The sequence below is a fragment of the Nicotiana sylvestris genome, chromosome 2 (genome assembly GCF_000393655.2).
Source record: "Nicotiana sylvestris chromosome 2, ASM39365v2, whole genome shotgun sequence".
Classification (NCBI taxonomy): Eukaryota; Viridiplantae; Streptophyta; class Magnoliopsida; order Solanales; family Solanaceae; genus Nicotiana; species Nicotiana sylvestris.
In genome coordinates this window covers 42,207,620-42,351,798 of record NC_091058.1, presented here as the reverse complement: position 1 = coordinate 42,351,798, position 144,179 = coordinate 42,207,620, and the positions used below count along the sequence as shown (strand labels likewise).

The 144,179-nt window shown below is 39.0% G+C and overlaps 4 protein-coding genes across 4 annotated transcripts; 3 read left to right on the top strand and 1 right to left on the bottom strand.

The window, feature by feature from the left end:
- The first annotated feature begins 47,643 nt into the window (after positions 1-47,643).
- Positions 47,644-64,451, top strand: LOC104247807 (serine/threonine-protein kinase CTR1-like). Its single transcript, XM_070165604.1, has 15 exons — positions 47,644-47,827; positions 50,210-50,574; positions 50,846-51,049; positions 52,460-52,651; positions 52,874-53,127; positions 54,589-54,684; positions 56,894-56,980; positions 59,907-59,922; positions 60,014-60,302; positions 61,500-61,623; positions 61,748-61,767; positions 61,992-62,148; positions 63,451-63,739; positions 63,850-63,922; positions 64,143-64,451. The coding sequence occupies exons 2-15, from the start codon at positions 50,326-50,328 to the stop codon at positions 64,223-64,225; spliced, it is 2,133 nt and encodes a 710-aa protein (XP_070021705.1). The 5' UTR covers positions 47,644-47,827; positions 50,210-50,325; the 3' UTR covers positions 64,226-64,451.
- Positions 64,452-95,826: 31,375 nt separating this feature from the next.
- Positions 95,827-96,930, top strand: LOC104213349 (uncharacterized). The gene has a single exon (XM_009762845.2). It carries the CDS (start codon positions 96,098-96,100, stop codon positions 96,653-96,655), a length of 558 nt encoding a protein of 185 aa, XP_009761147.1. The 5' UTR covers positions 95,827-96,097; the 3' UTR covers positions 96,656-96,930.
- A 29,554-nt stretch (positions 96,931-126,484) lies between these two features.
- On the bottom strand, positions 126,485-127,219 carry LOC138884395 (uncharacterized). Its single transcript, XM_070165600.1, has one exon. It carries the CDS (start codon positions 127,217-127,219, stop codon positions 126,485-126,487), a length of 735 nt encoding a protein of 244 aa, XP_070021701.1.
- A 1,335-nt stretch (positions 127,220-128,554) lies between these two features.
- On the top strand, positions 128,555-134,101 carry LOC138884394 (uncharacterized). Its single transcript, XM_070165597.1, has 3 exons — positions 128,555-128,644; positions 132,062-132,296; positions 133,692-134,101. Exons 1-3 carry the CDS (start codon positions 128,555-128,557, stop codon positions 134,099-134,101), a joined length of 735 nt encoding a protein of 244 aa, XP_070021698.1.
- Positions 134,102-144,179: the final 10,078 nt, after the last annotated feature.

Below are 144,179 nucleotides of genomic sequence, written 5' to 3'. Positions count from 1 at the left end.
ATGAATGGGACTCGGATATAATTATTTAGATAATGACTGCATAACCCTTTTTTCATCAAAAATGTTGTGACCTAGACCAGGAATAATTTAGTATTTCGCATGCCTTTCGGGTTTAATATCATCATTTGGTACGAGCCAACGTTTTTCCTATCATCTAAAATAGTTAGTAAAATTCAAAAGAACAAAATAAAATCGAACTTGCGTGATACCTGACCGTGGATATTTTCCCCGCCTAGAAGTAATACTTCTTCAAATGGACCACATTCCAGTTCGATGGTAGCACCTTGCTATCTATTGTTTCCAACTCGTATGCTCATTTTCCAGAGATGCCTCGAACCTATATGGGCCTCCCCAATTTGGGCTTAATTTTCCTGCGTTGGCCGCTTTTGTTGACTGGAACACCTTTTTGAGGACGAAGTCCCCAATCTTGAAGTACCTCAGATTAGCTTTCATGTTGTAACATCGTTCAATCATCTGTTTCTGAGCCGCCATTTGAATTGATGTTGCTTCTCTCCTTTCTTCTAATAAATTCAAATCCACCCGCAACTCTTCCTTATTTGCTTTTTCAGTAGCATACATTCACCTCGTACTTGGTTCAACTATGTCCACTAGAATTAAAGCTTCTGCACCATATTCAAGTGAAAACGGAGTCTTACTCGTACTAGTTTTTGTTGTTGTTCGATAAGCCCATAGTACCCTGGTAATACTGTTGATACCCAATTTTTTCTCATATATCTTTAGTACATATATACTTTCAAAATAGCACAAATGCAGCTACAAGAATGCACAAGCATTTTTATAATTTTTTTATAATTATTGAAAGCTCCAAATTGATTTATTTCCTCTCTTTTTATTTATAACATTTCTAATAATTATATTTCAAGTTGTTTTGTGGTGATTTTGTCATCTAAATTCTTTATTTATGCCAAAATATTGTTTATATATTTTAGTGATTTTTTTATAATTGTATTCACATTTGTTAAGCTAAATTGCATATCTTTGCAATAATAGCCCTACTAGTGCATAATTACATTATTGATGCATAAAATAATCTTTTATATTTTTAAAATGTTCAACAGTTATTTTAAATCATTTTAGTATACAAAAATATTTTTTGGAAATCATTTATTATTTTTATAAATTATATAACTATTAAAGTGGCTATTTAAAATCTAGCCTATTTTATTTTTCAATTTCAGCTCCAACCTAACCCAATTACCAGTCCAATCCTTAATTAAATTACCTAGGCCAAACCCCCGAAGACCCGATCTGGCCCCAATACTCTTTAATCTCGGCCGTTGATCATAAAGATCAACGGCCACAAAATGCTCCTTCCTAAAATAAACTAACCTATGCCCCCCCCCCCAAACCCTAATCATTCCCCTCTTCTCACCGCCGTCATCTGTTGCTCTCATCTCTTAAAATCTCTCAACCTAACCCAAACCAAGCCCACTGACCCTCTTCCATGTCCATCTCCGATGACTTCTCACCACCTCACATGTCTCCAATGGCCTCCCTCACATTACTCTTGCCATCTCCAGGGCCCTCGAGGGACCTGGGCTAGTTGGCTTGCATCTATGGTTCCTCTCTCTCCTATTTCAGGCCATTCCAGTGTGATTCCAAGTAAGTTCGTTCTATTTTGACGACGATCTATGGTTTTCTAAGTATGTTTCTTCATCTCTGTGCCGTCCTCTTCAAAACCATAATTTCTATTTCTAAGATTCTTATATTTGTACAGATCTGAGGTGATTTTGGTTTGTTTTATGTGAGTTTTACAATAACTTTAAGATTCTTTACAATAATCGTATGATTTTCAAGCGATTTTCATTTTTTCCTAAAACTAGGGTTTCCGGAATTTCTCTTTAAAATTGTTTGATAATTTTTTGTGTTTAATCTTCTACTTCTCATATATTTTGACTGATTTTATGAGTCTGCTACAACCTTAACTCGCTTGTACCAAAAGCCCTAATTTTTGGGGTTCTTCATTTGGTTTCTGAGTATTAGTACATCTGACTGGTTCTTGCTTTGAGTTCTTGTGATTTCTCATGACTTTCTTGCCTTAATATGCTTCTACTGAATTTCTTAGTCTCACCTTTCACCGATTCTATGTGCTTGTATTCATCTTGACTGTTCATTGAATCAGTATTGTTTAACTTTTTGTTTTGTTAAAGTTATATGTCGATTCCTGACTATTCATGTTTCACCTTATCTTATATGTTAAACATACTGACTCTTTCATGACTTTCTTTTTTATTACTCTGAATTCCTTATTTCATGGTTTGATTTTGAACACTTTCACTTAAACTTTCGATTCTTACCTTTCTACTCGATTTGATTGAATTGCTTGCCTTAATTAACTTTCACTTGCCTTGTCTGCATTATTGCTTGATTCTTACTGTTCTTTCCTTAATTAGAACTCTATGTATCTATTCCTAATTGCTTATTCTATACCTAGGACTTTTGAATTCTTTCCTTATTTGGTACATGTTCTTTACCGTTTGAAATGACTCCCTTAATTAAGGGAAGACTTGGACTGAATTTACTTTAATTGATTTCAAGATTCTCAAATGACTGAACAATTTGATTCTTACCTTATTTACTTAGCTTTCAAACTACTATATATATGCTTTCTTATACTCTCATTAGACAGAACATTAGTTCACAAAAAAGGCACATTTACACTTTAAAAGTTCTCTTTCTCTTTTGCTTTTTGTGATACTTGTTGATCTAGCCGGCTGAAAGCCAAGGCTAGATATTGGAACTTTATTTGCTTTATATTCTGCACCCTTTTCTTCAACTGGTATGTCTCTAGTTAAGTTTTGGAATCCAACCTCTATATGTTTGATTCTTGCACTAGTTCATCAGTTGTGAGTTTCAATGTATTCTTTATATTCTGCACTCTTTCCTGCTTATTTCTTTGCCTAGCATGACTTACTAAGTCTCTGAGATCCTAAGTGTTGTATGTATTTTGTGACTATATGTTTCTTCTATCCCTATCCATGTACCCTAATGTGATTTTTACGTGCCACAATCCCTTTATCCCCATGTGAAGATCTGTTTGTTAAGTGTTCTTTTCTAAATCTAGGTGTCTCCTATGACCAATTGATTGTCTGCTACTTGGTACTCTTCTCAAGCTGTCTTTTACCACTAAGTTATTTCCTATTTTCTGAAAAACTTTGCTACTTCTGAAGTCATCTCTATACTATTTTCAAAACAAAACTATATCAAACACTCTCACTTTACTCTTAGGATATTAGGTTCTGCCCCTCTGATATATGTACTGCCTTGAGACCCTTGAGATCTCTCTGAACTCTGGCATGTCAGAGCTGGCCTTTCCACACTGCACTTAAATCAATTATTGTTGAGAAAAGGTCTAGGTGTGAGCACCGCCCGAGATCTTTGAGGTCCTCAAGGAACTCTGACACACCAAGACATGATAATGTCTATGGAACTTTGGCATTTTGAGGTTGTTGGAGGCTTGGAAGTCACTTGGTCCTGCTTTAGGCTCCCTATAGTTAACTTCTTCTTTTTCTTTATTTATTTATGTGATTCAGCTGGTCTACAATAATTATTATAAAAAATATTGGGGTGATTAGTGAAAAGAGGTGAGTAGTTACAAATCTGTTAGGTAAACCGGGTAGATGCCATGCCTATAGGATTGTGTTAATGCATTTACTATGTTTGCTTTACTTTCCACAATATCAGAAACCATGCCCATAGGATTTAAATGGCTTTAATAACTAGATACCATGCCTATAGGAATTAAGATCACCTCTAATAGAAATCATGCCTATAGATCTTAAAATCAGTTTAATTAAACAAATCAGTTTAATTCATGTTGGAATTGGTTTAATTAACTCTCTGTTTCTTTAAATGAGTTTTCAAACACTGCATTAATTAATACCGCTAGAAAATATGTCTATAGGATCTCAAGTTGTCCATTTAAAAACTATTCACTATTTTACTGCACTTCCAATCAATGTAGATATCATGCTCCTAGTACACCACTGTTATGCGTTTAGGCAAGCCTCTAGGGCGATATGAATTCTGCAACTATAAAACTGTGCTTTGTTATTTAAAACTATTTAGATTTAACAGGTCTAAATTAGTAGGCGAGTTAAATAGATTTTTGACACTTTGTCCTAATTCAATACTGCATAATCCATGCTTACCTAGATATCATGTTCTAGGATTTTCACTTAAATACCTGACTGTTGTTTGAAGACGTGCATTTACTTGTTATATTTGTAGAGGCGACTTTGAGCCTGTAATTTGTTCTCTTTAAATGCAGTCCTAGTTGTTCTTGATTGACGCCTAGATTTTTATCCTTTAAAACCTTAGGTTGGTCTAGAACTGTCCAAAAGTAGAGGTCCTAAGAAACCTCCAGGGCCACAAGGAAGGGACGGGTAGTGCACGCACAGGACATCTATCAAGGTTAGTAGAACGCTTTAGGCTATGACCAAGGGGATGTAATTGGGTAGTAAGGATATGATGACTACGCGCTAATGTCACGTGTAGCCCCTCATTGAGGAGTGTTTACCGAGCATTGTGTGTGGTGATCCTATAGGCTAATCAACCTAGGACCCCTCTTTTCCCAACTCCTATATGTTTTAGATAAATTTACTTCTCTTTACATATGTTCAAACCTTTTCCCTGGTTTTCATTACTTGAGCCATACTGTACTTAGGATGCCAAAACATGCCTTTATTTGCAAGAATGTGTTTAAATTATTTCTTTGATAAAAGGACTAATTCATAAGTATAAGTTCGGCGTGGAACCACCGTTGTGGACCGAGAGGGGTGCCTAACACCTTCCCCTCAAGGTTATTTCGAGCCTTTATCCTAAATCTCTTGTAATGCAAACTAGTTTAAAAGTTAATCCCTCTAGGTACCCTAACTCACCATAATCCGTTAGGTGGCGACTCTTCAAATACCCAAAATCCTAAAAGGGAAAGGAGTTATTACCCCCATGAATGTCGGAACCCGAACTTCTCTCTTCCCGCGAAGGGAAAAAGGGGGCGTGACAGTATGACAACTCTGCTGGGGATACCTTTAGGCTCTTACCATAACGAACTTGTCCTTTGTGAATTAGTCCAAGCATGTTCTATCCCACGTACCCTTTCCCCTTATTTGAAATTAACTGTCTATTTTCAAGCATTTATGATTTCTTTACTCCTGAAACTGACTTGTCTCCTTATTTTTTTTTTTTTTTGTAACTGTCTTTCAATTATTTAAATATTGTATTTATTATTCTTTTGTGCAAATACTTGACTACATGTTATTTATTGTTGCATCAATCATGCTCCACATCATATTCCACTCGTGCGTATTAAATCCTATAGCAACACTTGATGAGTGGTAAAGGCTTATTTGCAACATTTCAGAAAGGCTTATTTGCAGTAAAACTAGTCGATCAGCAGTGCAGTTGATGGTTCTGTGCCTTTCCCCCTCAAGTTGTCCGCTTGAGGGTACCATTCTAGACCTTCATAGTAACCTTAATCTGATTATAATTGTGCATGCATCATGGTCAAACCTAGTCGGATTAATATATTGTCCACATAATAATCCTTTAAGACAAGCCTTATCTAAAGTCCACCGGGGTTTCCATAATCCCAACGGTCACAACCACATTTTGTGCATTAATTTCAATAACTAAATGCCAATATGCTAATCATGAATGTATAAATAGTCGAGTCTGGTGGGGGAGAAGGGCATAACCCTTTTTGTTTTGCAGAATATGAGGCATGAGGTCCCCAGATTTGGTATGGTTAGCAACATTCCACCATTGCTGCTAGATTAGTGGGAGGACCTTTCCTCAAGTGACAAGAAACATGTAAGGAAGTACCTGAGTAACTTGCCTTCCCTGCTAGACATTGAGCCAAACAACAAGTTGATCGAGGCTACCACTTTGTTCTGGGACAGTGAAAGGTTTGTTTTCCGTTTTGGCAACATAGAAATGACACCACTTCTAAAAAAAATTGGAGGGCTTGTGGGATTGACATGGGATAGCCCCAGGTTATTGGTGCCAGAGAACCGTATCGATAAAGGGTTCTTAAAGATGATGGGGTTGAAGAAAAATGCTAATCTGGTATGCCTGAAGGACTCTTACATACCCTTCGAATATATGTATGAGAGGTATGGCCATAGCAAGTCCTACCGTACCTACCATGATGAGCTCTCTCTCACTTCTATAGGCCACATCCACTGCAGAGTGTTCATGTTCATTGTATGCTTCTTAGGCATGATAGTACTCCCAATGAAAAGGGAAAGAATCCACACTAGGTTGGCCATGGTCGCCAAGACTTTGATGGAAGGGATCAATGGACAGACATACACTATAGTCCCCATGATCATAGCCGACATCTACAGGGCTCTGAAGCGCTGTCAAAGAGGGGTCAAACATTTCGAGGGTTGTAACTTGTTGCTGCAGTTGTGGTTGTTAGAACATTTTCAAAAGGGGCACTATCGCCAAGAATTTCTGCGAAAGGCTTGGAACAACTATATTGCCTTCCACCACCCCAAGCGGATGACTTACATTCCAGATAGGTTTGCTCATCCGGAAAGTGCCAAAGAATGGGTAGAGTTTTTAGACAATCTAATTGAGGAACAGGTGTAATGGATGTTTGAATGGTTCCCAACAGACGAATTCATCATCAGATCCAGGGATGTTCCACACCTGGTGCTGGTTGGGTTAAGAGGGATATACCTTTATGTCCCTATTTGAGTAATGAGGAAAGCAAGCAGGAAATAGGTTGTACTGAGGGTTGCCAAGATGAGTCATTTCAGGGCAGACTTTCAAGACGACGGCGCCCCTTACACTGCAAAATATGTCAAGCTCAGCACATATGGCACTGCAAAATCATTGTAGAAAAGAACACCATTGAGCCAGACAGGTATCATGCATGGTGTGAGCCTCTCTACCCAACAAGGTTAAAGGACAATCTAAAAGGAATGGTGATGCCAGGAGCTGATAGAGGGAATAGAATCATGGACGAAGAAGCTGAAGCTCAAGTCAAATACAACAGGCTGTGCAAGAGGGTCCACGACTCTGAGAATGAGCATCGAGAAATACATGAGGGGAATGTGAGGTTGATCGAAGATTGGAAAGAAATGGCAGTCACTTCCAACAGGAAGTTGGAATATCTGGAGCGAGGAATAGTGGAGCTGGAAGGTAAAGTCATAAAAAGGATCGAGGATTGCCAGAACGATGAAGGAACTGAAGGAGAACATCTGGCCAGAGCCTACTTGTTGCTGGGTCTGTGTGAGTTGGGGGACCTGTATGATGGAGTTAGGAAGCTTGAATCTGGGGAAGGTCCTTCTGGGATCAAATAGGCTAGATTTATTTGCTTTGCTGAAATGTAATAAGGCCAAGTGCCAGTAGTGACTTATTTTTCTATTATCTTAGTGTCGTTTTGGGATTCGTCTATTTTACATTATGAAATAAAGTATTTACTGGCATCTAAAGTTCTCCAAATCTATTTGTCGCTAGGCCTACCTCGGGCACAACAAGGCTCCCCAAATTAGGACATGAATTTGCATTCCTGCAATATGTGTTTAAACACTACAAACATTTCAGAATCCTCACTGACTTGTTACCTTTTTGTTTTTCCTTATTTTGATTATTCTCATCCCCTTAGGTTAATTCGCTCATACTGGCCTCATTAGCATATCACACCAGATCTAGAGGCCCTCTACCTCCTCCTCCTCCAAGCAATACAAAAGCAGAGGGAAATCAAAAATGGACGACTTAAGTGGTATCTGAAAGGAGAATATTGAGAACATAGAAACTTCGGATGGACGTAGTACTCCGGCCCCAAACGATCTAGTATTGATAATGGAAGAAAAGATATTGGAATTGCAAGGAGAACTTGAGTAGGCCCGCAACTTGGCAAACTTGTCACTCACCCTAAATGTCCCCGACATCCACCAACAAAACACAAAGAACCTAGCACCTCCCCAAAACACACAAAACCAACACCCACAAAATCTTCCTGCACCGAATCAATATGCAACCCCGCCCCAAAATCTCAATCCCTTACCAGTACCAACTCCACCACAACATCACCATCAACCAATTCAGTACCCACCAATCACCACTTACCACACTTCCTAAAACACACCACAACCCATTCCTGATCCCCAAAACTCAACTAATGACCATCATTACACCCAAGTCCCCGGTTCCCATCAAAGCAACCCTATATAAGTAGAAATTGTACCTCACTCCATCCAACTAATCTCCTATACATAGGAATCCTCTGAGAAGGACCTGCTCATTAAAAACATGGTTGAAGAACTCAAGAAGTTGACAAGTTGAGTTCAAGGTGTCGAAGGTGGCAAAGGAATAGAAGGGTTGAACTATAAAGACCTATGTATACAGCCAGACGTAGAACTGTCAGAGGGATACAAACCTCCCAAGTTTGAGATGTTTGACGGCACAGGTGATCCCAGGGTCCATCTAAGGACCTATTGCAACAAACTTGTCGGGGGGAAAGACGAAAAGATCCGAATGAAACTCTTTATGGGGAGTCTTACTGGGGATGCTTTGTCTTGGTACATTAGCCAAGATCCCAAGAAATGGTCCAATTGGGTAGGTATGGCATCGGATTTCATGGACCGGTTCAGGTTCAATAAAGAGAACGCACCGGATGTTTTCTACATTCAGAATCTTAAGAAGAAACCTACTGAGACTTTCTGTGAGTATGCTACTCGTTGGAGGTCGGAAGCAGCCAAGGTCAGGCCATCTTTGGACGAGGAACAAATGAACAAGTTCTTCGTCAGAGCATAGGATCCATAATATTATGAAAGGTTGATGTTTATCGAAAATCATAAATTCTCTGATATCATCAAACTAGGGGAAAGAATTGAGGAAGGCATCAAAAATGGGATGGTAACAAATTTTGAGGCACTACATGCCACAAACAAGGCGTTACAATTCGGCGGCATATCAAATAAGAGAGACGTTGGGGCAATAATGGTGGCCCAGGGCCCGAAATCTCCACTTACCAATCAAATACCTCCACCCACATATCAAACACCTCCGCCCACATACCAAGCATCACCACCTATATATCAGCCTTTATCTCCCAGATATTCCCAACCAGCAACTGTCCGTCACACCTATAACTCCCAACCATCCAATTTCCTGTCACCTCCAACTCGCCAAAACTTTCCAAGACCAAGACCCAATTTTGACCGCAAGCCACCCAGACAATACACCGCCATTGCTGAACCCATCAACCAAGTGTATAAAAGGTTGAAAGGCGCTGGTTATGTCACCCTCATTTCCTGCTGTGGCATTAGAGAATCCATCCCAATGGATCAATCCAAACAAAACTTGTGCATACCATTCCAGTATAAAGGGGCATACCACTAATGAGTGCCGAACACAAAAGGACAAGATCCATACGCTAATCAACAACAAGGTCATACAGTACAAGGAAGTCGTACCTAATGTCCGCAACAACCCCCTACCTGATCATAGAGGTGGTGGAGTACAAGTGATAGAGATGAACAAAAAATGGGACCCTGAGCGGTCGATTAGACTTATTTGAGAAAGCGATGACTTTAAAGTTGTTGTCGCACTTACTCCTATTGTGGTACAGACTCAGTCATCAATCGAGGTTGAGGTGGCTGCACCGGTTCCATTTGAGGTAGAGGTGGCTCCACATATGCCCCCCCTCCCCACTCCATTTGAAGTAGAAGTGGTCACACCTTTCACAGTGACAGTATCAACCACACCTCTTTTCGACTCAAAAGTAATACCCTAGGATTACGTTGCTGAAGCCCGGCAAAAAGGGAAGGCAAGGGTAGAAGAATCTGATGTTGCACAAGGAATGACTAGGACTGGAAGAGTCTGTACACCCGAACACTTGGGAGGATCAAGTAAGGATACCACTACCAGGTAGCCCATCATTGAGACAGGGCCAGATGACCTGTGGAGGAAAGTACAAGCAAAGGAGTATTCCGTCATTGCCCATTTGAACAAATCCCCTGCTCAGATATCTATCCTGTCACTGTTGAAAAATTCAGAGGCACATAAGAACGCTTTACTGAAAGTACTGAACAAGGCTTATGTACCCAATAACATCATTGACAGAGAAATAGCCAATATGGTAGGCCGAGTACTGGAAAGTCATAAGATCATCTTCCATGAAGATGAGTTGCCGCCTGAAGGGTTGAATCACAATCGAGCATTACACATCACAGTGCAATTTGAAGATAAATTCATTGCCAGGGTCCTGGTTGATGGAGGTTCGAGCCTCAATATTTGTTCATTGGACACTCTGAAAAGGTTGGACAAAGGTTTCCATGAAATACGGGTAGGAAGCATGAACGTGAAAGCTTTTGATGGGTCCCAAAGGGCTACAATCAGGGAAATCAACCTTTGCTTGCAGATGGAGCCAACTTGGTTCGACGTGGAGTTTCAAGTGCTTGACATACCAGCCTCATATAATCTTCTGTTGGGTCTACCATGGATACATGCCGCTTGGGCCGTACCTTCCACACTACATCAAGTCATGAAATTCGAATGGAATCGTCAGGAGGTGATCATTCAGGAAGATAGGAGTAACCCCATTTACACCAGTCAAACCATCCTGGCTATTGGGCATAGAAGAAGGCTAGGAGGGGAAACCTATCATCATATTGAATGTGTCAATGTCATCGAGAAGGATAAATGATGGAGCAGTAAAATAGAAAGAATATTAGACTGGTCTGGATACGAACCCGGTAAAGGGTTGGGAAAGAACCTCCAAGGTATCACTAAACCGATACGGCTGGAGGGTCATGGTACTACCTTTGGGCTCGAATGTCAGTACACATGGCAAGAATATAATGAGTGGTCGCCTCTATGGCATGGACCATATTGCCCTCTCGAGCAACCAGTGCCATGCTTAGAACAAGTTTTCACTAAGCTGATACGATATGGGGGACTGCAGAAGATGAAGCACTAGCTGGGTTAAAAAATTTGTTCTTGGAAGATGAAGACATGGACTGCAGTGCCATAATTGAGGAGGAGGAGGAAGAAGGCCTCACTATTCAAACCTTAAAGAAGGGAGATGTTCTCAGGAACTAGACCGCCACACCATCCCGAGCCCGTCAAGTCCCTGAGAGCTTGGTAGATTTTACTTCTATAGCCATTCTAGGCCTTTAAGATTTCCGGTAATTTTGTTTTAAGGCTTACTTGTTTCAAAATAAAAACTTGATTCATCGAGCCATACCTGTCTGGATGATTTTTCGATTTTAATCAAATGCATTTTCTCTTTACTATTTTCTATACTTTTTCTTTCTACATCGTTATTATTACTTTTCCTGATGAACCGGTGACTGTGACATGTAATGAGGCAACGCAACATGAGGATAGCAATTCAGATGAAGAAGATGAGATACCCGAGGAAGTTGTCAAGGAAGTTAAAAACTTTGAGAATATGCTTAAGTCCAATCTGGACGAAACCGAAGAAGTAAATTCGGGGAATGCCGAGACCATCAAGGAAACTCGCATTAGCATTCACTTGTCACCAACAGAGAAGGAAGAGTACACCCATTTCCTAAAAGAATATGAGGACATTTTCGCATGGTCATACGATGATATGACCAGTTTTAGTACGTCCATAGTGGCTCACAAGTTGCCTACTAAGCCCATGTGTCCTCCAGTGAAGCAGAAACTCCAAAAGTTCAAACCAGACATGAGCCTGAAAATCAAGGAGGAAGTTACCAAGCAAATCAAAGCCAAAGTTCTCAGGGTGGTTGAGTACCCAACTTGGTTAGCTAACATCGTGTCTGTTCTGAAGAAGGTTGGGAAAGTCAGAGTATGTGTTGACTATTGGGATTTAAACAAAGCAAGTCCAAAGGACGACTTCCCACTGCCAAATATACACATCCTGATCGATAATTGCGCCAAGCATGAGCTTCAATCCTTTGTAGATTGCTTTGCGGGTTACCACCAGATCTGGATGGATGAAGAATATGCAGAGAAAACCATCTTCATTACACCTTGGGGGGGTATATTGCTACAAGATGATGCCATTTGGTCTGAAGAATGCTGGGCTACTTACATGAGAGCCATGACAACCATCTTCCATGATATGATACACAAGGAGATAGAAGTGTATGTGGACGACGTCATTATCAAATCCAAGAGAGCCGCAGATCACATAGCAGACTTGAGAAAGTTCTTTGACAAGCTAAGGAGGTACAACTTGAAACGGAACCCTGCAAAATGTGCATTCGGGGTTTCCGCAGGAAAGCTACTAGGATTCATTGTCATTCACCGGGAAATCGAGCTGGATCCATCCAAAGTCAAGGGTATTTAGGAGTTACCACCACCTAGAAGCAAAAAGGATGTTGTGAGCTTCCTAGGACGTCTCAATTATATCAGTCGCTTCATAGCCCAGTCCACGATCATATGTGAACCCACCTTCAAGATGCTGAGGAAAGATGCCGAAACAAGTTGGACCGAGGATTGTCAGAAAGCTTCTGACAAGATCAAAGAGTACATGTCCACACCACCAGTTCTGGTCCCGCCAGAACCGGGGCGACCTTTTCTACTCTATCTATCTGTTTTGGACGGAGCCTTCGGATGCGTTTTGGGACAATATGACGAGACAAGAAGAAAGGAGCAGGCCATATACTACCTGAGTAAGAAGTTCACACCTTACGAAGCACGGTACTCTCTGCTGGAATGCACTTACTGTGCTTTGACCTGGACAGCTCAGAAATTGAGGTACTACTTCTGTGCCTATACTACATACCTTATATCCAGGATGGACCCTCTGAAGTACATATTCCAAAAACCCATGCCGACTTAAAGTTGGCCAAATGGCAGATACTGCTAAGTGAGTTCGATATCATCTACGTAACTTAAAAGGCGGTCAAACGACAAGCATTGGCAGATCACCTTGCTGAAAATCCGGTGGGAGGAGCATGTGAACCTTTGAAAAAATATTTTCCTGATGAAGTGTCGTTCGTAAGGAAAGACACTACTGAAGCATATGACGATTGGAGGATGTTCTTTGATGGAGCTGCAAATTTCAGAGAAGTAGGTATTGGAGTAGTTTTGGTATCAGAAACGGGTCAACATTATCTGGTATCTGCTAAACTCAGATTTCCCTGCACCAAAATTGTGGATTATGAAGCCTACTAGGGCTCAACATGGCAATTGACATGAACATCCAGGAGCTGCTGGTGATCGGTGATTCAGATTTCCTTGTGCACCAGGTACAAAGAGAGTGGGCCACCAAGAATTCCAAGATATTGCCATATCTGCACCATGTGTAGGAATTGAGAAAGAGGTTCACGAAGATAGAATTTTAACATGTGCCCAGAATTCAGAATGAGTTCGTCAATGTATTGGCCACCTTGTCATCTATGATACAACATCTAGATAAGAATTATATTGATCTCATTCCGGTGAGGATCCATAACCAGCCGGCATATTGTTGAAGAAGAAACAGATGGAAAGCCTTGGTTCCATGACATCAAGGAGTATTTATCAAAGGGAGAATATCTGGAGCATGCAAACCACACTCAGAAATGCACACTCCAGAGATTTTCCAATCACTTCTTCTACAGCGGAGGAAATTTGTACAGAAGAACCTTGATTTGGGTTTATTAAGATGTGTCGATGCAAAGGAAGCTTCTAAGCTACTTGAGGATATACATGTCGGGACCTATGGCCCGCACATGAATGGTTTTGTCTTGGCTAAGAAGATACTTAGGGCAGGTTACTTTTGGATGACCATGGAGACGGATTGCATCCAGTATGTCCACAAATGCTTTCAATGCCAGGTGTATGCCGATATGATAAAAGTGTCGCCATACGAGCTCAATGCAACAAGCTCACCTTGGCCATTCGCCGCTGGGAATGGATGTTATTGGTCCAATTGAGCCCATTGCTCCAAACGGACACAGGTGTATTCGGGTAGACATTGATTACTTCACAAAATGGGTAGAGGCTGCATCTTACAAAGCTATGACCAAGAAAGTCATCGCAGATTTTGTCAAAGATCGTATTGTCTACCGATTCAGAGTTCTCGAGTCCATTGTAACTGATAATGCCGCCAATCTCAACAGTGATATGATGAAAGCCGTGTGTGGAACTTTCAAAATCAAGAGAAAGAATTCCACAGCCATAGACCTTAGATTAATAGAGTCGTAGAAGCCGCAAACAAAAACATCAAGAAGATACTAACGAAGATGGTAGAAAACCACAAACAATGGCACGAGAAGCTACCTTTTGTTTTATTGGGATACTGCACTACAGTTCACACATTAACTGGGGAAACTCCCTACATATTGGTCTATGGTACCGAGGTTGTCATCTCAGTCGAGGTAGAGATTCCTTCTTTAAGAATCATACAGGAAGCAGAATTCAGCGATGCAGAATGGATAGTGAGTCGCTATAAACAATTGGCCCTTATCGATGGAAAGAGGATGAACACAGTATGTCACGGCCAACTTTATCAGAATGGAATGTCCAGAGCTTTCAACAAAAGGGTCAAACCAAGGCAATTTGAACCAGGTCAGTTGGTGCTGAAGAAGATCTTCCCAAATCAAGATGAACCCAAAGGGAAATTCTCTCCCAATTGGTAAGGTCCATACATGGTTCACAGGGTGCTGACAGGAGGAGCACTCATACTTGAAGAAATGGATGGAGAAATTTGGCCAAAACCAATTAATTTAGACGCAATCAAGAGATACTATGCTTAGATTATTTACATTTCTTCATCTGATGTAATTGAGCTACGCTTGACCTAATTCCAATTTAAGAGGGGATACGTAGGCAGCCTTATAGGTTCGGTCATATCATAATAAAATTTCCATTTCCCCAAGGTCAGAAAGTGGGGCAGAATTTTGAGAAGGATTCTAAAAATTCCGAAGAAGGTTCAGTAAGGCCTATTATCCGCAAACGGTCAAAAGATCATCTACCAAACTGGGGAAGAATTTTGAGGAGGACCCTCAAAATTCCAATATAAAAGAACTACAATGCCTTTGAGATGTGTTATAGTCACTAGTTCATCTAAAATCACTTGATATGTCAATATGTTTCTAAAATGACTCTGTTTTTATCAACAATTGCATATTTTCGAAAACTCTATTTCCGTAACGGTCAGGTGTTACCCAGGGGAACTCGAAAAGGCTTCCAGAGCAAAGCAAGGTCAGCAGATGAAGGCACGAACCAACCTTCCCTCACAAAATTTACAATTTTTCTTTGAATGCAGGCACATCTGACGTAACGATAACATCCGCAAATATATACACGTAGCAAGATTACTTACAATCAGGCCATCAGACACCGAATATATCTCCAGCTAAAACATATACCACTCTTATTTTCTACTCACTCTTTGCATGAGGTAGGTCCTTGCCTCCATATCTGCATGAGACTAATCCTTGCCTTCCTATTCGCATGAGGCTAATACCTGCCTCTATAATTGCATGAGGCTAAACCTTGCCATCATATCTGCATTAGGCTAATCCCTGCCTCCATAATTGCATAAGGCTAATCATTTCCTCCATAATTGCATGAGGATAATCCTTGCCTCCTTATTTGCATGAAGCTAATCCCTGCCTCCATAATTTGCATGAGGCTAATCCTACCTCCATAATTGCATGAAGCTAATCCTTGCCTCCATAATTCGCATGAGGCTAATACTTGCCTCCCTATTTGCATGAGGCTAATCCTTGCCTCCCTATTCGCATGAAGCTAATCCCTACCTCCATAATTTCATGAGGCTAATCCTTGACTCCATATATGCATGAGGCTAATCCTTGCCCCCTATTTGCATGAGTCTAATCCCTGCCTGCATAATTGCATGAGGCTAATCCTTGCCTCCATAATTGCATGAGGCTAATCCTTGCCTCCATATTTGCATGAGGCCAATCCTTGCTTCCCTATTTGCATGAGGCTAATCCATGCCTCCATAATTGCATGAGGCTAATCCTTGACTCCACAATTACATGAGGCTAATCCTTGCCTCCATATCTGCATGAGTCTAATCCTTGCCTCCTTATTCGCATGAGGCTAATCCTCGCCTCAATAATTGCATGAGGCTAATCGTTGCCTCCATATTTGCATGAGGATAATCCCTGCCTCCATAATTGCATGAGGCTAATCCTTTCTTCCCTATTTACATGAGGCTAATCCCTGCCTCCATAATTGCATGAGGTTAATTTTTGCCTCCATACCTGCATGAGGCTAATCCCTGCCTCCCTACTTGCACGAGGCTAATCCTTGCCTCCCCACTCGCATGAGGCTAATCCTTGACTCCACAATTGCATGAGGCTAATCCTTGCCTCCATATTTGCATGAGGCTAATCTTTTGCCTCCATATTTGCATGAGGCTAATCCTTGCCTCCCTATTTGCATGAGGCTAATACTTGCCTCCCCATCCGCATGGGACTAAGCATTGTTCCTCTTTGTACAAATATTGCTCTATTTCTAGTACTATCTATTCGCTTTTCAATCGGGCTAAGCTATGCCCTCCATTTCACAAGACTAAGCCTTGTCTTGTTAACATCATGCTATTGCATATCATGGGATAAAATATTGCCAATCTATCCAAAGGCGTCATAGTCTAAAAGGCATCATCCTCATAGCCAGAAGACATCATGCCATGGCCTGAGGATCCCTCAAATTTGCATATCATTATTCAAAGGCGTCATGGTTCGGAGGCACTATTTTTCATGGCCCGAGAACATCATTTCATGGCATGCGAATCCCTCACTAAACAATTCATGGCCCAGGACGTCATGGTCCAAGGACATCATCTTTAACCGTCCAAAGACAACATTCACGGTCCAAAAGGGAATCTGCATCATGTTTAAATTTTCGCATAGATACATGTTCGTAGCATTTTATTTTTCTAAAGGTAACCAGTAAGCAACCGCTACCCCAACAGGAGCAACCTCACTCCAGTTCCTTCAACTGTCTCAAACCTTAACCGCTCACCATAGCCGCTTCCACATCTCATGTTTGTTCTTGCAATGACTTCATCGGTATATTCCGTTAATGAATGCAGAACTACACATGGCCTGATTCTTGTAAAACCAGGGATATGTAGGCAACTCAAGACTAGAGTGCAGCCTCTGTCTTTAAAAACATCCCGTCCGGTCAAAATTGACCATCATTTCTTTACCCAAAAACTCTTTCATCCTATCCGGGTAAAGAGGGGCAGCTGTTGATACCCAATTTTTCCTTATATATATTTAGCACATATATACTTTAAAATAGCACAAATGCAGCTATTAGCATGCACAAGCATTTTTATAATTTTTTTATAATTTTTGAAAGCTCCAAATTGATTTATTTCTTCTCTTTTTATTTATAAAATTTTCAATGATTATCTTTCAAATTATTTTTGTAGTGATTTAGTCATCTAAATTCTTTATTTATGCCAAAATATTGTTTAAATATTTTAGTGTATTTTTTATAATTGCATTCACATTTTTTAAGCTAAATTGCATATCTTTGCAATAATAGCCCTACTAGTGCATAATTACATTATTGATGTATAAAATAATCTTTTATATTTTTAAAATGTTAAAAAATTATTTTAAATGATATTAGTTTACAAAACTATTTTTTGGAAATCATTTATTATTTTTATAAATTATATAACTATTAAAGTGGCTATATAAAATCTAGCCTATTTTATTTTTCAATTTCAGCCCCAACCTAACCCAATTACTAGCCCAATCCTAATTAAATTACTCAGCCCAAACCCCTGAAGACCTGATCTGTCCCCAATACCCTTTAAACTCGACCATTGATCATAAAGATCAACGGCCACAAAATGACCCTTCCTAAAATAAACTAACCTATACCCCCCCCCCAGCCTTAATCATTCCCCTCTTCTCACTGTCGTCATCTATTGCTCTCATCTCTCAAAAGCTCTCAATCTAACCCTAACCAAACCCACTGACCCTCTTTCATGGCTATCTCTGATGACTTCTCACCACCTCCCAGGCCTCCAATGGCCTCCCTCACGTTACTCTTGCCATCTCCAGGGCCCTCGAAGAACCTGGGCTAGTAGGCTTGCATCTATGGTTCCTCTCTTCCCTGTTTCAGGCCATTCCGGTGTGATTCCGAGTAAGATCGTCCTATTTTGACGACGATCTATGGTTTTCTAAGTATGTTTCTTCATCTCTATGTCGTCCTCTTCGAAACCTTAATTTATTTTTCTAAACCTCTTAGATATGTACAGATCTGAGATGATTTGGGTTTGTTTTACGTGATTTTACAACAACCTTAAGATTCTTTGCAAGAATCGTATGATTTTCAAGCGATATTCATTTTTTCCTAAAACTAGGGTTTTCGAAATTTCTCTTTAAAAATTGTTTGATAATTTTTTGTGTTTAATCTTCTGCTTCTCATATATTTTGACTGATTTTATAAGTCTGCTACAACCTTAACTCGTTTGTACCAAAAGTCCTAATTTTTGGGGTTCTTCGTTTGGTTTCTGAGTATTAGTACATCTGACTGGTTCTTGCTTTGAGTTCTTGTGATTTATCGTGACTTTCTTGCCTTAATATGCTTTTACTGAATTTCATAGTTTTACATTTCACTGATTCTATGTGTTTGTGTTCATCTTGACTGTTCGTTGAATTAGTGTTGTTTAATTTTTTGTTTTGTTAAAGTTATATATCGATTCCTGACTATTCATGTTTCACCTTATCTTATATGTTAAACATACTGACTCTTTCATGACTTTCACTTTGATTATTCTGAATTCCTTATTTCTTGGTTTGAATTGAACATTTTCCCTTAAACTTTCGATTCTTACCTTTCTACTTGATTTGATTGAATTGCTTGCCTTGATTAACTTTCCCTTGCCTTGTCTGCATTATTGCTTGATTCTTACTGTTATTTCCTTAATTAGAACTCTATGTATATACCCCTAATTGCTTATTCTATACCTAGGACTTTTGAACTCTTTCCTTATTTGGTACATGTTCTTTACCATTTGAAATGACTCCCTTAATTAAGGGAAGACTTGGACTGATTTTGCTTTAATTGATATATATATATATATATATATATATATATATATATATATATATATATATATATATATATATATATATATATATGTTTTCTTCTACTCTCATTAGACAGAACATTAGTTCACAAAAAAGGCACACTTACACTTTAAAAGTTCTCTTTCTCTTCTGCTTTTTTTAATAATTGCTGATCTAGCCAACTGAAAGACAAGGCTAGATATTGGAACTTCATTTGCTTTATATTCTGCACCCTTTTCGTCAACTGGTATGTCTCTAGCTAAGTTTGGAATCCAAACACTTTATGTTTCATTCTTGCACTAGTTCATCAGTTATGAGTTTCAACTTGAATTTCTGCCTACTTCTTTGCTCGGCATGTCTAAAATCTGCCGGTTCAATGTATTCTTTATATTCTGCACTCTTTCTTGTTTACTTCTTTGCCTAGCATGTCTAAAATTCTGTCGTGTCCAATGTATGCACTTTTACCTGCTTATTTCTTTGCCTAGCATGATTTACTAAGTCTCTGAGATCCTAAGTATTGTATGCAGTTTGTGACTATATGTTTCCTCTATCCCTATCCATGTACCCTAATGTGATTTTTATGTGCCACAATCCCTTTTATCTCCATGTGAAGATCTGTTTGTTAAGTGTTCTTTTCTGAATCTGGGTGTCTCCTATGACCAATTGATTGTCTGCCACTTGGTACTCTTCTCAAACTGTCTTTTACCACTAAGTTATTTCCTGTTTTCTGAAAAACTTTGCTACTTCTGAAGTCATCTCTATACTATTTTCAAAACAAAACTATATCAAGCACTCTCACTTTACTCTTAGGATATTAGGTTCTGCCCTTCTGATATGTGTACTGACTTGAGACCCTTGAGGTCTCTCTGAACTCTGGCATGTCAGAGCTGGCCTTTCCACACTGCACTTAAATCAGTTATTGTTGAGAAAAGGTGTAGGCGTAAGCACTGTCCAGGATCCTAGAGGTCCTTAGGGAACTTTGACACACCTAGACATGATACTGTCTATGGAACTTTGGCATTTTGAGGCTGTTGGAGGCTTGGAAGTCACTTGGGCCTGCTTCAGGCTCCCTATAGTTAACTTCTTCTTTTTCTTTATTTGTTTATGTGATTCAGCTTGTCTGTAATAATTATTGTAAACAACATTGGGGTGATTAGTGAAAAAGGGTGGGTAGTTACATATCTATTGGGTAAACCGGGTAGATGTCATGCCTATAGGATTGTGTTAATGCATTTACTGTGTTTGCTTTACTTTCCACAATATCAGAAAACATGCCCATAGGATCTATATGGCTTTAATAACTAGATATCATGCCTATAGGAATTAAGATCACCTCTAATAGAAATCATGCCTATAGAACTTAAAATCAGTTTAGTTAAACAAATCAATTTAATTCATGTTGGAATTGGTTTAATTAACTGTCTGTTTCTTTAAATGAGTTTTCAAACACTACCTTAATTAATACCGCTAGAAAAAATATCTATAGGATCTCAAGTTGTACGTTTTAAAAACTGTTCATTATTTTACTGCACTTCTAATCAATGTAGATATCATGCTCTTAGAACACCATTGTTATGTGTTTAGGCAAACCTCTAGGGCGATTTGAATTCTGCAACTATAAAACTGTGCTTTGTTATTTAAAACTGTTCAAATTTAACAGGTCTAAATCAGTAGGCGAGTTAAATAGGTTTTTGACACTTTGTCCTAATTCAATACTGCATAATCCCTGCTCACCTAGATATCATGTTCTAGGATTTTACCTTAAATACCTGACTATTGTTTGAAGACGTATATTTACTTGTTATATTTGTGGAGGTGACTATGAACCTATAATTTGTCCTCTTTAAATGCAGTCCTAATTGTTCTTGATTGACGCCTAGACTTTTATCCTTTAAAACCTTAGGATGGTCTAGAACTGTCCAAAAGTAGAGGTCCTAAAATACCTCCAGGACCACAAGGAAGGGACGGGTAGTGCATGCATAGGACATCTTTCAAGGTTATTAGAACACTTTAGGCTATGACCAAGAGGAGGGAATTGGGTAGTAAGGATATGATGACTACGCGCTAATGTCACGTGTAGCCCCTCATTGAGGAGTGTTTGTCGGGCATTGTGTGGGGTGATCCTATAGGCTAATCAACCTAGGACCCCTTTTTCCCAACTCCTATATGTTTTAAATAAATTTACTTCTCTTTACATATGTTCAAACCTTTTCCCTGATTTTCATTACTTGAGCCATACATACAAGTCCAAGTATATCTATTATAGTCATCAACTAGAGTAACTAAATATTATTTTCCATCATAAGTTCCTACTTTGTAAGGACCCCATACATCAGCATGCACTAATTGAAGCACACAATTTGAACTACTGTTACTTATGGAAAAACTCAGTCTGCTTTGCTTAGCTAAAGGACAAAAACTTCACATTTGGACTGTAACAAACAAGTCCAAGTATATCTGCTATAGTCATCAACTAGAGTAACAAAATATTTTTTCCATCATAAGCTCCTACTTTGTAAGGACCCCATACATCAGCATGCACTAATTGAAACACACAGCTTGAACTACTGTTACTTATGGAAAAACTCAGTCTACTTTGCTTAGCTAAAGGACAAATTTGACATTCCTTTTGCATCTCCAGCCTCACTTTATTCTTCAAATCGGGCAAATGTTGCATATCATGTGTGGAGGCATGTCCTAGCCTTTGATGCCACAGTGTGGTTGTTACTCCTTCTTTGTGAAGCAACTACATCTCCTCTACTAAGCATGTAAAGTCCATTATCTTCTCTACCAATCGTCAGTACCCTGCCACTGTATAGTCCCTAAAATACACAAAAATCAGGGAAAAAACATGCAGAGCAACATAGGTCCTTCGTCAATTTGGATACTGAGAGTAAGTTGAACTTAAAGTTTGGCACATATAACACATTCTTGATTTTCTGATTCGCTAAGATTGTAGCCTCTCCAGCATGTGTGATTTCAGATCTATCTCTTTTAGGTGTTTGTACTTCAAAGCTATTTTGTCCTTCTACGGGTCTAATAAGGTCCAATACACCTTTGCAAAATATTATGTGGTGTGATGCATATGAGTCTATTATCCAATCATATACACAAACATTGGATACATTAGACATCAATGACATAATACCTGCCATGTTTGAAGAACCAGTCAACTCGGATGGCCATGCACTCCTCTCTTCAGATGAAGTTTTCTCCAACAGGCTTATCAACTGTTTGTACTGTTCTAATGTGAGATAGTTCCCCTGTGGCTGATTTTTGGCTTCAACACCTGCATCTGTGTTAGCATTGCTAGCAAAAGGTTTTACATGTACCTAGTTGGCCCTTATTCTTGCTCTTGAAATCCGAAGGATAGCCTATTATTTTGTAACAATTTTCCTTCATATGGCCTTTATAACCACAGTGCTCGCAGATCAGCCCTGGTTTCTTGCCTTTGAACATTTGACCCCTTCCTGCTAACATTGTTAGTGGTTCCTTATTTGTTTCCACAACACCTAGTGTTCTCTGACTTTCTTCCTGTACAGCTACTGCATATGCTTGATTAACTGACAAAACTGGCCTTTTCTGCAGTATATTGCTCCTTACTTGACTGTAACTTTCATTGAGTCCCATGAGAAACTGCAGTAATCTTTTCCTCACTAGATGTTCCATATAAGGCCTCGATTCTTCACAGTCACAAGAAGGTAATGGGTCAAAAATGTCTAACTCATCCTACAGATCTTTCATTTTTGAGAAGTATGAAATAACTGACTCAGTTCCTTGCTTTAGGCTTGCAATCTTAGCCCAAAGTTGATAGATTCGAGTCAAATTATCCTTGTCAAACCTCTCTTTGAACTCATCCCATACTTTCTTCGCACTTGAAGCATACATGATGCTAGGCACCAACTTACTTGCTACAGTGCTACTCAACCAGGAAACCACAATAGCTTTACACCTCTCGCACTACGTTTCCAATTCTCCTTTGTACAATTTCTTCACACATGTACCATCCACAAACTCTAGCTTGTTCTTCACTAACAGTGCAACCCCCATTGCTCTGCTCCATAGGGCATAGTTTTCCGGCCCTATGAGCTTCAACGAGATCAATGATGTGTCAGGTGCACCTGAATCTCGAAGAAACAATGGGTGATTGTGAGGTAGTTGTGCAATTTCATCTGTCACCATAGTTAAACCTCAAAAAAATTTCTGCAATTTCTCAAAAACTGCTACTTTAATCACTTCGATCTACTCAACTACAATGATCGAGACTCTAATACCATGTTAATTGGTTGAATCTACACTCAGTGCTCTCAGATTGATAGCATGCAATCGAATTTAGAGAAGAGCTATGAAGGATCTAAAAGAAGGAAATAAAGAGAAATACATTTTTGCTTCTGTTAAAGAAGAAGAGTGAGTACAACTAATTATCAGAGGGGTACTGTTTATTTAACAGAAACACATGCCCTTTTTCACTCTCTAATCCTAATGACCCTAAACTTTCTTTCTTTACATTTAGGTTCCTCTGTTAGCTTTCCAACGGGTCGCCCACTTAGTGGATGACTAAGTCATTTTAAATCCTCCAACATGTGACATTTAAGCAAGACTTTTAAGAGTCACTTTCTAAATTTAGGGGTGCTGCCTCGTTAAAGCCTTTTAGGCTTATCGAATATACTAATTAATCAATTAATTAAATAGGTAATATCTCGTTATTCGGTAATTAACCAACTACCCGCATAATTAAGAATTATCTCAAATTACTTAAAATTTTACTTATTTTTTAATACCCTTTATATAACTTACTATCATGGTCATGTGGTACCATATAAAATAAATACATATTCTATTATTTTATTAAAACATTTTAAAAAAATGCACATATTTTCTCAACTTCTAATTTTTCTAATGTCACAGAAAAAGTAAAAAATTTTGTACACTTAATTCTTAAAATGGTAAAAAGATAACCTTATTTTCTTGTGTAAAAAAAATATTCATATCTTTACAATAAAGAAAATCTCATAAACTTTCTCATATTATGTGTATAATTTAAAACATATTCGAAAGTAGTAATATTAATAATTATATAAAATCATATTTTTCAAACTTTTTTTTTTTACAAAAATGTTCCACTCAAAATACCATAGCAAAATATATCTAACGGTATCAATATTGTTAAACTCACGGGATGTAACACTTATTGGGATTAAATATTTCCTAGTTGAATTGTAAATGACGACGCTCAATATTTTGGACATATAATGTCCCTAATTAAGTAGTTTATATATTATTTTTTTTAATTTACATGACACTTTTCCCTTTTCGGTATTAAAACTATATAAATTTTAATTAATATTTTAGAATTATTTTATCATATTGACGTGGGAAGCATTGCAACTTATAATATCTTTATAAAAAAATTTAAATATTTGAATTTAAAATTTAAAATACTAATCTATGTAACCCAATTTATTGCTAGAACGATATAATCTTTTTAACATAAAGATGTGAGTAAATTTACACATTCTCAGCGAGTCATTTTCGAAAATAATTTCATTAGGTAAAAATGAATGTTTATCATAGCCTTTTATACAAACATAAAGTATTAAACCCTCTGTCGAAGAGCACGGGCGGAGTTTAGCCAACAAGGTTTCAAATTATTTAAAGATTAACCGGCCACTTAAAAAGGTCGGTAGCCCGCTCACCTTCTCCTTCTCATTTTTCCACCCGCTTCTTTTCTTTTATGTCTTCTTCTTTCACATCTCTTAATTCTTTTCCACTACACATAATATTTTCTGTCAAAGAATTCATTCCCTTTCATTAGTAATTCACAAATTAATACATTTTCATTGATATCTACCTTCATCGATGAAAGTTGTACCACATTCATCATAACGAACAACAAAGCTTTCACTTTCAAATTGTTGCTTTTATCTATTCTGCAGAACAGAGATATACAAGCCTGCAATTTGATATACAAATATAAACGGAAAAACAAAATTTAGGACGCAGTATCTTGAAGTTTTGAACTAAAATATGAAATTCATGATACAATATTTTGAAGTTTAAAATTGAAAAATTAAACTGCTGAATACAGTATTCCTAAAGGTTAAATTGAACAGACTAAATTTCAAGACACTAAAGTTAAAATTTTGAATTGAAAAGTGAAATTATTGACACAATTTCGGAAGGTTTGAACTAAAAATTTGAACTTAGGGAAAGATTGTCTTAAAGTTTTGAATTGAACAATAATTGAAGTTACAAACACAATATCTTGAAGTTTTAAACTGAAAACTGAACTTTATCAAATATTGTGTTTGTCTTGACCTAAAGTCCACTATTCATGATATCACCCAACCCGCTAGGTAAGCCAACTAATAACTATCCAATTTTGATAATATTAAAAAGACGATTAAACAAAGAAATTATTTGAATCTTATACATTTCCCAAGGACTGGTAGTACAAATCATGAGTTTCTAAGAATTCAATTTACAAAGCTGATATGAAGTAAATACATCTTCTGTTTAAAAAGTACATAAACAGAGTTTTATAAATCTACGACTACCATGAACAAGAGGCAGCTACAACCAGAATGCAGATACATCTTCAAATCCAGCTACCATCGAATACAGCAACAACAACATCCAACATCTGCACGCAATAAATAAAAGTGTAGTATCAGTACAACCGGCCCCACGTATAAGTAATAAACCTAACTTTAGGTTGAAAGTAGTGACGAGCTGGAATATAGGTCGGATCCAACACCAATAACCAATAGCAGTTCATAACAACGTAGAACATATAAATAAGGAAGTGACTCAAAGAAAAAATGCTCAACTTTTTCACAGTTTTTCCGAAAATAGTTTCACTTTTTAAAGAATATTAGTGAAAATCCAAATCTTTTGCCGAAATCGTCAAAAATATGAGATACTTTGATAACTGTAATTTTTCCAAAAAAAAATTACTTTTCACAATAAGTAAGATGTTTCATTTTCTTTCCAGATAGCATGTGTGAAATACCTCTTTATGCCCATATATCAATTTGTGTAAAGAGTCATGAATGACGTGATACTGTACAGCATGAGAAAAATGCATCTCTATGCATGTATGTCATGTGTACATGTCAATGCCATGTATCTCAGATACGAATCATGTACTCACACTCTCAGAGTACTCAATCTCACTGTCTCACACTTTCCACTCATCATTCTCAACCACTTAGTACTGTATATGGCCCATACGACCTAGGGAATATTCATCCCGGAATATATACATCACTAACCATCAGTTACCAGTACCGAGGAAGGCCAATCCGGCCCCATAGAGAAGATCCATCTCCAGGTATATAAATGCTTCGAATAAGATCCATGTCCAGGGAAGATCCATCCCTCAATATAATCAAACACGCTCACTAGGGGTGTGTACAGACTCCGGGGGGACTCCTACAGCCCAGGCGCTATAATCTGCATGGACAACTCATATGCCGTAGTATCAATATCAGAATCCGCACGGACAACTCACGTGCTAAAGTATCAATATCCTCACAATCAGGCCTTCGACCTCACGTACTGATGCTTCAATCAAAACAGAAATTGGAGATTATTTGCTTAATGTGGTACCATTTATACTTGAAGAAACGACGTCGAAGCATAAAAAACGAGCACAACACAACTCAAACCTATCCGAAACTCACCCAAGCCCCTCGGGACCCCGTTCGAACATACCAACAAGTCTCATATCTAACACGGACCTACTTGAGGCCTCAAAACAAACATAACAACATCAAAATGATGAATCACACCTCAATTCGAAATCAATGGACTTGGAACTTTAAACTTTCACAACCGATGCTGAAACCTATCAAATCATGTCCGATTGACCTCAAATTTTGTGCACAAGTCACCTTTGACATTACGGACCTGCTCCAACTTTCGGAATCAAAATTCGACCCCGATATCAAAAAGTCCACTCCCGGTCAAACTTTCCAAAATTCCAACTTTCTCCATTTCAAGTCCAATTCTACTACGGACCTCCAAATCACAATCCGGGTGCGGTCCTAAGTCCAAAATCATCCAACGGAGCTAACGGGGCCATTAGAAATTCATTTCGAGGTCAACTAAAAAGTCAAACTTGGTCAAACCTTTCAAATTTAAAGCTTCTAGCTGAGAATCATTCTTCCAAATCAATTTTGAATAACCTGCGGCGATTATCATACGGAGCTACTCATGCCCGAAAACTACCGAGCAAAGTGCAATTGCTTAGGATGTCTAGTCGAGTCGTTACATTCTCCCCCACTTAAATATATGTTCGTCCTCGAACGTGTCCAGAGTTGTTCTCAAAACCATCAAACCGCCGTGTAACCTTACCATGCACATACTCGGAGGTGATCCCACGTCACCCTATCCCATATAGGTCTGATAACACAACATGACTAAAATATCTTAATCCAACATAGCCCATAAGTCGTAAAACCCAATTTCCAATATCCGAAATTTTCTATAAGTTCAGAATCTCATATCTACACAATGTATAAGTCTGAACAAGTTGTATCAAGTCATATCTATAACCCAAGATGTAATCACGGGATATAACTCAAAACTCAAATACTCATAGTTATGATTTCTAATCATAGTAGCTGCTCAAAGTAATCCAATGCCGGCAATAAACCTCTTATCAAACAAAGCCTCGTTCTAACACCTTCATATACTGCCAATGATTAAATAAACATGCAGAAACTCATAAGCATTCGTCATATCAACAAGTCATGGAGCTCTCTCTCCTTCGACAAGGACTATAACAAATTTCTAGGCTGACTTTCGATATTATTCTTCCAACCAAGCTGTAATCAATTCCGATAGTATTCATTTCAGGTCCAATGACCCCATCTCATCCAACATGACCACTCTAGTGACATGATAATACAATCTAAATCCGCAACTCGTGTAATCCGTGCACCAATAAGCAACATTCCAAATGTACTCAATCATGGAAAATGACTCAGACGAGAGAACTATCTCACAAGTTCAACAAGTACCGCCACAACGCAATGAGAACCTATCACACACCGTATAACCAAAACACACGAATCTAACATAAAGGATCATGTCTCAACATAACTCCGCTACAATGCCTAACCCATCCAAATGTTGGCCCATATTATATACCTCGAGCCACCCTGCTCAAAATCAATAACCACGCAAAATTCGACATCAAGCACCTAAAGTGCATTACCATAACCATGGAGAAGCAAATGATACAACATCACACAAAACCCAAAAGAGCATAACCAATACGCCATCAACCAAGCAATACCCAATACTCTTCTCGCTTAAATTCTGTTATAAGACCCCAATAGAACCGCACTATATGTGCATATAATCAACGAATCACAACTCCTCGATAGCATAGAAGAGTAACTCATAGATTATTTCATAACACAAATAAGCTCAACAACAACCGAATGGCACATCCCTCAGCAATAGCAGTATAGAGCCAGCCAATAGAGCCTCAAATCAACTCTAGCATCCACAAATAGATAAATAACCCTCCGAAAGTCCACAATGATTCAATCATAACACATACTATCATCTGGCTAGCTTCGGCTACAACTTCACAGTCTATAACCATGAAATAATCTACTCATGAGAACTCCCAATCTCCAAATCCATAGAGCACATGAATCACCATATCCGATCCCAACTCCACCGCCCGAATATCGAACACATATCTCATACATGATCATCCCGCAAGGAATACTTCTAAAATTCTTCCGTGCCACGCAGAAAAATTTGAATATCAGCAGTCGATCAACTAGGAGAGTGCCGCAACCAATGGAGTACCCATAAATCAAAACACATTGACCCTTCTGAAATATATACTCTCATCAAGCCATACTAAATAGTAATATCATTTACCTAGTTATCTGAAACCATCCATGTTGCCTAAGAATTTATGTCCTTCCCTTCAAAACCGAATCGTGACCTTACACATGCCAATCTCGATCCCACACAACACACCGCATATACCATGCCATCATATGAAAAATACGAGAACTTCAAAATCCGCTCTAAGTCACAAGCAACTACATACTCAATTAGCCAAGAACTTTCCATTTGATTTCATTCAGAGAAAATCACTATACATCATATGCTTCTCACGGCAGTAGGAAATATACTCCTCGAACCATGGTAAAAACTATTGAGATCTCTTCGAAACCCATTTGCACATGATTAAGCTATCAGAACTAAATCTCTCTAACTCAACCAAACCACGTCGGTCACCAGAAACTCAAGAGCATTGCCGCGAAACACCTGTAGAAACCTACCACATTATAAGCACCCAAAGAACCGCGATCCAACCTACTACCAAGCTGTCCTATTTCTCCGAGTTCCTTCTGAATTACCTTAAAATTGATACTTCTCCTCGCCCTAATACTACAATCCTCAACCAAGACTCACCACACGAGACCCTAGCATAAAACCACACCGCGACCCTAGAATGCTCTCTTAAGCACCCCAAAAGTACCACAACCGAGATAGTTACCTTACTGATACTGAATGTAGAATCTATAATGATATAGAAATATTGCGAGTCTCGCCACCATCCAATGTAACTCTCAACTTCTAGCCATATACAAATCCGCAACATTCTTAGTTGCCATGTATAAATCTTGAATTCATTAGAACCATTCTCGAGAATCATCCACTCTACTCGAATCTCAATAGCACCGCCCAAACGGACCGAACGACTTGTGCCCCATTTGCACCCAACACCCTAAAAGGTAATTCATACCTCTAAGCAACCGAGTAAATTTCTACTCCATGAACACTATATCCTTCATGAATAACTACTCAATCATTCCATGATTTTCATATACCCATAGAGTGTAATACAACCCGTATCCAGAAATTCCCTTACTCGAGTCATCCTCGATCTCAACCTCTGTAAGCCATAACTGATTCACCAGTATACCTCCAACTGATACCATACAACATATAACCACGCAATTAACCCATCGATAGAAGACTCTCCACTTGGCTCAAAGCCAAGGAATAAAGCATTTGATAACTTATAATACCCATACTCTGTTGCTGCCCAAAATCCCGCACTGAAATTCAACTAAATCCTTCATAAGCTTATGTAACATAAACCATCTAATATCTCAAATCATCTGCAAATCAAGCATTCACCCTTGTAACAGTCAAGCCAACTCTCATAAACAATCCAAACTCAAATTACAACACATATAATTCACTGGTAAAAGAGAACTCGCTACAAAACAACATAGGCATCACACAAACCTCAAGACACCCTGCATAAGATAACCCACCTGCTTCACCTTAAACTAACATCACTTTATACCCTTCCATAGTCATAACTATTATGCAATCACTTAATCTTCCTGAGTCTGAACTAACATCACGACATGAAAATCTACTTCACTCCCAAACTAAAAAACATGAAAAGATCCTTCAACATACCCATAACTTGAGACTATACGTCAAATCAAGATGGAAATCAAGTACCCAATAGTTCTTTCTACACCTCAAGCAAACTCTTCTCGTCACATTCAAACCATATGAACACATCTCGCAGTCACATCATACTCATCACGTAGCCATCCAGCCACAAATTCCACTAAAAGGGATACTACCGGACATATAAATCCAAAAACACGTGCTCATACAATCAACACATATGTGCTCAAGCTACAGTCCAAACCCACCCTCAAGTCCTCCAGACTGGCACATCATCAACACACAGAAATCACATCTCGCACCTCATCCAGGGAATCACAAGCCGTCGATGCACAACTGATACCGAGCACTCAAGTAAGCATACAAATTCATGGAAGGAATTCAAAGAATTACGCTTCAAGCTGAATCAATGTCGCACGATAAGGAAAGAAAGATAGGAAGTATATCCTAAATGCCTTGTTGATACCCAATGTTTCCCTCATATTTTTAAATTGTATATATATATATATATATATATATATATATACTTTCAAAATAGTATATTTGCATAATCATTTAGTTTATAAACCTATACATGAATTTTCTATAATTTTTCATATTTTTTAGAGCTGTAAATTGATTTTTTCTGCATTTAAATTACTTGAATAATTATTAATTATTCTTCAAATTATTTTGTGATGAATTAATCATCTAAATTACTATTTTTCATCCTCATATATGTTTCATAATATTTTTACTTTATTTCGTATAATTATGTTTGCATTTTTCAGCTATTTACCTAATTTTGTAATAATAGCCTATATTCACATACAATTGCTTTTTATCAATACAATTTGTGTAAAAATAGCCTTTTATATTTTTATAATGTTAAATTATTATTTTTAATCATTTTACTGTATAAATAATATTTTATTTATTTATTAAGAATTTTTATAAATTATTTTTGTTGAATTTTGGGTATTTAAATAATAGCCCATTCTTAAAACCAAATTCGGACCCAAATTAGCCCAATTACCCTAGCCCAAGACCAAATGAACCTATCTAATACCCGGTCGTGAGCCGTTTAAACACCCGACCTAAAACCTCTTTTAAATTGTAGCCGTTGATCTGTGAGATCAACGGCCCACATTACACCCTCCCTTTTAATTTCCACCCAAACCCCCTAACCCTAGTCATTTACCACCATATGCCGCCCTTGAATCCCCTCATCTCTCAAACCTAAACCCTAGTCGTCTTCCCCCCAAATTCCTCTCCTAATCCTACCTAACATGGGATTCCATGACCGTTTCTCGCCATATATGACCTCTCCCTGATGCTGGTTACTCTTCTATTGCTTGTATAAACATGGCAAGTAAATCTCATAAAAATCAAACCAAAATTGGTTCAAATCCTTGACTTTTCTGATTATTCTGTCTATATTCGTCATGTGCTCTATTGTAAGTACGAATATTTCTATATCTTCTATTGATTTTTACTTACCCTAAATTATGGTTTTCAGATCTCCTTTAATCGAGTCAAAATAGGTTCGGTTCTCTAATTTTAAGTATTATTATGTCCATATTCACCCTATATTCTACTACGGCTTATTTTTCATTTTATTTCTGTCAATATTTGTCTTACCCTAAAATTAGGGTTTTCAGATTTCCTTAATTAGTTCGATTCTCTGATTTTAGTGTTATTTGTGTCTATATGCTACTGTTTTTATGTATATTCCGTTGATATTTGTTTTCCCTAAAACTAGGGTTTACCTATTTTTTCCTAAATCCGATTCTTATTGATTTTGCATGATATTGCTTTCTTATTTGTGTTTGATATTACAGTGTTTACTTGTTTAATTTTTACTACTATATAAACCCCTCCCTATTCCCCTTTAAGTTTAGACTTGAATCATTAAGAGATTTACTAAAACTGAAGTTATTGCTCTGTATTCTCTAAATACTCTTGTTCTATATTCTGGTTCTTGGTCGGCTGAAAGCCAAGGCCAGAAATTCTGGGTTTTTGCTCTGCGTTGATATTCATTATACTGTGGACTTTGTTCTTTATTGTTTTTTTGTATACTGGCGAGTTTTTGAACTATTGTCACTTCATTCTTACTTGCATGTCATTTGCATGTGTTTTCACTTTTGGAGATTGTAGTTTAATGTATTTTCTGGGTTGTTTTTGTATGCAATTCTGATTGTTTTACTTTAATTTTAGGTTTCTCTAATCTTTAACTTCATTATGTTGGTAATCTGAGACATGCCTGAACCTGATTTGAGTTGATTAACTTCTTTTCAAGCTCATCTAGCCTATATGTTGCAACTTACTGATGTTAAGAACCTTTGCACTTTAGCCTCTCTTTAGTGTTTAATTTTGCTATCAATCTTGTTACTTGGGCATGCTTTCATATCCCTTTTAATAGACCAGTTGATTGTATTCAAAAGCATAAATGTAGTCATTAACTATATAGCATAAGTCTGTTTCATGTCCTATTCTGAACTTGCTATGGTGATATCCCGCTTATGTAGCATGTTTGATCATGTTACTCATTAGTATGCTTCTAGTATGTCTTGACTTCCCAGTAGCTGCAACAATATGTTCTCATCCTGTCTAAATTCTGTTTCCAATCAATATGATTCCTTCTTGTAAAATTAGCACCTATACTTAACATAATTTGAACAATTTCCTTATTATGAGTTTGTGTATACCAATATTGCAAACCTGTTTGTTAATGTGTGACTACTTATGCACTAGGTGTTAAACTTGTTCTTCTGAATCTTTGCTAAGCATGTTCTTAAAACCTAAAGCATGTTTGATTATTTGCTCTATGTGCTCAACCTGACTATGTGTGTACCCTTCAATTCTGTCCCTCAGATATTGTTCATTCTCCCTCATTATCACTTATGTTATTGTGAACTCCTTATTCTTAGTCGGCTGAAAGACAAGGTTATCAAGGATCTTGCTATTGACCTCCCTAGTCTGCTCGAGGTCCAGTTAAGACCCGTGTGAACTCTAACACACTAGGACTTGGTCCCCAGTCATTTCCTGAATCTCTTCTATTAACCTCCCTAGTGTGAGCACTGCCCTGGGTTCTTTAAGCCCTTGAGAACTCAGATACACTAGGGTCCCAAGGTTCCTTGCCACTTTGTCCTAATTGCTCAATTCTATCCCATTTCACTTGCTGAATAAGCCAATGGGCTTGTGTACATGGCTGTTTTTGAATCTTTGATGGCTACTAGATTCTGGCTATGACTTCTAGGCTGTTGTGAACTATATGGATTTGAAATTGAAGGTCTGGCCTGGCCAGGTATACTTTGATCCTGTCTTAGGCCCACTATAGTTATTTGGTAACTTTGTAATTTATTTCATGCATTGGTCCTGTAATAATGATGTAATAACAATTGGGGTGTTAGTAAAATTGGGGAATGGGTTTATTCTAATGCTTGCATGAAACAGGTAGAAATCTTGCCTATAGGTATTTAATTGCTTGAACATATTCTACTTATCTGTGTGTTAGATAACCTGCCTATAGGACTTTAATGTTCAATTCGTTCAACATGTCCTCATCCATATGTTTTATTAGATATCATGCCAATAGAAATCTTTCAATTGCAGCATGTTCATTAGACATCATGATCATAGGATTCTATTAGCTTATGTTCATCTAGAAATCATGCCTATATGAGCTAAGTATATAAAAAATCAGTTTCAATTGCTAATCGTTAGAAATCCTGCATATAGGGTAACCCACTCGCTTTAAGTGTTGATACTGAACTTTCAACACTGTTTTGTTGCCACTGTTAGAAAGCATGCCTATAGGATCAAATTGAGTAATTCTAATGTACTCCATGGTCATCACTGCCAACTACTGTACCTAGATATCATGTCCATAGGTTTGAACACTTATAATCTGTAATAATCAGCATATAATATCAGGCTCCCTAAATTGTGTAGTTATTTGGAAGTCAGACCTCTAAAATAACACCTTGCATCTGAAATTGCCTGCGTGTTTGAACTCCAATGTCACATAGAAATCATGTCTATAGGGCTTAATGTCTTTAACTCGTCTCAATCTGAAACTGTCAAATGCATAACTTGTTTGCGTGCATTTGTTGTCTAAGTGTGGAAGCTAACTTGAGCCCTTAACTGCTTTTATATGAAGTCCAATTTGTTTTATATGTCGCCTAGTTTTCTCATTTTTGAGCAACCTAAGTTAGGTCTAGAACCACCCAAAGTAGAGGTCCAAATGCCTCATGGACCGTAGGCATGGGACGGGTAGTCACGCATAGGGTACGAGTTATAATTGAACTAGTACGCTTTAGGTAACAACTTAAAGATAGCACTCGGGTAGCAGGAGATGATAGTTTGTGCCAGTTGAATAATATGAGTAACACCCCATCTGGAGGGAGTTACGAAGTATTATTTATGTTGCACGGGGTGATCCTTTAGGTTAAAAACCTTAGGACCACCCCTCCCCCGTTTTCTTTCTTTTCCTACTAGAATAAAAAATAGTTGTACCTTCTGTTTAAAACCTGTTTATAATAAACTTCTTAAATTTTATGATCTCTCTTCGTTTATTTGATCACATAGACTAATTCATATAATTCGAGTTTGGCTGGGACCCACGGTTGTTGACCTTAAAGAGTGCCTAACACCTTCTCTTCGAGGTAATTTCGAGCCCTTACCCGATTTTTGGTGACGCAAACTGGTTAAACCTAAGTTATTTGCAAATAGGTGCCCTAACGCACCTCAAACCCGTTAGGTTGCAACTCTCTCTTTTAACACCTTCCTTAAAAGAGTTGTCACGTGCGAAACCCGATTTCGCGAGAAAAAGGGGTGCGACATGCCATTTAGCCTCTCGAAGATAGGTATGGACGTCATCATACCGATTCGTAAGTCTCTACTAGACACTTGCTCATGACTTGTAGAACCTATGAACCTAGAGCTCTAATACCAAACTGTCACGACCCAAAATCTACTAGTCGTGATATCACCTAATCTAACCCGCTAGGTAAGCCAACTAATAACTATCCAATTTCAATAATATTAAAAAGACGATTAAACAAAGGAATTATCTGAATCTTATACCTTACCCAAGGACTGGTAGTACAAATCATGAGCTTCTAAGAATAGAATTTACAAAGCTGATATGAAGTAAATACATCTTCTGTTTGAAAAACACATAAACTAAGTTTAATAAATCTACGACTACCATGAACAAGAGGCAGCTACAACTGGAACGCAAATACATCTTCAAATCCAGCAACCATCGAACACAGCAATAACAACAACCAACATCTGCACAATGTACAGAAGTGTAGTATCATTACAACCGACTCCATGTACTGGTAAGTAACAAATCTAACCTTAGGTTGAAAGTAGTGACAAGCTGGAACATACGTCGGGTCCAACACCAATAACTAACAACAGTTCATAACAACGTAGAGCATATAAATAAGGAAGTAACTCAGAGATAAAATGCTCAGCTTGTTCACAGTTTTTTCGAAAATAGTTCTGCTTTTTCAAGAATATCGGTAAAAATCCAAATCTTTTACCGAATTCGTCAAAAATATGAGATAGTTTGATAATTGTAATTTTTCCAAAAAAAAAATACTTTCCACAATAAGTAAGATGTTTCATTTTCTTTCCAATCTCACTCAATCTCACTGTCTCGCACTTTCCACTCATCATGCTCAACCACTCGGTACTACATATGGCCCATTCGGCCAGGGAAGATCCATTCCGAAATATATACATCACTAACCATCAGTCATTCAGTACCGAGGAAGGCCAATCCGACCCCATGAAGAAGATCCATCTCCAGGTATATAAATGCTTCGGACAAGATCTATATCTAGGGAAGATCCATCCCTCAATATAATCAAACGCACTCATTGGGGGTATGTACAGACTCCGAAGGGGCTCTAACATCCCAAGCGCTATAATCTGCATGGACAACTCACCTGCCATAGTATCAATATCAGAATCCGTACGGACAACTCACGTGTTGCACGGACAACTCACATGCTAAAGTATCAACATCCTCACAATCAGGGCTTCGACCTCACTCAGTAATCAATCTCTCCAGTCTCTCTCTCTCTCTGGCTCACAATATCATGAAACTAGCCCAAATATGATGGTGTGATATATTAATAAATAACAGCAGAGACTGAGATATGATATGCATATGAATGCGTATGACTGAGTATATAAAACAATGAAAGCAGATACCTCAACAGCAGAAATGACCTCAGTGAGTCCCAATAGGATAATCATGTAGCCTAGATATGGTGTCTCACATGGATCACAGCTCAATAGCTCAAGTACGTAGAAATTTCATAATTATAGGTAAGTTCAGGTAACTACACAATACCACAGAAGTAACGAGTCACAATTCACAGGGTGCACGCCCACATGCCCGTCACCTAGCATGTGTGTCACCTCAACACCGATCACATAGCACATAATTCGGGGTTTCATACCCTCAGCACTAAGTTTCAAAGAGTTACTTACCTCGAACAAGCCAATTCCAATATTGAGCAAGCTAAGCGTTACTCTAAAAATGCCATCTCGCGCGTTCCGACCTCGGAACGGCTTGAAAATAACAAAAAAATAACTCAAATACATCAAAACAAAGCTAAAGGAACAATCTCAATCGAAAAAGGTCAAATCTTTAATCAAAAGCTCAAAATCAGCCAAAAAGACCAACCCGAGCCTGCACATCGGAACTCAAAAAAACTCATAAAATCCAATAACCCTATCACGCCCCGAACTTAGGGGAGCGAGACCGGCACCTAGTGCCTTACCTATCCTTGCGTACCAACTTGCAGCTAAGGGACTCTGAATATATGATGTCATACTTTTTGGCCATGGGCCACATTGCAAGACGACAATGAATGCTGACTAAATATGAATATAAAGCTTGGCCAACAAGGCCGTCATATTTATTACAACTGACAAACCAACCAAATATACACACAAGGCCTGAAAGCCCAACATACTGCACTAACTGACAAGATATGTCTACAAGCCTCAACTAATGGATATACTGTGATCGGAACAGTTATCCGACCTACTCATGTCATATATATGTATATATACAAGATATACATAAGGCTCTAGACCCGAAAACTCCGAAAGGCATGGAGCTTACCGATCAAGCTGAGCTCGGGCAACGCTTATTGAAGAGGCCTACTCATCTATCTGTCTGCCCTGCACGCATGAAATGCAGCGCCCCCAGAAAAGGGACGTCAGTACGAATTAATGTACTAAGTATGTAAGGCAATATACTGAAAGCTGAAACTGAACTGATAATATAATAACTGCAAGTAGATGGAAGTCAAAGATAATCTAAAGATATGCTTACCTGCTGATACTGACTCAATTCTCTCAATATAGTAAGTAAAATAGTTGTCCGGACCTATAAGGCTCGGTATACATATATATCTGCTCTGCCGTAGTAAGCTCGCTCATAAGCGCTCGGCCATACTAGGCTCTGTATCTCGACCAACTAGGCTCGATCATAAGCGCTCAGCCATAGTAGGCTCGGTATATATATAACTGCTATGCCATAGTAGGCTCACTCATAAGCGCTCGGCCATACTAGGCTCTGTATCTCGACCAACAAGGCTCGCTCATAAGCGCTCGGCCACAGTAGGCTCGGTATATATATAACTGTTCTACCATAGTAGGATCGCTCATAAGCGCTCGACCATACTAGGCTCTGTATCTCGACCAACTGGGCTCGCTCATAAGCGTTCGGCCACAAAAGGCTCGGTATATAACTTACCATCTGATCAGAGGTTGCCCAATAGGGGCCTGCCCATCGATTATAGCTCGATGGTAATGAAAATACTTTTAATACTGTACATATGTAAACTCTCTACTCTCTTGCCCGAAAGAAAGAAATACTCAATTGAATATGAAGTCCCGATAAGGATAATATTATAACTTACAATACTAGGAAAATATACGCAATTTGCGAGACTGGCAAAATATACGTAAATTCAGGGATTTGAATTTTTCTTTATGTCTCGTTATCAAACTTGTGTAATGACAAGATCATGCCAAAAGAAAGAAGGCATAGCCTTAACATACCTGTTCCTGGAATTATTTGAACGAATCTGCTTTTACGAAATTTACACTGGATTTACTTGAAATTGAAACGAACTTTGCTTGGTCTTGAAATTTTTGGACAAATTTCGATTTCCATTATGTTCTTGAACGATTTTTGTTCTTAAAGACAAATTATCTTTTAAAAGTTACCAAGGATCCCTAACGTTGATTTTGAAATTTGAGTTGAAGGTTCTGTTTCTCATTTGGAACAGAATGTAACATTGCACCTTTGTCCTTGAAATGAAATTGTTTATTTTATTTGATTTTGATAAAGCCTACCTAAAGTCTTTGTAAGACTTGGATTTTTAAATCTAGAAACATGTAAAATATGAGTTAATGACTCTTTCTTATACAAAAGGAGGGGCTGCCACGTTTTTCATGGGTAATTAATTAAATTTTTGTCCGCTTATTAGTTAACTGGGTAATGTTCCTTTATCCGATAACTAACCAATTACCCGCATAATTTAAAATTGCTTTGAATTACTTAAAATTCTATTATTATTTTTTTAAAATACCTCATATATACTTTATATATTATACTACCGTGATCATATGGTACCTTGCATGGTACTAGTTCATATTTATCGGGTATTATCGCTTGACCCGTATTTTATTTCAAATTGGCCACTTTCAACGAAACTTGTTTTCTTTAATTCGTATACTCTTTTATCCTTCATAAGACTTATTTATCTCTTGTTATAAATAGTGTAAGTACGTTAACGTCAAGATGATCTCATCCCCGAGTCTTACATCGGTTAACTGAAAACGAAATTTTAACGTACAATACTTCAGGGTGCAACATCGTTATAACTTAATACTGTGAAACGTGACATCACCATAATGTAATACTGCGGGACGTGACATCTTCTGGGCTCTTATTAATTTATTTATGGCGTATTTTCATGTACAAAAATATGGGGTATAAAATCATTCCTCCCTTTGGAACATTCGTCCTCAAATGTTGACTGATGCGCTTATTGTTCTCATATTCCATAGCTCTTGCGAATATTTTAGTAATCCTCTTGCCATCTAGGCAACTGTTTTGTGAATAAGTCCAAAGTCTAGGGTATTCCCCCCTTTAGTCTTTTTGCTCATATAATGACTCGTGGTTGAAATCTTCCTAATCTTGCAACTGTTGTTACCACCCATGCAGCCTGTATGACCCTGGCTTTGTAAGTGCACTTATGCGATTTATCTTTCCTTTGTCCTTTTATCTTTTAGTCAATATCTAGGCCTTACTTTGTATATACAGGGCTTAATAGGATGCCTCTCTGTGCCTTTATAGGTGTATTGAAGTCCTTTGCTCAATACTTTGTAGAACTTCCGAATATGGCCATATCTCATTTCATAGATCTGGTTACCTATTTATATGACTTTACTGCATTTACATGGGATATACTATACCATAATTTTTGATTCAATGTACCTTTACTGAGGTATGCTTACCAAGCTCCCAGTTACTTTTGTTGCCTATTCTTTAGGTATAAATCTCAGTCCTTCAATGCTCATTCATTACAGTTCGTCTTAAGAATGGCAGCCTAATCTCATCTCATACTTTGTGACTTTTATCCATTCATTGTTTATTCGCCTCAATATTAATCTACAATATACCACTTATAGCTTTGAAACTTCTTACATCATACCTTGCCACCAGGGCTTACGTTCCATCGAGGAATTTTTGAAGTGATTTCCATAATCATATTTCATAGTGTCTCAATGCAATTCACCTTATGGGGTATCTTGATTTTGTGCCGCCAGCGAAATATTTTTCTCCTTCTCTTCTTCTATTTTCTCTTCTTCTTCTTTTTTTCAAATCATTATTCAAACGAAGGCCCAAACGTCATCCTTTATCTGTCACAATTATCCCTTCATTTTATTACTAGGCCAACATTTCATTCTCTCTAAATGCTATTATTCTTAGATTCCTTTGAGTTCATTCAGATTATACTGAACTTTGTATACTTTAGAGAAACCATCTTTTCTACTTGTTTTCATGGACTTAATCCTGAAGACTTATCCATTCTCGTTACCTTTTCACTTGCCTTTCCCCATCCTTACTTATGTTTCGTTAAAACTTTGTCGCTCTACTATACTTTAGCTTGGGACCTATACATATCTATTTATTCTATCCGCGACCTTTCTTCAACTTGCATGCACCATAGATTTCCTTATGTTGTTCTGGAACATCAAACAAGATATCACATCGTCTCTAATTCTTCTTTACTCTCTTAAATATACCTCTAGATACGTAGAAACCATAGGCTGGAAGATATGCCACTAACGATGTCGCTATCATTCCTGGATATTGAATCCCCGTACTTATAACCTTCTATATGAAGTATGGACTATTCACAACTTTCTGCATTTTAGTATTTCGTATGTTGTTCACTTTTACCTTACTTACTTAAAATCCCGTATCATATCTGCTATCTCTTTTGTAACCTCCCTTCCACCTAGGTGTAATTCATGTCCATAACTTGAAGCTCTATTATAATACTCGCACCTCTGTTACATACACAATCCGGTAGGAGCTTCGTACTGACTTCTTATGAGGCTGGTACTTCTTTTAACTGGCTTCCTTGTAAAGCCATTATTGATTATGGTTGTTGTTACGAGATTGTTGTTACATGACCATTTTCTCTTTAGGTCGTTGTGCTTAGGTTGAAGCCTTCTTTATTATTTCCTCAGCTAGTCTCTCTTTCTAGTACTTAGGGAGAACCCTTGACCCTCGTAAAGTTGTGAGCTTATTATAGATTTTTGATGTCGTTCCTTGCCTAAAATTATCTGTAGTTGCTTACCTCCGTGCCCTTGTGCTTGTAGGGTTGCTTCTAAACTGACATTTTGATTGCCTTCCCAGTGGCACTTTCTTTATCCCCGTAATACACATACGATACCTTTAACCACCCCGACTCCTCCTTGAATATATCTCAAGTATTATAAAGACATTACTGCGAGGCTGAATTCTTCATGTTGGGGTTTATTGCATTCATCTTGCATGATCTGTTGATCTGTCCGTAACTTCTTGTTTAGCCATAACTGGGATCTTTCTAACCAATTACTAACTACTCATTGGCCCATTCTCATATCGATATTCCTCGTAACCTTTCTTGGGTTATTTCCTTTGTATTAACTTACATCTCACACTGGCTCCTTATTTATCAAAAATATCCCGGGCAGGAACCCTTACTTTCTTTTCTTGGTGTCGTGCTTACATAATGTTCTGGAATCATAGCATATCGGTAACATTTGAATAAGTACAATTTCATGCCTTTCTCATTCTTATCGTGTTCTTCCTTTATCATTCCATAGTCACTAGAACCACTTAATTCTGACTTAATATCACATCACTCCATATTCCCCTCTTTAGGGGTGTACTAAAAGCTGAAACCACGAGGATCTACCTATAGATGTTTTACCTCTTCATTTTTGGCGTCTTTTCACATCATCGATGACCCTTACTCACCTTGCGGCAATCCTTCTGTACCATGGATAACAAAATTCCTTACTCACGAGGGTGATACTTAGTGACTGTCACATACAATCCCTTAAGCTTAACTTTGCTCACATTGCTTGCTTTAGGGAAGCGTCTTCCTGAATAACCATTCTCTGAGTTTCTCATGAATCTTCCTCTGTGGTCCATTCTATTATCGCCGTAATTCAATATGAAGTTCTCATGATGCCGACCACCATCAAATCATTCAGTCCCTAATTCATGTTTAGTTTATCTTTTTCCACCAGTCCATGCTGACTTCTATTATTTTGGGGTCTAACTTTTTCTTCTGAATCACATTAGCGTCGCGAACTTATTTCTCGAAGTGAGGATATGACTTTATGGCCTATACTCTTTTGTTACCTCAAGGCCTGTCACTTTTCGTCTTTTTCTTCACTTGACCATCAACTCTGGAATACTGTCATCTTTTTGGCCTACCGTTGTCATCCATGTATCACATCTTACTCTTAATGCTTCATTAGCTCTTCTTATTTCCTGCGAACATTTCTGTCTGTTACTTTATTCTGAAAATTTCAACAAGATATTCTTTTGCTTTTTGCTTCTCTTTGCACCATCCACTGGCTCTTTGGGTTGCTCAATATCCTCGCTCTACTAGGGATGAGAGCCACACTTAAGGTAATATTTATCCCATCCAGGCTTTCACTGCCTATCTTCTGAATGCTAGTATTCACATCTAATCATAATATTCCATGGTGTACCATCTGGGTGTCTTACAGGAAGATCTATTGGAACATTTGTAATACCCTTCGGAAATGCCAACAAATGAAAGTAATCCATTTACCAATTTGGGTTACTCTAACCCCAGCCGGATCTTGATATCCCATCCTTCTCTTAACTATACATATTAGCCTCCACAAGGCATAACTGAAATGGATGTGATCAATTGTACATACCTCTGTTACTATTGAATATAACTCAAAAAGCTTATGTTCCTCTTCCTCAATTATAAACGTTGTTAACCTTCATTAACTGGGTACCTCGTACCCTTTTTCACCTTGCTCCTTTTACTTGTTGAAACTTGTACTTATCTTCTTAATCTCTCATTGTCCTTCACCATAAAGATGGATAAGCATTCTTGCCTTAAGGCTTCTTATCAGGAAGCTTACACCTTTCAGTACACCCACGATCTGCTAAAGACCTTATATTTACTTATCGTAGGCATCATACAAAAATCCAAATCCTCTGACTCTGCTCTTCCACAACTATCTCTCTTTCCAACCTTCTTTTTGGATGTAGGCATCGTCTTATTTCGAATAAAATAGAATTTCGGAACTTTGATTCTTATAAGTGAGCTCTACCACACGATCTAGAGTAAGAAGAAAGAGTGACAATCCTAAATGCCTTGTAGTCTCCTGCTTATAAGTGTGGTGCATGACACACCCATAAACAAGACTCTACTAGACACGGTTTGTAGACTCCCTAGGACAGAACTGCTCTAATACCACTTTTGTCACGCCCCGAACTTGGGGGAGCGATATCGGCACCTAGTGCCTTACCTATCCTTGCGTACCAATTTGCAACTAAGGGACTCTGAATATATGATGTCATACTTTTGGCCATGGGCCACATTGCAAGACGATAATGAATGCTGACTAAATATGAATATAAAGCTTGGCCAACAAGGCCGTCATATTTATTACAACTGACAAACCAACCAAATATACACACAAGGCCTGAAAGCCCAACATACTGCACTAACTGACAAGATATGTCTACAAGCCTCAACTAATGGATATACTGTGATCGGAACAGTTATCCGACCTACTCATGTCATATATACGTATATATACAAGATATACATAAGGCTCTAGACCCGAAAACTCCGAAAGGCATGGAGCTTACCGATCAAGCTGAGCTCGGGCAACGCTTATTGAAGAGGCCTACTCATCTATCTGTCTGCCCTGCACGCATGAAATGCAGCGCCCCCAGAAAAGGGACGTCAGTACGAATTAATGTACTAAGTATGTAAGGCAATATACTGAAAGCTGAAACTGAACTGATAATATAATAACTGCAAGTAGCTGGAAGTCAAAGATAATCTGAAGATATGTTTACCTGTTGATACTGACTCAATTTTCTCAATATAGTAAGTAAAATAGTTGTCCGGCCCTATAAGGCTCGGTATACATATATATCTGCTCTGCCATAATAGGCTCGCTCATAAGCGCTCGACCATACTAGGCTCTGTATCTCGACCAACTGGGCTCGCTCATAAGCGCTCGGCCACAGTAGGCTCGGTATATATATAACTGTTATGCCATAGTAGACTCGTTCATAAGCGCTCGGCCATACTAGGCTCTGTATCTCGACCAACTGGGCTCGCTCATAAGCGCTCGGCCACAGTAGGCTCGGTATATATATATAATTGCTCTACCGTAGTAGGCTCGCTCATAAGCGCTCGGCCATACTAGGCTCTGTATCTCGGCCAACTGGGCTCGCTCATAAGTGCTCGGCCGCAGTAGGTTCGGTATATAACTTACCATCTGATCAGAGGTTGCCCAATAGGGGCCTGCCCATCGATTATAGCTCGATGGTAATGAAAATACTTTTAATACTGTACATATGTAAACTATCTGCTCTCTTGCCCGAAAGAAAGAAATACTCAATTGAATATGAAGTCCCAATAAGGATAATATTATAACTTACAATACTAGAAAAATATACGCAATTTGCGAGGCTAGCAAAATATACGTAAATTCAGGGATATGGATTTTTCTTTATGCCTCGTTATCAAACTTGTGTAATGACAAGATCATGACAAAAGAAAGAAGGGATAACCTTAACACACCTGTTCCTGGAATTATTTGAACGAATCTGCTTCTACGAAATTTACACTGGATTTATTTGAAATTGAAACGAACTTTGCATGGTCTTGAAATTTTTGGACAAATTTTGATTTCCATTATGTTCTTGAACGATTTTTGTTCTTAAAGACAAATTGTCTTTTAAAAGTTACCAAGGATCCCAAACGTTGATTTTGAAATTTGAGTTGAAGGTTCTGTTTCTCATTTGGAACCGAATGTAACATTGCACCTTTGTCGTTGAAATAAAATTATTTATTTTATTTGATTTTGATAAAGCCTACATAAAGTCTTTGTAAGATTTGGATTTTTAAATCTAGACACATGTGAAATATGAGTTAATGACTCATCTTATACAAAAGGAGGGGCTGCCACGTTTCCCATAGGCAATTGATTAAATTTTTCTCCGCTTATTAGTTAACTGGGTAATGTTCCGTTACCCGGTAACTAACCAATTACCCGTATAATTTAAAAATTGCTCCGAATTACTTAAAATTCTATTTTTTTTAAATACCTCATATATACTTTATATATTATACTACCGTGATCATATGGTACCTTGCATGGTACTAGTTCATATTTATCGAGTATTATCGTTTGACCCGTATTTTATTCCAAATTGGCCACTTTCAACGAAACTCGTTTTCTTTAATTCGTATACTCTTTTATCTTTCATAAGACTTATTTATCGCTTGTTATAAATAATGTAAGTACGTTAACATCAAGATGATCTCATCCCCGAGTCTTACATCGGTTAACTGAAAACGAAATTTTAACGCACGATACTTCAAGGTGCAACATCGTTGTAACTTAATATTGTGAAACGTGACATCACCATAATGTAATACTGCGGGACGTGACATCTTCTGGGATCTCATTAATTTATTTATGGCGTATTTTCATGTACGAAAATATGGGATGTAACAAACCCATTCAATTATGATTCCAAATGTACTAATTTTATCTAATTCCGACTCTGAATCGATCTCATTTACTCACTTTAGAAAAGTTTTTGATAAAAATCCCCAATTCTCCAATCAAAATATGAATTAATTCAAAAATGAACTTATGTGATCACATTAAAATACAAAACATTTAGTTAGATACTGACCCCCATAAAAAGACGAGAAGAACACCGCGAAAATCACCTCAATCGGAGCTCTAAAACCCAAGATATGCTCAAAATACCAAAAGAACGCATAAGATTTTTTTATACACAGGGATTTTCGCTTTTGCGATAAAAACTCCGCACTTGCACATTTTCAGCTGTCATTTCCGCTTTTGCAGACCATTTCTCGCACCCGCAGGGCCGTAGATGCGGATCCAACTTTGCATCTGCGAAAACACCAGCACCAGCTCTCTTCTCCAACACTAAAATGAGCATAACTCCCTCATACGATGTCCAAATTCGACGATTATTTTTGCTATGGCTCCGTAATTACGACACAGATCTAATGCTTCAATCAAAACAGAAATTGGAGCTTATTCACTTAATGTGGCACCATTTATGCTTGAAGAAACGACGTCGAAACATAAAAAACGAGCGCAACACAACTCAAATCTATCCAAAACTCACCAGAGCCCCTCGGGACCCCATTCGAACATACCAACAAGTTTTATATCATAACATAGACCTACTCGAGGCCTCAAAACACACATAACGATATCGAAACGATGAATCACACCTCAATTAAATGAACTTGGAACTTTAAACTTCTACAACCGATACCGAAACCTATCAAATCACGTCCGATTGACCTCAAATTTTGCACACAAGTCACATTGACCTACTCCAACTTCCGAAATTGGAATCCGACCCCGATATCAAAAAGTCCACTCTCGGTCAAACTTTCCAAAATTTTAACTTTCGCCATTTCAAGTCAAATTCTACTACGGACCTCCAAATTACAATCCGGACGCGTTCCTAAGTCAGAAATCACCCAACGGAGCTAACGAAATCATCAAAAATCCAATCTGAGGTCAAATACTAAAAAGTCAAACCTGGTCAAACCGTTCAAATTTAAAGCTTCTAGTTGAGAATCATTCTTCCAAATCAATTCCGAATAACTTGAAAATCAAAACTAATGATTCATATAAGTCATAATACATCATACGGAGCTACTCATGCCCGAAAACTACCGGGCAAAATGCAATTACTCAAAACGACTGGTCGGGTGGTTACAGTACTAAGTTCTAAACTAAAAAACTGTATGTTAGTACTTCCTGAACTAAAAAAATAATTTAGGATACATAAAATAAAGAAAAATTTCAGGATACATTGTCCTTGTAGTTCGAAAAGCGAAGAAGAAGCAACATTTGCCCGCTTTTTTTAAAGTTGTCGCTAAACACCAAAATAATTTACAATTACCGAATAAAACTTAAACAGTGGTCCTAAAAGTAGTGGCTACTTGGTGTCATTTTTATATGTGGAATATTCAAATTTTGAGAGTAAAAACAATTTTTTTTCCATGATTCTTTTATATGACTTTTAAATATTATAAATTATTGTAACTTATAGTACTTTTATATAATTTTATAAATTTTATTTAAAAAATATAAAAATTCGCGGTTAAAATTACTAATTCTTGGACAATGGGAGTAAAACTAAAAATGGGACCCAAATAACAATTATAACATTATAACAATTATAACAATAGAAATAATGAGATTGAATGCCTGACCGTTATAACGAGACCCAAAAAGGGGGAAGAAGTGAAGTAGAAGAAGAGCAGCGGAAGTTGCCATTGCCAAATCCTCGATCCCCACGGACCCCTTCTCTCAAATCACATATAAGTACTATTTTTATAATTTTGCAGATTCAGATTCAGAAAAATAAATAAACAAACGAATACAAAAGCAAAGTCAAAGCGTCATTTAGATTCAGATGGTATGATTTCAAGAACCATTCAACAGTTCTCTTCCTTCAATCTTAGGTAATAAAAATCCTGCAGTGTTTTAAATAAGTTTCTTAGTTTCTTTTATTTTGCATTACCGTTCTTTTTGTTTTGTTTTGTTGTAATTAGATTTTACAGGTTTTTGTATTAGTGAAATTGAGTATAATGTTATGTAGATTTTGGTTATGGGAATTAGTATACTGTCATTGTCAAATACTTATCTGATCAAGTTTAAGCTATTTGGTGAGATTCATAGTTAATGTTTCTGTATAACTGTGGGCTAATTAGTGACACCATTGTTGAGGTTATAGATTTGGATGAATTGGTGATTTAGTAAGAGAAGGGTGATACTGTACTTCTTTTTTTTGTTTATAAAAAGTGTGATACTGTAATTTGGCATGTCCTCCAAATCTTTCCAAAGCTGAGTTCTTTTCTATTGGATTAGTTGTGTCAGAGGAGAATTTGTTTTTTTGTTATTGGATATATTGCACAAGTCATTTATTTTTATAGATGTATTGCATATTTTATTTTATATTGCCAATATTTGGATGGAGCAGTTCTGAGTTTCCCTTGATGGCCATTCTGGGTGAGGGATGGGTCGAAGTCATTTTTCTATTCAGGAAATGCAGTATTAGGGTCAAAACCTTTTAGTATATTGCTTGGCTTATTCTTACAGATTATGAATTTAGGGTGGTTTTTTGCTGAAGTTCGTCTTGTGGAATGAGAGGAAGGAAAGGGTGTCTTGACTCAAAACAGTTGCACCTGTAAAGTACAGAGCCTTCCTGTAGTAGGCAATGGCTCATTAAGGCAGTGGAAAAAACACAAATTGCTCAGGCTGATCTAAAGTTGGCTTTGGGACTGAAACATTGATTTTCTGTAGGGGAAACCATGGTAGATCTTGGAATTATGGGGTTCTGATGTTATTGCTATATAAGGTGAAATTTAACTGTCAAAGCAAATTAGAGATGTGGTTAATCCGGTGAGGTAAAAGTAAAAATTGATTTTTGCATACAACTTGTTAGGATATTGAGAGACTGAATTGTGAGTAGTCAGCTTATAGAAAGATTTAAAGTAGCAGGGCATTCTTGCTTTAGGATTGATAGACACAGGTGCTACTTGAGATGGTAGCATGAGTAGAAAGACAGTGAAACTCTAAGGAAGTTAATAGTGCTCTCGGTCATATAAATCAAGGTTGAGAGATTGTGCCAGAATAAAGAAAATTTAACTTATGCACCCTTTTACATAATACTTATACACATCCAGGAGGCGAAAGCTTAAGCAATTAAGGGGCTTGTCTTGTAATGAGAAGCTTCTGCTCATGATCCTTTTGATAGAATCTTACTAGGATTTTGGCACATAGGAAGTAGGTACATCAGATTTGACGAGTGTCAGGCGTATGTAAACTTTTAACTCGTACTCTGTCAAATAATAGTATAAAAAGATATCGAACCCACAGAGATTGGTTTATCTATTCTCCAGACGTTTCTTGTTTTAATTACTAATTGAGAAAATCAGATGTCTATTATATTTGCAGTCCAGTTTGTAGATATCAGATATCTACAAACTCATAATACTTTAAAGAGCTTAACCTGCCTTGTCATGGACACGGACACGCATGCTCCAAGTCCAGTTTTCTTTCCATGTGAACATATCAGGACCCTTCCATTGGAATGATCGCATCAATTGCGTCAGTTTTAATAGAACTCTAGGTAACATGAAGTTGTGGGGACAGAAAGCGCACACTCTAAATAAATCACATTTCAGTTGCTGAAATCTGTAAGCAAATGTTGATGCCCTTTTAGTCCAATATCTGGTTTTGGATGTTGATCTCGTTCAACAGAGGCTTGCAAGTGCTATGCCCAAATAGCCAGAATCTGGAGGTTATCCAAATATGAACAACAACAACAACAACTATGCCTCAATCCCAAACAAGTTGGGATCGGCGATGTGGCTCACGCTCACTATTTTGATATCTCTACTGGTATCTCATGTAGTCTGGAAAGCCAGAGCCAACGTGAAAGAGGAAACAAAAAACCTACCCAACACATTCAGTTTATTAACTGCTTTGATTGGTGACTCTTGGGCCATGTTTTCTATTAGTTTATCCCCATTATCAGGCTATGATTTTGGATGTCTCTATCTTATTTTTTTCTTGATTAGGTTTTTCTTGCATTAGAAGATATTGTCAATGATTCACTTATTTGTCGCTAAAATAGGTATGATATTGGATTACGAAAACTAGACTCTGAAACAAATTTCCACCCCTTTGATCCAGCCTCTTCTTAGTGAATAGTAAGTTTTATTAAATGTGAGAGAAATAGACACCAAATCCAGTTCTAGTACGGATCTTTCGATAAAACAAGGTGTGCATTCCATTCACTATGAAATTAATTACATGTTGTGGGTCATCCTTTTTTCCAGGAGATCTCATAGAGCTCGTCTGAAATTTTGCTTTGAGATATTGTCTTCGTGTACAGTTATTATTTACGGGTTCACAATCTGCTGAACATGAAATAGTATTTTGAGTCTTTGAGGAGATGGAGAAGAGAGGAAATGATATGCAGTCAGTAGAGGTTCTGCCTTCCGATGCTCCTTGGTGGCCAGCAGATATTTCTGACAAACTACAGTTGATCACTCTGGATTCTTCAGAAGATAAAACAAACTCTACTGTATTGAGCAGCAAGCAGGAGCCAGAGGGTTTAGCATCAAAGAGAGTGTCTCAGATTCTGTGGGACACGGGGGAACTTGCAGAACCAATTCCTGATGGTTTCTACTTTGTTATTCCAGTGAGTATAACATAACTTTGTGTGGACTTGGGTAATCCTTCACTAGGATGATTTCTCTCCAGAAGAGAGGTCATTATACTCGTAATATTGGAATATGGCAAGGCGAGGAATTGAATGATGCGTTTTTACTGCAGCACACTAGTTTTTCCTTTTTCTTCTTGTGTCTAGTCTGTTGCTAATATGACATTCTGAATATGTACCTTTTGTTTGCTTTGCTTCTCTTCTGGATGGAATTGCGTCAACTCAATATTGTTCTCTTGAATTTTTGTAGGAACGAAGATTCAAGGAGCATTTTGATACTATTCCATCTTTGGATGACCTTTATGCTTTGGAGGCAGAGGGTCTTCGGCCTAATGTTATTCTTGTCAATCTGCATAAAGATAAGAAGCTTTTCATGTTAAAACAGCTGGCCCTCACTTTAGTGAAAGGATTGCGTTCTACTCCAGCTGTAGTGGTGAAGAAGATTGCAGGGTTGGTGCGTCATCTATTATCGTGCTGTCTATACTGGCATTTAGTTTCTGGCAGATTGTTATTTCAGTTTTTTTTACATCATCTTTTGCTTCTCGGTTTACATGTAGTGTTATGTTAATGCTGGAATCTATGCATATTTAATATATCAGACACAGTGCATAATGCTTTTTCGCCTGTATTTCTAGATATTAACTATCAACTGAATAAGAGATGTTGAATCTACCCAACCGGGTGCAGCTGCTGGACGTAGCACAATTCTGCTAAAACTTGCAAAAAAGCTCTGCATCTGTCTGTTCGAGTTAGCGATAGGCCAGTATAATGGTCTTAAAGCTGGCCAATAATGCTGCTGATTCTGTTGCCGCTTATAATGGTGCACAAGTATACTGTACATCAGAAAGTATATCAGGAAATCTTGAAGAGTACAGAACTTTGGGAAATGAACTTACCTGAGTTGCTAACATTAGGCCATCCCCTTGAAAACTCACCCAATGTTCACCTATGAGGTTGTCCCTTTGTAGGTCCAAGGGAAGCTGCTAGTTGTGCGCTGCAAGTCCCATGGCCCCGTTAATGTGCTCTCCTCATCCATCTGGGATACTCTATATACTCGTGGTTGAGGGGTACTAATGTGTAGCCTAGATTGCTCCTCTTAGAACATGATCCACATAGGTCGTTTTCTCTTGATCTTGTCACATAAGTCATTTTCTTGTTCTCCAACCTCTGAAATACGCTAGTGAGGTAACCCCCTCACCCCCGGTCAAAAGGTATACCAGTGCTGAATTCTGATACAGTAAACCAAATCCAGCATAGCCTCAACAGGTTTTCTGCTCCCCTCTACAAAAGGCTTCTGTCTTCAGCTTAACAAGGCCAGAATATCTCTCTTTGGATCACCGACAAGACATGGGAGAAGATCCCTCTTCTTCCCTCCCTTTTGCATCATTATTATGCTTCTGCTGAGAAAGGAAGGATTACTTCACCTTTTCATTGACCAAAATAATCAGAAGTCTAATGAAAACCTAATGCCTAATATTCTTAAATTTAGGAGAAGGCAATGGTAACTTCTTCTTTCATTTTCCAGTAGCTTCAGAAAACATAATGCATAAATAAGATTAAGCTGTAACCAGAATGGATGTATAATATCTAATATATTTTGCAGGGTTGAAAAAGAATCTGAAATTACGTAACCATTTTCTCTCAGATACAAATAAAAGTTTCTCAATTGGAAGAGTTTAACAAATTTAAAAGTTCTCAATAAAGTTTTTCTAAGAAAGTATATAATTTCCATGTCTTCTTGAATTCTTTTTGAAAAGTTTTCAATTATTTTCTTGACTTAACTGCAGGCTTTAGTTAGCCAAAAAATATTTGTTTTCCCAAGATTGTGTAGTTTTTGAGTTTGACAACATATCACTATTGGTAGGTTTGTGATTTTTATAAGCATCCAAAGTACAAGTCAACTCATGTGAGTGGTACACTTGAGGAGGTCTCACATGCTTTGGGTAGTCAAGGAATCCATATGCTCTGCCAAATAAAGGACGGGTCCTGTCATTCTCGAGCAATCTTGTTCAAAGTTCTTGCAGACACTGTGGGCCTGGAGTGCAAGCTGATTGTGGTGAGCTCCTTATTTCTCTTCAACAGGATTTGATGTTAGTCTGCTTCCAGTATTTGGAAAAGAGATTCATTTCCATCTTTTGTGTCTTAAGTAAATTGCATATTTGAGTTGGCTTATCAAGCTTCCAGTCAATGCGCAATCATTCTGGAGTTTTCTCTTCTTCTTCCCCACCCCCATTTTTTTCTTTCAATTCCCTAGGTTTTATCTTCATCTTACTATTAGGGTTTTCCAAGAGGAGGAGCGCTGGAGCGCACAGATTCGTCTAAGCACATCTGTGTGACAGTCATTCTGGATTCGGTGGAACTACTTGTTGACCTTATGCATTATCCTGGAAAGCTGTTTCCCTGTTCAACAAAGCAGCGAAATCGCTCTCATTTCTTTGGTGAGAGTGATTCTATAGAAACTGATTCATATAACTCACCGATGGATCCCATTAGCCCTACCTGTTTCAGTTCCGACTATAGTGGCACTGGAAGGTACGGATATAAAGCTCTGGGTAGGTAAATTGGCATGATGTTTGTTTAGAAGTCATTATTTTTTATCCTTTCCTTTCAAACTAATTGTTCTGGGTGACTTGGAATGATTGTTACATTATTTTATATTAGTTGGAAAGACCGGGGACTAAAAGTTAGATGTTTTTCTGATGTTGGTGAAAATTAAAGAAGTGTTATATGGGCACTGTCTAAATTTTTTTGTTATTCCTCAGTCCAGAAAGATAGTTATAGGGCTATCTCAGTTGTCGACTTCTGGTTAAAGTAAGTTTTTGATACTATTTTTTTCTCTATTATATCATCCACGAGCTGTTACGAATTTATAGTATGGCAATGATATTGATGTTGGAAGTGTGGAAAGGCTCCCAAATAATTATGTAATTAAGAGAGTTATAGGATTGTAATTTTACGTATGAATATAGTCTGACTTTTCAATTCGTCACTGCTGGCTCGTCTCCAAATCACAAATGGTCAAGGAGCTCCATCTCCAGTGACCTTACAGGCAGATGCTCGTCCTGGAAAAGGTGGGTGCCTGTGCTCCCTACGCACCACATTTGTCTCTCCGTTGCCGGAACATGCATTGGAGCGACAACTTTCCAGAAGAACAACCAAAATGTTGTCTGAATAGGCATGATTCCTTCAGAGCGGTCATCGGAAAGATGGGCGGAGACACCGAGTTAGTCACCAGAAATAGGTGCTGTATCGCTAGAACAATCACTTAAGAGAGCCCCAGTGCTATCGAAATTATGACCTAAGAGGAGAGATTATTAAACAATGGAAAGACATAAAATTTTGCATGGTTAGACGTCATGCCTCCTACTGGTAAGTAAAAGATAATCCCTACCAAGATCGTAGAGGCACTGAAACACGTGAAGGAGAAATGAGATTTTTTTAATTTAGTGGTTACAACATATAAGAGAGCTTTTATCTAGAAGTTTGAGCTACTGAAATAAGGAGAGAATCCTAATTCTAATGATTTCAAATTACTATGACATAATCATTAGAATATTTTATACAATTCACTTTAAGGATTCTCTTGATTTTCAATAGATAAAAAGAGAATCTACAACAATACTCAATTTGAGATCTTGTGGTATCATTTATTACCATAAGAATCACTTGACCTCCCTAAGTTGGCTTTCATTTCTAAGTTATTTAGCATAAATATATCTATCATACAAACATAGTTCTATTTCGTACTCTTTGTGATTTGTCAGAATTGCTGTTAATTTTTTGTTTGCAAGTGTCAACGTCTTCTCAAATCTTATCGTACGTCTGTTGCAAATTGGTAAAAAAACAGATATGTTTATTTCTTATCGCAGGATATCTAAACATTTTCTAATTTTGTTTTAAAGCAATCTTTGTTACTTAGCAGTTTCATAAGTTTATGTTGGTATTAGTGTATCTGGTTTCTCTTGATCCTTTAACTTGAAATCCTTTTTCCAGTCCAGAGCATCCTCTCTTCCGAGGACCTGGGAGATCCATTCTTGGTGGTCGCGCACTTTCTTTCAAGGACTGCACCTATGATGTTACTTCTTCAAGGTTCAAAACTCTACATTTCTTGTATCTTTAGATTAAAGGTTATCTGAAATTGCCATGTTTGAAGGGAACATATATTCCCTTTGCCATTCAACGGGTTCGAGCTGGAGTTTGCTAGTTGGTCTTACAGATCTGGACCTGATGAAATTATCAGTATCCAGCTCTGTTTCAATCTAAATGGTTGGAATAATTATTGAAGTAGCTCAAGAAACAATTGCATTAAAATAGCTTTCACTTTTATTTATCTTTCTGTTTTAGTTAGATCTTATCTTTTAGTTGGAGATACGGTTTTATGTTATCTTACCTTTTTAGCTAGATATAGAATTCTTTTAGTTTCAAAAGGTCTATTTCTTCTAAATTCTTAACCTATAACTAGAACCCTTATTAATTTGTTTGGAGACTCCAATTATATTTGATAAATTGATTTGGTATTACAATTTCTCGCTCTATTGCTTTTTTCCTGCTCACTTCTTTCTTCTTTCCTTCTCTCCTTTCTGTCTATCTTTCTATTTCTCCTTTCATTCAATCTTTCTCCCTTTCTTTCTGTCTCTCTTTCTCCCATTTCTCATTTCTTCCTCTTGCCTTTTTCTCTCTTCCTTGTTGGTGCTACATTGATTTTGTTTCAGAGCCTTCCCTTTTTCTCTTTTTTGGTAATACATCAATTTGATATCAGAACTAAGGTTTGATTTATCAAACGACTGTACTCTTTAGCACCCATCATTATAATTCCTGCCATTAGTTGATGGCTATGTCCTTCCTCTTCAGTTAGTGTTTTAAAAACATCCTTTGGGAGTTGCACTAACAGTCTCACCCGTCGAGATCGAGCTTACTTCAATTTGTGGAGAATTATGTAGCTTAACAAATGAAAGATTGCACTATCTGTATCTTTGATTTCTAAGGGTCTTTATGCTTTGGTTGAAAATAAATTCTTATTTATATTACAGATAATTTTATTTTTTAGTTAAATATAAGGTCTTATTTACTAGTTAAAGATAGAGTTTTAGCAATTTCAAGAGTTCTAATTTGTTCTAAACTCCTTATCCTACACCCTTATGTACATTGTTTTTTTGAATTGATTTGGTTAAATTTTCTCTCTATCCCTACTTCCTTCTCTATTATTTCCCTCTTTATCTTGCTTCTCCCTCTTTTCTTCTCTCATTCAATCTCCCCCCCCCCCTCTCTCTCTCTCTCTCTTTTTCCTTTCTCATCTCCCCCTATTTAGGTGCTACATCAATTTAGTATCAAAGCCTCCCTTTCCTTTTGGTACTACTCTATTAGTCCGTAATGTTATTAATCTTGTGTCTGTCTATCTGTTATTTATCTCTTTCGTTATCCTTTCTCCACTTTGAAGATCAAACATCTAATAAGCTATCAACTATCAAATATATCAAATATAGCATTTTGCTTTCTAAGTCGTATGATCCGGCTGTAGAGTAGTTCTTTTTAATCTCTGATTCTCTATTGAGTCAAATTGGTCATGATTATAAGGTAGCTTCCTTGGTAGCGTAATATCTTTAACGAAACAACTCATACTTGAACCGAGAAGTAATATGCATGCATCATTTGTGAATTGTTGTATCGACAGGCATAGCTGTTTTAGATTTCCCTTGAGGTCTCATATGTTCTTGAGGTGTGTTATGGTGAATTGGCTGCATTATGTATCTAAAAGGTGCCTTAAGCACTTCAGGAAAAGATATACTGGTTCTTATTTTCAGGTTTCTATTTGCCTGGTTGCATAATGTATTCCACCAGACAGATCATGTTTGAAACTAGAATTGATATGTAGCTACGACCCATTGACAGGTTCATATGTATTTGAGGTGTGTTGTTGTCGTTAATTGGCTGCATCAACGTTTATGAAAGGTTACCTTATTTTTTGCTACATTGAACGGTTACCTTATACACTTGAGGTTCTTGCTCTTGAACTGTGTGAAGAGCATAAAGATTTGCTTCTCATCCATCATCCTTGATCTCTGAAATACTTTCTCTGTTCTTTCTTGGGAAGGTACAAAGACGATCCGATATTATATTCCTTTTTAAAAAGTAATCCAATGTTCTTATTCCGCAGAGGATAAGTTGTTAACTATATGCTTTCTTTGCTGTTATGTTTCTCCTGTCTCTCCCGGGAGGAGTAGCAGAAGCTCTCTGGAAATGTTGTCTGCGTCTCACGGCTTAGCATCATGACGTGACGCATGAATTCAACTGACTGCAGGTCTGCTGGTGCATCACCTTTACACACTCGTAGAAGAAGACGAAGATCCATTAGCATGATTCCGGAGATTGGTGATGACATTGTAAGGTTGACCATGTGCCTTCTCCTCAATCATCTTCCTTCTTTCATTTTCTTTTTCTTTTTTCGTTTCAGCAAATTGTTTAGTTTTAGTTCACTTTCTTAAAAGAAAAAACAAATTTTAATACTTCTTAACTTCAGATGATTATTCAGTAGCTATTATATGTTGCTACACAACTTATGCGGATTAATAGTGAAGTGCTAATTTTTCAAAATGAGGTTGTAACTTGATCGAATTGTTTTAACATCTTGTATTTCCAACGTGATCTGTACAAGTATTCTTGAAAACTCATGAAAAGACGTGACTAAACACTCAATTTGAATAACTTGAGAGATGACAAGGTTACAAACTGATTGTTGGCTATAAAAAAGAAAAACTGACAACCACCTTAATCGCTGCTTTATTAGTTAGTTTTGGCACCACCGGTAAATGCTTATCGTAGAATCTTCTAGCAAATTTTAAAAGTGAAGAAGAACAGAGGCAGCTCTCATTTGGCTGAATGAGTCCATCCAGTTCTATTCTTATGCGAGAGAGATATATACAATACTTATTTCTTTATAGGCTACACCACCAACAACAACAACGACCCAGTATAATCCCACAAGTGGGGTCTGGGGAGGGTAATATCTACGCAGACCTTACCCCTACCCCGAAGGGTAGAGAGGCTGTTTCCAGGAGACCCTCGGCTCAAAAAAGCAATAGGAGATGATATATTAGTACCATAAAAATGCGTAATAAAAATAACAACAATATATAAGAGATATGAAATATGAAATACAGAATACGAAATACGAAATAGATGGCTGGTATAGTACAACTAGAAGGTAAAGCCCTGCATCAATAGACGACCAATGACATTCCTAGTCTAACTCCTAACTGGATAGTCTCCCTCTATTGTGCTGTAGAAATATTCACACTCTCCCCTAACCTACAACCTTAATGCTCGACCTCCATAATTCCCTATCAAGGGTCATGTCCTCAGTAATCCTAAGTCGCGCCATGTCCTGTCTGATCACCTCTCCCCAATACTTCTTAGGTCTTCCTCTACCTCTCCGCGTGCCCACTACAGCCAGTCGCTCACACCTCCTCACCGGTGCATCAGTGCTCCTCCTCTGAATGTGCCCGAACCATCTGAGTCTTACTTCCCGCATCTTGTCCTCCATGGGGGCCACACCCACCTTCTCTCGAATATCTTCATTCCTAATCTTATCCATCCTTGTATGCCCGCACATCCACCTCAACATCCTCATCTCTGCTACTTTCATCTTCTGGATGTGTGAGTTCTTTACCGGCCAACATTCAGTTCCATACAACATGGCAGGCCTAACCACTGCTCTATAAAACTTACCTTTTAGTAACGGTGGCACTTTCTTGTCACACAAGACTCCCGACGCTAACCTCCACTTCATCCACCCCACCCCTATACGGTGTGTGACATCCTCGTCAATCTCCCCGATCCCCTGAATAACCGATCCAAGGTACTTGAAACTACCTCTCTTGGGAATGACTTGAGAGTCAAGCCTCACTTCAACTCCCGCTTCCGTCGGCTCAACTCCAAATTTGCACTCGAGGTATTCCGTCTTCGTCCTACTCAACTTGAAACCTTTAGACTCAAGAGCATGTCTCCAAATCTCTAGCCTCTCGTTGACGCCGCCTCTTGTCTCGTCAATTAGAATAATGTCATCAGCAAATAGCATGCACCATGGAACCTCCCCTTGAATATGATGAGTCAGTGCATCCATCACCAGGGCAAATAGGAATGGGCTGAGCGCAGACCCTTGGTGCAACCCCGTAATAACTGGAAAGTGTTCAGAGTCGCCTCCTACTGTCCTAACCCGAGTCTTAGCTCCATCATACATGTCTTTAATCACCCTAATATAGTTACTCGGGACCCCTTTATCCTCTAAGCAGCTCCATAAGACCTTCCTAGGAACCTTATCGTACGCTTTCTCCAGATCAATAAACACCATGTGGAGATCCTTCTTCTTATCTCTGTACTGTTCCACCATCCTCCTAATAAGGTGGATAGCTTCTGTGGTAGATCGTCCCGGCATGAACCCGAACTGGTAAGATATGGTTTTGATTGAACATATTTTCCATAATTAACAAAGGAGAGTAAAATCTGATTGGACTAATTCTTTGTTTGGGTGGATCTGCGCCAGATGCTTATCTGTTGCTAATAGGATTAGTTTTTGATCTCTTATTTGTTGAAAAGATGGTATAGATATATGAGAGCTAGTACAATTACTTCCCCTTGGATGGAGTCCAATCTACATTAAGCTTAAACTGGGTCTAATCTGGTCCCGGGAATCCAGTTCACAAATCTACCCAAATGTTTTTTCATAATAAACAGAAGTTCTTACTATATCCAATTTTCTGATTGCAACTGAAGTTACTTATCAGTTTTACCTTTGAGAGGTATTAATTGGTCATCAAGGACAAAATGCATCTATGCTTCTTATATGAGCTTAAACATGGTCCCCAAAGGGTGACTAAGAGTTTGAGGCATAGTAGTAATAACTTGGATATCCCAGGTTCGAATCCCGACTAGAACATTAAGTGTGCACTCATCTGCTCTAACCTTGATGGGTAGGATTACCCAGCGCTTGTGTTTGCTTGGTGTAGTCGGTAGCTTGGTAGATTAGTTGAGTTGCGCCGAACCTGACAAGACACCATCACCATAAAAGGAAAAAAGAAAAAGCTTGAACATGCTGAGGAAATGTGCTTGTGTATTTCTTTTAAGTTTTTATTCCTAACATGTTTCAGCATATCCACTTCAACTTCCAGGAAGCAAAGCCGTGCATGTTAACTATTTGTTCTAAGCGTGTTTAATTGGGATATTGCTTACAATAATTTATGCTTCATACATTTTGCATTATGCTTCTTATGGCTACTTTCAACTGGTTTTCTAACTTGGTAGACCGTGTTTTCTAGGCTTGTTAACTTAAAAGTTAGTGACTCAGTTGGATTAAATGATAGAATCAGAGCCACAGAATTTGCTTAACTCAATGATGACATTAATCATATTCACTACTTTCCAGGTGCTGAATTTCCATCCAGATGACCTAAATACACGAAATGGTGAAAAAGGTCAAGCACAGCATTTTCATGGAAAGTGTTTGGCATCTGACAAAGCAATCTCCCTGCCTTCATCCCCGCACCGGACCTATGGTAGAGGCAATGCAGCAGGAATTTTTGGCAGTCCTGATATGATGTCAAGATTGGAAAAAGTGATAGAATCTTCAAGGATCCTCAACAAACCATTGTTACCATTTGATGAATGGAACATTGATTTCTCTGAAATCACCATTGGAGCACGTGTTGGAATTGGTATACGTTATTCTTTTACACTACAATATGACAACTAAATAACCATATGAAGTTTGATGCTCCACATGCTTATTGAGTTACACATTCAGTAGGAATTAAATTAAATGCTCTCCTATGGGTGGGCAAACAGGTAGTTTTATCAGTGGAGATTGCTGGTTTCGCATGTTATGGACCATCTGCATTTTTTTTTTCTCTTGCTGTTCGCTTTTCTTTTAACACAGATATATATGATTTACCAATAGGTGCCTAGTTCCCTCCAAAGATCTATAACATTGTCATTCTTCTTCATCAAGTGACATAGTTACATTTTTAACCGGCGTGGGTTGTGGTGGACTATTAATTATTACGCTAATAGTAGGTTCTAAAAGATAGTTTAACTTACCAGTAACATCTCTGAGGAATAGAAAACATGAAATGAAGGTGATTCTTAAAAGGGAAGTGCACCATTTAATATGTAAACATCACCTGTATGCCTTGCTGCCATCTAGTCATTCATCGTGATTGAACCATTTAATGCCAAAAAAAGAAAAGAATTATTTCATACAGTTAATAGGACGTTTCTATCTTTTCAAGAAACCATTGTTATGTCTGTGGATTTATCATAGTGCTGAGACTTAATCGTTAATTCATTCTCACGAGTCTGCGCCATACTAGTTTCATTTGGAAGCATATCTTTCTAACTACGTGCAACTTAGTTTTATTTGGATTGTCAAACCTTCACATCATGTCCTGAAAGTCAAGGATAATCTATACAGAATAACATCTTGATGTGTTCTCTTTCTTTTTCTCATTTCCTTCTGATAGCATATAACTCTAGTTCAGTAAGGTATACAACAACTATGCCTCAATCCCAACAAGTTGAGGCAAAGATTCATTATAAATTGACTGCTTTACAGCGGTTGTCAACCTACCGCAACCCTCCTCGTTTATCCAGGCTTACAACAATAACATACCCAGTATTATCCCACACCGTAGGGTCTGGGGAGGGTTGTGTGTACGCAAACCTTACCTCCTCGTTTATCCAGGCTTGAGACTTGCAATATGAGCAAGCTCACATAGAAAGAGTAAGTAAGGATATTAGCACAAAATATGGATATGGACTACCGGCCATGTTTAGCTGTACAGTGTAACGAATGTTTATTCATTTTTTGATGATCACATGTCTAAATCTAGCTGATTGATTGTTATGGCCTGAAGGGTTTTTTGGAGAAGTCTTTCGGTGTATTTGGAATGGAACAGAGGTTGCAGTTAAGGTTTTCCTAGAACAAGACTTGAGTGAAGAAAACATTGAAGATTTTGCCAATGAAATATCCATCCTGAGGTAAGTTGTATTTAGAAAATCATTTTCGTTCTTTATACCTCAGGAACCTCCTATAAAGTAGAAACCAGATCAAACATACTTATTTATCTTAGCATAACTCTGTTTCTCTTTTCTCTTTCTGCAGCCGCATTCGCCACCCAAATGGTAACTTTCCTGCTTTTCCCTAAATCTATATTTGTTGTGATACTGCTTGTATCTACTTCATTGAATAAGCTAGTAAAAGATGTAGAAGGCACTTGATCCTTGAGATTCTACGGGATCTATGAAATACATTCTCAGTTTTTATCCTATGTTACAAATATTCCAAAAATACATTTTGATGGAGAAAAATTGCCGTTGTTGTTTGCCGAACACATTTTTCCTTTCAGTAATCTTGTTCCTCGGTGCTTGCACAACTCCCCCTCGTTTATCCGTGATTACCGAATTCATGGAGATGGGATCCCTGTATCATCTGATCCATGTAAGTGGACAGAAGAATAACCTCAGCTGGCAAAGGAGATTGAAAATGCTTTGCGATATATGCAGGTATTTCCAATATCAACTCTGTTACTTAGGTTCTGTTTCATAATTCTTCTCTTGCAAGTTAATTTTTTATTTCAACTACTTGTTCTTTGAATATCCTTTTGAGGGGTTCGCAAGTTTTGGCATAAAGCCTAGAAATGTTATACATTTTGTCGGATAAAGGCTACTGTCCATACGACTGGGTACATGCCGTTGCACTTTTTGTTGAAATACAGAAGATCATTCCAATAACTTCCTTCAGTTAGATGCTCTTTGGAATTTCATGTGGCTTTTGAGAAGTTGTAAATGAGTTCAGTTAAGATCCTAAGACTTCCCATTTTTATTTTTAAATCTCAGTTTAGAGCTATATATTATTCTTAAAATTAGTAAAATCATAACCTGTATTAGCTTGGGGAACTTGTGCACCATTGTGTACCACTGCATGAATTTTCTTCATAGCTTATACTAGATCCTGTGGGTTACATGAGTAAATCATTCTGCCAATGAATGTTTAGTGAATCTACTCATGCTGTTATCATTTATCTAATCAATGAAAGAAATAGTAGTAGTATAGTTTTATTTAATAAAATACTCCCCTTGAATACAAGTTTGATAGTTCCAAATTGTACCGCTGAATGAAGGAAGGGAGTAACAGGACCCTCAATGGTACTGGAGTCATCCCAGTTGTCAAGCCTGTTGTGTATTTTTTCCTAAATCCAACTTCCATTGTCTACTGTAAACTCCGTGCCTTGGAGAAACTCTATGCTTAAAAAATTTCAAAACTAAATGAATCTTATAGCGGTTGTTAATTTTGTAGTAAAGCTAGCTATATAAGTTCATGACTATCTAATATAACAAGAAATGGTGTGGAAACTGATTATCACCCCGTGGAATTAGTCGAGGTGCGTGGAAACTGGCCCGGACGCCACAGTTAAAAAAAAAATGAAAATGAAAGCCATTCTCATGGATTTTTTAGTGGACGCAAACAGGAGCATTCAATAGGCACTAAGCATAAAGGGAAAAGATATACACACACAAGTTTCTAAACTTATGTCCAATCAGTTTACTTATCATGTCTCCTGGATCAAAAGGACAGTAAACAGTCAATCGGGAAAAACCCACATTGTTAATTGAAATGTTGTATTACATACCTGAAATTGTACTCTTATACAATATATTGCATACTTCCCAGAAAAGAGAAGCATTAGTAGGATTTAGTAGCTTGGGGACTCGAGGTGTTTTTTTTTTTGGTTTGCGCTATAGTTATGGTAAATCTATTTTCTGCTTTGTAGTTATCTTTACATCTGCTTTTCTGTGATCATTTAGGGGGCTGCTGTGTATACATAGGATGAAAATCGTGCATCGTGATCTAAAGAGTGGAAACTGCCTTGTAAATAAACACTACAAAGTCAAGATCTGTGATTTTGGACTATCGCGGTTACTGATTTCAACGCCCATGCAAGATTCTTCCTCAGCAGGTACACCAGAATGGATGGCCCCAGAGCTTATTCGTAATGAACCTTTCACCGAAAAATGCGACATTTTTAGTTTTGGGGTCATAATATGGGAACTATACACACTCAAAAAACCATGGGAAGGTGTTCCATCTATCCAGGTAATTTCTGAATGATCTTTCTTGTCTGCTCCTAGTGTAAGAAACAGGAGAAGTAAATCTCCTTTCATCTTCAAGAGCAATATTTATATAGTGGAAATTCACAAATTCAGGTCGTATACGCTGTTGCTAATGATGGAAAACGGCTAGAAATTCCTGAAGGTCCTCTAGGAAAACTAATTTCAGGTATTTTGCATTATAATATCTTACTCTACATTACGGACGCACTATTATATTTCATAGGATTTAATGCATTTTATATTTATCAGCATAATTTAACCTGTTATAGCATGTTACCCGATAGTGAAAAAATTCTTTACAGTGTATAGTAGTTGAATTAAACTCTTATTCTGATATCATGAGAGAATCTCTCCTTATTAATTTTTCCCCCCTAATCGTGTTCTAGATTGCTGGGCAGAACCAGATGAACGGCCTAGTTGTGAGGAAATCTTATCACGGCTACAAGAATGTAGGCCTTCTGCCAGTTGATTCTTTGCATTCTTGGTAGATGCTAGAGCGATGATTAATTCTTCAATAAAGACTGTGTATATAATCAATTTCTTTCTGTAAAAGTAATGTTCCTAAATTTTGACTAAACTTCTTTCTTATAGTTCTCCTTATTATTCCTTTCTCATTTTAACACAATATTTTCTGCGGAATTGCCATGTTATATTTTTCATTCATTTCCTTGAATAACCATGTTTATTTTTGCAAACAACTAGAACTGTCAATATGGGTCGGGCCGGGTTAGCCCAGCCTATGTGGGCTTTAGCAATTGATGGGTTGGGCTAGCCTATCATGTTTATTTTTGCAAACAACTAGAGCTGTCAATAGGGGTGTACAAAGGAAACCGACAAACCGCACCAAACCGATAATCCGAGTCAAACAGAGAAAAAAAACCCGACTATGGTTTGGTTTAATTTGATTTGGTGTAAAAAACCCGACCATAATTGGTTTGGTTTTAACTAAAAAAAGTCAAACTGAAACCAAACCAACCAGACATTACATGTATACATGTTTTAAAAATTATACATAAAATATTAAACTCTTTACTAGTTCTCTCTTTTAATGTACAAATTAAATGTATACAAGTTTTAAAAATTATTTTAAAATAATTATTGTAATGTAATTGATAAATATAATTTAAACTCTTTACTAGTTCTCTCTTTTAATGTATTCAAGCTTGGACTTAGAACTTTGAATGGTCATGCATGTTTTATAGCCCATAAAAGTTAGTAACTCAAATAAAGCCCAAAGCAAAATCAAATTAATACTAATGCTAACAAAAAAAAAATTCAATTCAAATACTAGAAATGACAATAGTATTGGATTTGTTTTTTTAGTTTTGTATTGATTTAGATAGTGAAAATGCATAACTCGCTTTTAATATTATTTAGTCATGTAATTAATACTTAGTACTTATTAGTTGTACTTATTTTAACATGATTTAGTACTTTTAGATTATGTTTATTTTTATTATGGCTTATTAATTAGCAATATTTATCTTATGCGATTTGTTGAGTATTTTAGTATAATCATGACCCATTTCATATTATTTTGTATTATTTTATTGGGTAACATCTTATATCGTTTTATCCTACTAGGACTTAAGAAATTGTCACGACCCGAATCGGAGGGCCGCGACAGGCACCGGGTATCTTACTCAACCGAGTACCAACGTAACGTATCTTTCTTATCATACCATCATGGGTAAATTGGCCGGAAGGGCCGTCATGATATAACCAGAATAAAACATAAGGGAATACTTGACATAGGACGACCCAACATGTAATACAAACTTATACATGTGACATACGGTCCTATAAGACTAAAATGAACACTCGTACACTTAACATAGGTCGACAAGGTCATACAATATTTCATATGCATGACATCTATCTACAAGCCTCTAAGAGTACATACACATCATAAAGGTCGGGACAGGGCCCAGCCATACTAATCAATACATGTCCAAATCATACTGACCAAATATGCAACTCCGGAGCAAGTGGAGTGCACCAACACCTTCCGCTAAGCTGATAGCCTACTAGGAGGAATGTTAACCTGTCTATCGGGACCTGCGGGCATGAAACGCAGCGTCCCCAGGCAAAAGGGACGTCAGTACGAATAAAGTACCGAGTATGTAAGGCAGGAAAGCATGAACATGAACATTAATGTAAAGAGAGATAGTGGAGATACAACCTGTAACATCTGAGTGCCTCTGGGGGCTACTGATATGAAATACATAATACATATATATACATAAACTTTTAAAAATATTTGCCTCTGTGGGCATTATCATCATCATATCGTACCCGGCCTCAAAGAGGACTCGGGAAAAATGTACCCTGCCATCATAAGGCTCGGTAGAATTGTACACGGCCACGTGGAGCTCGGTAAACCCAATTGATCAGTGGTTACACAATATGTACCGTACCCGGCCGACTATAGCGTGGCTCGGTAGAGTAAAATAGATACTATATATAATGCATGTTAGACTCATGGAATCACGTTCTAAACCTTTCGGAATGACTTAAGGTCGTTGCACCTTCGATTAACATTATGGACATCCATACCCTCAATATGAACCTTGTAGGATTCAAGGATCATACACACTTGCTTAGAATAACTTTATAAGGAAAGAACAACATGGACAACCTTAGTTGTTAGGAGTAGATCCGTTATGAAATAGCTTATTCATTTCACGTTATGTCATGCCAAAAGAAAGAAGAAAGTGCCTTAACATACCTTATCACAATCTTTCCAATCACCAAGTTGAACTCGCCTCTTCGCACCTTAATCTACAACAATAATAATAATATTATCATCAAGTTATGAAAGGTACAACTATCGCACAACGGATGACAAGCTTATTTTGTATAAAAATGGGCAACATCTCCCCTATAATCCTTACTTACTCCAAATTCAAGATAACTCCAACAACACAATAACACAACAATAACAACATATATACATTATTTTCCAGCCTTATATTACACAATCAAATACTACAAAACAACCCAACACACTCCAATCTTTTCATACGTAAAACGACCACCGTACTAGTGCCAAATGACCCGGAAATATTACGATGAACGGCCAGCCCACCATCCTACATCTATATGGTGTTTCTCCACACCCTTCCTCCTCCAAAACTCCACAAAATAATAGTAAAACACGCAGCAAAACAGTCCACAAAACAGTCCGCTACAAGTGAATAACTCGAACTCACGGCTTCCGATCACCGTCTCGTGAGTTCTTCCAAGTATAGAACGATTTACCATGAATTTACAGCAGAAAAAATGAATGAAAGAGAGCATTAAACTTACCTTATTTGTGGGATAACTCAGCCCTTATCTTAGTTCTTCAAACTCTAGGTTTTACTCCCAATTAGAACTTGAAAGGGAGAGAAAATCAATTAGGGTTTGTGGGTAATTTTTTGGAGGAAGTTTGCAGGGGTTTAGGTCTGGTTATTTGTGATATATGATGAGGTTTATATTGCAGGAGATAAGCCCTTAAATGGGCTCTTTGGCTGACCCGAAATTGCCTCTTTTTGGGCTCCCATTTAACCAAGTAGGTGACACACCTACTTGTCACCTAGCAACCTGCGCAGTCTCTCAAAACTGCATATATCTCTCTACTCTGATGTCGTATTGATAAAAAGTTTAATACGTTAGAAAATAGACACATAGAGATTCAATTTGATGGGTGGAACACCCCATAACTCTAAGTATATTGGGAGAAAAACGTAGTTACATTTGAACTAATTTTCAACACATTTATGAATGTAACTTGTGATGACCTTTTCCAACTTTTGTTCCACAACTCGCTTGACTTCAAATCATAACACACGTATATCATACGACTAAAATAACTCATAACATAATCTCCTTATAATTTTAAACACCCTATTCTCGCCCCAAAAGTACATGTTACAATATTCCCAACTTGTCGACTTTCGACGAAACTTATTTTCTTCAATTCATTTAGCTTCTAAGCCTTCAAACCCTCTTGGTACTTGGTATTCGTGATCTGAAATATTTGTAACCTCCATTGTAACATGATTAACTTACTCTATGTACTTTCAAGGTTGATCTCATTTTTAAGCTTACATCAATTGACTTACTAATACTCTCATGTACGGAAACATGGGGTGTAACAGAAATATTAGAGCACAAATTATAAATTTTGTGCTATGAAGATTTTGTGGGGAAAAAAACCCGAAAACCACGAGAAAATCGAAAAATTCGAGAAAAACCATGATTGAAAAACCCCGACTTTTGTTGGTTTGGTTTGGTTTATAAATTTAAAAATTCGAGACAATTGGTTTGGTTTGGTAATTAAAAAATTCGATCCAACCTAGCCCATGTACACCCATAACTGTCAATATGGGTCGGGCCGGGTTAGCCCAACCTATGTGGGCTTTAGCAATTGATGGGCTGGGCTAGCCTATCATTTTTATGGGCCTTATAATGATTAGCCTACCCCAGCCCTATGTGAGACGCGGCCTCACGGGCCGGCCATCACTTTTTAAGTACTAACCTAGAAAAAAAAAGTTAAAAAATATCTTATTGGAAAAGTTTCGCTAAACTTGATAACTTTTTATATTGTTCCAATATATCACAATAAACACTACAAAAGTAAAAGACAAGATTATATTTCATTCACTAAAAGTCAAAACTCAAAACAAACTGTTCAAGAGAACGTCCATGATGCTTATGGGTGTCGCACCTCCTTTTTGCGCGCCCCACCCCGAGGGGTAAGATGCGCGGGTGGAGTTTTTCCAATTTAAGTGACAATATTCGAAATGGGATTATTTATTTAATTCAGAGTCGCCACTTGGGAAAGGTTTGACTTTTGGTGTCCCAAGTCACCGGTTTATCTTGAATCCCAAATCGAGGAAATTTTCGACTTTTCCAAATGAAGTCTGCGAACCAGAAATTCTAAGTAAGGAATTCTGTTGACCCGAGGGAAGGTGTTAGGCACCCTCGAATCCCGTGGTTCTAGCACGGTCGCTTAAATTGTTATAATGGCTAAATATCTGATTTAACTACATGTTGTGACTTACGTGCTTTTATTAAGTTTAAAACCGCTTTTATTATTATCATTTATTTTTATGGAATTGCAACGTCGTGGAAATGCATCTCGAACCACGTCGCAATCAATGCACCCGTGATCGTCGACACATTCGGACTTCGTTGAGATTCGGATTTGGGTCACATCAATGTGCACCCGAATTTAAGAATATGATTTAATTAAGCCGCGCCTTCAGAGTCTAACGCGTTATTATCTTTGCAGAAGGCCATGAAATTTATTAAATGACCTGTCTTGAATTCTAAATAATTATCATGGTTATTTATTGAGAGCCCCGCAATTTTGCATCTTTATTTGGCGAGGCTCATCTCTATTTTAGAAAAGGATATCCTAAAGTGGCTACATTTTAATATATTTGTCCCTAAAAACTAAAAGAGAAGAAAAATGCTAAATTAACTATATGCTTTTGTCTAATCCGGATTCTTATCAATTTCTGATTGATTATTTACAAAGCGGAGGAATGCCATAACTTATGAAACATACTTTAATTGGACAAAGAAATTACATTCGAGATTGACCCAATATTATACTTGTGTCCAAACGTTTCTTGAATTGAATTTTACTAGACTTATTGGGGCTGAAATGAAGGAATTAACTACTGGGCGTTGTTACTAATGGGATTTGAACATGATATTATGTACTGCCTAACGAGACCCAGCAAAGACTAAAATAAAACAAGTCAACATAGTATAAGTTTGGAGTATCCATACCTTGTATTAACAAATAGCTACAAACTAAAACATGAAGGACCAAGCTCAGAAGTGTATTAGTTAACAATACATTTTCGTACTATTGAACTGGGGACTAACAACTACACAGGCCCCTTAATATGCCATGAATATTACAACAAATGATTTTGAACTTCTTCAACCTTTTTCATTTCATGCTTTCAAGCTGTTTCAATTACATCAATATGGGCCTGAAATGTGTACCTGGAAATGCTGAATGTGCACAGGAGAAAAAGAAGAAGATGTTGAGATCAGCAGCAAAATAAACAGGACTAGCAATAGCAGCAGGACAGAGCAGCAGCAGAACAAAACGAACAGCAGAAAAGGGCTCAAGTGCAGAAATGCAGCTATGGCCAATAGAAAGAAATAGCCAAACGAGAGCACAACCCAGTGGAGTAGAATCAAGAACTCCAAGCAGACCAAACCAATAGTGAACCAATGGAAAACACTTGACTAAATAGACACAGCTGGAACTTCAAACAATCAGAATTGATTTCAGCGAGTTAAACAACTGAAAACCCAAATAACAAATAGGAAGAAACAATTTCTGATTGTAGATTGTATAATTTCTGTATCTCTTTGTATGTCTTTCAAGCTTTCTCTTTCAACACTCCTCACAGTGTGTGTATTTTCTTTCTTAGTTCTGATTCTCTCTATCTCTTTTCTTTTTTATGCTCTCTCTGCGTATCTCCTATTATCAGATGGTCCTCCTCCCTCTCTATCTCTCTCTCCCTTGTCCCTCAGATGGTCTCCTATCCCCCCCTTTATAAGCCTCAAACTCAAACCTTTATCAGCCTGTTGGATTAATCAAATAACCCCTCCCATGTGCTCCCTTTTTCAGTTCCACTTAGCTATTTAAGTATTAATCCCATGACATTCCCTTGGCAGGCTTTAACTTTTCATTTTATTATCTAAAGGCAAGTATGGGCATTAAAATATATCTGACAGCATATACTGTCAGATTGTTTAAACTTAAAAGCTTCTTAATGCAGAAAAACAGGCTGTGCACAAGGCACATGAGGTGCACCAATGCACATGTTGTGCCAAGTGCACATGCCCTCCATTTCAGGACTTTAAACAAAACAATCCTTCTTACATTACTGATCAATTCAAACAAGCTATAAGTAAGCAAAAACTGGTTCTTGATTGGCTCAAAGCAAATGTTCATCAGAAGCAAATTGGTTTACTTTGTTCAAGACAGTTGAAACTAATTGACGACACATGTCGACTCGACTATATTAGCATTAACATACACAATTGAAACCAAAAATCAGACATTTAAAGTGTGGGACACATGGTTTGAATCATACTGACTAAACAGAAATACCCTCGAGGAGTCAAACAATCAGTGCACATTTGGAATACAACCCAATACATATGTCTTATCAGAATATGAGGGGTTCAAACAAACATAGTGGTTCAAACAAGGTGGACAAACGGAAGTTGGTAAAAAATTCAAAAAAAACACAAATTGACACAAAACATGAACAGACATTTAATCCCTCACATGGACCAAACAAATAAGGGAAGAAGGCAGACTCACCTCGAATCTTGAAAAATCGGAAACCTTGACTCGGACTTGGACAGACTTTCTTAAGGCTGAACGGACTTTAATTGAAGTGTTTCTCAGATGAGAAACACTTCGATTAAGGTCCCTTGGACCTTAATTTCTTTGGCTCGAACGGGTATGAACTAGTGGCGAGGAACTACAAAGTTCCAAAACTCAGATCCGGGATTCGTGTTTCCCTGGTTAGATTCGGACCAAACCAAGTATGGTTTGGTCACGAGGGGGGTCTGGGGAGTGTCTGGTGTGAAGCTGGGGTTGGTTGGTGTAAGCCGAGTTTTAACTCGAATCTTCAAATGAAGATTCGAGGACCTAGGGGATGATTCGAACTACATGGTTAGCAGATCCATGTTCAGGCTGGCAAGGGGGCTCTAGGGTGTTAAGGGGAAGGTCACCGGCGTTCAGGCCGCCGGGTTTCTGGTGAAAGTGTGCAGGGGCGGCTAGGGTTTGAAGGGGATGGGTTTGGGTGAAGACGACGAGGCCGGGGTATTGGATAGGGGGGTAGGGTAAGGATTTGGGCTTATATAGTTAGAGGGTGGGTCGATCTCAACCGTTAGATCAATCTAGATCTACGGTTTGGATCTGATGGTCTTAAGTGAAACGGTGTCGTTTCAAATGTTGAGGGTTTGGGTTTGGTCCGGGTGTAAACGGGTCGGGTTTGTTGATGGGTTATGGGGATTGATCTTGGCCGTCGATCACTCTGAGATCAACGGCCCAGATCAGGCACGACTCAAACGACGTCGTTTGGACGTCCTGGGCATCAGGTGACCTGGGCTGGGCAGGCCTGGGTCTTGGGCTGTTTGTTTGGGCCAATTTTGTTAAAATTGGCCCAAGTCCGGAAGGGGTCTTTTCTTTATTTTTTTTTTATTTTTTTTTTTCTTTTCTTATTTATTTTAAAACAAAGCTAAGCCAAAAAATCAAATTAAAATTAAATACACACTCAAATACAATTATTTGCACACATACTAAAATATTTCAAAACCGGTAAAGTCAAACCAAATAAAATCACGGACGAAAATGCCTATTCACGATTTTCTATTTAACGACCGAATTACGGTTTGAATTACGCAGGACACATATATTTTTTGAATTTTATTTTAATAAGGTAAATAAATAAAAATGGGCCAAAGTCATAAATAAATCAACAAAGTGCCGCACAGAAGTCCGAAATTGTACAGCAGGGCCAATTATATTTGTTTTTATTTCTTTTTGGAGCGATTGTCGTGTGAAGCAAAAATCACGTGCTCACAGCTGCCCCTCTTTGTTCGGAAACACGAAGGGTTTTCGTGCAAAGATCAAGTGAGCGTGTATGAGCGATTTTTGCCTATAGACCACTCCGTATGAAGCATTTTTTGAAAGATCTGACCGAATCTTGCTTCAAAGATTTCCTACATATCCTGGGCTAAACAGGAATCAGGTCAATGTAGTTCGAGAAGTTTTGGTAGCTGGGGCTACCATGGGACTGCAATGCTTGCCGCTACTGCTGCTGCTGTTGTCACTGCTACGTCACTGACCGCCTTATTACAACCAAGCGAAAATTGGAAACTGAACTAACTACTTTTATGCATGTCAACTGCTAGTTACAAGATTCCTATCTATGATTCTTTTACGACTTGATCTTGGGTCTTAGCTGATTCTGCTTGTAGACTCTGATCTGAATCTTGATGCTTGCGAGTTGCGGCGACTTGTTTTTTAATCTCCGGGATACCGAATAAAATGTGACCGGCAGAGGTCAGGACCTTAGTCAAATGTTGGAGTCGATTTGCTTTCCCTTTACTCTGATATCTCGGGATATCTCTTTTTGTCTTTTTCTTCTTTGATTCCGAACTGGGATTCATCTCGTGGGTCATTTCGATTCATGTGGCTCGAGGTCAGACCTGCGGGAGAAAACAAACGAACGAAATTTTCTGCCCCAGTTTCACTAGGAAAATTTCGTTAATTATTCACTAGGTAGTTCATAAAATTGATGAAAGAGGATATGCGTGCTCAGTTCAGGGTTGGAGCCCTAATATCGACTAGCTGGGGAAAGGTTCAGTGTAGGGTTTAAAACCCTAACGCCGAACAAAGGAAGAATTCAGTTTAGGGTTTAAAACCCTAATGCTGATTGGCTGGAAAAGCTCCGTTTAGAGTTTAGAACTCTAATGCTGGCTGAAAGGGAAAAGTTCAGTTTAGGGTTTAAAACCCTAATGCTGACTAAAAGGAAAATTCAGTTTAGGGTTTAAAACCCTAATGCTGATTGCATGGAAAAGCTCAGTTTAGAGTTTAAAACTCTAATGCTGGCTGAAAGGAAAAAGTTCAGTTTAGGGTTTAAAACCCTAATGCTGACTAAAAGGAAAATTCAGTTTAGGGTTTAAAACCCTAATGCTGATTGCATGGAAAAGCTCAGTTTAGAGTTTAAAACTCTAATGCTGGCTAAAAGGAAAAAGTTCAGTTTAGGGTTTAAAACCCTAATGCTGATTGCATGGAAAAGCTCAGTTTAGAGTTTAAAACTCTAATGCTGGCTAAAAGGAAAAAGTTCAGTTTAGGGTTTAAAACCCTAATGCTGATTGCATGGAAAATCTCAGTTTAGAGTTTAAAACTCTAATGCTGGCTAAAAGGAAAAAGTTCAGTTTAGGGTTTAAAACCCTAATGCTGACTAAAGGAAAATTCAGTTTAGGGTTTAAAACCCTAATGCTGATTGCATGGAAAAGCTCAGTTTAGAGTTTAAAACTCTAATGCTGGCTGAAAGGAAAAAGTTCAGTTTAGGGTTTAAAACCCTAATGCTGACTAAAAGGAAAATTCAGTTTAGGGTTTAAAACCCTAATGCTGATTGCATGGAAAAGCTCAGTTTAGAGTTTAAAACTCTAATGCTGGCTAAAAGGAGAAAGTTCAGTTTAGGGTTTAAAACCCTAATGCTGACTAAAAGGAAAATTCAGTTTAGGGTTTAAAACCCTAATGCTGATTGCATGGAAAAGCTCAGTTTAGAGTTTAAAACTCTAATGCTGGCTGAAAGGAAAAAGTTCAGTTTAGGGTTTTAGAACCCTAATGCTGACTAAAAGGAAAATTCAGTTTAGGGTTTAAAACCCTAATGCTGATTGCATGGAAAAGCTCAGTTTAGAGTTTAAAACTCTAATGCTGGCTAAAAGGAAAAAGTTCAGTTTAGGGTTTAAAACCCTAATGCTGATTGCATGGAAAAGCTCAGTTTAGAGTTTAAAACTCTAATGCTGGCTAAAAGGAAAAAGTTCAGTTTAGGGTTTAAAACCCTAATGCTGATTGCATGGAAAAGCTCAGTTTAGAGTTTAAAACTCTAATGCTGGCTAAAAGGAAAAAGTTCAGTTTAGGGTTTAAAACCCTAATGCTGATTGCATGGAAAATCTCAGTTTAGAGTTTAAAACTCTAATGCTGGCTAAAAGGAAAAAGTTCAGTTTAAGGTTTAAAACCCTAATGCTGACTAAAGGAAAATTCAGTTTAGGGTTTAAAACCCTAATGCTGATTGCATGGAAAAGCCCAGTTTAGAGTTTAAAACTCTAATGCTGGCTGAAAGGAAAAAGTTCAGTTTAGGGTTTTAGAACCCTAATGCTGACTAAAAGGAAAATTCAGTTTAGGGTTTAAAACCCTAATGCTGATTGCATGGAAAAGCTCAGTTTAGAGTTTAAAACTCTAATGCTGGCTGAAAGGAAAAAAGTTCAGTTTAGGGTTTTAGAACCCTAATGCTGACTAAAAGGAAAATTCAGTTTAGGGTTTAAAACCCTAATGCTGATTGGCTAGGGGCAAAGTTCGATAATACTAAACGACCTCTTTTTTTTTTTTTTTTGAACTTTCTTGTTTTAGTAGAAGATAACAAGGGAGTTTCGTGGAAACTTACCTTTCGAGTGAATTCCTTATTGCCAAAATATTTCTTGTACCCATGTACCTTCTTCTTTGGGCGACACCTGCTCCTTGCACGGTTGTCTTGGATTAAACCTGTTTCAACTTTTCAAACAAAGGAAAATTGTTAGTTCGGAAATGACGGTCGGTTTGGTGACCTCGATCGTTCCCGGTTGCTTTGTTGCGTCTTCATTTCTGTTGTGAAGTCCCGCCATTGATTTGATTCATATGCCGAAACCCTTTAGACCGCTCAGGCTTGTATTTCCAGATTCTGGGATGATTTGCCTCGTAAGGCTCTCTTTTTTTTTCTTTTTTTTTTTGTGTGTTCCGTTTTGCTTGGAGGTTCTCAACGGGGATTTTACTGGAGGTATTTTGTGGGGATTTGTACAAAGGGAAGCTCTGTGGGGAATATTTACAAAGTGGATTCTTTGTGTGGATTTTTGTACAATGGGCATGCTGGGGATTTATTTCAAAGTGGGATTTCCAGGATTCGTTGGGGCAAGCTTGGTTGGGGATGTCTACAAAAGAACTCGCTGGGATGTGCTGGGGAGATTCCATTTTTCTTTTTCTCTTATAATTTTATAATTTGGGGAGATTCTGTGGGAGATTGTACAAGACTCTGTTGGGATTTGTACAGGGGGAGACTCTGTGGGGATTTGTCCGAAGGTGGACTTGCTGGGGAAGATTTCAAGATTTCTCTCTTTTCCTTTACTCCGGAACACCATCAAACGTCATGATTCATCATGCTTGGGTAATCATATCAACGAGATGAGGTGCTTTCCTTCATGAGACGGGATTCCGTGCAAACAAACCATGCCACCTACTCTTTCCGGTGTGTTCTGAACTCGGGGTAAAAATGCAAGGGGGATTCGAAAAGAAACAAAGCAGGGGAAAACAAATTAGAAAAGGAATACCCTTTTCGGGGTGAGAAAGACTTATCTGAGGAAGATAACGCTGGCTTTAAATGACATGACATGCTCTTTGGACTGGACGTCCGACCTTCCATGAACTTGCGTTTTCCTGAACCAGAACAGATCTGTGATTCCAAAACCGGTGGAACTTCGCCGAGACCTTCTTGGAGTGGCGTCATTCCTTTTCGGCCGACAGCGCCCTTTGCGGGTTTTCACTGGCTGACCTCTCTCATTTCTCTTCCTGTCATCGCTTGATAGCACTCTTTGCGAGTTCTTACTAAACAAGCTCTCTCATTTTGGTTTCTCTTCTCCCGTCGCCTCGTGGTGCCCGAAGGTTTTCACCGCCGAGACTCTCTCATTTTATTTCTCTCAACTCAGGGTGTGCCGGTTTCCATTTGTGATGCTTATTGGTTTCCCACTATCTTTGGTAATTGATTTGAAGGCTTGTACTTGGTAAAGAGAGGTAGCTGATACTAAACTTCTCAAGTGTCCGACATGCCCCGGTTTTCAATTTCAGGGTGGATGGGATTTTGTTGTTGGTGTGACTGAACCTCAGGGAGAGGCTGCCTACGTATCCTTTCGGAATCAAGTCAAACGTAGTTCAGGCCTCAATCAAATTTTTTTTTTTTTTTTTTTTTTTTATATATAACGGCTCAAAAGGTGGTAGCGAGAATTGGGTAGTGTTTGGGGAGTAGTGGGGAATAAACACCTTCGCCCTTTTCAACGTGTCAGGACCACTTGGAGTATGATCTAGACGTAGTACCTCTTGACTGCATCTGCATTCACCGCTGTGTCAGGGTCATTTCCTTCGATATCACCTAAATACAATGCTCCTCTTGGCAATATTTTCCTTACGATGTATGGGCCTTTCCAATTTGGGGCAAACTTTCCTTTTGCTTCTTCATGATGCGGCAGAATACGCCTCAGTACCAATTGTCCTACTTCGAAATTCCGAGGTCGGACTTTCTTGTTGTAAGCACGGGCCATCCTTCGTTGGTATAACTGTCCGTGACAAACTGCAGCCATCCGCTTTTCATCAATCAATGTCAATTGCTCTAGTCGAGTCTTAACCCACTCGCTGTCCTCGATTTCTGCTTCGACAATGATTCGAAGTGAAGGAATCTCTACCTCTGCCGGTATTACGGCCTCGGTTCCATAAACCAAAAGATAAGGAGTCGCTCCCACCGATGTGCGCACCGTAGTGCGATACCCCAATAACGCAAAAGGTAACTGCTCATGCCACTGTCGGGAACTTTGTATTGTTTTCCTCAAAATCTTCTTGATGTTTTTATTTGCAGCTTCTACAGCACCATTGGCTTTTGGCCGATAAGGAGTGGAATTCCTGTGTGTTATCTTGAATTGCTCGCACACATCTCCCATCAAGTGACTGTTCAAGTTTGCTGCATTATCTGTAATGATAGTTGCAGGAATACCGAAGCGACAGATAAGATTTGAGTGTACAAAATCCACTACAGCTTTCTTGGTGACCGACTTGAGAGTGACAGCCTCTACCCACTTTGTGAAGTAATCGATGGCAACCAGTATAAACCTATGTCCATTCGAAGCCTTTGGTTCAATTGGTCCAATGACGTCCATGCCCCAAGCGACAAATGGCCAAGGTGCGGACATGGGATGCAGTTCCGTGGGAGGTGCATGAATCAAATTACCGTGCACCTGACACTGATGACACTTCCGGACAAAGCTAAAGCAATCCTTTTCCATGGTCATCCAGTAATAACCTGCTCTAAGGATCTTCTTCGCTAAGACATACCCGTTCATGTGAGGTCCACACACACCTGCGTGTACTTCGTGCATGATCTTTCTCGCTTCCTCGATATCGACACATCTTAAGAGATTGAGGTCCGGAGTCCTCTTATATAACAATTCACTGCTCAAAAAGAAACCGCTTGCATGTCGCCTAATGGTCCTCTTTTGATCTCCAGTTGCATGCTCGGGGTATTCTTGTGTCTTCAAGAATTTCTTGATGTCATGGTACCAAGGCTGCGTATTTGATCCCGCCTCGATTACACTGCAGTAACCGTGTCTTTCCTTGATTTGGATTTCCAAAGGATCGACGTGGGCGTCGCCCGGGTAGGGTAGCATAGAAGCCAGAGTAGCAAGTGCATCTGCCAGTTCATTGTGACACCTCGGGATATACCTGAATTCTATTGAGGTAAAGCGCTTGCTGAGGTCCTCCACATGTTGTCGGTATGGGATAAGTTTGACATCCCGAGTTTCCCATTCGCCTTGAACTTGCCGGATGATCAGGTCAGAATCTCCCATAATCAATAAGTTTTTGACATCCTGATCGATTGCCATATGTATGCCCATAATGCAGGCTTCATATTCAGCTGTATTATTTGTGCAGAAGAAACGAAGTCTAGCTGTGGCGGGATAATGCTGACCGGTAGGTGAGATCAAAATTGCCCCAATCCCTATACCCTTGGCATTCACGGCTCCGTCAAAGAACATCTTCCAAACATGAGCTTCCTCTGAGATCACTTCTACGGTGTTTACCTCTTCATCTGGAAAATAGGTATCCAATGGCTGGTATTCCTCATCGACCGGGTTTTCGGCCAAATGATCTGCTAACGCCTGGGCTTTCATTGCCGTGCGAGTGATATAAACTATGTCGAACTCCGTAAGCAAGATTTGCCATTTAGCCAGTCTCCCAGTAGGCATTGGTTTCTGAAATATATATTTCAAGGGATCCAACCTGCTTATGAGGAATGTAGTGTGGGCTTGGAGATAATGCCTCAGCTTTTGAGCAACCCATGTGAGAGCGCAACATGTCTTCTCCAACAGAGTGTATTTGGCCTCGTAGCTGGTGAATTTCTTGCTCAGGTAGTAGATCGCCTGTTCCCTTTTCCCGGTCACATCGTGTTGTCCCAGGACGCAGCCGAAGGAGTTCTCCAAGACTGTCAGATACAAGAAAAGTGGCCTCCCTGGTTCGGGAGGGACCAAGACTGGGGGATTCGAAAGGTACTCTTTGACTTTATCAAAGGCTTCTTGACACTCCGTTGTCCACTTAATCGCCGCATCTTTTCTTAACAACTTGAATATGGGCTCACACGTGCTTGTCAGCTGGGCAATAAACCGACTGATGTAGTTCAGCCTGCCCAAAAGACTCATCACGTCTTTCTTCGTTCTTGGGGGAGGTAGATCTTTGATAGATTTTATCTTAGTCGGATCTAGCTCGATACCTCTCCTGCTTACGATGAAACCCAAAAGTTTACCTGACGGAACTCCGAAAGCGCATTTGGCTGGATTTAGCTTCAAGTCATACTTCCTTAGCCTCTCGAAGAATTTCCTCAAGTCTTGGATGTGGTTATCCTGCGTCCTGGACTTGACTATAACATCGTCCACGTACACCTCTATTTCCTGATGCATCATGTCATGGAAAATGGCGGTCATGGCCCTCATGTAAGTAGCCCCAGCATTCTTTAAACCAAACGGCATGACCCGATAACAGTAGGTGCCCCAAGGCGTGGTGAAGGCAGTTTTCTCGGCATCCTCTTCATCCATCAATACCTGATGATACCCAGCGTAACAATCTACGAAAGACTGTATCTCGTGCTTGGCGCAATTGTCAACGAGGATGTGGATGTTGGGCAGCGGGAAATTATCTTTAGGACTTGCTCTGTTCAGATCTCGGTAATCTACACATACTCGAGTTTTCCCGTCCTTTTTTCGGTACTGGAACCACATTCGCCAACCATGTTGTATATTGGACTACCCGGATCACTCCTGTTTTCAGTTGCTTGGTGATCTCCTCTTTAATTTTGTCACTGACCTCGGTTTTGAACTTTCGTTGCTTTTGTTGAACCGGAGGACAATCAGGATGAATCGGCAATTTGTGAACCACTAGATCGACACCTAGTCCCGGCATGTCATCATATGACCAAGCAAACACGTCTTTAAATTCAAGAAGAAGTTGAATTATCGCCTCTCGCGTTTTCTTGTCCGTGTGAATGCTTATCTTGGTCTCCCGGATTTCTTCCGGGGTTCCTAAATTTACCGGTTCAGTGTCATTCAGATTCGGCTTAGGTTTATTCTCGAAATATTCCAACTCTCGGTTTATCTCCCTAAAAGCCTCTTCCGCATCATATTCTGGTTCTGGATTCATTAATTCGCAGTTAAATAGCTCATTGTGACCTGGGCGTGAAGTCCGCAAGCATGTCATATTTAAAGCCGCATTATTAGGACTGAAAAGGAAGATAAGAGGAAAAGTAATAAAATCAGAACGAAAGAAAGAATAGGAAAGCAATGATGATTTTTTTTTATTATTTTCTTTTGAAAATTGGAAGACAACAACGTTTACAACTAGGAATTCGGAATAACAAATGAAAAGAAGAAAACGTTCAAGTTATGTCCCGGAGATAACTTGTGATACAGGAAAGGTGGCAGGACAGGTCTACCCGGACTTCCGTCTAGTTGGGAATGGCGTGATCTCCCAGTTTTGGAGCTTGGCGTTTGGCCCCATGTATATCATCTCAGCAGTGCTCGTGCCTTCGCCTGGTTGAACCATGTGGACCTCGTAGAGCATTTCCCTCATTGCCCCACATATTTCCTCGATTTCCTCAACTGTGAAGACCTCATCTTCTTCTTCTTCAGTGTACCCTGGCCTGACAAAAGTCGCATGTAAATCCGGCAGTGGTTGAGGCAACTTCCAGCCCTCATTTCTCCTTTTCTTTGCCCATTTTTCGTCTGCTGGAGTAGGTTTGAAACCTAGTCCAAAAGGTTTCTTGATGACTGGTAAAGTAATGGGTTCCGTCGTTCCCTGAAGATTTCGTCCAAGCCCCTTCCCCGGCCTAAATCCGTGTCGGATCATCTCTTTGGCCACCATAACCGAAGCGTTAGACAAGAAAGGCTGGGGGCAAGGTACTCCCTCTTCGTGCTGCTCTGCCAATACCACCTCGAAAGCTTGATAGACCGTATGCTCACTCCCTTCTCTTGGTTCAAGATACGGGATAGATGGGTCCCGATAAATGGCATGTTCATCTTCTCCATGGACCACGATCTCTTGGTCTTCATACTCGAACTTCACCATCTGGTGAAGAGTAGAAGGCACGGCTCCTGCCGCATGGATCCAAGGCCTGCCAAGGAGGAAATTGTATGATGTGTCCATGTCTATCACTTGGAAAGTGACTCGAGATTCGACTGGTCCTATGACCAGCAACAGGTCTATTTCTCCCATGGTGTCTCTCTTGATACCATCGAAAGCTCTCACGCAGACGTTGTTGGGTCGGATTCTTCCGGTCTCAATTTCCATTCTTTGCAGCGTGGAGAGCGGGCAGATGTCAACACCTGATCCCCCATCCAGCATCACCCGCTTGACATAGTAGTCCTCACATTTGACTGTTAAATGCAATGCCTTGTTGTGTGCTGCTCCTTCCGGGGGTAGATCGTTCTTGCTGAAGGAGATTTGGTTGACGGCGAAGAATCTTTCTGTCATCCGCTCCAGTTGTTCTACCGAGGTTTCGACCGGTACGTATGCTTCATTCAGGGTTTTCAACAGGATCTTTTGATGCTCGGTTGACCTCATTAATAGTGACAGCATGGACACTTGCTCAGGGTGCTTGCGCAGCTGGTCTATCACTTCGTAATCCGGCATCTTCATCTGCTTGAAGAACACTTCCGCTTCTTCAACACTCACAGGCTCCTTTGGAGGGAAGCGCCTTTGTGTGGCGTTGTTCAGTTCTTGGGTATTTGAGTACCCTCCAACGAAAGTATTTTCTGGAAGTTCTTCCCTGACCTCCTTACCTTTATACGTTACCAAAGTCTTTTGATAATTCCACGGCACTGTGGACGGGTTGGTCATTGGCTTTTGTGGCACGCGTCCGATAACCACTGGCTCATTCAGCCGAGGTGGTTGAATCGTCCCCCGGACCACATAGGCCCCTTTTGGCACGTACATAGGTTTTGCCTTTTTGATCCCGAAGTTCTGCGTCTTCTTGGCTTGACCTCGTGGTATGTAAAGAACTCCACCCTTTGCCGGTACCACTTTCTTCTCCACCTTCTTTTCAGGCTTGCTTTCTGCAGCCTTGGCCTCCTCCCCCCTTTCTGATTTCTGGTCTGTTTCAGGCCTCCTCGCTGTGTCGACAATGGCAATTATGGCTTTCAAGGCAGGGTCGAACTCTTTGTCTTCACAAATCATGCCGATCAGCGGCCCATTATTGTGAGCGGGCAATGGATTGTTAGTTACATTTGGGATCTCTTCGTCCCTTAGCACTATCTTCCCCTGCTCTATCAAGTTTTCGACCACTCTTTTCAATGACCAGCATCGTTTGTATCATGTCCTTCGGCCCCTGAATGATAGGCGCATCTGACTCCGGCTTTGTAAGAAGGAGATGTCGGGTTTTGCCTCGTTTGGGGAATTGGTTGCAAGAAACCCAACTGGACTAGCTTAGGGAACAATGTGGAGTATTGTTCACCGATGGGCGTAAAAGTCCGCCGTCGAGGTGGCTCCTGGGGGCGGTAGTTATTCTGCGGGGGTTGTGGGTTATAGTGGTTGCGGTAAGGAAGCTGATTTCTGGGAGGTGGAACTGGGCCTCGGTTGGCTTGTTGTGGTGAATGGTTGTAAGGCTGGGCATTCATGACCATATAAGGTTGATGAGCATATGCCACATTTGAGTGGGGGTAGTAGTGTTGTGGGGCCCTTTCCGAAAAATGGGGCCTGGGATGACGATACTCCCTTGCTTCAGAGGCTGCCATAGCCGTTTCTTCCTTCTTCTTCCCCCTTGTCGTCCCTCCAGACCCGCTTTGGACGGCCTGGGAGGTTGCCCTTATGGCTGCTTGACTCAATATCCGACCCGTTTTCAGCCCATTCTCTACCATCTCTCCTATCTTGATTGCTTCCGCGAATGGCTTACCCATGGCTGACATCATGTTTTGGAAATAGTCAGACTCTTGAGCCTGGAGAAAGGTAGTGACCATTTCCACTTCATCCATGGGAGGCTTCACTCTCGACGCCTGTTCACGCCACTTAATAGCATACTCTCTAAAGCTTTCCGAAGGCTTCTTCTTCAGATTCGACAGAGAGTTTCGGTCTGGCGCAATGTCGATGTTATACTGGAATTGCTTTACAAAATCTCTGGCGAGATCATCCCATATATGCCATCGGGACATTTCCTGATCCATATACCATTCCGAAGCTATCCCTACTAAGCTTTCCCCAAAATACGCCATTAGCAGTTCTTCCTTTCCGCCGGCTCCCCGCAATTGGTTGCAGTATTTCTTAAGATGTGCAATGGGGTCACCGTGCCCATCGTATTTCTCGAACTTGGGGGTCTTGAAACCCGTCGGCAGGTGCACGTGAGGGAACATGCACAGGTCGGCGTAAGAGACGCTCTTTTGCCCGCTCAAACCTTGCATATTCTTCAAACTTTGTTCAAGGCTTCTCATTCTCTTAGCAATCTCATTTTGTTCTGCAATCCTGGGGTTCTGATCCTGTCCCGGTGCGAGTTCGCACTGAGGCGGTAGAGGATTATTGTTGGTAGCGAACCTGGTTGGTTCCATTGAGAACGATGGTGCTTGGAATGTAAAAGAGGATGAGTCAAAGCTTGGCTTGTATGTGGCAGGCTGTGCCGTAGCTGGGCAAGGCGATGCAGTAAAGATATTCATGCTTGCATCGGTGGCCGACATTCGGGGATGAGGCTCAGAAGGTGATCCGGCGGAGAAAACGGAGTTGGCTGGGTACCCGAATGGGGTAGCAGGGTAATTTATGGGGACATTAGAAGTCCCACCTGACCTGGAGAATAATTCAGGGAATCCGGGGACGACACTTGGCGGCTCTTTCCCATTGTTCCAATCATCCAGCATTTCCAACATGCGGAGCCGCAGGATTCTATTTTCTTCTGCAGTTGCGGATTCAGGCGTGAGGACGGCTGAGATTGAGCTCTCCTCAGAGACGGGGACTGTTTGCAATGGAATTTCCGAAGACATTTCCACACTTCCTTTTGACCTGGTGAAGTAGGTGTGAGTACTGTTTCTGGTCCTAACAATAGGTAGTTGAACACCTCTCCTTGACCTCGTGAAGTATGAGTGCGAGGCCAGACTTTCACCAAACCAACCGTCTTTTCAAAAACCCTGGAAACATGCTCAATGACAAGCGCACGGTTAATTTGCAGCAAATAACAGATAGTTAATCTCACGTTGGGCATGATGCACCTATACAGTTAAGTGGATTACTATATGTCTGCTACGAGAGCATGTGTCATTCCGGTATTTTCCTCTTATTTCCCCCTTTTTTTCTTTTATTTTATTTTCATTTATTTTTCTTTTATATTTTTTTTTTTTTTGTAGCAAAATAAAATGCGATCGGATCCGATGAGGATTGCCTACGTATCACGATACTCACGTGAATCAGATCATTACGTAGTTCGAAAACACGAATGAGCGTGAAAGAAGCAAACTCTTTATTATTGAAGCAGTCTATTACAAACTACATTTTGCAAAAGAAAAAGCAAACTTTGGAAATAAACCTAGACTCAAAAATAGACTAAAAATCACCCTGATGAAAAAAAAACAGGCAGAAGATGCTAAGATACAGATTTGACCTATGAATGCATTATGGTTTTAAAAATTGGTTTCCGCGGGGCGTCGTTCGGCCTCGCCGCGGTCCTAGGCGTGAGATCCCTCTCAAGTTGCTCTAGCTCGTGCATAGTCTGCTTGACATAACCCATTACTGCCGAGAGGACGGTAGCGCTGGACATGTTCTCACATCGTAGGCATCGTCTGGTGATGGCATGGGCAATGGCCTTGATCCTATCTCTGGTTTGCTTCTTCTCTACGAGCAGGCGTTTTGTCTGATCGCTGCATATCTTGAAAACTTGAGCATCTTGTACATGCTGATGCTTCAGTCGTCGTACTTCCAACTTCATCTGGGCTATTGAGTCATACCAGTATCTGCTCTCAATTTGGAAATCCTTGGCCTGATTAGCTGTTTTGATCTCAAGTGCAGCCATCTCTCTCTTTATCTTAGCAACAGTCTTCTCATGGTCGCTTTCCAATCGATTCAGGTACCTGCGATGCTTATCCGTTCTTGTATCCCACTGTGCTTTGAGCTCTGCTATGATGTTTTCAGATTTCTCCAAACCATCTCGCCATTCCCTGATTTCACCTTTTAGCCCTTTTATCAGCTGCTCGTCCGATCGACGCCTTGGTTGTCTATCTGCATCCAACCTTATCTGTTTGATCTGGGCTCTGAGCATTTCATTTTCTTGAATCAACCTGTTCCGTTCTCCCAGATCGGTAGCAACTTGCACGTTGTGTTCATATTTCAATTTTTCCACTTGTTGCTTTAACCCGCTGATTTCGGTGCAATAGCCTCTTTCTTTTGCTAACCAATCCCACTGCTTTTGTGATGATTCGGTAAAATTCCGGATGTGGGGTCTCTTAGCTGGCCTTTCATGCTCGAGTTCCCTTCTGTACCATGCAAGGTAACCTGGCGCCGTTTCTCCTTTGGCTTGATCCCGCACGCAAGTATCTGATTTCAAATATTGACCCTCATTCCAGATTTGGCGAATCTTTGCTTCTGGGAACTGTCCGTTAGGACTTATCTCGATTGCTTGAGTGCTTAGATCTTCCTCATGAGGTACTGTCTGGCATTTTCCGAACTGTCTTAAAACTCGGCCGGGTGCGTAAGGTTGAATGCTCTTAAGCCCCATCAGCAAGAAATGAGTTTTAGTCGCTGACATATATAAGACCTCATCAACGGGCAACCATCCCAACTTCCATTGTATTTGGCTGGCAGTAAGAGCTTGAAAGAACGAGGTCCAAGCCAGGACTCCTTCGGGCAAACTGATCTCTTTGGCTCTTGCGTAAGATTCTTCTATGCGGGTCTTATCCGGGGAACCACGGCTCAAAATCTCGGAATGATGGCAAAGGTGCTCGGTCATCCATATCTGCAGGAGCAAGTTACAACCTTCGAAGAAATTTCCCCCAGCTTTACAAGCTGTGAGAGCTCGAAAGATGTCGGATACCACCATAGGCGCGAGAGTACTGTCACTTTGCGTGAGTAAAGTGCTGACGACTCCCGATATCTTCAAATCAATGTTTCCATCTTTCCTGGGAAATACCAGAAGTCCCAGAAACGTTATCATGAACGCTACCCGTCTGTGCTCGTCCCACTTCTGACGAACTCCTTTGCTGCACAGTTTGTTGATTGGGTTATTGAATCCCCCCTCGTGGCCGTATCTATCATATATGAAGCATGGAGTACAGAATCCGGCTGCTAGATCCGGGTTATGGACTGTTCTAGGTATTTTCAATGAATCCAGGAACCGATGTACTGTGACGACTCTTGGGGCGACCAAGTATTTTTCCCTCAGCGGAAGTTCAGTATTCCCGATGTATCCGGCCATTTCTTCCAAAGTTGGGGTGAGCTCAAAATCAGAGAAATGGAAAACATTGTGCGCCGGGTCCCAATAGGTAGCCAAAGCTCTTATGATATCTCCCCGAGGCTGGACTTCCAACAGACCCACAAGACCTTTCAAATATTTCTTAACCTCATTTTGTCCTTCAACACCTAGATCTTTCCACCATAGCCGTAACTTGATAGGGATTTTGGTCATTATTGAAAAATGTTCATTTTGCATCGTGCTCATCCTGCACATTTATTAAGGTGATTTTAACAAAAATGACTGACTCAAAATATTTTACAGAGGGGACCAAGCTTTGAACACGGCCTTTAAGCACTTCGGGGACGAAGATTTTAAGGCTGTGTGGGTCTAAAAATGCTAAGCAAAACCCAAAAGTGGCTATTTATGCAAAGTCAGCCTTCCGGCGTCCCTTTCGGGAACATTCGGCTATTCATGTCAAAACAGCATCACCTGACTTATTTATGACTCTTTAAAAATTTGAAACATATTTTTTTTTGATTTTGGCTATTTTAGCAAAATGGGGGTTGAACCCGACGAGGGTTGCCTACGTATCTCACATCCGGTAAGAATCAAACCGGCGTAGTTCGGGCATACCGTGAATAGAGAAAATTAAATAAACCTAAAAATAAGTATTTTTTATTATTTTTGAAGAAAGATAAAGACTCAAGAAAAAAAAAAAATAATTTTTGCAATATTTGGACTATCAGTCTGAATTTATAAAAAGGGTATTACAAAAGAAAGAAATTTTTTTTTTGAATTATGAGTTTTCCATTTTTTTAAAATAAATACCAATTCTTTTTTTTTGTTTTTGAAAGTGAAAGAATTTTTTTTTATATATACCCCTTTTTTTTAATAATTCAAACTAAGAAGACAAATTTTGTTTTTATTCTTTTTTCTTTTTTTCTTTAGAACAATTCCGGTGAGGTTTTGACAATACTTGAACATTGGTTTTATTTTTCCAAAATAAGTAATTATCTCCCCACGTTGCTATTTTCCTCTTTTTTTTAGAAACCGGTCAGCATGCGGAACCGAAGCAAATAAATGCACAAAACAAATAGGATGCAGCAGGGTGGTCTTTTCAATTCAGGTTGCCTGTCCTAGACGGACCCAACCCCTGTGTTGAGCCCCCTAAGTCAAATGCAACATGATGCAAATAAACGTTCCTACTAGGGATCCGGCATGAAGTTTCGTTATACTAGGTTTAAACCTTGGTATTTGTTCTAGACTGTGTACCCGAGCGGACCAACTCGAGTCGAGGAGGGGCTACGTACCGGGGACCCGCGAGATCGTCCGGCTTTGTAACTTGTCCGTCCTCTTTCTTATTTTAGGTATTGACATTAACAGAATAGGGAGTCTCGACCAGCGAGCTTCTCCCCGGAGGTAAGAAGAGAAGGGTTTCGGCACAGTTTATATACAGTTCAGATAATATCAAAGCGGTAAAAGACAGCATTTAGCACATTATGCAAAAACATGTAATAAAGATCAGATAATAAAGCCAAATATAACAATTATTCTAAGCTCGAATTCTTGAACCCTGAAACAGTGGTTCTGGGTTATTCCCCAGCGGAGTCGCCAGAGCTGTCGCACCTCCTTTTTGCGCGCCCCACCCCGAGGGGTAAGATGCGCGGGTGGAGTTTTTCCAATTTAAGTGACAATATTCGAAATGGGATTATTTATTTAATTCAGAGTCGCCACTTGGGAAAGGTTTGACTTTTGGTGTCCCAAGTCACCGGTTTATCTTGAATCCCAAATCGAGGAAATTTTCGACTTTTCCAAATGAAGTCTGCGAACCAGAAATTCTAAGTAAGGAATTCTGTTGACCCGAGGGAAGGTGTTAGGCACCCTCGAATCCCGTGGTTCTAGCACGGTCGCTTAAATTGTTATAATGGCTAAATATCTGATTTAACTACATGTTGTGACTTACGTGCTTTTATTAAGTTTAAAACCGCTTTTATTATTATCATTTATTTTTATGGAATTGCAACGTCGTGGAAATGCATCTCGAACCACGTCGCAATCAATGCACCCGTGATCGTCGACACATTCGGACTTCGTTGAGATTCGGATTTGGGTCACATCAATGTGCACCCGAATTTAAGAATATGATTTAATTAAGCCGCGCCTTCAGAGTCTAACGCGTTATTATCTTTGCAGAAGGCCATGAAATTTATTAAATGACCTGTCTTGAATTCTAAATAATTATCATGGTTATTTATTGAGAGCCCCGCAATTTTGCATCTTTATTTGGCGAGGCTCATCTCTATTTTAGAAAAGGATATCCTAAAGTGGCTACATTTTAATACATTTGTCCCTAAAAACTAAAAGAGAAGGAAAATGCTAAATTAACTATATGCTTTTGTCTAATCCGAATTCTTATCAATTTCTGATTGATTATTTACAAAGCGGAGGAATGCCATAACTTATGAAACATACTTTAATTGGACAAAGAAATTACATTCGAGATTGACCCAATATTATACTTGTGTCCAAACGTTTCTTGAATTGAATTTTACTAGACTTATTGGGGCTGAAATGAAGGAATTAACTACTGGGCGTTGTTACTAATGGGATTTGAACATGATATTATGTACTGCCTAACGAGACCCAGCAAAGACTAAAATAAAACAAGTCAACATAGTATAAGTTTGGAGTATCCATACCTTGTATTAACAAATAGCTACAAACTAAAACATGAAGGACCAAGCTCAGAAGTGTATTAGTTAACAATACATTTTCGTACTATTGAACTGGGGACTAACAACTACACAGGCCCCTTAATATGCCATGAATATTACAACAAATGATTTTGAACTTCTTCAACCTTTTTCATTTCATGCTTTCAAGCTGTTTCAATTACATCAATATGGGCCTGAAATGTGTACCTGGAAATGCTGAATGTGCACAGGAGAAAAAGAAGAAGATGTTGAGATCAGCAGCAAAATAAACAGGACTAGCAATAGCAGCAGGACAGAGCAGCAGCAGAACAAAACGAACAGCAGAAAAGGGCTCAAGTGCAGAAATGCAGCTATGGCCAATAGAAAGAAATAGCCAAACGAGAGCACAACCCAGTGGAGTAGAATCAAGAACTCCAAGCAGACCAAACCAATAGTGAACCAATGGAAAACACTTGACTAAATAGACACAGCTGGAACTTCAAACAATCAGAATTGATTTCAGCGAGTTAAACAACTGAAAACCCAAATAACAAATAGGAAGAAACAATTTCTGATTGTAGATTGTATAATTTCTGTATCTCTTTGTATGTCTTTCAAGCTTTCTCTTTCAACACTCCTCACAGTGTGTGTATTTTCTTTCTTAGTTCTGATTCTCTCTATCTCTTTTCTTTTTTATGCTCTCTCTGCGTATCTCCTATTATCAGATGGTCCTCCTCCCTCTCTATCTCTCTCTCCCTTGTCCCTCAGATGGTCTCCTATCCCCCCCTTTATAAGCCTCAAACTCAAACCTTTATCAGCCTGTTGGATTAATCAAATAACCCCTCCCATGTGCTCCCTTTTTCAGTTCCACTTAGCTATTTAAGTATTAATCCCATGACATTCCCTTGGCAGGCTTTAACTTTTCATTTTATTATCTAAAGGCAAGTATGGGCATTAAAATATATCTGACAGCATATACTGTCAGATTGTTTAAACTTAAAAGCTTCTTAATGCAGAAAAACAGGCTGTGCACAAGGCACATGAGGTGCACCAATGCACATGTTGTGCCAAGTGCACATGCCCTCCATTTCAGGACTTTAAACAAAACAATCCTTCTTACATTACTGATCAATTCAAACAAGCTATAAGTAAGCAAAAACTGGTTCTTGATTGGCTCAAAGCAAATGTTCATCAGAAGCAAATTGGTTTACTTTGTTCAAGACAGTTGAAACTAATTGACGACACATGTCGACTCGACTATATTAGCATTAACATACACAATTGAAACCAAAAATCAGACATTTAAAGTGTGGGACACATGGTTTGAATCATACTGACTAAACAGAAATACCCTCGAGGAGTCAAACAATCAGTGCACATTTGGAATACAACCCAATACATATGTCTTATCAGAATATGAGGGGTTCAAACAAACATAGTGGTTCAAACAAGGTGGACAAACGGAAGTTGGTAAAAAATTCAAAAAAAACACAAATTGACACAAAACATGAACAGACATTTAATCCCTCACATGGACCAAACAAATAAGGGAAGAAGGCAGACTCACCTCGAATCTTGAAAAATCGGAAACCTTGACTCGGACTTGGACAGACTTTCTTAAGGCTGAACGGACTTTAATCGAAGTGTTTCTCAGATGAGAAACACTTCGATTAAGGTCCCTTGGACCTTAATTTCTTTGGCTCGAACGGGTATGAACTAGTGACGAGGAACTACAAAGTTCCAAAACTCAGATCCGGGATTCATGTTTCCCTGGTTAGATTCGGACCAAACCAAGTATGGTTTGGTCACGAGGGGGGTCTGGGGAGTGTCTGGTGTGAAGCTGGGGTTGGTTGGTGTAAGCCGAGTTTTAACTCGAATCTTCAAATGAAGATTCGAGGACCTAGGGGATGATTCGAACTACATGGTTAGCAGATCCATGTTCAGGATGGCAAGGGGGTTCTAGGGTGTTAAGGGGAAGGTCACCGGCGTTCAGGCCGCCGGGTTTCTGGTGAAAGTGTGCAGGGGCGGCTAGGGTTTGAAGGGGATGGGTTTGGGTGAAGACGACGAGGCCGGGGTATTGGATAGGGGGGGTAGGGTAAGGATTTGGGCTTATATAGTTAGTGGGTGGGTCGATCTCAACCGTTAGATCAATCTAGATCTACGGTTTGGATCTGATGGTCTTAAGTGAAACGGTGTCGTTTCAAATGTTGAGGGTTTGGGTTTGGTCCGGGTGTAAACGGGTCGGGTTTGTTGATGGGTTATGGGGATTGATCTTGGCCGTCGATCACTCTGAGATCAACGGCCCAGATCAGGCACGACTCAAACGACGTCGTTTGGACGTCCTGGGCATCAGGTGACCTGGGCTGGGCAGGCCTGGGTCTTGGGCTGTTTGTTTGGGCCAATTTTGTTAAAATTGGCCCAAGTCCGGAAGGGGTCTTTTCTTTATTTTTTTTTTATTTTTTTTTTTTCTTTTCTTATTTATTTTAAAACAAAGCTAAGCCAAAAAATCAAATTAAAATTAAATACACACTCAAATACAATTATTTGCACACATACTAAAATATTTCAAAACCGGTAAAGTCAAACCAAATAAAATCACGGACGAAAATGCCTATTCACGATTTTCTATTTAACGACCGAATTACGGTTTGAATTACGCAGGACACATATATTTTTTGAATTTTATTTTAATAAGGTAAATAAATAAAAATGGGCCAAAGTCATAAATAAATCAACAAAGTGCCGCACAGAAGTCCGAAATTGTACAGCAGGGCCAATTATATTTGTTTTTATTTCTTTTTGGAGCGATTGTCGTGTGAAGCAAAAATCACGTGCTCACAATGGGATATCTAACACATCATCTTTCATCAAACACATTTGAATCTATTTGTGATAAGGCTGTCTTAACATCTCCACTTTCATCAACATCTATAATTTATATGCAATAATAATTAGTTTAATATTAAGAATAATTAAATTTTAAAATGTAAATATATTCAATTTCACATAAAAGAAAATTACCAGTTTGAGTTTGAGAAAAATCATGCAGCCAATTTTGAGTAGTAATACATGTTTGGACATTTTCTTGATAGATGCAACTTTTGTACTTGGTAAGAACACACTCACCAATGCTAAATGCTGATTCTGATGCTACAGTGCCATATACTTTTTATATTTTATATATTTTAAATAAATATTTTTATTAGACCCACAGACCGCCTAACCCAGCCTCAATCAAGCCTTACGGGCCATGGGCTTACTCGGGTTGGCTTAAAGCCTCTCTAAAAATTCTAGCTCAACCCTATTAAATTATGGGCCGGGTGAGCTGGCCCAACGAGCCAAGCCCATGGTGGCTCTACAAACAACTAACACCCTGCACTGAAGGTACCAAAACTGCAATTTCCACTATCACTGAGTTATAAAGAATAAACGGGTGAATAAAATCAAGGGGTTCGGCAATATTAGGTACATGTTTTTTTTTTCTCCCCAAAATAATGAACAAAAAATGCTAGGACCAATTAGGAGGTCTTTAAATGTATAATTCACTTACCTATGTAGAGGATACCTGTAAACAACTTTTTGCAACACTTTTTATTTCAATCATGTGTACACCTACTTTACAGGATAATTAGAAGGAAATCAATTGAATCCCAATTAATCAATTTATATATGAGAAACTACTAGTGAATATTATATTCTTTTATTTACTAATAGAATATTCAGTTTGTGTTTTAAAGTTATTATGAATGGCCTCAATGTGATAAACACATGGACGTGCATTTGATTGTGTTATGGCTTGCAAATGCACATACTTTGATGTCCAGTGGAAGTCAGGGACACGAGGAAGATTGTGTTGATATAAACACAAAATTTGCTCTTTCTCCAATTAAAAGTCTCCCTCAGTTTTCCATGAAGAATATAATCAGATCAAGAAAAATAGGGTTCTTATTTTTACTAAAACTATATTAATAAAAAAATTGGTACCCATGTCATAGATAGTGTTTCAGTATGTTATATCTGATTGCATAGTAGTAAAATATAAAAGGACTTAACTTATATACGTTGGTAACGTAAAAAAATAAAATAAAATAAAATAAATAATAATAATTGTATGATTACTGTAATTTAACGCAGTATGTTGCATGCCTTTTGATTATGAAACTTCATTATCAAATGTATATCATAATGAGCGTTGGTCGGCCTTAAAAAGGTATTTTAATTAAGTCTAAAATTCTCAAAAAAAAATCTCCTTCGTTCTTCACCCATTAATTAAAGAGATATATTTGATAAGTACTATACACAAGTTCAGGATCAGTCCTCTTCACGACATCAACAGTATCAAGAGTTGTTGAAGTACAAATCAACTAAGACTAATTATCAAATACTATATATGTTTTCACATGGTATATGTACTTTTTTCTTCTTCGGAGTATAAACAGTATTTCTTCTTGATTCACTCTATTTTCAAGATTGTTTACATGTGGCATTTTTGTTAACTTCATCAAATATAAAGATAAAGTGACACGTCTTCTACGCATAAAGTTGTACAACGTTAAGAGCTGTTCAAGTACCACATGTCACTACTCTATTTTTCAAATTTACCATGTTTGATGACAGTTGACACAAAGAGTTTCATACGTTAGTTACTTGTAAGTCAAACTTAATCCGATAATATTTTAAAAAATTATATTATCAGCGCGTATAGAACATAAAGTCTTTCTTTTATCTAGCAGCTCAAAGCTCAAGGAAGAAGAAGTCTCAAAATGCTAGCTAGTCATGAGCTGGAACAATATGAAATTGCATCATGGTCAATATAGAAAACAATTCTAAGATGGAGCCAAACCTTTGATCTTCTTGTTTGTGTATAAAATGTTTATATATTATATAATATAATCAAATACGTATCAAGTAAGGAAAAGGATGGGAAAAAAAAATATACGAACGTCCAACAGAAACAAAGGGAATTTTCTGAGAGAGATGGAAGAGAACTTGCACACAAGTATGGAAAGCGAAAGCGAAGTTGATAAAAATATGTCAGAAGGGTAATAAAATTCCCTTTTTGTAACTTATTTCAAAGAAGATGATTGGCAAAAGAATTATGGTAGAGAAGAGTTCCTATCACTACTGTCCTATTGTCAATAATTTAAAGCTAGCAGACAGCCCATGATCCATATGATATTTTCCCTTTTCTTCTTTTTATCACTCTAAAATGACATCTCATAATAGATTACGAGTTTAATTAGTATACACTAACGCTATAAATTTATTTACACTATCAAATCATGTAAAAAGGGAACTTTTATGACAATCATGAATTGATAACCTATAAAACAAACATAAAAATTGAAATGTTATAATAGGTAAATTATATTTGTAGATATAAAATTTCTTTATATGATCGATGTATAAACTATATATAAAGGTTAATCTCATAAACATTAGTCCATCACTTAATCAACCAAAAATCCAACTAATCAATCCTAGATTTTATCATTAGGTTTGATATCTGTCTTAAAATAAGACACTCCCCCCCCCCCCTATCTACACTACCCTTGCATTCTCAAACCCATATGGACCCTTCTCTCCATGCCCTCACATGTTGCCCACTAACATCCATATCTGAACCATTTAATGACTGGGCCACAGCTTGGATGGGACAACAAAAATTAACCAAGCAAAACTCAATGGCTTTATAAGGTTTAACTTCACGTACTGTTTTACAGTTCCTTTGTATTTTTCTTCCATTGTTGCTCTAAGCAAAGCTTCATTTGTAAGCCCGGCCACTAAGTAAATGTGTGGTCCATTATTTATATGACAATGTAATGCACATCAAATCAATCATGTTACAACTTTTTTACTTTGTGACATGTAGATCAGAATGAACCATTTTCTTTTGTGTTATGATGTTGTATTTGAATACTACTACTTATTTAAGGAAAAGAAGAGTACTTGGAATTGGAATCCCACCTCTTCAAATTCAAAAAGGAAATCTTGAAAGTCCAACTAGATTATTAGAGATTGATGGTGTGTATTTTTTATCTCTTGACTATTGATATTGGGTAATGATAGAATTAGGAAAAACACATAGTTTTGAGGCTAGAAATTCATGTTTTCTAGGGTAAATAGGACAAGCAACTTCACATTAGTCAAAGCACTATCCAAAACCAAAATCCACTCTATACTTGAGATGAGTAAAAGGAGTCTATCAACACCTCACTTTCCCATGAAAACCACAAACCCACATGATTTGTTTTGGGATATTGAAAGATCACAAAAAAACTCCTCTCAAAAGAAGATCTCTTTATGCCCCCCTTATCTCCTCCTTCTCCCTTCACCCACTCCAACAAATAGCAAAAATTAAACCTCATTTCCTTTTCAGTACTCTTAATTAAACCTAATGTGCTAGGGATCAAATGAAACCTTCTCCATCCTCAAATACCCCGTCTATTCTAAAACACTATTCTCTTCTCACATTCTCCTTGGCTATATCTTGAACAAGGACCCTACATTAATTAGCCTCTTCACCTACTCTCTAAACCAGGAGAATTCAACCAAACGTTGACAGGTGTCAAATTCTGATCCTGACACGTGTCTGAGCTTCAAGCAAATGCTGGCCCCCACTTGTGCTGACTTGGCAATTCCAATCATGGACAAACATGGGGGTCATCCAAGACCCTAAGCTTTCATGCATACACAGCCAAACTCCCATTATTGAACTCAGCAAATTAAGGGCTATGGGGGAATGGAATTGAATGGCAAAGGGCCCTGAATGATGGATCCAAAAACCAAAGTACAAATATGAGGTGCAATTATTCATGCCATAGAATTCAACTCCCCCAAACAAGTATTTTAAATTTTTAAAAAATAAGCAAAAGAGGAAAAAGAAAAAGTATCCACAAAAAGTGAAGGAAAAAAAGAAAAGACAGTAAGCCCCAAAAGCATATAATAAACTCTTATCATTTCTAGTAACAAAAACTATGCCAAGTTGATTGATATTGATACCAATATCTTATATCCCTCCCCCTCTTCATTTCTTCTTTTGCTAGTTCCATTCATATAAACAAAAGAAAAGAGAGTACTTCTCTTTTCTTTTTATTCATCTCCCCCTCTATATCTCCCCCTTCTTTCTCTTCTTTGTTCTTCTTCTTCTTTTGGAAAACCCCAAGTGAGAGAGCAAGAGCAATGAAAAACGCAATAAGATGCTGCATATCTTGCATACTACCGTGTGGGGCACTTGATGTGATTAGAATAGTTCATGCTAATGGCAAAGTTGAAGAGATAAGTGAAACTCATGTAAAAGCAGCTGAGATTATGAAGCTTTACCCTAAACATGTACTAAAGAAGCCATCAACATCTTATTCCTCAGAAGGAGTAATTTGTCCCAAGATCGTTGTACTTCCTCCTGATGCTGAACTTCAACGTGGCAAGATTTATTTCCTTATGCCAATCCCAGCTTCTTCAACTGAGAAAACTCGTTCAAGACCATCAACTACAACAAAGAAAAAGAAGACAAGATCTTCTTCATTACCCCAAGCTCATGATCATGGGAATATTGGCGGAACTAATGGTAATAGTAATAGTAATAGTAATAGCAATAATTTGATGGTTTCTAATGATCAATATTTGAGTGAAATTTTGTCGGAGAAAATCTCAACACAAAGAGATAGAAGAAGAGGAAGAGTTGGTGTATGGAGACCTCACTTAGAGAGCATTTCTGAGACTTCAAGTGATCAACCATAAATTAATTGCGAGGTTATTACTATTCATTTTCACTTCACTAAGGTTTCTCAAGGAAAGTTTGAACCCTTTCTTTTAGTTCCTTTTTTTTTTTGTAAATAAGCATAGAAGAAAGAAAACAATAATATCTCCCCCAAAAATTTGTATTATTGTTTGAATTTTGTATTAAATCATTTACTACCTGTTTTATCAGAAAATCTACGGTGATCAGAGCAAACTAGATTTGTCCTAAGATGTAATTTGTGCCGCAATGTTAATGCTTATTACTTTATTTGGAATTTTGTTTCTTTTAAGAACACATTAATATCAGCTATATCGTTCTGCTTTCCTGGTTTTGGTTCCCCTCATGTGTCGGCATTGACGCAAAGCTCATGTTAAATGTCCGAGTCAATTCCTTCTAAAAAAATTATGAGACGGTTGGCATTAATTACTAATTCTTTTTCTTTTTTTATTTTGCGGAGTAATTTATACTGACAATTTTTATCAGAAAGAAAAAGAAACTAATACTAATTTATGCAATTAAGAAAGAAGATTTCTAATATGCATTTTTAAATTAAGAATATCACCCACCTTAATTATACAAAAGGCACAAGCCGCTTCGTGACTAAATTATTCACCAGCCAATTAGATATTTGATTAAATTAATTTTGAGGCCATTTATGAAATTTAATTTTGAGGATCAGCGCATCATTAGATCTAATTAAAGTAGTTAAAAGAAACAAAATCATGACTCATGTGGGACTAAATATTGATTTGCAATTTGAAACTAAAAGAGAAAGGAATTCTTCTTTGGATCATTGCTTGATACGAAGATTTGCATATGGTCCAAAAGCCTATTAACAACTAGATTATGAGCTAGACTATCATGAACTTTTCCCCCTAAAAAATATACTTTCTATTCTTTATACAAATGTTTGACAATAAACTATATATATTAAGATAATCAGAGAGTACTTTAAGTTAAGTTTGACGGAACAATTGTTCCCACACTGCTTTTCCCTAAGCATAGAATGATAGAATAATGCACTTTTAGAATTGCATTAGGCCTAAGTGGAAAACTAAGTGATGAGACTATAATTAAATCTTTTATGCCAATAGCTGGCATCCTTAAAAAGCTTCCTTACCAATGCTTAGGACCCTTTCATTTCCAGCAGGGTCAGATTCATCCGTTCTTATTATATATATTGACGTAATGATTATTATTTGCAGTATCAGTGAATTTAGCTTGTATAGCATATTAGTTATCATTTTAATAGGCCTACAATTAGTGTTTGATAATAAAATGGACGTTATGTCTAACTCAACTTCAAAAGTTGACTAATGAGGTAAGGATCATCAAAGATCATGTAAGTTTACACCCATCAGTTTAGTTTTCACCTGATGTGAGACACAACAGTGTTATCATAAAATTTGCATGAATTTAACTTAAAAGTGATTATTTGTATAAATGCTTTCTATATCACAACTGCATAAAGTTAATTGAACTCTTTATTCACTTAATTATTGTTCTCTGGTTTTTTTTTTTGGGGGGGGGGGGAGGGGGTTTGTTGGGGTTATGACTTATGACAATGGCTCGTAATCCCCATATATTCGGATTCATTTCAGTTTCTGAAACTCTCTTCCACTAAATTGGGGGCCAGCAAAAAGCTGGCATGATAATTATTTGGAATATAATCCATTGGATTCATTGATTAGATATCTTCTGAGGGAAGAAAGAATATCAGAATACCGAATTTTGTCGACTTTCACCAGCAAAAAATTCAAGTGTTAGGGGTAGACACTGAAATTTTAACAGGTCAAGATAAATTTTAAATTCAAGACGACTTTTGAAATATTAGGAGTCTATTAAGATTACTTGGTGGCTACTTCATACAAACCTTAATTCATGTCTATAAATAAGGTTACATATGCCCTTCAAAGATTATCTCAGCAATTACATAAACTCTCGGAATATGCACAAATAGATCAAATATATGATCTCGAAAAAACTCTTGAAATATTCATTAAGAGATCAAAGACATGTCAAATATGTCTTGCTCAAATTTCTAGCAACATTCAAGATCCAAGCGGAGTGCTGCTACATGCTTCTTGATCATCAAATACATCAAGGAGATGCATTATCATTCTACGTTTATGATATTCTACGTTCGAGAAATACGTCACTAAGGCCCTTGAATTATGGATAATAAATCGGAGAAGAATCAAGGGATAAACACAGTTGTAACCTGCAATATTTATCATAAAATCCTTTTTTCTTTAAAGTTGTTTGTGATTGCAGTTTTATTTTCTGCACAACTTTATTGCAAATAAATTGGCACGCCCAGTGGGACCAGTTCTGCCCTTAATATCTTCCTCTTGCAAATTGAAAATTACAAGTTTCAAGATTATCTGTTGTGATGGTCGGGTACTTCAAGTCTCGTCTTCAAGTTTAAGCAAGCCTACACCTCGACAAACCTTGAAGTAGGAGCATTTGTAGACACTGAAATTTTAATAGGTCAAGATAAATCCTAAATGACTTTTGAAATATTAGGAGTCTATTAGGGTTACTTGGTGGCTACTCCATACAAACCCTAATTCATGCCTATAAATAAGGCTACATATGTCCTTCAAAGACGATCTCAACAGTTCCATAAACTCTCGGAATACGCAAAATAGATCAAATATACTATCTCGAAAAAACTCTTGAAATATTCATTAAGAGATCAAAGACATGTCAAATATGTCTTACTCAAATTTATAGCAACATTCAAGATCCAAGCGGAATGCTGCTACATGCTTCTTGATCATTAAATACATTAAGGAGATGCATATCATTCTACGTTTATGGTATTCTACGTTCGAGAAATACGTCGCTAAGGCCCTCGAATTATGGATAATAAATCGGAGAGAAGAATCAAGGAATAACCAGAGTTGTAACCTGCAATATTTGTCAATAAATCATTTTTTCTTTAAAGTTGTTTGTGATTCACTACTAGAAATTCGGCAAAAATCGACCAAGGTCGGCCGACCAACTCTGGTCGGTTTTTCAAAATATTTTATTTGTTAATTTTTTTTTACAAAACCGACAAACTTGTTCGGTTTTCTTTGGCGCAAAAACGCGGGAAACTATTTTTGAGTCCCGCAAAAATTATTTTCAAGAAACCGACCAACTTTGGTCTTTTTTATAAAATAAATTAATATTAATATTAAAAAAGACCAAAATTGGTCGGTTAATTCGGCCGGTTATTTTAAAAAACCGACCAACTTTGGTCGGTTATTTTCGTGCGAAAATACAATTAAAGAGTATAAATCAAATAAAATGCAGTCTTAAAACAAAATGCATCAATAGTCTAGTGATAGAATAGTATCGTATCACAATACAAACCCCGGTTCAATTCCCAGATGGTGTATGTTTTAATTATATAATTAAAATACTGACCAACTTTGGTTGGTATGCCCTTTCGACCTTCAAAATACCGTCCACACGTAAATTAGAGGCGGATCCAGAATTTGAAGTTTATGGGTTATTGTCGCAATCTCAAATTAGTATACCATAATAACTGAGTTCACTGTTAGATATTTATAGATATTAGTAAATTTTTTAATAAAAATACAAGGTCTACACAAAAGTTACTAGGTTCCCGAGAACCCATACACTATACTCTAGATACGCTCCTAACGTAAATAATCGCATTTTGGACGGTTATTGGCCATTACCGACTAACTTTGATAGTTTTTTGGGGAGAGTTTTGCCCGGATTTCTAGTAGTGATTGTAGTATTATTTTCTGCACAACTTTTGTTGCAAACAGTTGGTTTCAAATCTGGATAAAATAAAAAAGCCACATAAGTTAATGATCCGTGAAAATAGTAGATAAGGGTAGATGATTCTTATTTTTGACCCCGACTAACTTAATAATGAATGGTGATTAATTAGTTGATATACAATGAGCAAGGGGGGAATGCGATTGAATTAGCCAATAACTATGTGTATCGTGATTCAAAGTTTCAAACTATAAGTTCACTGAGTGATATTTCTCGAACAATGAAAATTGTTATCATTTCTTTATTTTTCTTATAAATAAATATTTTATGAAGTGTCTGGAGTTCAACAAAAAATACATTCATTTTATTTAGCTATGTGAAGAGACCTTTTTGTCACGTCCTTAGTTGTTAACTAAGTACATGTGCGGCACTTGACAACTCGCTCACGATCTTGCACAACTTGCTCACGTTCTTGCTATGTCAAGTCAGCCTTACTACACTCAAGATCACTAAGAGAATGGAAGAAAGAACACAAGAGAAAAGGAAGCTTTTGTATTAGAGAGAACTTGAATTGTTTGCTTGATGAATTACAAATGAATGGCCCCCTTTATATACTAGTCTCCTAGGGGCTATTGTGTAAATATTAATTATTATACAAGTCCTTGATATTTACAAGATAAGGGCTTTTTCTAGAATTCTCTACAAGCCTAGAAGATTCCAAGGACTTTCCTAGCAAATTCATAAGGATCTAGGTTCTTCCTAAGGAAATGTCCATACCTCTTTAGAATCTTCTCACAAATGCTAGCCTTCTTCTTATGTAAGCTTCCACATGGCATTAACATATGCCAAAATGGTGCCTATGTGGCATGATGACATGACAGGTCATCACACTCTCCCCCACCCAATATTGCGACGACTGCGGCGCAATGCTGTTGCATAAACTCTCGGATCTTATCTTTGAATTGCCACAAGTCTTCATATCGTTCCCACGTGACCTCCTCCGGTGATTGCCCTTTCCAATGGATGAGGAACATAGCGATGGCTTTTTGCCCTTATTTTCGCCTGGCCTGGTAATTTATGATAGCCTCAATCTCCCGATCATACGAGGCGGTGATAGTCATTGGCGCCCGACTCGATTGGCCCCTACTCGGATCATCCTTATCTTCATGATATGGCTTAAGCATGCTGGCATGGAAGACAGGGTAGATCTTAAGATACGATGGCGTGCCAAGCTTGTATGAGATCTTGCCTACCTTGGCGACGATCTTAAATGGCCTCTCATACTTGAGAATCAGATTCTGATGCATGCCCCGTAGTGCCTTGAACTGTCTTGGGTTAAACTTCACCATGACTATGTACCCAACTCTATAGTATGTGGGACACCGCTTACGATCTGCAAACTTCTTCATCTTCTTAGCTGCCTTATCCAAGTAGGACTTAGCAGTGTCGAGCTGCTCCTCCCATCCTTTGGCCATATGATAAGCCCCCAAACTCTTTCCCTCGAACGCGGCTGGTAAGGAATGTGGAGTTTGTGGTTGTTGGCCTGTGGCTAGCTCAAATGGTGTCCGTCCCGTGGACTCATTCCGCTGCAAGTTATAAGAGATTTGGGCGATGTCTATGAGCCTTGCCCAATCTTTCTGATGCGCGCTTACATAATGCCTCAAGTAGCATTCTAGTAAGGCATTGACTCGTTCCGTTTGTCCATCCGTCTGTGGGTGGAAACTAGTAGAAAAGTGCAACTCTGTACTAAGTATGTCAAACAACTCTCTCCAAAAGTTTCCAGTAAAGCGGGGGTCTCGATCACTGATTATATGCCTTGGTAAGCCCCAATACTTCACCACGTTCTTAAAGAATAGCTTGGCGGCTTCCTTGGTTGTGCAACCTGGTGAAGCAGGCATGAAGGTGGCATATTTGGAAAATCTATCCACGACCACCATAATAGTACCATAACCGTCGGACCTTGGTAGGCAAGTGATAAAGTCCATAGTCACGCTCTCCCATGGACGCTCTGCAACTAGTAGTGGCTCCAAAAGTCCTCCGAGCTGTTGTTGCTCAACCTTGTCCTGCTGACATACAAGACAAGTCTGCACATAACATTTTATATCATCTCGCATGCGTGGCCAATAGTAGACTGACTCAACCAAGGCCCTGATGCGACGTTGGCCTGGATGACCAGCCCATATTGTATCATGACTCTCCCTTATGATCCGCCATCTAATGTCTCCAAACTTAGGCATGTAGACCCGCCAACCAGTGGTAAGCAATATTCCGTCTTCTACCCAAAAACGTCTCGTCTTGCCCTGGTTGGCAGAGTCGCCAGAGCTGTCACACCTCCTTTTTCCGCCCCCGCGAGGGGTGAAGGAGTTTTTCCAATTAAAGGACAATCGAAACGGGATTTGTTTATTTATTTCAGAGTCGCCACTTGGGAGATTTAGGGTGTCCCAAGTAACCAATTTAATCCCGAATCGAGGAAAAGAATGACTCCATATTACAGTCCGCGAACCAGAAATCCGGATAAGGAATTTTGTTAACCCGGGAGAAGGTGTTAGGCATTCCCGAGTTCCGTGGTTCGAGCACGGTCGCTCTACTGTCATATTCGGCTTGTTTATATGATTTTATACAATTATGCGCTCATGTGCAAGTTTTAACTCCTTACCGCTTTTATTATTATATTTTTAAAAAGAATGTGAACATCGTCTAAAAAACATATCTTTGGATTGCGTCACATGAAATGCACCCGCAATCCGGAACACAATTTTATTAAATGTTTTGGGATTTGGATTTGGGTCGCATGAAATGCGCACCCGAGTTTAAGAAGATAACATTATTAAATACGCGCCTAAAGCGACTAACGTACCATTATTTTGGGTAGGTCCGTGAAATTTTGCTAAACGGTCCATCCCGGAGTCTAAGTAATTTTAAAGCAAATATTTATTGAGGGCTCCGCAATTTTGAAATTTTTTTTCGGCGAGGCTCATCTCATTCTTATTATTAAAAAGGCAATCCTAAAAGTGGCTAAGGTTTTCTATTAAATTTGTCTCTAAACATGAAAGAAGACACAGTCCTAATTAGTTCACATGCTTGAAAAGTTCCGGGCCCTTTAATAACTTTTGCAAATTTGCTTAGTTCCGCAATGTCGTTACAGAGTAAAACGTACAAGAATCCTGGCGTGATTCGAGCCACCAGAAATTGCTAACTCACCAACTCACGCGTGCCTATCCTTGCTTGTTACCTTAACTAACAATCTTAGACTTACAACTATGCTTCTTTTCCTTAAAGCGTTGCAGTACCTTTTTTGAGTAACAATTGAGGGTAAGATTAATGCTAAGATCTAGTTGACCAAGAACTCAAACAATCATGCTATAATCCGAGACTAGTTAACAACCTACTAGCTATTTTAGGAATCAAACCACAAGTGCTATTTTTGCAAATTATCGGAAGTTATATCCAACATCCATTGCATTGTCAAGTTCTGATTGAATACGAGCTAAACTACGTTATTCCAATACACGATCTAACGCATAGCAGTTTTCTACAGTCCCTTACAAATAACTAGAATGACGACACTATATTTTTACAAATTACAGATTCAGTAATGCCTTACGGAACTAAACAAAACAGTAACAACAAAACAAAATAGATTGCTTTTCTGATTTTCATTTCAACTTCAATTTTTGATATGCATTCATGCTTCGCATTTTCGGCTCACAACAGCCGTGATAGAGTCATGTACCTGGAAGAGGAACAAAAACAGAGTAGAGAAAGAAGTCAGCAGCAGTTGCAATAGCACAACAGCAGATTCAGCAACACAGCAGTAGCCAAAATAGCCTAGTAGTAGATTAAGACCCAACAGTAGCTTCAGAAAATGCCACGCAGCAACACCAAATGCACCAAAAAATACCAGAATACAACCCAAATGCCCAACAAAAATATAAACCACCACAATATGACCAAAACTTGAGTTTGCAACAAAATATGGACCAACAGACTTTCAGAAAAATTCCACAACTCTCAATGCAACAGTAACATAGGTAAATACTGATTTCAACAGTAAAAGTAAAGCAAATTTTTCTTCTTTAAATCTCTCTCTAGTCTCTTAGGATCAGAAAAACCAGCCTATGCTCTCAAAACTAAACTGACCTCTCAAAGTTGGAAGACCAGCCCTTTATTTGTTCTAAATGAGCCTATTTATAGGTAGAAATGGCAGGCCCCCAGGCTGCCTTGATTCCTTCAACCTTTTCCTGCCCATACCCCTTTAATTCCCATGCCTAAGTGTCTTTTATTGATCCCTACTATGTTGTCCCCCATGCCTGTCCTATTTGTTTTACTCAAGAGTCATGGGAGGGGTTATAATATTCAAATAAACCCATGCCCTTATGTCTTGTTCCCCATTGTCATTAGATTAATAGTATTTTAACTACCACTTGACATGTTCTTAAGTTAATCCCTGATTAAATTCTGTCAAATGCCAAAATTACCCTTAACCCTTGCATATTACTGTATTACACTAACTCTTAACAGTCAATATATAAAACCCCTCTGAATTTAGGTAATCACTGACTGTATCACCCTAAACCTAATCACTGATTTCAGGTTGCTTTTGTTAGATTTCTACAGTTATGCTCAATTCTCAACCTAAGTTTAATTTAAAAATCAGATCACAAACAGGGGTGCTAATCAAATGGCAAGAGTTGGTCATATTGGGAGCCAATCCTGACCAACTCAACAGCCAAACAATGCAAAAGACAACAACCCACAGGCTAAGCTCGAGGCAGTGATGAATATTGAACAGGCTTCTATGAAAATCCTGAGGTTACTGCCTGAACGAGTAGCCTGATTTACAGACAAAACTGAACATATTCCAAAGGTTCCTTATATGCTAGTATACAGATTCAGATGAGCTATTGTCCTAGCAAACATACATGGTTAACAAGCTACTGTCATGTTTTCCTCTTATTGCAAACAAATTAATTGACGACACTTATTTAAACGACTATACAAACTATAATATACAGCATGCAATCAAATAACACAACAAAACAAACTAAACACTACCTCAAGACTCACAGAGTTTGACAGAAAATAAGAAACAAACCCAAACTAAACATGAAAAACAAATAGAATTCACAAGAGAACAAGAGAAAAGGGAAGAAATTACCTCAGGGATTTGAAATCAAAACTGACCCAGGCTCGAACTTGGAATCGACCATTTTTGGGGTCGAATGGAATTTAATCGAAGTGTTCTCAACTGAGAACACCTCGGTAAAAGTTTATTAGACCCCGAGACTTTTGTTGATTTGGACAGACCCCCATAGATCTGAGTTCTAGGGTTCTTGGGGCTCGAATCAGGGGTTCGAGCCCTTCTGGTTAGATTCGAACGGAACCAGCAACGTTTAGGGCATGGGGGAGGTCAGAAGGTGTTGTGGTCTGAGTTTGGGGTCGATGGGTGTAGATCCGGTTTTTTTGCTCGAATCTTCGATTGAAGATTCGAGAAGCTGTAGGGTTATTCTAGGTAAATGGTTAATGGATTCGTGTTCAGGGAGGTTGGGTGCATCAGGGGTGTCAGTTTGGTAGTCATCGGAGTCATGGTTGCTGGGTTTATGGTGGGGGAATCCTAAGGAGGCTAGGGTTTGAGAGGGGGGGGTCTGGGGACGAGGATGAACAGTAGGCGAGGGAGGGGGGTTTGGTTTGGGGCGTAGGGTGATGGATTGGGTCTTATATACGGGGTGGGTGGTTTAATCCTGGCCGTTGGATCAATTAAGATCAGTGGCCAGGATTAAGGGAACTAAATAATACGACGTCGTTTGGTTTTAGCCAGGGGTCGGTCCGAATCCAGGCAACGGGTCGGGTTCAGGGAATGGGTAAAGGAGATGAGATCCTGTCTGTTGGATTGATTTAATCCAACGGCTCTAATTAAAAGGAGCAAAACGACGCCGTTTGAGGCGTCAGGAAGCTTGACCAAATTGGACCGGGCATGGGGTTGCTTTGGGCCTGAATTTGGGTCCACCTAGGATGGCCCAATCCCGAGTTTCCTTTATTTTCAACCATTTTCCTTCTTTTCTTATAATTATCAAAATTTAAACAAAAATCCTAAATTATTTATACAATCAAAATTACACATATATTATTTAATACCTATAATTAAAACTAAAATCACACAATGACAAGAAACACACATGCATATTTTTGTGAATTTCTTTTAACCAAATTATGGTTAATTAATTCCTAAATGTACCATTAATTCCTAAATGCATGCCACACGTATTTTTATATTTTCAACTATAGCAAGGTGAGCATTTACGGACAGAACAATTATCAAAATGTCACGCAAATTCTCAAAAATTATACCCGAAGGTAACTTGCTTTATTTTTCGATTTCTTTTGGAGTAGTTTTCCGTGAAGCAAAAATCACGTGCTCACAGCTGCCCCTCTTTGTCCGAAAGCACAAAGAGCTTTTGCGCAAAGATAAAGTGAGCGGATACGAGTGATTTTTGCCTTGTTGGAGTACTCCGTGTGAAGCATTTTTTTGAAAAAAGATTTAACCGAACCTTTGCTTCAAAGGTCTCCTACATATCCCTGGCTAAAAGGGAATCAGGTTAATGTAGTTCGGGATGTTTTGGTAGCTGGGACTACCACGGGACTGCTTTTTGCTGTTGCTACTGCCTCCCGATCTTCTTATTACATCGTGCCAAAAGAAAATAAGGGGCTAGACTAAGCTAGGAATTACAAAATCTTGTCTGTCTTCCCCTTGCTCTGGTTGCCTCGCTCTTGTCGGCTTGTGTTTCCTCCGGTCCCTTTTTTTCGAAAACTGCTGGGGATGACACTGGCCTTTTGCCTTTTGAGCATAAGTTTTATTATTCCATTCTATCTGCTGGGGACGCTGCTTTCTGCATTAAAGCTTGTTATGCTGGGGATTTTTGTTGTAACCCTCCTCATTACTGCCTTCTGTTCGATCTGGAAATGTGTTCCTCCGTTCTGCAGGCGGGCTCCTGCCTTCTTCAACTTCCTTAAAATTTTAACACCTTCATTCTCCAGGCGGGCTCCTGACTTCTTCAATTTCCTCAAAATTTTATCACCTCCATTCTCCAGGCGGGCTCCGGACTTCTTCAACTTCTTAAAAAAAAAAAAATTATCACCTCCATTCTCCAGGAGGGCTCCTAACTTCTTCAATTTCCTCAAAATTTTATCACCTCCATTCTCCAGGAGGGCTCTTGACTTCTTCAAAAATTTATCACCTCTATTCTCCAGGCGGGCTCCTGACTTCTTCAACTTCTTAAAAAAATTTATCACCTCCATTCTCCAGGCGGGCTCCTAACTTCTTCAATTTCCTCAAAATTTTATCACCTCCATTCTCCAGGCGGGCTCCTGACTTCAGCAACTTCTTAAAAATAATTCAGCCTCCATTCTCCAGGCGGGCTCCTGACTTCGACAGCTTCTTAAAAATAAATCAGCCTCCATTCTCCAGGCGGGCTCCTGACTTCAACAACTTTTCTTGAAATAAATCAGCCTCCGTTCTCCAGGCGGGCTCCTGACTTCTTCAACTTCTTAAATTTTATCACCTCCATTCTCCAGGCGGGCTCCTGACTTCAACAACTTCTTATATTCTAACACCTCCATTCTCCAGGCGGGCTCCTGACTTCTTCGACTTTCTTAAAATAATTCGGCCTCCGTTCTCCAGGCGGGCTCCTGACTTCTTCAACTTCTTAAAATTTTTTTTTATCACCTCCATTCTCCAGGCGGGCTCCTGACTTCTTCAACTTCTAAAAAAAATTTATCACCTCCATTCTCCAGGCGGGCTCCTGACTTCAACAACTTCTTATATTCTAACACCTCCATTCTTCAGGAGGGCTCCTGACTTCAACAGCTTTCTTAAAATAATTCAGCCTCCATTCTCCAGGCGGGCTCCTGACTTCAACAATTTTAAAAATAATTCAGCTTCCGTTCTCCAGGCGGGCTCCTGACTTCTTCAACTTCTTAAAAATAATTCAGCCTCCATTCTCCAGGCGGGCTCCTGACTTCTTCAACTTCTTAAATTTTATCACCTCCAATCTCCAGGCGGGCTCCTAACTTCTTCAACTTCTTAAATTTTATCACCTCCATTCTCCAGGCGGGCTCCTGACTTCTTCGACTTTCTTAAAATAATTCGGCCTCCATTCTCCAGGCGGGCTCCTGACTTCAACAACTTCTTAATGAGAGAAAATTTTCGTAATGAGAGAAAATTTTCTGCCCCAGTTTGATAATCTACTTTGTGACTCTATCTTCCTGCGGTCAATAATATTTCTTTTCCCTGTTTCAAGTCAAAGAAAAATTTGTTAGTTTAACATGGGGCGAGTGGTCGTGCCAATTCTGCTGAGGATGGTTTTTTCCCTTTTCTTTTCCTTGCATTGCTATAAAACTTGCTGGGGATGATATTCCCGCTGGGGATGGTTGTCGTTTCTCTCCCTTCCCCGCTCCGTGTCGTCCGACCATTGTGGAGCTTGGTCGAGAATCTGTCGGAGTTGTCCCTGTATCTCGCAAATCTGCTGAGGATAATCTTGGAATTTGATCCATAACTTCCCTTGGAAATTTGGGCCTCTTAGGATCTAGACCCATTCATCATTTGGTCTTGCGACAAACTTTTTTTCATTTTGTCGCCTTATCTTTGGCTTGTCCTTTTCGCATTTCGCCTTGCACCATTTTGGCAATTGGTAGTAAACTCTAAAAATCCTTTTCAAAAATGAACTGTTGGGGGGGGGGGAATAAAATCCTTTAAACCAAGGAATGAAAGAGTGATAAAAAAGATAGAAAAAGAAGTCTTTCTGAACAAACGCTGGGGGAAAAAGAAAAGAAAAGAACTTATCTGAATGATATAACCAATCCCAATGATCATGTCGTGCATTCCGGATCGATCAACCCAGTCTATTTGTATCAATCAATCTTTCGGATGACCTCATCTCGCTGCGGATAAATGAATATTTGACTTTTGCCAAAGGCGGACCCTTTCCGCCAATCTCGCCTTGTCACCTCATAGTGCCCTTCGAGGGGTTTTCACTAATAAGACTCTCTCATTTCTCTCAACTCCCGTCGCCTCATGGTGCCTGTGAAGGTTTTCACCAATAAGTCTCTCTCATTTTATTTTATTTTTCAGCTGGGGATTGGAGCGTGTCGATACGACGATCTTTGTTGGGGATTCTTTCGGCTATCAATTCGTTTCCAGTTTATGATCCTCTTCTCTGCTGGGGATCAGAGTGTTGTTCCCGACTTCCATGTGCATGAACTTGGCACTTCTCGGATACTGATCGGGAGGTCTTTTTGGACAACAAATATGGTTTTTTTGTGTATGGCTAAAAAAGGAAAAGGGGTATCAAAAGGCTCAAAATAATTTTGACGGGTAAAACATTACAACTCTTGGAATCAAACTTTCTTTCCCAAAATTATAAACACAACTTCTGACCCAGTTTTTCTTGCTTGGGGATTCTTATTTTTTGTTACACTATGACCGAGCCGTGAGGCGCCTACGTATCCTTCTTTGAGGAATTAGGTCAAACGTAGTTCCCATGTTCTTTGTTTTTTCTTGTGATTTTTCTTTTGTTTTTATTATTGTTTTTCTCTCTTTTTATCTTTTATTTTAATTACTGATTCCAAAAGAGGGATATGAAAGAATAAATAAGGCTCAAAAGGGTAAGCAAAGGTTAAAGTGTTTTGATACAAGAAAGAATTGCCTCCGTCATTTCATTCTCCGATAAATGTCAATCCATAAACAAATGTCAATTACAATCAAAAGAGATCACACATAATATCTCTTAACTGCGTCGGAATTGATAGCCATGTCGACGCACTTTCCTTCAATATCTGTTAAACATAGAGCGCCATTGGACAATACTCTGGTTACAATGAATGGTCCTTGCCAATTCGGGGCGAACTTGCCCTTTGCTTCCGCTTGGTGTGGCAGGATTCGTTTCAACACTTGTTGCCCCATTTCAAATTTTCTGGGGCGCACCCTTTTATTGTAGGCTCTCGCCATTCTCCTTTGATATAACTGGCCATGACACACAGCTGCCAATATCTTTTTATCAATCAAGCTCAACTGTTCCAAACGTGTTTTGACCCACTCATCATCATCAATCTCAGCCTCGGCGACAATCCGAAGGGATGGAATTTCCACTTCCGCCGGTATCACTACTTCAGTTCCATACACCAACAAATAAGGGGTTGCACCTACTGAAGTCCGGACGGTAGTGCGATAACCCAACAATGCAAATGGTAATTTTTCATGCCATTGTCTGGATCCTTCTACCATCTTCCTCAGTATCTTCTTGATGTTCTTGTTGGCTGCTTCAACAGCTCCATTTGCCTTGGGACGATATGGTGTGAAATTATGATGTGTAATCTTAAACTGTTCACATGCTTCTCTTATCAAATTGCTGTTAAGATTAACACCATTGTCCGTGATTATCACTTTCGGGATCCCAAATCTACAGATGATATGGGAATGGACAAAATCCACCACTGCCTTCTTGGTTACTGACTTGAAAGTTTTGGCTTCAACCCACTTAGTAAAATAATCGATGGCCACCAGAATGAACCTGTGACCGTTCGAAGCTGCCGGCTCAATAGGCCCAATGACGTCCATCCCCCATGCCACAAATGGCCACAGTGCTGACATTGTGTGCAATTCCGTTGGTGGAGAATGAATCAGATCGCCGTGTATCTGACACTGATGGCATTTCCGCACGAAATTGATATAATCATGCTCCATGGTGAGCCAATTATACCCAGCTCGAAGAGTCTTCTTCGCCAATACATATCTGCTTATATGGGCCCCACAAACTCCAGCATGTACCTCTGTCATAACCGTCGCGGCTTGACTGGCGTCTATACATCTCAGCAATCCCAAATCTGGGGTTCTCTTGTATAATACTCCTCCACTGAGGAAGAAACCACTTGACAATCGCCGAATGACTCTTTTTTGATCTCTGGTGGCCTGCTCCGGGTATATCCCCATCCTGAGATACTCTTTGACGTCATAAAACCATGGCTCGCCATCCACTTCTTCCTTTATCATGTTGCAATAGGCATGCTGATCGTGAACCTGGATGTGCAATGGGTCAACATGAATTTTGTCTGGGTGGTGCAACATTGATGCTAAAGTGGCCAATGCATCGGCAACCTCATTGTGAACTCTCGGGATGTGTCTGAACTCTACTGATCGAAATCGCTTGCTTAGATCGTGCAAACATTGTCGATATGGTATGAGCTTCAAATCCCGTGTTTCCCATTCACCCTGAATTTGATGCACCAGGAGGTCCGAGTCTCCCAAGACCAAGATGTCCTGGACATCCATGTCTGCCGCCAATCGCAAACCCAAAATGCATGCCTCATTCTCAGCCATGTTTTTGGTACAATAGAAACGCAGTTGAGCTGTAACAGGGTAATGATGTCCTGTTTCAGAAATAAGCACTGCTCCTATTCCAACTCCCTTCGCATTTGCGGCTCCATCAAAGAAAAGCTTCGTTCCTCAGGTAACTCCAACTCATCTATCTGCATTACTTCCTCGTCGGGAAAATACGTCCTCAACGGCTCGTATTCCTCGTCAACAGGATTCTCAGCCAAGTGATCTGCCAACGCTTGGGCCTTCATGGCTGTCCTCGTCATATAGACGATATCGAACTCCGTGAGTAATATTTTCCATTTTGCTAACCTTCCTGTGGGCATAGGTTTTTGGAAAATATACTTTAACGGATCCAAACGGGAAATGGGATAAGTAGTATATGAGGATAAATAATGTTTCAACTTCTGGGCCACCCAGGTTAGGGCGCAACATGTCTTCTCGAGTTGAGTGTACTTAACCTCATATACTGTAAACTTCTTGCTGAGATAATAGATGGCTTGCTCTTTTCTTCCCGTAATGTCGTGTTTCCCCAACACGCAACCAAAAGAATTCTCCAAGACCGTCAGATAAAGAATTAATGGTCTTCCCGGCTCAGGGGGAACCAATACAGGTGGATTTGATAAATATTCTTTGATCTGGTCGAATGCCTCCTGGCATTCCACCGTCCATCTTATTGCAGCATCCTTCTTCAACAGCCGAAAAATGGGTTCACAGGTTGCTGTGAGTTGAGCGATAAATCTGCTGATGTAATTCAACCTTCCCAGCAGACTCATTACTTCTGTCTTGTTCTCCGGTGGTGGCAAATCTTGGATAGATTTGATCTTTGACGGATCCAGTTCAATACCTCGCCGACTGACGATGAATCCCAAAAGCTTCCCAGATGGAACACCAAATGCACATTTAGCCGGGTTGAGCTTAATATCATACCTTCAAAGTCTTTGAAAGAACTTCCTTAGGTCTGCTACGTAGTCTTCCTGATGCTTGGACTTTATAATTACGTCGTCTACGTACACTTCAATTTCTTTGTGGATCATGTCATGAAACACAGTGGTCATTGCTCTCATGTACATTGCCCCAGCATTCTTCAAACCAAATGGCATTGCCCGGTAGCAATAAGTTCCCCACGGCGTAATGAAGGCTGTCTTTTCCGCATCTTCCTCATCCATCAGGATCTGATGATACCCAACATAGCAATTCACAAAAGATCCAATCTCACGTCCGACATAATTGTCGATTAAGATATGGATGTTGGGTAAAGGAAAGTTGTCTTTAGGGCTTGCCCTATTCAGATTGCGGTACTCGACACACACCCTGATCTTTCTATCTTTCTTTGGTACCGGCACCACATTAGCCAACCAATCAGGATATCGAGTGACACGAATAACCTTTGCTTGCAGCTGCTTGGTTATTTCTTCCTTAATCTTCACACTCATATCCGTTTTGAACTTCCTTAATTTTTGCTTGACGGGGAGGGGGGGGGGCATGCCGGGTTAGTGGGCAATTTATGAACCACTAAATCTGTGCTTAACCCCGGCATGTCATCATACGACCATGCAAAAACATCTTTGAACTCAATAAGTGTTTTGATAAATTCCTCCCTGATATTTGGTGCCATGTGGATGCTTATTTTAGCTTCTCTGATATCGCCGGCATCCCCTAAATTGATGGCTTCTGTGTCATTTAAGTTGGGTTTGTATTTTTCTTCAAACTGGCTCAACTCCCTGTTTATCTCCTCGAATGCTTCATCCTCATTGTATTCCGATTCATTATCATAATCGACCTCTTGTATGTTTAGCTCGGAATCAGATTGATCTTTTAGACTAGGCTGAAGATCCGTTGTGCATGCCATGTATTAGAACCGGTATGAAAATAACTGTTCAGAAAAAAAAGAAACGAAGGAAATAAAATTAAAATAGTAAAATGAGAAAGAAAGAAGAAACTTTTCGTTTTATTGTATTATGCTAACAAGGTTTCACACTGTATTGAACATAATAAAAAGAAATCTGGATTACAACCCTGGAATAATGCAGAAAACAGAAAAGGAAAATCAGAGCCAACTACCAGGACTCCCTCCCAGTAGGAAGAGGAGTAGCCATCCAATTGTTGACCTTGACCTTGGGACCCACAAACTGTATGTCTGCCTTACTGGAACCCTCTCCAGCTTCTATCATGTTGACGTCGGCAAACACTCTTCCAAAGCTTTCATTCAAATCTCCGTTTGGCCCCATCAGAGGTCCAAGAACTTCCGGGACTGGCAACTTTCTGCACCCTGCTTTGACAAATGATCTGGACAGGCGTGAGACTGGTTTAGGAAGGACCCAAACTCTTTTCTTCAATTTGCGGGCTCGCTTCACATCCGCTGCGGTGGGCTTGAATCCCAACCCAAAAGTTTCCAGGTTCTTGGGCAAAGAAACTGGCTGGATCATTCCCTGCAGATCAACCCCCAGACCTTTCCCTGGTACAAACCCGTTATTCAACATTTCGGATGCTAGCATGACGGTTTCGGCTGTGATTCTGGGAAGTGGAAGGCCCTCGCCCTCAGGAATTTTGTCCACTGAGACTGCATCAAAAACCTGATAAACCTATGGGCCCTTATCATCGTCGGTTTCTATGAAAGGCACAATAGTATCACTGGCGGCGTGTGTGCCGTCATCCCCATGTACCACAATCTCTTGTCTATCCCATTCAAATTTTACCACTTGATGTAGTGTAGAAGGCACTGCCTTAGCTGCATGGATCCATGGTCACCCCAACAAAAGATTGTACGACACTGCCACATCTATTACTTGAAATTCCATGGTGAACTCGACTGGGCCAATGGTTAGTTCCAGTACGATATCACCTACTGTGTTAATGCCGCCCCTATCAAAACCTCAGACGCAGACACTGTTCTGGTAGATCCTGTCATCAGCAACCTTTAGCTTGTTGAGAGTGGCCAAAGGGCAGATATTGGCACTTGACCCGTTATCAATTAATGCTCGAGTGATCACCGATTCTTCGCACTTTACCGTCAGATAGAGTGCTCTGTTGTGTTCAGTACCCTCTACTGGTAACTCATCGTCAGAGAATGTCACTCGATTTGCTTCAAAGATCTTGTGCGCTACTTTCTCCAAATGGTTCACTGAGAGCTTGTCCGGGACATAGGCCTCGTTCAGAATCTTCATTAAGGCCTGACAGTGATCGTTTAAATGGATTAACAAGGATAACAACGAAATCTGGGCTGGGGTCTTTCTCAATTGCTCTATGATTGAGTAATCCTGTGCCTTCATCTTCTTCAAAAATTCCTCTGCTTCTTCCTCTGTTACAGGATTCTTTATTGTTTCAGGATTGACCCTTCTCAACTCTGCGGGAGCAAAACACCTTCCCGATCGAGTTAACCCTTGTGCTTCGCATACGTCTTCCACAACCTCCTTCCCCTTATGCGTCACCGTCACTTGACTGTAGTTCCATGGCACAGCCTTCTCACTTGTTATCGGCAACTGTATGACTGGCTTGATAACAACTGGTCCCACATGGACCCCTTTTACTACCAACCTTGGTTTGTTTGCTACTCCCTGCAACACTGCTCTGACTGACTCTGGCCTCTTCGTAGTAATTGATGACCCTTTCCCTGCTATCACAAAGGGCTTGTCATATACCTCTCCCGACTGTACCACTGCCTTTCCATTGGTCGACTCTTCATTAGTACTGGCGCGAATCATCATTACCGTTTGTGCGGGTGTTTTTGGTTTCCCTCTCTCGTGCACTAATTCGATCATGTGAGCTTCATGGTGCACCGGTAACAGATTTTCATTGATGTTGGGTGCCCCTGGTGCCTGAACCTCGATCCTATTTGTGTCAATAAGATCTTGTATGGCAGTCTTCAACTTCTAACATTTCTCAGTATCATGCCCGAGAGCACCCGAACAATATTCGCAGTTTACTGAATGGTCTAGATTTTTGGGAAGGGGATTTGGCAATTTGGTTTCAACAGGACTTAGTAGGCCTATCTGCTTCAACTTGTGGAACAGAGTAGTATAGGCTTCTCCCAACGGAGTGAATGTTCTTGGCTTCTGCATCCTTTCGTTCCTGAAAGCCTGATTTCCGCGGAAGCTTGGTCCTGAAGGATTCCTGTAGGCCCTCGGTGGCGGATATGTGTTTTTTGAAGGTGAATATGTGTTTTGTGGAGGTGGATATGTATGTTGGGGAGCCTGTACATGCCATTGCGGACGAGCCGGAGGCTGGGTGTAAGTTTGGGCGTGATGGACGGAAAAATATTGTTCTTATGGTGGGTAGTAGGGTTGTGAAGGGTTGTATGGATTGTGTGGGTAGTTTAGATGATGGGGTATGGGTTGGTAATGAGGGGAAAGACCTTTAGATCTGGACCAATTGCCTACCTCTATTGTCGTGACCTTCTCTCTCCTTTTCTTTCCGAGTGCACCTCCCGTGCCTCTCTGAATGGCCTGAGTTGTTGCCTTAATTGTCGAGTAACTCAAGATCTTATTGGACTTAAGTCCCTCTTCTATCATACCTCCCATTTTCACCACTTCATTGAAGGACTTGCCAACTGACGTCACCAAGTGACCGAAGTAAGTCGGCTCTAGAGTTTGTAGAAAGTAATCTACCATTTCTCCCTCTCTCATTGGAGGATCGACTCGGGCTGCCTGTTCTCTCCATCGGAACCCAAATTCCCTGAAGCTCTCTCCGGGTTTCTTCTCAAGCTTTAGCAATGTGAGACGGTCTAGGACTATCTCAAGGTTGTATTGGAAGTGTCCTACGAAAGCCTGTGCCAAGTCATCCCAGGTGTACCACCTGCTCGGATCTTGTCTCGTATACCACTCCAGTGCCGACTCGCTCAAACTCTAGCCAAAGTAAGCTATCAGTAGCTCATCTTTTCCCCCTGCTCCCCTCATTTTGCTACAAAAGCCCCGTAGATGTGCCATAGGATCACCATGCCCTTCGTACAAATCAAACTTGGGCATCTTGAACCCTACTGGTAATTGAACGTCAGGGAAAGGGCATAGATCCTTATAGGCTACGCTGACCTGGTTGCCTAACCCGTGTATGTTTCTGAAGGACTACTCCAGGCTTTTAAATTTCCGCATCACCTCATCCTGCTCTGGGCTCTTAGCCGGCTTTTCAACCTCTATTGGGACCTCAAAATGGGGATTATAGGTATGCGGCTTGGGTGCTTTGAATGTGAGTTCAGAGGGGTAATATTGTGTGTCGTAAGCCTGAAACAGCGGCTCACTGGATGATCTGTGCAATAGGGCTGGGGGAGGCACCCCAAAGATGGGAACATTTGGTGGAGGAGGGTTTTGACTGGGTGGTGGAGCTTGGGAATCATAGGCCTCTCTTTCCTGATAGTAGTGATGGCTCGGGAAACTCGTTGAAGGACCGGGAAAGGGATATTCTGACGTGTGTCCTGGTTGGAGAGTAGGAGTAACAGGCAGTTCTTGCCCCTTTTGGGCTATAGCTAAGGCTATCTGCATTTCATTCATTTCCAGCCTCATCTTTTCCATTTTTTCCATGGCTTCCTTTAGCATCTGATTTGCCGTCTTTTCCGACTCAACACTGTTGTCTGAACCAGTCATGCTTTCTGGTATGGGCCCTTTTGATCTTGTTTGATAATGGTACGGTGCCAGTACGCTTTAACAAACTAACTGTCTGATATTTGTAGAAAACAACAAACTTGTTAGCGTTAGAGTTTAACAGATTTGATAATAGCACATTGGGGATGCAATGCTCCTAGGCAGTAAACCATTTCTAACATGCTTTGCTTCAAACACATGCGTCATCCCGGCTTGCTTATTTGCCCCTTTAAAGTACTTTGGGAACCCCTGTATTTTATATATTTTTTTTATATTTTCTTATTCTTTCTTTTTCTTTTCCTTTCTTTTTAATGGCGGTCGAATCTTATGTGGATTGCCTACGTATCACATCCCCGCGTGAATCAGACCGGGCATAGTTCTGCCACAAAGTAAAGACGCACAAAAATCCTTTCGGAATCAATTAATTCATCACCAAAATTTGCTATTACAAATTACTTCAAACAGGGAATAGCAATAGTACAGATTCCAAAGTTCTTAACCTGACTCGATGAAAAGAAAAAGAAAACAACATATGGGAAGACAACAAAGCCAATTAAACAAGACTCGAACAAGGGATTAAAATTCCAACTTAGGGGCCCGCGAGGCATCGTTCGACCTTTCCGCAGACTTTGGTGTAAGGCCTTTCTGCAAGCTCTTCAACTCATTCATGATCTGATGGACATAACCCATGATTGAGGCAAATAGGACATCACGAGGCATCTCTTCACATGTTAGGCACTTTGTGGTGATATAGCGCCCTATATCATTGATCCTACCCCTGATTCTATCCCTCTCTATGCACAGCTGTTCTATCCGTTGATTCTTTAGTCCCAATATTCGAGTATTGTCAATGAGCTGCTCTTGGAACCTCTCCATTTGTTCTTCCATCCGGGCTATCGACTCATAGCAGCGTTCTCTATCTGTTCTAGCATCCTGGGCTTGTTTGAGGACCCGATTATTGAGAATGGAGTTTATCTCTCTCAATGTCGCAACACTCATTTCGTAGTCCCTTTTTACTTGCCATAGGTGCTCTCTCCGTGATGTTGTAACTGTAGCCCACCTGACCCGCATTCTTGTTATACAAGCCTGGGATCTCTCCAAGTCTTCTCGGCTTTGGCTGACTTGATTTCTCAATTCCGCTATCAACCTTTCATCAGAGCGACGTTTCTGTCGGTCGCTATCACTCTTACTGACTTGGCGAATTCGGGCTTTCAGTGCCTGGTTTTCTTTGGCTAATTTGTTCTTCTCACCCTGCTCTGAGGCTACTTGAACGTTGTTTTCAAACATAAGCCTTTCAATTTGTCGCTTCAGCTTCCCGATTTCAACCCGGTAGCCTTCCTCTCTCACTAACCAGCCCCACTGTTCCTGCGAATCATCCGTAAATTGTTGGACGTGAGCTCTTTTGGCAGGCCTCTGACGAATCTGGAACCTTTTCCCGAACCAAACATCGTATTTTGGGTCTACCTCACCCTTAGCCAGCTCTCGAACCATAGTCTTGGGTTCAAGGAATCTACATTCGTGCCACAGCTTTCTAATTTTTCCTTCGGGGAACACGACTCCTGGACTCAACTCAATGGCGTGCTTGCTTAGATCCTCATCAGTGGGAATTACCTGAAATCTTCCTAGTTGGCGCAGTACCCGATGAGGAGCATATGGTTGGATGCTACGAAGTCCCATCAAAAGAACATGACATTCCTCGGCCGCCATGTATATTACCTCAGTATCATTCAACCACCCAAATGCCCATTCAACTTGGTCGGCTGTTGTTGACCTCAATTGTGCAAGCCATGCTTCGACGCCTTCGGGAAATATGACGCCTGTCATTCGTTTCTCAAAGCCGCTAATGCAGTTTCTCTCAGTCAACCCGTGGTTCATGTATCCCACTCGGTGATGGAGGTGTTCTTGCATCCACAGCTGGAGTAACAGATTGCATCCCTGAAAGAACTTGCCTCCTTCTCGGCATATAGTTAAAGCTCGGTAGATTTCAGACAAAATCAAAGGAACCACAGTACTGTCGGTTCTTTTGATTGCAACATCGGCCATCCCTACAAGGCCTATCTCCACTTTCTTATCTTTGCGGGGACAGACCTCGACTCCCAGGAATGTTGTGATAAATGCCAAAGTACGTTTTGCTTCCCACTTGTTTCTGTTCCCACCATGAGTTAATCCGAGGTTTGGTTCTTCAAAACCCTGAGGAGTTCCGTACCGTTGATACAAGAATTGGAGAGCACAACATCCTCTCGACAAATCATCATTCTGTACCTTCCGACTAATGCTTAGCAAATCCAAAAATGCGTGCGGAGATACTGGCCTTGGTGAAAGTAAATACTGCCCTCTTAGTTTCCCATTCAACCCCGCATATCCGGCAACTTCCTCTAGTGTAGGTGAAAGTTCAAAGTCAACAAAACGGAATACATTGCGGGTTGGGTCCCAAAACGGTATTAGAGCTTCGAGGATATCTGTCCTTGGCTTGATACTCAGCAGATTGACAAAACCTCCCAATACTCTTCCCACTATCTTTTTACTATCGGCTTCCAGATCATTCCACCACATGTGGAGTTGTAGAGGGACCTCGCTAAGGGCTGAGAACGATTCATTTTGATTTGTGCTCATCCTACATATTTATTAAGGTAATTAAAGAAAAACTCTTATTAGACTCAAAACAGAACTATCTATATTTGAATTTTTCTGAATTTTGAAGATGAAGGACTCGGTTTTTCAAATACGGCCTTTCAGCACTTCAGGGGCGAAGATTTTAAGGCCGCATGAGTATACCGGTCAAAAAATCAAAAAAATGGCCGTTTGTGCAAATTCAACCTTCCGGCGTCCCTTTCGGGAATACTCGGCTATACATGGCAAAACAGCCTGACTTGATCTGATGAAATTAACATTTGACATGTTTTGGTTATTTTTAGCAAAAGGGGAGGTTGGACCCGATGAGGGTTGCCTACGTATCTCACACCTGGTGAGAATCAAACCGGCGTAGTTCGCCCAATTTAAACAAACTATATATAAAAAAAAACTATTATTGCTTTCGTTGGCAAATAAGCTAAAACAAAAATCAAGACACTTTCCTCATAACAGAACAAATTATCCTTTCATTTTCCACTTCTGCAGACCAGACAAACTAAAAGTGATAGACTCTTTTTTTTTAATAAAACAAACTATATTAAAAATATTTTTCTCAAAATTTTGTCAGAGTTTCGACGCTATTGGGGCATTGTTATTTTCTTTTCAAATAGAAGATTAAAAAAATATTATTATTGGGACATTTTTTCTCTTTTTATGTATTCGGAGCCGGTCGTCATGCAAATTCAAAACAAGTAAATGCACAGCGTTGAGTAAGATGCATCAGGATGGTCTTTTCTGTTTCAGGTTGCTATTCCTAGACGGACCCAACCCCTGTGTTGAGTCCCCTAAGTCAAAAATGCACATGATGCAGATAAGCGTTCCTACTAGAGATCCGGCATGTGGCTTTGTTATACTAGGTTCAGAACCTGGGTGTTTGTTCTAGACCTGGCTTACCCGAGTGGACAGCTCGAGCCGAGGGGGCAGCGTACCAGGAATACAGAAGCTTCACCGGCTTAGCAACTTGTCCGAACCTCATTCTAAATTGGGATTCGACACTATACATAAAAGAAGTCGTACGAAGTACGCCCTTCTTCATGATTCAGAAGACTCAGAGAGGATATGTGTTTCGACACAGTTTATATACAATTCACAAAATATCAAAGCGGTAAAAGCAGTTAGTTAGCACATTAAGCACAGATCATGTAACAAAATTTGATAAAGCTAAACATAATAATTATTCTAAGCTCGATTTCTAACCCTGAACTAGTGGTTCTAGGCTAATATTCCCCAGCAGAGTCGCCAGAGCTATCACACCTCCTTTTTCCGCCCCTGCGAGGGGTGAAGGAGTTTTCCAATTAAAGGACAATCGAAACAGGATTTGTTTATTTATTTTAGAGTCGCCACTTGGGAGATTTAGGGTGTCCCAAGTCACCAATTTAATCCCGAATCGAGGAAAAGAATGACTCCATATTACAGTCCGCGAACCAGAAATCCGGATAAGGAATTCTGTTAACCCGGGAGAAGGTGTTAGGCATTCCCGAGTTCCGTGGTTCTAGCACGGTCGCTCAACTGTTATATTTGGCTTGATTATCTGATTTTATACGAATATGAACTTATGTGCAAATTTTAACTTTTAACCGCTTTATTATTATTGTTTTTACAAGAATGTGAACATCGCTTAAAACACGTCTTTGGACTGCGTCACATGAAATGCACCCACAATCCGGAACGCATTTTATTTGATGTTTTGAGATTTGGATTTGGGTCGCATGAAATGCACACCCGAGCTTAAGAAAGTAAATTATTAAACACGCGCCTAAAGAGACTATCGCGTTATTATTTTGCGGAGGCCGTGAAATTCGCTAAACGACCCTCCTGAATTCTAAGTAATTTTAAACAAGTATTTACTGAGGGCCCCGCAATTTGTATTTTTTTTCGGCGAGGCTCATCTCATTCTTATTATTAAAAAGGCAATCCTAAAAGTGGCTAAGGTTTTCTATTAAATTTGTCTCTAAACATGAAAGAAGACACAGTCCTAATTAGTTCACATGCTTGAAAAGTTCCGGGCCCTTTAGTAACTTTTGCAAATTTGCTTAGTTCCGCAATGTCGTTACAGAGTAAAACGTACAAGAATCCTGGCGTGATTTGAGCCACCAGAAATTGCTAACTCACCAACTCACGCGTGCCTATACTTGCTTGTTACCTTAACTAACAATCTTAGACTTACAACTATGCTTCTTTTCCTTAAAGCGTTGCAGTACCTTTTTTGAGTAACAATTGAGGGTAAGATTAATGCTAAGATCTAGTTGACCAAGAACTCAAACAATCATGCTATAATCCGAGATTAGTTAACAACCTACTAGCTATTTCAGGAATCAAACCACAAGTGCTATTTTTGCAAATTATCGGAAGTTATATCCAACATCCATTACATGGTCAAGTTCTGATTGAATACGAGCTAAACTACGTTATTCCAATACACGATCTAACGCATATCAGTTTTCTATAGTCCCTTACAAATAACTAGAATGACGACACTATATTTTTACAAATTACAGATTCAGTAATGCCTTAAGGAACTAAACAAAACAGTAACAACAAAACAAAACAGATTGCTTTTCTGGTTTTCATTTCAACTTCAATTTTTCACATGCATTCATGCTTCACATTTTCGGCTCACAACAGCCGTGATAGAGTCATGTACCTGGCAGAGGAACAAAAACAGAGTAGAGAAAGAAGTCAGCAACAGTTGCAATAGCACAACAGCAGATTCAGCAACACAACAGTAGCCAAAATTAGCCCAGCAGTAGATTAAGACCCAACATTAGCTTCAGAAAATGCCACGCAGCAACACCAAATGCACCAGAAAATCCCAAAATACAACCCAAATGCCCAACAGCAATATAAACCACCACAATATGACCAAAACTTGAGTTTGCAACAAAAGATGGACCAACAGACTTTCAGAAAATTTCCACAACTCTCAATGCAACAGTAACAGAGGTAAATACTGATTTCAACAGTAAAAGTAAAGCAGATTTTTCTTCTTTAAATCTCTCTCTAGTCTCTTAGGATCAGAAAAACCAGCCTATGCTCTCAAAACTAAACTGACCTCTCAAAGTTGGAAGACCAGCCCTTTATTTGTTCTAAATGAGCCTATTTATAGGCAGAAATGACAGGCCCCCAGGCTGCCTTGATTCCTTCAACCTTTTCCTGCCCATACCCCTTTAATTCTCATGCCTAAGTGTCTTTTATTGATCCCTACTATGTTGTCCCCCATGCCTGTCCTATTTGTTTTACTCAAGAGTCATGGGAGGGGTTATAGTATTCAAATAAACCCATGCCCTTATGTCTTGTTCCCCATTGTCATTAGATTAATAGTATTTTAACTACCACTTGACATGTTCTTAAGTTAATCCCTGATTAAATTCTGTCAAATGCCAAAATTACCCTTAACCCTTGCATATTACTGTATTACCCTAACTCTTAACAGTCAGTATATAAAACCCCTCTGAATTTAGCTAATCACTGACTGTATCACCCTAAACCTAATCACTGATTTCAGGTTTCTTTTGTTAGATTTCTACAGTTATGCTCAATTCTCAACCTAAGTTTAATTCAAAAATCAGATCACAAACAGGGGTGCTAATCAAATGGCAAGAGTTGGTCATATTGGGAGCCAATCCTGACCAACTCAACAGCCAAACAATGCAAAAGACAACAGCCCACAGGCTAAGCTTGAAGCAGTGATGAATATTGAACAGGCTTCTATGAAAATCCTGAGGTTACTGCCTGAACGAGTAGCCTGATTTACAGACAAAACTGAACATATTCCAAAGGTTCCTTATATGCTAGCATATAGATTCAGATGAGCTATTGTCCTGGCAAACATACATGGTTAACGAGCTACTGTCATGTTTTCCTCTAATTGCAAATAAATTAATTGACGACACTTATTTAAACGACTATACAAACTATAATATACAGCAGGCAATCAAATAACACAACAAAACAAACTAAACATTACCTCAGGACTCACAGAGTTTGACAGAAAATCAGAAACAAACCCAAACTAAACATGAAAAACAAATAGAATTCACAAGAGAACAAGAGAAAAGGGAAGGAATTACCTCAGGGATTTGAAATCAAAACTGACCCAGGCTCGAACTTGGAATCGACCATTTTTGGGGTCGAATGGACTTTAATCGAAGTGTTCTCAACCGAGAACACCTCGGTAAAATTCTATTAGACCCCGAGCCTTTTGTTGATTTGGACAGACCCCCATAGATCTGAGTTCTAGGGTTCTTGGGGCTCAAATCAGGGGTTCGAGCCCTTCTGGTTAGATTCGAACGGAACCAACAACGTTTAGGGCATGAGGGAGGTCAGAAGGTGTTGTGGTCTGAGTTTGGGGTCGATGGGTGTAGATCCGGTTTTTTTGCTTGAATCTTCGATTAAAGATTCGAGAAGCTGTAGGGTTATTCGAGGTAAATGGTTAACGAATTCGTGTTCAGGGAGGTTGGGTGCATCAGGGGTGTCAGTTTAGTAGTCATCGGAGTCGTGGTTGCCGGGTTTATGGTGGGGGAATCCTAAGGCGGCTAGGGTTTGAGAAGGGGGGGGGTAGGGACGAAGATGAACAGTAGGCGAGGGGGGGTTTGGTTTGGGGTGTGGGGTGATGGATTGGGTCTTATATACGGGGTGGGTGGTTTAATCCTGGCCGTTGGATCAATTAAGATCAGTGGCCAGGATTAAGGGAACTAAATAATACGGCGTCGTTTGGTTTTAGCCAGGGGTCGGTCCGAATCCAGGCAATGAGTCGGGTTCAGGGAATGGGTAAGGGAGATGAGATCCTGGCCGTTGGATTGATTTAATCCAACGACTCTAATTAAAAGGAGCAAAACGACGCCGTTTGAGGCGTCAGGAAGCTTGACCAAATTGGACCGGGCATGGGGTTGCTTTGGGCCTGAATTTGGGTCCACCTAGGATGGCCCAATCCCGAGTTTCCTTTATTTTCATCCATTTTCCTTCTTTTCTTATAATTATCAAAATTTAAACTAAAATCCTAAATAATTTATACAATCAAAATTACACATATATTATTTAATACCTATAATTAAAACTAAAATCACACAATGACAAGAAACACACATGCATATTTTTTGTGAATTTCTTTTAACTAAATTATGGTTAATTAATTCCTAAATGTACCATTAATTCCTAAATGCATGCCACACGTATTTTTGTATTTTCAACTATAGCAAGGTGAGCATTTACGGACATAACAATTATCAAAATGTCACGTAAATTCTCAAAAATTGTACCCAAAGGTAACTTGCTTTATTTTTCGATTTCTTTTGGAGTAGTTTTCCGTGAAGCAAAAATCACGTGCTCACAGTTTGGCTGCTGGATCATGTTGCATGCCTTCTTTTATAGCCTCTCGAATATCCCATCTCGCTGAAGTGATTGCAGCAAGCTCATATTTCCGGCTCAAGGCATCGGCTACAACGTTACCTTTGCCCGGCTTATACTCCAGCGCATAATCAAACTCGGCCAAGAAATCCTGCCACCTAGCCTACTTTGGTGTGAGCTTCTTCTGTGTTTGAAAGTAGCTAGTAGCCACATTATCAGTCTTGACCACGAACCTCGACCCGAGAAGATAATGTCTCCATGTACGAAGGCAATGCACAATGGCAGTCATTTCCTTCTCTTGTACCGTGTAACGCCGCTCCGTCTCATTTAACTTGCGGCTCTCAAATGCTATGGCATGCTTATCCTACATCAGAATACACCCAATGGCAAAGTCTGAGGCATCTATGTGCACCTCAAAAGTCTTGGCAAAGTTAGGTAATGCCAAGACTGGCTCCTCTATTACAGCTGCCTTAAGGCCTTCAAACGCCTTTTGACAATGCTCCGTCCAAACCCCTGACTTGTTCTTCTTTAGCAACTCAGTCAATGGTGCGGCCTTTGCTGAGTATCCACTGATGAACCGATGATAGTAGTTAACAAGGCCAAGGAATTATCTCAACTCAATTACCTTTATGGGTGCCTCCCACTCCTGGATAGCATGTACCTTAGCCTCGTCCATTCGTAGCTCGCCATTGCTAATGACATGGCCCAAGAAGTGCACCTTTGATTGTGCAAACTCACACTTCTCTCTTGATGTATAACTCGTTCTCCCGCAAGACTTGGAAAACCTTCCTTAAGTACTCCATGTGTTCCTCCAAGGTGTTGCTGTAGATGACTATGTCATCTAGGTAGACTACCACGAACTGATCAAGGTAGGGATGAAAAATCTTGTTCATAAGAATGAAAAATATGGTCGGTGCATTGGTTAAGCTGAAGGGCATCACCAACCACTCAAAGGCTCCATATCTCGTCACACATGCTGTCTTTGGCTCATCCCCTTCCGCAATGCGAACCTGGTAGTAGCCCTTTCAAAGATCCACATTGGTAAAGTACTTGGCTTGCCCAAGTCTATCAAACAAGTCAGCAATGAGAGGGATTGGGTACTTATTCTTCACGGTGACCTTATTAAGTGCTCGATAGTCTATGTACAAACGCAACGATCCATCCTTCTTCTTCTAGAACAATACTGGTGCGCCAAAAGGTGCCTTTGATGGGCAAATGTGACAAGCATCTAGCAGCTCCTTCAATTGTTTCCTGAGCTCCTCTATCTCGGGAGGTGCCATACGATATGGGGCAAATGCGGGTGGCTTAGCCCCTGGCTCCAACTCAATCTTGTGATCCACCTCTCGCCTGGGCGGAAAGTGCTTAGGCAACTCCTCGGGCATGACATCTTTGTTTTCCTTAAGCAATTTCTCTATGCAAGGCGACACTATCTCTTGAAATTTTTTGTCTTCCTCTAGACTTGGAATGGTTTCCACGAACGTCGGCTCCCCCTTCTTCATCCCCTTGACAACCTGCATAGCTGAGAGTTGTGCTTGGATCTGTTCGCGTGGCATAGTCACTGTAGGTACCATGCAAGCTCCTTCTCGCTCCATAACCAAGAGACATTGGAGGTAGGGGTCGATTAAAGTATGACAATGTCTAAAGAAATCTTGCCCCAGTATGATGTCAAAGATATCCATAGCAGTTACGGTAAAGTTTATCATACCTTTACAAGTTCCCAATTTGACACAAACTCCATTAGCTACCCCACGAGCATTTTGTATCTCAGCATTCACGTTCTTGACGTGAGAGTTGGTTGGAGCAAGCTTCAATTCTAGTCTCTTTGCGACAGCCTCAGTCTCGAAATTATGAGTTGCTCCAGTATCCACCATTGCACGAGCGAGCTTGTTGTTGATGGTGAGATCCATGTAGTGATTGCCATTCTTGGTGGGTTGGATAGCTTGCTTCGTGACATCACCACATAATCCGATCATACCCAACTGTGCGGTTCCCGGACTCTCTCCTTGTGGCTACTCCTTCCGCTCACGTACCATGGCACTGAGTCTCTTGAGGTCAGGACAATTCCTGAAGCCATGTGGCCCTCCGCATATATAGCATCCCTTCTTCTCGACCTGCTCCTTCTTCTCGGCGTAGCCCTGACGGCCACTCGACTTTTTGAAATCTTGAGTCTTATAGTATTGTTGTTGTATCTCCTTGACTTTGCCATGGTCTCCCCCACCTTTAGCATTGTTAACCTTTGACTCCTTGACATTGCCTTTGTCGTGCTTGTCATGCCTGAAATCCATTAATGATTCGGCTTCCACTATGGCTTGGTCTATATCAGTGACTTGTCGGTGTTGCAACTCCAGCTTAGCCCAATTTTGCAACCCGTCCATGAAGTGGAACAACGAGTCATTATTGGTCAGGTTGGGGATTTGAAGCATAAGGTTAGTGAACTCCTTGACATAGTTACGTATGCTCCCTGTTTGCTTCAGTTTCCTAAGCTTGCGCCTTGCCTCGTATAAGACGTTGTTTGGAAAGAACTGTCACTTGAACTCCGCTTAGAACTGATCCCACGTGCTAATAGTACATAGACCTTTATCCACGTCGGCCATTTTCCTTATCCACCATAGCATGGCAGTCTCTGAGAGGTACAATACCGTAGTGTTGATCTTGGCCTCGTCGTCCCTCACTTTGTCGTGCCTGAAGTAGTTCTCCAAGTGCCAAAGGAAGTTTTCCACTTCTTGTGCATCACGAACACCGGGGGTTTGGGAGCCTCGATCTTGGCCTCCCTCGTCACCATAACATTGTTGGCTATCTCGGTCACGCCAGCATTAACATGCTCCTCGAGTGACTCTATCTTTGCCTTCATAGCACTCAAAGCCTCCATGAGTCTGCACTCTAAGGTAGTGATGGTTTGCCTTAGTTCCATCTCAGTCTGTGTACATCCCTCCAAGTCATTTCGGATACTCTCAATCTCTTCAAGAGTGTGCCCCTCAAGAACGTTAAGGGTGCCTTCCACCTTCCCCAAGCATTGGCCAAAGATCTCCACGGTGTCCATCCCTGCATTCATCTTTATCACCCACTCTTTACTGAGCGAGACGTCCTCTGGAAGGACCTCCATTTCATCCTCGCTCGCCTCAGTGGCAGATGGTTCTTGGGATGTAAGCCCTTCGTTTGACACAACCTCAGGTGGCACCTCCTGGATCTTGTTGGTGGCATTCCTCTTTTTGCTACGGCCGCTCTTGCCAACATCATCTTAGATGACGTTGGCTTGGGTGTTGGCAGCGTTAATTTCTCCGCCGTTTGCCATTCCCTTAGTTGAAACCTTCGCTCTGATACCACGTTGTCACGTCTTTAGTTGTTAACTAAGTACACGTGCGGCACTTGACAACTCGCTCACGATCTTGCACAACTTGCTCACGTTCTTGCTATGTCAAGTCAGCCTTACTACACTGAAGATCGCTAAGAGAATGGAAGAAAGAACATAAGAGAATTGTTAAAAGAAGCTTTGTATTAGAGAGAACTTGAATTGTTTGCTTGATGAATTACAAATGAATGACCCCCTTTATATACTAGTCTCCTAGGAGCTATTGTGTAAATATTAATTATTACACAAGTCCTTGATATTTACAAGATAAGGGCTTTTTCTAGAATTTTCTACAAGCCTAGAAGATTCCAAGGACTTTTGATTCCTAGCAAATTCATAAGGATATAAGTTCTTCCTAAGGAAATGTCCATACCTCTTTAGAATCTTGTCACAAATGCTAGCCTTCTTGTTATGTAAGCTTCCACATGACATTAATATATACCAAATAGTGCCTATGTGGCATGATGACATTGTGGGCCAATCACATTTTGGTCTAAAACTCATAAATTTTCCATGTTCATTGTTTATGAGAATCCCTGCGTGAAAAAACAAGGATATCATGTAATGCTCTCCAATTGGATATGGTCAACTCGTCAAAGTAGAATATGACGAAATATATAACGAAATCTCTTGAAAGCTCCATATATATTTTTGGGAAATAGTATTACAACAATGAAAATCTTAATTAAATATATCACGTACATGAGTAATTAGTACTCCTCAATGAGGTTTTCAGTTCAAATCCTGAAAATGCGTCTTTGATTGGGAGAACTTTACTCATATTGGGATTTTGATACGTACATGGATTAGTTTAGCTTTCAAAACGGGTACCGAACACCTAGTAAAAAAGCAAAAAAAAAAAGAAAATCACAATATAAAAATCATATATAGTTCCACCACGACAAGTATCATGGGTCAAAGTATCAACTTGCACATTCTTCTCTTCTTCTTTTTTCGGTTCTAAACGTAATAAGTCTTATCTAATTTTCTCTTTTTCTATACTGCATATTGAGAAAAGTACAAAATGAATAAGAACAAGGGGCAACAAGATAATTTAATAATAGGAAATTAAATCAGAGCCTCTACCTGCTGCATAGGTAGAGGAAGTCGGTGTCTCTATACCTTTTGCTAATGTTGGTTTAGTAATGGCTTTATCTTTTAGCATATATGTGGTCTTTTCTTGTCCATTTGATATTTAATAAATCATAAACTCTAAAATAGTTCTATCTATATATTCTGTCAATTTTTTTTAAAAAAAATCAAAATATAAAGTTTACAACTAGGATAAAAAAAACATGCCAAGTTGTCATCGCTCATCAGTACTTATAAAAACGCGGCAGTTCATAAACGGTCTCGAGAAATTCTAACTTTATTCTTCTTTAAAGTATGATTTTTTTCTTTCTGAAATTTATGATTTTATGTATAGAATTTTATGGAATGCATTTTCTTCCTTCAACTTCCGGCCCCTTTTGTCTTTCTTCTTCCTTATAATTTTCCCCTTTGTTCCCCCTTGATTAATTAGATCTAATAGTACTTCTTTAGTTACTTTGTCGGAAAATACCTACAAATTTAATGAGATGCATGCATAAAGACAGAGATTTAGGATTATAGGGTTAAGGTATTGAATCATTAAAACAACAAAAAATCAAAAGATAGGACACACAACTAAATTAAGTGCCAAAAGATGCATCTTTAAAAACTTGTCAACATATTTAGCTGCAATATGACTATACGATGAGGGGCTTATTTTATTTGGAATACAAATTTTGAATCCTTCACCTACTCCACCATATATTGGACTCCTAATTAAGGAGTAGTTTACATATCATAAGTTCATAACTTGAAATATTCTTTTTGAGAAGACAAAACTTTGAGGTAGTTCCAGGTATAGCTCCAACATATCGCAGCCACAGGCAATGAACTTGGAACAAAAAACGAAACATGGATAATTGACCTTTATTCAGAAAGGAAAAGCATAGGTGACTAATTTAATTGTTTTGAGTTTCATTGAATTCTTCTAACTACTTCGAAAAAAAAGAATTCTTCTAACTACTAAAAATGCCTTACTTTTTCTTTTTCTTATTAATTTAGTTAGTATGTTTTCTTGGTGGGATAAAAGTAGAAGAGTGTATGGCACCTTCTCCACGTTCTCCCATGAAACAGACCAAATCCTTCCCCTCAATTTCTTTTTTCTCTTTGGTATGTTCCATTTACACATATTTTCCCACTATACAGTTTCCTTTTTCTTTTATTACTATCAAAATATAAAGACGTTTTTATTCATTTATTTTGACTTTAATTGTTTATTTGTGGTTGTACTTAAATCACATTTTCTCTTTTCTATGAGAACATATATTTCATTGATGGATGCAACACTATCCCATCATAACTAGGGGTGGGCATATATCAGTTTGAACCGAAAAAACCGACCGAACCAATTTTTTTTTAAATTTCGGTTTCGGTTATTCGGTTTTTTCGGTCGGTTTCAAAATAAATTTAAAATTCAGTTTTTCGGTTCGGTTGTCGGTTATTGATTTACATTTTTCGGTTAACCGAAAAACCGAACTAATACTAATATAGGCTAAGGCCCAAGTGAATTCAGCTCTTCCATACTTATATAGGCTAAGGCCCAAGTTTATGTTCCATTAAAATCAGCCCATCCCAAACCCAAATACCCAATTGCCCATCAGGCATCAGCTGATCATCTCCTTTTCTTTTCCCATTCTTACTTTCTTAGGCAGTTAGGCAGCTAGGGCTTTTATTTCTCCCTTCTCTTCTCACTTCACTTCTCACTTCTCAGTTCGGCAGTTCCTCGCCGGCTCGCCCCCAATTCCCCAAATACGCTAGGGCTTCCATTGATAAACTGGTGGAGTGGTGGTTTTCCCAAATACGCTAGGGATCTATCATTGTCGTCAAATTTCTTGTGGAAGGTAAGGTTAATTTTTGTTATATTTCGCTCATTTCTTCTTTTTTTGTGTTCGCTACTCCTCGACCCTTGCCGATCTTCTCTTCTTTCTGTCGTTTCAGTTTATTTTTTATTTTTTTCCTGTGAAAAGTAAGTATTTAAAGACTTAAAGATGCATGCAACATAGAAAGAAGTCTTGAGTCTTGACTCTTGAATGTGATGTCCATTTTCTTGTAATATTTGTTGATTTTAGTGTTGTTGAGAGGTTCTAAGTTCTAACTTGTTATTAAAACAAGAAAAGCTCACTGGTCAGTAATTTTTTTTAAGCAAGGTCATACTCATTACATTACATGGGTCATACTCACTGAGAGTTGTGTACTTGTGTTTGATGCAACATTGCATCAATTTCATCACCATCGTATTGTTCAGTATTTTATTGTTATGTTTGTATCACTGCTCAGTATTTTATTGTTATGTTTGTATTCTTTTTTGTAGATGGAAGAAAATGGAAGTAGGGTAAGCGAAACCTGCGAAGGTGGGGGTTCGAATGATAGCTTACCTAATACTGAAGGTCTCAGTCCAGACAGTCCTGATGAAGCTCCAAAGAAAAGGAAAGTGATGCAACCTAGATCTGATGCTTGGAAACATTTTGAGAAATATGATGATCCTAGTGGAGCTAAAAGAGCAAAATGTAACTACTGTCAAAAAACTTATGCTGCTGCTACGAAAGGTAATGGTACTACATCAATGAACAATCATCTCATTAAGTGTCCCAAAATGCCCCGTATCATGGATAATAGTCAAACACAAATCAGTTTTCTACTAGCTTCAAATGGGGCAAATGAAGGGGTGCTTACCACTTGGAAATTTGATCAAGCACTTAGTAGGAAAGCTTTAGCTCAAATGATAATTTTGGATGAACTGCCATTTAGTTTTGTTGAAAAGGAAGGATTTAAGAAGTTTATGGGAGTCACAATGCCTCAATTTCAAATTCCTTCTCGTAGAACATTGACAAGAGATTGTTATGAACTTTATTGTGAACAAAGACATAGTTTGAAGAATTCCTTCAATGAAGCACGTCCTAAAATCTGTCTTACAACAGATACTTGGACTTCTATACAAAGAATAAACTATATGTGTCTTACTGCTCACTTTATTGACAGAGATTGGAAATTGCATAAAAGGATAATAAACTTTTGTCCTATCTCTAGTCATAAGGGTGATGATATGGCATCGGTAATTACTAATTGTTTGCTTGATTGGGGGTTGGAAAATGTATTTACTATAACTGTAGATAATGCTAGTTCCAATGATGTCACAGTAAGAGAAGTGTCTAAACAATTGACTACCTGGGGAACTAATATAATGAATGGTAAACACCTGCATGTTAGATGTATGGCTCACATACTTAATCTCATTGTACAAGATGGGTTGAAAGAAATTGGTGTTTCTATCAAGAGAGTTAGACAAGCTGTGAGATACATTAGACAATCTCCCGCTAGGATTAGAAAGTTTAAAGAATGTTGTGAATCTCAAAAGTTAACTTCTAAGAGATCATTATGCTTAGACGTTTCAACTCGATGGAACTCTACATACATGATGTTAGACACAGCACAACAATTTGAGCTTGCCTTTGACAAATATAATTTCTTTGATATTGGATTGTTGCATCATCTTCGTACCTATGTTTGTGAAGATGGAACTAGTGCAGGTGATCTCACAAGTGTTGACTGGGATAATGTGAGAACAATGGTAAAATTTCTTGAAGCTTTTTATTTGCTTACTTTGAGGGTTTCTGGTTCTATTTATGTCACTTCCAATGTGCATTTTGTTGAAATTTGTGAGCTTGATCTTATATTGAAAGAGTGGATGGAACATGAAGATACTAGTTTGAAAGAAATGGCAAAAAAAATGAAAGAAAAATTTGTCAAGTATTGGGGTGAACCTGAAAAAATGAACAAAATGATCTTTATTGCATCAATTTTGGATCCCCGTAACAAGCTTGAATATGTTCCTTTTGCAATTGTGAGGATGTTTGGAGAAAACAAAGGGAAAGAATTGATTTTAGAGGTGAAAAATTATATGGATTCTTTGTTTGATTATTATGTTAAAAAAAATTCAATAGGAACATCATCTGCTTCATCTGGAAACACAACAACTACTGTCAGTGGTTATGGTAGCTTTTTAAAAAGAGGAACAATGAGAACAAAATTAGAATTTGAGAAACATAAGGAAGTGACCGGAGGTTTAGGTACTAAATCAGAGTTAGAAAGATATCTTGCTGAAGATCTTGAGCCTGAAACAGATGACTTTAAAATCTTAAAGTGGTGGAAAATCAATGAGCCTAGATTTCCCATTCTTGCGGAGATGGCTCGTGATGTATTAGCCATTCCTATTTCAAGTGTTGCATCTGAATGTGCATTCAGCACGGGAGGTCGCATTCTTGACTCGTTCAGGAGTTCGTTGACGCCTAAACTGGTGCAATCTCTTATTTGTCTTCAAGATTGGCTTAGAAGTGAAACCTATTCCTATTAAAGTTGAGGAAGACTTGGAGTATCTAGAACAACTAGAACTTGGTAATTATTTTGTGTCTTTCCTTTATTATATTACAAATAGTTTACTTAACACTGATGATGCATGACAAAGTTTTCTTCTATATTTTCCTTAGATCTGGCTGATAGTGCAAAAGATTCAACTATTATTGACATATAGTTGCAACATGTACCATGTGTGGTAACTGGTAAGTTGATAGCCTTCTGTATATTTGAAGATATAACATTGATATACTTTATTATAAATCAATTGTGTTTTTGACCTATAATTATGTCTTTTGTTGCAAAGGTTTGATCATGGCGCCTAGATGGAAGTGATGCTATAGTAAATAGACTTCACTTGTTTCATGCTACTTAATGTAATTATTTCTCTGGTTTTGAGACTTCAGCTGTTCAGCAGCATGAAAACTTTCTAACTTTTGGATTACTCTTTTGGTTATGTAATATGCTTGTACTAAACAATGGCAGCAAAGTAGCATAGATTCTAAGTTTTTTGTTCTCTCATGGGCCATGGCTGTAACTTGTAACCAGTGGCAGCAAAGCAGCATAGCTATTTTGGTTTTTTGGTTTTGTAATGTAGTGCTCTTTTGGTTGTAACTACTAACTACTCCCTACTCCCTAGTTTATATTTGTTTGTATGATTGTGGGATCTTGTATGGACCAAGTAGAGGTGTAAACCGTGTAATTAGCAGCACATTCAAAAATCCAGGCTTACACTGAAAAGAACATATTTATGACTTAACACATTCAAAAAGTCCAAAATTTTGGAAACAACCAAAAAATTAGTCCAATTATTAAGCAGAATAAGCCCAGCCAATATGATAATGTTCAAACCGAAAACCGACCCAAAATTAACCGAACTGAAATTTAAAAAACCGAACTGAACTGAAATTATTTCAGTTCGGTTTCGGTTATCATATTTACAAAACCGAAAACCGAATAACCGAACCGAATTTATTCAAACCGAACCGAACCGACCGAATGCCCACCCCTAATCATAACCAATGTTTCACACTTTGCAATTTAACGTTCAATTTTGCTAGTTGAGAATTAGCTCTTCTAACTTTTGAAAGTACGACTTGTATTTGAAGGCATGTGACGAAAGTGGGCTTTGGTTGGGTTTAGCCTACAAAGTCTTTAATAAGAGTTCTGTTTGGGTTCGACAAATATGAAAATATATAGTGGAGGTGGTATGTCTGTCATATGTATAATCATTTTTCTTTTTCTTTTCTGTAGTCATATAACCTTAACTAGTTTCAAACCTGAACGAGAGGTTATTAGCTAAATATCTGTTTGAAGAAGCTAAATCAATAATGTTTTAGGTTGCAGTAAGCAGTGCAATAAAAAATTTAAAAAGGTTAAAACAAGGACATAATAGACTTCACGAAATACCTTAATAAAGGGTTTGAGATCCACAAGCTATTATTTCACTTTGCTAGGCAGAGGGGTATTCCAAATTTACACTTTATAAGTTCAACTTTTAAATTTTGTTATAATTGAACATATTATATGTTTAAAGTTATAGGTTAATATCTACTATTTTTATAATTTTAATAAATTTTTACAAATAAATTTATATTCCACGTCGAAAGTTATAGTTTCAATTGAGCCTGTCACTAGAATGCTGCAGTCGTCCCTGTTGCTAGTTGCTACTGTTTACCCGTAAAACGATACAGTTGAATTTATACGTGGTTTCTAGACAAATGAATTAATTTGATCCTGAAATAATAAGATGATTGGAGAAATATGCAATACTTAGCCTTGAGATGGAGAAACAATAACAGAAACAGTGGTTTCAGGAGCAGAGCTTCCGGGTACAACAATAATGAAATCAAAAAGCAAGAAGATAAAATTGTATAAAGCTTTGGATAGAGTGTATTAGTTTCCAGAAAATTCCTCTTCCTTACAATGATAACTGAGCTCACTATTTATAGCTACGTCTAGGGAAGGAGGTGTCACGACCCAATTTAGGATCGTGACCGGCGCTTAGAAGCAAGTGCTTCCAAGAAAGCTTTATCGGTATTTTACAAAAAAATGGATAGAATTTCCCCTGTTTTTGGACTATCCAAAAAATTTCCTATCTCAAAATCGACAACCATCCATCCTAATATCAAACCAGGCAATCAACAACTTATCAATTAACCAAAACAAAGTCTCCACCATTACTAATCAATCCACTAATAACTAGAAACATTAATTTATCTCCAAATTCAATAAGAAAGTGCAATACTCATCATAAGTCCATAATAACGAAAGAATACTCATGATACTAAAAGAATGACTATGGAGCGACTCTATGAGTTCCAAAAAAAGACCATAATAATAAATAAAAACTCCGCCCACGCTAACAAGTGTGAGGCTCACCAAGAAATATCAACATGTGCGCTCTAACTAATGAAATCCCCGCCTCCGTCAATTGCTGTCTCTGAAAAAAATATAGCGGGGAATGAGTCGCTAGCTCAGTGAGTGTAACGACCCTGCCGGTCGTTTCATGAGTTACCGCTCCGTTTCCCCCTATTTCTGCTTCTTTATGCCTTGTTCAGCTGTATTATGATAGAGAAATGAGACACTTAGTCTCTTAAGTTGGCCTTTTGTTGGAAAAATCAACTGAAAGTTGACTTGTAAGTAAACGATCTCGGAATTGGGGTTTTATGATTTGGATAGCTTCAGGAGGTGATTTGGTAATTTGGAGCGTGATCAGAATGTGTTTTGGAGGTCCGGAGTAGATTTAGGCTTGAATTGACGAAATTGGAATTTTGGCATTTTTCAGTTGATAGGGGAGATTCTTATATAGGGGTCGGAATGGAATTTAGTAAGTTGGAGTAGGTTCGTTGTATCATTTGTGACGTGTGTGCAAAATTTCAGGTCATTCGGACGAGGTTTGATAGACTTTTTGATCGAAAGTAGAATTTGGAAGTTTTGGAATTTCTTATGCTTGAATTAGATGATTTGGTGTTTCGATATTGCTTTGAGTGTTCCGAAGATTGGAACAAGTTTGAATGAGGTTATGAGATATGTTGGCATGTTTGGTTGGGGTCCCGAGGGCCTCGGGTGAGTTTCGGGTGGTTAAACGGATAAAATTCATGTTTGAAAAGTTGCAGATTTTTCTTCAGGTCTGTTGCAGACATTTGTTCATTGCGATCGCGTAAAAGGGTCCACGATCGCGTAGGCTTTGTGGGGAAGAGGTGGAATTTTTTCAGCGCGAACGCGAAGGTCAGTATGCGATCGTGATTGGTTGAGAGATTGTTGTTTGCGAACGCGTGGTCAATGTCACGTTCGCGTCGGAGAAAAGGAGCTGGTGTGAGGTGGAGAGATTGCTCTATGCGATCGCGTTGGTTGGATCGTAATCGCGTAAGTTAGCAAAAGTAGAGCTCCGCGATCGCGTAAGGTTAAAATGAGGGCAGTCAGTTTTGTGCTTTGCAATCGCGAGGCATTTTTCGCTATCGCGTTTAAGGAATTTTAAATCACTGAGCAGAATGTTTAAAAGGTCATTTTCGCGATTTTTCGCCATAGTTCACCATTTTTGAGTCGGTTTTGGAGCTTCTTGCGGGAGATTGAAGTGGGAATTCAAGAGAACTTCTTTGAGGTAAGATTATTGAACCTAAAACTCGATCCTATGTTGATTCTTACTTGTTTAAACATGAAATTAGTGGGATTTGAAGTCTAAAATTTGGGGAGTTAGGGTTTGAAATTGGAGACTTTGATTTGAGGATTTGAGGGGTCATTTGTGGTCGGATTTTGATGTATTTGGTATGTATGAACTCGTGAGAGAGTAAGTATTCTAGTTTTGTAATTTTTATCGAAATCCGAGATGTGGGCCCGGGGGTCGGGTTTGGCCAATTTCGGGATTCTTGATGTAAATTGATTATTTTCGCATGAGTTTCATTCCCTTAGCATATATTGATGTTGTAATTCTGATTTTGGATAGATTCGATGCGAGTTGAGGCTGAGTCGAGAGGCAAGGGCGTCGCAGAGTAGTATTTCATCCGGTTTAAGGTAAGTAACCATTATAAATCTGGACCTGAGGGTATGAAACCCCGATATTTCGTATTATTTTGATAAATGAGGTGGTGCACATACTAGGTGACGAGCGTGTGGTTGTGCAACGGTAGGAATTTATGAATTTGTCCGTCCCGTAGTGGTTATTAATCTGCGTATTTGATTTGAAACCTTATGATATCCCGTATTTTAGAGATTGATACTATATTTTGGGTTGTACGCCATGTTTGGGGCCTTGTGCCGACCTGTTTAGACCCTTAGAGGTATTTTTACCACTTTCCTCACTCTATTTGTTTTGAAAACATATTCTTAGTCATGTTTTACCTGTTTATTAGTTAAATCCAGTTTCATCACTCTACTTCTTAATATATGAAAACTGTTTGGGCTGAATTCCCTGATTTTCACTGATATGCCTGAGTGGCTGCGAGGGTAATGACTGAGAGAGGTTGGGGACCTAATGGTGAGGATTATATATACATTATGAATCGGGTTGAACGCCGTAGTGATATTATATATTATGGATCGGACTGCATGCCGCATCGATATGACGCTTGGACTGTAGGAACCCCTCCGGAGTTTGTACACCCCCAGCGAGCATAGTCGACTATAAACTATGGATTGGGCTGCACACCACAGCAGTTATTACTATTATTATTATTATTATTATTATTATTATTATTATTATTATTATTATTATTATTATTATTATTATTATTATGAGATATCTAATGAGCCGGAGTGCTGAGCGTGAGTATTGATTGACGAGAGCTGAGTCACGAGTGACTGAGAGGCCTGCCCGAGAGGCTATACTTATGAGTGATACCTTGCCCGAGGGGCCCGTTTATGATATTTTGCTGTTTTCACTCTTTTTTATACTGAGCCTCTATTGAAAAATATTGAATAAATAATTTCAAAGTGTTTTAATTGAAACTGAAGTTTTACGATATAACTGGCTATGGAGCTACTGATTTTGACTTGATGTTTCCGTTGAAAACTCTTATATGATTTTAAATTGCTTGTCACTGCACTCAGACCTTATTTACTTTAGTTACTTACTGATTTGGCGTACTCACGTTTCTCCCTGCACCTTGTTTGCAGATCCAGGTGCCTGAGCATCAGAGTGTGAGCTTCCAACACTCTTAGAGCTTTACCGGAGATCGCAAGGTAGGTGCACGACGTTCGCAGCCCTGCCTTCCTCCTTCCTATTTTAGTATTTTATTGTTTCAGAAGACTTATTTTGTATTATTTAGACAGTATCTTGGTTGTATTTAGAGGCTCATGACTAGTGACACCGGATTGTTGGGTTATGTTGGTATATTTTGTATTGATTTCCGCATATTCCCGTTGATTTATATATTTCATATGAGAATTTGAGACTTAATCGGTTTTAGAAAAATAGTTTTATAAAAAGAATTCATTGTGGTTACTTGTTGGGTTGACTTCCCTAGTACTATGATAGGCGCCATCACGACCGGACATTTGGGGCCATGATAGTGAGTAATAAGACTTAACTACAACCATTTTTATTGGGGACAAGTCAGAAAACATGCTAGTATATTAAACAGAAAATATCATAAAAATGCCCTTTCATAAATAATTTTCAGTCTCGTCATTTTCATGTAATATAATTCAATTGATAATTCAGTAATAAGCTCGGTAAACATATTATCAATATTCATATTTTGGAGGTTTCAATAGATGGATCATGTAATCTGTCACGACCCAAAATCCATTAAAGGTCTTGATGGTGCCAGACACCGTTGTCAGGAAAGCCAACAATAAATACTTAATTTAGTTCTCATTTTAATATATTTTTTGAAATCATAATTTTCTTCAATTAAATAGTAAAAGATGGAATTTACAGAGTAAATAATAATGTTTTTAACAATTTCAATACTGAACAACCCATAATCATCCCAAAGCCCGGTGTCACAAGTGCATGAACATCAACTAGAAAATAAAATAAAATACAACATCTGTCCGGAATACAAATTTGGACAGGAAAGAAAATATAAATTCTCTGAAGGAGACTCTGCTGGCTGCGGGTCGTAATATAGAATGCAGCTCACCTAAGTCCTCGCATTAAACACGCATCTGCTCTCACAAGGCCACTAGACATATATATACCTGCACAAAAATGTGCAACAAGTGTAGTATGAGTACGTAAATCAATGCGTACCCAGTAAATATCGCGTCTAACTTCAAAGAAGTAGTGACGAGAAGTCGAATCCGACACTTACTATATGTTATAAATGAAGTACCAATGATATAATTAAGCATGGATCACATAGGATGGCTATAAGCTCAATATCATGAAGTAAGTAAACAAATCTTTTATCAATAAGAAATTTTCAAATTTATTTTTCATCAGCCATCATTTTGTATCTCAGGACACTGAAGAAATATCAATTATTATATCTTTCAGAGCAACCAATTCAATCATACGCAAATCATGTCGAGGTTGTATGGCCCGATCCAACTTAAATATTAAAACCGTGCACTGCCGAGGGTCGAACGACACGAACCATAGATGTATCTATCTGCTATTGAGGCATTGGGCCCGCTCCACAAAAGAGAAAATACATTATAACAACAAATTCAAGATTTATTAAGGAGCAATTATTCCAAAAAAATGCCAATTCAGTTTAACGATCAAGTAAATACAGTTTAATTTTTTTTAATTCCTTTATCAAGTTTTGATATGTTTTAAACAAGTAAATTAATAAATAGGTTGCAAACATCGCAAGTATAACATGATTTGGGTCCGAGACTACTCGGACATCAAGCATTATAGTAGTTACGCACGGACTTTCATCATCTCGTGCGTACATATCCCCTACAAATAGAAGCATATATATTAAAGCAATTTATCTGTGGGGTTAATTCCCTCTTACAAGGTTAGAAAGGAGACTTACCTCTTCTCAAGGCCTACTTTCCGGTCCAAGAATTTGGTGCCAAACGACTTGAAACTAGTCAAATATTATATAAAATAATCAATACATGCTCACAAGTTCATATCCCAACTGTTAAAGTGGTTTCCCAAGCCTATTTGCAAAATTTCTAAAATTTACCCCTGGCCCATGTGTCCGGATTGTGGAAATTTTCAAAGAAAGTTGTTACCCATAACCCCATGAACTCAAATATATGATTTTTACTAAATTTCATAACTAATTTCGTGGTTAAATCTCATTTTTATCAAAAACCTAGGTTTTTATCTAAACCTTTGATTTCACCAATTTTTACATGTTAATCTACCCATAATCTATGTATTTAACTCATATTGTGTAGAAATTACTTATCTCAAAGTGTTAGGTGAAAACTCTCTTCCAAAAGCTCCAAAAATCGCCCAAGAGATGAAAGGAAATGAGCTAAATCGTCTAAGTCTCGCAATTAATAGGCTGTGCACAGGCCTCAAGTGTCGCATTTGCGACACTTGGTTCGCAAATGCGACAAAACCATCGCAAATGCGAACATGGGCCTCCACTGCCAAGGTCACAAATGCGAACAAGGAGTCGCAAATGTAGACTCTGCTGAGGTTGTAAATGCGAACTCTGCCCCAGGTTAGGCTCCATCGCGATTGCGAAGCCCTTCTCGCAAATGCGAACAAATTCTCACATTTGTGAGACCTGCAACTACTGCCAAGAAACACTAAAAAAATTGGAGTTTTTCTCATCCTCCCCAACGTCCGAAACTCACTCGAGCCCTCGGGGCTCCACACCAAACATCCACATAAGTCTAAAAACATCCTATGAACATGCTCTAAACCTCAAATCACATCAAACAACACCGAATTCATGAATCACACCCCATTCCAAACTAAATGAACTTTAGAATTTCAAACTCCTACATTCGATGCCAAAACCTATCAAATCACATTCGATTGACTCAAATTTTGCACCCAAGTCACATTCGACATTACAGACCTACTCCAACTTCCGGTGTAACGACCCAACTAGTCGTTTTACTTTTTAGAACATTGTCCCCCTGAATAAAACTTTCCGCGCTTGCTTAAATTAATTTACAACCTGCGGGGATGGTTCGTTCGAGATTTGGAAGAGTTTGGGTTGAAATAAGCTCATTTGATTCCTTAAGATTTTCTTAAAAGTCTAAGTTTGACTTTGGTCAACATTTTTAGCACGGACCCGGATTCGTGTTTTGACGGTCCTGGAGGGTCCGTAGGAAATATGGGACCTGGACGTATGCCAGGAATCGAATTCCGAGGTCCCTAGCCTTCGTAATGAATTTTTATTAAAAATTATTAAACTGAAATTTTAAGGATTTAAAGAAACTAAATAATGATTGATCACGTTGGTATCGGGCTCGTATGTTGGTTTCGGAGCCCAGTAAAGGTCCAATTTAACAATTAAGACTTGCCCGTAAAATTTGGTGTCAATCTGAGTAGTGTGAGTACGTTTCTGCACATTGTCGCGCCCCCTTTTTCCTCACGGAGTCTGGGTTTATAACATTTGGAGTGACAACTCATTCCTTTTGGGAACTGGGTTTGCATTTGAAGAGTCGCCACCTAATGATTAGGGTGCATTAGGACACCAAAAGAGTTTGATTTGAATAACCAGAGATAGGGTAAGGGCTTGAAATTATTCTAAGGGGAAGATGTTAGGCACCCCTCAGAATCCACTAGTGTGGTTCCTGACCAGACAATTATTATGAATTTGGAGTGCAATTAACATATAAGCAAATAAGGCTCAAATAAGAGGGGATTTCAATACATAATGGTTTGAAAGTAAACAAAGTTTGAAAGAACAATTAGAAAAGCTGATTTTTTAAAATAAGGAGTTAAAAATGATGAAAGAAATAAAGAAAAATGGAAGGGGGTCCTAGGTATATTACAAATATGGATCACCCCACACAATGTCCGATAATCACTCCTTAATTAGGGGCTACACGTGACATTAGCGCGTGGTCATCATATCCATATCTACCCTTCCCACCCTGTTAAGGAATTTATAGCGGGGATTGGTCTCGATTACTTGTTGTATGCTATTACCCGTCTCACTTCTATCAGTCCCGAAGGCACTTAGGACTACTAATCATAAAAAGGGAGGGATATTAGGCTTATTTTAAGTTTCAAAAGGTAAAAACTCTAAGGCGACATACAAAACACATATTGCATATTTGGGGGGAAAACATATAGACAAACAAAGACTCATATATACCTCCTTAAACAAAGAAAGCATGTAATTAGCATGACTTTCACATACTTGCTAGGTCTGACTAAAATATTAAAGACGAAGGAATTTAAATATTGAGGCAGATTGAGTTATTACATAACTCAGATAAGAAGTCTGAATCAGGCCTGCCTGCTGGTTGTAATAATTAATAGAAGCAGATTTAGTTTACAATTATTACTTTAAGGCTTGCCTAAGTGTTTAGACGGGGTTCTATAGGCATGATATCTACTGAATTTAGAAGGTGATGAAATAGTAAGGCTCGAAATGAATCGTTTGAAATCTTATATGCATACTTGTTAAACTTGGTTAAGTGAGGGACTTAAATCCTCCAAAAGAGATGCAGAATTAAACAAATTGATTATAGGTTTTGCAGATTACTAATTTTACATCTAATATTGACTGTGAATGAAAATGAATCAGAATTGCTCGAGCCCTATAGGCATGATTTCTATGCATTACTGATTTTAGGCGTGGTATCTAATTGCAGAAACCTTATAGACATGGTATCTAAATACAGAAACTTTGTTTTAAACCTTATAGACATGATTTATATATGTAGTTGAATATGCAGAATTAGAACAGTCTATAGGCATGGTTTCTAGATGAAGTTTGAATATGCAAAATTAGAACAGTCCTATAGGCATGGTTTCTAGGTGAAGTTTGAATATGCAGAATTAAAACAGTCATATAGGCATGGATTCTACCCTTGACATGCATAAATACTCCCCTTTTTTCACTAGCCAGCCCCAAATGTTCATCACAAAATATTACAAACCAAGAATAAATACTAAATATATCAAGAAAATACAAAGAATTACAACCAGAGGAAGCCTGATTCTTGACTTCCTGTCTGAGTTATGAGATAAACCAACT

What these genes read in the sequence shown, in the direction of transcription:
- LOC104247807 (XM_070165604.1), top strand. Translation starts at nt 50,326, where the DNA reads ATGGAGAAGAGAGGAAATGATATGCAGTCAGTAGAGGTTCTGCCTTCC. An exon ending in TGAAGAAGATTGCAGGGTTG is followed by an intron (nt 51,050 to 52,459) that starts GTGCGTCATCTA and finishes CACTATTGGTAG; the next exon opens with GTTTGTGATTTTTATAAGCA. An exon ending in TGGAGTGCAAGCTGATTGTG is followed by an intron (nt 52,652 to 52,873) that starts GTGAGCTCCTTA and finishes TCTTACTATTAG; the next exon opens with GGTTTTCCAAGAGGAGGAGC.
- LOC104213349 (XM_009762845.2), top strand. Translation starts at nt 96,098, where the DNA reads ATGAAAAACGCAATAAGATGCTGCATATCTTGCATACTACCGTGTGGG.
- LOC138884395 (XM_070165600.1), bottom strand. Translation starts at nt 127,219, where the DNA reads ATGGATCTCACCATCAACAACAAGCTCGCTCGTGCAATGGTGGATACT.
- LOC138884394 (XM_070165597.1), top strand. Translation starts at nt 128,555, where the DNA reads ATGACGTTGGCTTGGGTGTTGGCAGCGTTAATTTCTCCGCCGTTTGCC. An exon ending in CTCTGATACCACGTTGTCAC is followed by an intron (nt 128,645 to 132,061) that starts GTCTTTAGTTGT and finishes TCTTTTTTGTAG; the next exon opens with ATGGAAGAAAATGGAAGTAG. An exon ending in TTATGCTGCTGCTACGAAAG is followed by an intron (nt 132,297 to 133,691) that starts GTAATGGTACTA and finishes AAAATTCAATAG; the next exon opens with GAACATCATCTGCTTCATCT.